This window comes from Patella vulgata, chromosome 3 (assembly GCF_932274485.2).
Source record: "Patella vulgata chromosome 3, xgPatVulg1.2, whole genome shotgun sequence".
NCBI classification, from domain to species: Eukaryota; Metazoa; Mollusca; class Gastropoda; family Patellidae; genus Patella; species Patella vulgata.
In genome coordinates this window covers 18,380,723-18,524,901 of record NC_065881.2, presented here as the reverse complement: position 1 = coordinate 18,524,901, position 144,179 = coordinate 18,380,723, and the positions used below count along the sequence as shown (strand labels likewise).

Genomic DNA, 144,179 nt, shown 5'->3' with positions numbered 1-144,179 from the left:
TCCACCGTAGATATCGATGTTGATATGTTTTTGAAGTAATTTAACATATTCCTGCCTTTTCCCCTCTGTTGCACAATGGCTGAACATGCTGGCAATTGTTTTATTTTTATTTTTGACAAGCGAATCTAAGTCTCTATTAAACCACTCAGACGGTGTTTTCTTCCTCACTATGCCGTAAGGCGCGAAAATATCCGAATCCTCCCTATAAAACATTGTCCAGTTGAATAAATCCCGCCATTCTGGTTTTCTAAAAGCTACACTGTGACTCCAGTCGGGTTTCTCGGGCTCTGTATCATGAAGTATCCATATTTGTTTAGGGTCTGGTCTTGGCATCGGTTTGGGTATTTGCATAATCTGAGCATTGAACAAAACAGCTGCAGCTTCATTCATATACGTTGTATTTGTTGTCATAAAACAGTTTCTCTCGGGACACGCCTTTAAAGGTTGTAGATTTGGTGTATTATTAACATATCTAGGTGGAACATACCATAATATTATTTTACGTTCTTTATAGGTAGTTTCGATATGATAGGCTGGTGATAATTTATAAATATATGCATGGATGTATTCCTTAACTTTTTTTTCTGTTGCATCCTTGCCCAGGAGATACTGGGGCAGCATAACGGGCTTAATTACTTTGAACTTCATGACAACAGCTAATAACGATATCACCACTAGCACAACTACAATAGATCTTCTGTGAGAACTGAAAAACACACAAAAACAACATGTTAAAGAAAAAAAAAACATTTTATGAAACATTTGCCACCGAAATCATTTTTATTTCAACGACACATGTTATTGTAATAATACTCAGAAACATCTATCACTATTGTAATAAAGTATCATACATTAATGTAAAACACTAAAAGTATATAAGGGCCGTGTGTTGGGGGGGGGGGGGGCAAAATAACTGTAACAAACATAAAACCAAAAACAAACCAAGAAAAACAACCCCCAGACAAGACAAATAAAAGCAAACAACATACTGACATTGTAAGTGATAAAAGTATTAAATGAGGTAAATAGTACGGTACACATAATACAATAGACGAAATGAAATGGAGCTGGGTTTAACGCCCTGTTCTTCTTACGATGTAAGTTATCAACATCCCAAATATAGATTTATTTCCAAAATAAAACAGACAGTGGCCAACGTATAGTGAGCAGTGCCCCAAACATATCCTCATTCTCATTTCCTTTTCTAATACAGCTTAATTTCCCAAATATGAAAACAGCGTTATGAAACATGAGCCTTAAAGGGACAATAACACTCTTGCTGGCTTGAAAGCTCCAGAAAATAAATAATATCTCTATCTAAGTACTAGATGTTTAAGTGTCCTACCTGTTGTGTAAATTATCCATTACATCCTATTTTACTTGTCCAGAGGGTTCGAAAATATTTTTAAATCGAAGTTTCATTTGAAAAGGTTTACGTTAGACGTTTCAAACCATTATGTTGAATTTTTCAAAATTTTTAAATAAGGTGTGTTAAGATGAAATTTGTGTCATCAATTAATTGGAATATTCTAAAATAGTACAATTTGTTGACCAAAGATTGGGACATATTATTCAGTTACAGCAAGAGTGGTATTGAGACTTTAAATGACAATATATATATAAACTTGGTCATCCGAACGATCTTTAGTGCCAGGTTGGTACTAATAGTACTAAATAGTAATATTCTATCGACAACTCCTGAAAGGGATTAGATTTTAAAACTCAATTTACGAGGTAAAGAGATATTGACATTATTAATATTGTCATATATATCGAGGTCACCATGTTCAGTTACCATTGTTAAAGGAACTAAACGGCTAACTCAACATTATCCATATTATTCGACATTTAAAGCACAAATTGCAATCCAATATTGGTCTATGTTAATCAATATTGATGTTTTTTTATCTTACCGTGAATACATGAGATTCTACTATCCAATATTTAAGATACGATGAACAGTTTAAACGTCGTGTACATTATAGTTTCTAACGCCATTTATAATGCACAAAGAAAACATATCATACAAGACAGAATAACCGTATTTCACCGAACCCAACTGTTTAGAAATTACAATAATATGTATTTCACCGAACCTAACTGTTTAGAAATTACAATAATATGTATTTCACCGAACCTAACTGTTTAGAAATTACAATAATATGTATTTCACCGAACCTAACTGTTTAGAAGCTACAATAATATGTATTTCACCGAACCTAACTGTTTACAAATTACAATAATATCACAGAACCTAACTATTTACAAATTACAATAATATCACAGAACCTAACTGTTTACAAATTACAATAATATCACAGAACCTAACTGTTTACAAATTACAATAATATGTAAATAAGAATGACGTGTAAACACTCATTTTACAGTTTTCGTCTATTTGAAAATCCCCAACAATAGCGTGCTGGGGACATTATAATACATAAGCTAAGACGGCTGCAGAAATGCAGGATGTTAAAATTACGATGCATGATATGCATTTTTCGGAAAATATCAAATTTCTCACATCTTAATCCACGCTAATATGTTCTCAGATTGATTATTTAACATTTAATTAAGAAAACAAAATCAAAATACCAACGCTAGATAATCTCCTGTCATCGATTCAATAGGATTTAAAAGATGGTCATCAATTTGGTTCATGGCAAATAAAGATGGCGGTGGCTAGTTACATTGGGAGCAGCATTTTCACGTCATCATACCTTTGTAAACAGAACGGAATTGAACTTTTTTTGGACTGATGGTCCGATTAGAAATTCAACGGTCACAGTATTGTAGTTCCATAGAGGTTAAATCACGCATACTCATTCCATTTCATTTCGCCCTAGAAAAGTAGGACGTTATATATTAATACCTATTTCATATCGCCTCAGAGAACGAGCAGGCCTGACTAGATAATAAAAAACGTTCATCGTACAGGACATAACCTATTAGGTCAACTTACTATAACAGTTAAAGTACCACACGAAACCTACGCGTTGTCTGTCTACAATTGGCCCCGCTTGTTAATGTTTATTTAGTCTGTATGTGTATGAAACTGAAAGAAATCGCATAACAGAATAGTATCAAATCGTTCAATATGGCGGTCATTCAAGGCCGAGATCTATTCTAAAAGTCGATAGTTCTTTGTGTGCTGAATATTAAAGGGGTTTAACGACCACTCGACACAAACTAGGTCATTTCGGGACTAACATAAGGTTTAATTTTATTTCAAAAATTCGTTTGCGCGTAGGGGTCTTTAGCAGTGGGAGGAAACCGGAGGCCCCGGGGAAAACCCACGAGGTTGGACAGGCGACCCTAATCCTCACTTTAAAAAGCTTCCAACCAAATACTTTCTTTTTTCTTTTAACGGAACAGAACAGGTGGCAAAGCTTGATAAGTGATTTCCTAGCGACTTAAACAAACATTTTGATCAAACAAAGGGATATTTATATCATGTTCAGTAGTCATCTTTCACTGTTTTCCTTAGCCGTTGTCACGCAGACTATCACCGTGCCCACTTCCACGAACTATGACATGTATTTTGACCACAAAAAACGCCCTTAACCTAGACAACTTTCATCAATTTTTGGGGATAAGTATTAAATCGAATACAATTTGGAATATTAAAGTGGTATAATAAGCGACCCAAATCCTTAACTGTTAAGAGATAACCAAACAACTATATTTCATAATATTTCCAATTGTAGCTATAATAGTAACATTTCCGAAGGTTTTAAATAGCTTTTGAAACTGCAAGGTGTATAAATATTTGTCTTCGAAGCATATGAAATCCTTTATAAATTATATACTAAATATAATGACAACTAGGTAATTCAACACTGCCGAATATTGGTTTGGATTTTGTTTGGAGTGTAGAGGGGTAAAGTAAATATTTAAATACGACGACGTTAGAGTCAGGATAGTGGCTAAGTAAATTGGTGTATAGGTGCTTATGTGTAAATATAATATACAGTTTTTATATTACGGCTCCAATATCACAGACTAAGACCCCATACGAACGATTGGAATTAAGTCCACTCTGCTTCTTTTACCTTTTTGGATTTTTATAACAATTGGACAAAATCAGTGAGAGGGTAAATTTTCATTCTTACTTGTATTTTGGGCATGCATTAAATCAATTGAATATAGGACATAATATTATAATACAATTATAATAAATCTATAGGTATACACCAGTGGCGTCGAGCCTATTGGGGAAATAAAAAATATTTTTATTGATATTATTAAGACAGAAGACCTGTACGTCTGTAATAGTCATCACACGATCTCCAGGAATTGTATAATTTGTAATTATCTGGGTTTAGTTTATTGCACTTTAAATAGTTTAGATGTCATTTGTTAAGGCTCAACAGCGGCCTCGCTTCGTACACTCTATCATTTAGCCTCGATCCGGGAGTATGACGTCAACGTAACGGTTAATCTCCGCTCACGACGCCATTTAAAATTAAATCAGTCAACGAAATCTCGTTTAAATCCAAGCTGAATCCAAGCCATCCGTGAGACTACAGTGTTGATTTTGTGCTTGTTGTGTAAATAATGATCTAATTTATAATTTCTATGATATCTGAAGCCTAAATAAAGACTTGCAATAATCAGATTTAGCTCTTGCATAATGTATGTTTAAAAATCTGTAAACTTGAAAATATAAGCATAGTTTTCGGCGAAGCGGAGGAGTGGGCTGGGGGGGGGGGGGTGTAACTCCGGAACGGAAAGTCGTAGAATATCGATAAGGTTCATATTCTCATGACCACGATGCTTCGAACCGAATTTGAAAAGAATCTGTCAAAAATTTAAAATGTCTTGGTTATTAGGTTTTACATTTCGGTGTCTTTGATTCTCCAATATTTAATGAATAGAAGTCATGTCTTTAAATGGCATTTAAAATAGACGCCTTCTCGTATTATCAGCACATAGCATTTCTTTGTTTCGTTGTGAATCTTCCGGTTGTTCTAATTTTACTACGTGGGAAATAAACGAATCCCGATAATCAAGTCGCATTATCCTTATTTTTTAGCGTTCGCAGTTCGCACTTTTTGGAGACTCAAAGACAGCGTTTACACTTTTAAAAATCTCAGGTGTTATTTCATTGATATTTTGTCGACTTATATTTCAACAGTCAAAGTAAACTATTTTTCTTTGGCATATAAATATATAAAATAACAACAACAATACAGCGGTGGGGGGGGGGTATAATCGTCAAACAGTCGTTCTATACTCTTATTTCGAATTCTTGTCAATGGTTCTTTCACGTGCATTCCAATGTGTACGCGGGACCTCGGTTTTTCGTACCATCCGAACAACTAACAGTTGTGCCTTGCCCAAGATAACACCCCCCTTAAATAACTGAAACAGCAAGGAAAGGAAACATTATCACAAGTGGCTAGTTCAGGGGTTGGGTGGGGCATAATTCTCCTAATTATTCCCCCAAAATCTAAAACTTCACCACTCAGAAAGTTAACACAAGATAATCTTTGCATCCTAATTAATATCCAGGCATGAAACTTTTATTAATTCACCTTTCAATTTAATAATGGACAATATAGTTTTGGGGGTTTTTTTTGTTTTTTGGGGGGTTTTTTGTTTGGTTTTTTTTTTTTTTTTTTTTTTTTTGAACAATCAAAGAATTTTTTTTTATTATTTTCCATCATTCATACATTATACATTATATACTACGAATTATACTACACAGTAAACCCCCCAAACAAACTACATGGATACCGGTATCACAAACCTTATTAAATGAGGACCGTTAAACATGCATTATGCAAGAGCAAAATCTGCTTATTACAAGTCTTTCTTTAGGCCTGAAATGTTATCTAAATTATCAATTAGACATTAATTAACTTATCCAGACCATAATAAACTCTCGATGTCAAGGCTAGCCTTCGATGTTGGCTGGATTAGATTCCTGTATGCCGCTAACGGCCATTGATAATTAAATTTAAAAAAGTGGATAATCGAGCCTATGCTGTTTATATTAATGATTTTAGTAATGATGACCGAGACTGCAAAAATTTCACCCGCTTCTTTCTCGGCTCATAGTGGATCATTTTGACTGAAATTTTCAGCAAATTACCTTTACACTATCTAGTTTTTAACTATTATAGCGAGAACTGCCATCTCTTTATCTTATCTCCCATAATGTATCTTTAACAATATAGTTATTATAGAAACAGAAGAAGGGACGTGATTGGCGGACTTCTATTTTTGATATGACGTTACTCTTCCAAGATGACTGCGTTGACCTGATACTCAGTTCCGGGTCTAAAGTATAGTTGTACTTGTCTCCAAAATATGAAATAATGTCAATAAACAGGTAAAATAACCTTTGATTTGTACAAATCATTCATTTATCAGCATTTATCAGATAGGTTTCAATGAGGCCAATAGGTACTGGTGATATTTTCGATAACAAACCTTTGAGAATAATCACTTAGAAACATATATTATTGTTTGCTGGTTTTTGTTGGTGTGTGTGTAGGGGGGGGGGGGGTATAATAAAACATGACTTATATTTTCAAAGAAGGAATAGATAGAGCGTATCGGCGCACGATCCGAAAACGTGTGAGGCTTTTTAAAACTAGATTCGGCTGTGCATGTAAATTAAAGTTGTTTCATGGAATTAATTTACATCCTTCAAACAAATTCCCCGAAACATCCTTGTTGAGTTATCTAGTTTTAAAATGTAATTCAGGTAGTCATTTTCAAGGGCAATTCAAATTATAAAATGGCACACCCTCTTCTAGATATGACCAATCCTTTTCAATAAAAATGTTTTGGGTTTGTTTGTTTTTTTATCAAGATAAAATACCGCGACCTTCTTAAATTTGTCATTACACGCTTATGTTCTCCACGCAGGCTTAAAAGCACTATATTAAGAAATATTAAAATTGCTTTAACCGATTGGTTCATCTGTTTTACAAAAATTCATACACAACAAAGATGGGTTGCAAAGGCCACAAAAATACGTCCATTGCAGCAAAGCCGCCCGGACAGTCCATAGGGGTTGTAGAATTCTGTTTATATTATCTTAATTAATTATTATTAACACCTCAACTATACATCATCTTAGCATATTATGTTACTCTTAAAGAGTTGCACATGTTCCAAAATATTACCACGTACTTTTATTATTCTTATTTCAGTTCACGTCCATAAATATTACCACGTACTATTATTCTTATTTCAGTTCACGTCCATATTATTATTCTTATTTCAGTTCACGTCCATATTATTATTCTTATTTCAGTTCACGACCATAAATATTACCACGTACTATTATTCTTATTTCAGTTCACGTCGATATTATTATTCTTATTTCAGTTCATGTCCATATTATTATTCTTATTTCAGTTCACGTCCATAAATATTACCACGTACTATTATTATTCTTATTTCAGTTCACGACCATCAATATTATTCTTATTTCACTTGACATCCACAAATTAATAAATCATATTATACAACAGTGTTAATATATAAGATTTATTATTTATTGTGCATTTATAAAGATTTATATATATTGTATATTGTATAATTGAAGAACATTAGTTAAAGATACATTATGGGAGATTAGTTAAAGAGCTGGCAGTTCTCACTATAATAGTTAAAAACTAGATAATGTAAAGGGAATATGCTAAAAATTTCAGTCAAATTGATTCACTCCGTACCGAGATTTTAGCAATTGAATTTTTGGCCTAGCTTTGATCATCATTACTAATTACTAAAGTCGGTACGATAAAAAAATAGTCTCGATTATCCATTTCACGATTAAATCATGAATGAAAGTTTAATCCAATAAATATCGCAGGCAAGCGTTGACAGCGAGAGTTGATTATGGTCTAGATAAGTTAATTAATGTCTAATTAATAATTTAGAAAACATTTCAGGCCTAAACAAAGACCTGCAATAGACAGATTTAGCTCTTGCATAATGTATGGTTTAAGTCTGAATCAATCATGTGAATAAACAGACACTAAGCTAGCTGACCGACATTTTAATTCATAAATAAACGAATTTAATCAACAACACTGCGTCTACTTCGAGAATTCTGAGAAGTATTTTTTCCGCTTCCATTTAATGGAATTGGAAAAACAATTGTTAGTATTTTTGTGCATGAAAGATAAGAAACGGAGTACTAATTTTGGGATATGGTGGTCATCCATGACAGAGACTTATATTTGTACTGAGTGAAGAATTCGTTCCCCGGTAAAACTGTAAAACAACAATGACAATTTTGATATCAATGGATGAAAAAATTACCAGTTACCACGACGATTCAATTCTTTCACATAAATTAATTGCTATTGTAAACACGCATTATTCAAGAGCTAAATCTGCCTATTGCAGGTCTTTCTTTAGGCCTGAAATGTTATATAAACTATTAATTAGACATTTAATAACAAAACAAGACCATAATCAACTCTCGATGGCATCGGACACTGGAGATTTTAACTAGATTAAAACGGTTCGCCATTAAGTTTCATTAACAATTTAATTTAAAAATGGGAAAGGGAGGCTAAGTCTTGAACATACCAGTGCCCTGGTTACCACAATGCACACATCTTGTCAAAACTACAAACAGTGATAACTTGGTTCAGAATGAAGAAATCTGCATGAAATGTTCAATATTTTCATTTTACATTATCTATTTTAGAGCCAGTAAGAATGGTCAGCTCTTTATCTAAATCTTACATAATGTATCTTTAATTAAATTACAAAAGTTTAATGAGTAAGCCTGTTTTAAAAGTGTTCCCAAATTATGTTTACATAGCATAATAGATGGCTTATTACTTAAAGCCTGTATTACTGGGCTACTCTGGATATTACATTCAGTAAGCTTTCTTATGATATATCTAATCTGTATCCTGGAATTCCAACTGAGTATTAAGACCGCTTCCCTATTATGATAACTTTATTTCAGTCCCGCAACTGTGCATAAATTTCATCAAGAATCATAACTCCGATATTAATTTTCGGAAATTGTTGGATCGGATTCTTCGTTTAGCTTCAAGAGCGCCCACGAGCATTCGTTAAAGACGAGCCGACAGAAGACATACGGGAAGACAATGAACAATCTAAAACCACATTTCATGAAAGCTACCTTAGAATGAACACTTTGTATAATATACCTATCGTAGGTGTTCATGACCCTGATTAAAACACAAATCAGCACGTCGTAGTGTAGACCTGTGGAGTTAATATCATAAAACCAGCAACATTGATCCATGGTAGACCAAATAATATGTTAAAACTGTTAAATATAGTTTGATCTTATTATCACTGACACTAGATAAGCTGTTAAGCTGTTTTAGAAGTGATTTATAGGGTTTATTAATATTTACCCACTGTTTACACGATATTATATCTATTCACAGCGAGCCGCATGGACTTTAGTGGACGGTTACGCGATCGCCAGATGGACTCCGCACACGTAGAATTATCTATTTTGAGAACAGATCTCGGTAGTGAGTAACCGCCATATTCAAATATAGTCATACTATTTTGTAATGGGATTCTAATCCGCTTTGCAGCTTTCATACACACACGCGACTAAAGGAGCTAATATTTGGGACCTAGACATTGACACAAATGGGTCGCAACGCATATAATAATGTAATATGAATGTATATATGTACATTCAATTGTTTTCGTTTTTACTCTAATTTCAAATCAGTTATGTTCGGCGAAATACACGAGAAGTCTCAATCGAATGACAATCCCTAGCTTCTGGTTATTAGGGTCTACACCGGTAGTATTTATATCGCATGCTCTTCAAATATAAGACTATGGCGTCACCTTTTGACATTCTGGTATGCGATTCGTGTACCAATGGTGAAATGGTTATTTTGTCTTAAATATTGGATATCAGAAATTGGATATCACAACATCAGTGTTGATTTAAATTGACAAATAATTCGTGTTTTCAATGTCGAAGACCGTGGATGATATTGAGTTAAAGACTTAGCTATACATTAAATAAAATCGTCGATTTAAGAATAAAAATGTTGATCGACAAACGTCGTGTCTACCTGTTGCCTTTTTTGTTCACTAAATCATTTTAACATGAAATAGAACATATGTTAATAACAAGACGAATAAATTAATGTACAGTGTATTATTGATTTCATTTGCTAGTGAACATTAATTAAATCTTGGTTTATGTTTAAGGCACAACCTTCTGGTATTGTCTTGTTATTGAACTTTAGTAGTAAAGTATTATCATATTAATGTTGGATTAAATTTAATAAAAATTCATTTTAGTTTAATTAAACATGCATTATGCAAGAGCAAAGTCTTTCTTTAGGCCTGAAATGTTATCTAAATTATCAATTAGACATTAATTAACTTATCCAGACAATAATAAACTCTCGATGTCAAGGCTAGCCTTCGATGTTGGCTGGATTAGATTCCTATATGCCGCTTAACGGCCATTCATAATTGAATCAAAACAGTGGATAATCGAGACTATGCTGTTTATATTAATGATTTTAGTAATGATGACCGAGACTATGCGAAAATTTCACCCGCTTCGTTCTCGGCTCATAGTGGATCAATTTGACTGAAATTTTCAGCAAACTACCTTTAGACTATCTAGTTTTTAACTATTATAGCGAGAACTGCAATCTCTCTATCTTCTCTCCCATAATGTATCTTTAATTAGACCGTATTTGCTAATTTGTTTTATGGGAAGATATTATGTCTTGGTTAAAAATGAAATCAAATGAAATGGGGTTTAAGGTCCTCCTGTTCTACTCCGACTGGGGAATGAAGACGGGCATGAGCCATACAGTGTGCTATGAGGGTTATTTTGCCCCAGTAACAGCACTATCCTACTCTTATATCGAATTCCAACGTGCACGCCAATGTAGACACAGGTCCTAGGTTTTTCGTCTTGACAGCCAGCCCTCGATAAACTACTAGAAGGTTTTATTACTCAACAAATACCTTCTCGAAGTATGTAATAAAATCTAATCGGGTGAACTGTCAGCTCTTTATCTAATCTTTCCTAATGCCGCTTTAAGAAGTTGAAATGAAATGAAATGAAATGGTGTTTAACGTCCTACTGCTCTGCTCCTAACCTGGGCTAATGAAGACGGGCATACGCCATACAGTGTGCTATGAGGGAAATTTTGCCCGGGCCTACTCGTATATCGAATTCCAACTGCCAAGGAATCTTTTACGCGCACGCCATGTGTACACGGGGCCTCGCTTTTCGAACGACTAGACAGCTGTCCTTGTTAGGCCCTCCATCCCGCATCACTGACAAGGGGAAACCACGCCGGAAAATCTGGATGAACTTTCTCGGCCAATGCAGGGATCGAACACCCGACCACCAGGCTAGCGAGCCAGCGTCTTACCCACTTAGCCACGTGATCCCCTTAAGAAGTTGAATTTCGACAATAGATATATAATTGTGATGACCATTTATCAATGCTTCAGATTAATCCAAAGAAATGGGGCCTACGATATATAATCACATGTAATGTGTTAAAAAACGCAACGCAACAATGCTTCCAGCCAGGTTAAAACAAATCAATGAGACGATTACATGTCCCTTCGATATATGAGCCACGGTGACTCGGCGAGTAAGAAGCTGGTTCACTATACCCTGGGGTTCCGGGGTTCGATTCCGTTCGAATGGGATGAAAAACCATGCACGTAAACGAACTCTTGGCAGTAGGGATCCTATAAAAAAAAAAGGGCTGCCCGGACAAAATTTCTCTCATCGCACACTGCATGGCATATGTACGTCATCCTTAGCTTAATTCTTCCAGAAAGTAGGACGCCTATTCACAAAATAATTTATGGGCTTCTTTGTCTTTGGCGTCAACTATGATTGATTGCCGGTGAATCTTATTACAAATAGCGAGTCTCCGGTCACACACTTAGTAAGCCATCACACTGAGAGAGTTTATTAAAATAGACAATTTATTGTAAGTAAAGGGCGCGTATCAGTTTCCACGGGACGCCGTAAATAAACCAAACGCCAAAATGTGATCTAGCCGTTCGAAAATGATCGATAAAATTACTTAATGGAATTACGTATCTCACTTAGTAACTTGTTGATCGTGACTACCACTTTAAGGACTTGTAAATAAACCAAACACCAAAATGTGATCATTTTTAAAATATAAACATCTAGCCGTTCGAAAATGATCGATAGAATTACTTAATGGAATTACGTATCTCACTTAGTAACTTGTTGATCGTGACTACCACTTTAAGGACTCGTATTTCTTCAAAACCTTAAATAACCACACAGTAATATGATAAACTCGTTTCACCTGTTATCTTTAGTCCATTTTGTTTAAATACACCATTCCATCTTACCTTAGTTGTGAGAGTGGGTTTAAGGTGGGGCTCATAAGTGGAAAAACCACAGTGAAGACCACTGATAAATATGTTGTCTTGAGGTAGATTCATGACCCTCTCAGAGATAAGAGGGTGGCAATAAATTATGTCATTTTGTTCTTGAGAAGAAACCTCATACTGTATGAAAATTTGATATCCTCTAGCAACTTACGTCTTAGAAAGTCGAACATATTAGTTTTTTTTTAAATGAAATGTCCTACTTTTCTGCACAAACGGGGCTAATGAAGGGTGAATATTGTCCGGACAGCGGCGTTTCCGCCTACTCTTCATTGATTTATGTCAAGGGTTCCTTTACGAGCACGGGTCCTCGTTTTGTAGTACCATACGAAGAACTAGATCGAGGTTGTTCCTTGCCAAATGCTCCGCAGTTATTTTCTACCCAGTAACTTCGTCTCCTGAAATCCAGCTTTTTTTTTATCTTCGCCTAAAAACAAATCCATGCATCCGTTTGACCTAACAAGATTACAAAAGCAAACAACTTATACTAGCTCATAGATACCGTTATAATTTTTCGTTCATGCCTTTCATTTCAGTTTTAATTGAGCTGTTTCTACGTGCCTACTATGGACCAGGAACCGAGTATGACGTCATCGCATGCCAAATTCCAAGTCGATCGTTCTTGAATTGACTGAGCTTTGCGCTTTTTCCGAAGAGCATCGCTTCCGTGACAGACCATCTTGAGATTGCACCCATTGAAATCGCCAGAAATGGACACGACTGGCTTTTGTTGTGCAGTGTCATCCGACATTTGCCACTCTCTGGCTCGTTCAACCCTTATGACCCCAAAATTCTAACTTGAGACAGCCCTAATGCAGCCGCCAACCCCGAACACACGTACACAAACAGACACATGGCAGTCACAAATATATCATATTACAGGTCATATAGATTTTCAATACCAGATTCAAAATGGAGTTAACTGCGTCCATGAAAATAATTTTTGACAGGTAATTCTAGTACATTAATTCAGTTGGCAGCGGCGGGGAATGGAGCGTATAATTAATACTCTCCACAGCCCACTCCCCACCTGCTTTCTTACCTTACTCCACCCAAAAGTCGATTCCATAAATTGCTTGATTTGATTTTTCACTGTACTATCAAATTTCTTACGGCTTAATCTGTGATAATGTGTACTCAGAATGATTATTTAACATTTTAATTAACCAAAATACCAACACGAGATATCCCCCGACTGGATTCAATCGGATTTTAAATAGGCCTATCAATTCTGTTCGTCCATAACAAAATGACGGCGGGATTATTACATAGCGAACAGCATAGATGAATGAAGTTTCAATTCAACATATCTGTGTAGATACTGAACGGAATTTGAAACATTTTATGACTGACTTTTTCACTTTATCTGTCTGGTAATGAAAAGTGTCTGGTTGTTTGGAAAGACGAAAACCAGATAAAAACTGTACACATTGGCGTAAAAGAAAATCCTTGATAGTTGGATTCGAAATAAATGTAGATCGTAGTGCCGCTGTTGGGCAATATTTCCCTCTAGAACGTTAAACCCCATTTCATTTTCTTCTTCTATTAGTATTTAACGTCCGCTTCCACTGAGGCTGATATCGCAGACAAGTTGTCTTATTTTTATTATCTTAGCTCATGCACAGGGTTTTTTCCTGTGTGGGGGGGGGGGGGGAATATGAGTACCCAGAGTAAACCCAAGGCACATACGCTCACACCAGAGATCGAAGCCACGACTACAAGCCAGAGGTGACCGACCAGCCAGAGCTCGAAGCGTGACACTCGAGACTACTGGGCAACCCCAACCCTCCATTTTATTTCATGTCTTCACTGCATTTAAAGTAGCTAAGTCTCTAACTCAGTACCATCCAAAGTCTTCGACATTGAAAACACGGATTATTTGTCAATTTAAATCAACGTTGATGCCGTGATCTTACCGGGAAAAGGTGAGCTTCTGATATCCAATATTTAAGATAAAATAAACATTTTACTATTGATATACGAGTCGTGTACCATAATGCGTTTCAGCGATGTTTGTAACAGGAGTCTCGAAGGTCGAATAACAAGGCGCTATTCGATTGAGACTTCTGGCGTATATCGCGGAACATAACTATTTTAAATTAGAGTAAAAACGGAAACGATCGAATGTAAATCAGTTTATATACATTCATATTACATTATTATATGTGTTGCAACCCATTTGTTTCGATTTCTAGGACCAAATATTAGCGATTTAGCTCCTTTAACTCATCACACGTCTTCACAGCAATGGTATGATGATGGTGTATGAACAAAGAGATGGCCATAGATAATACTCTTACCTTAATCTATGCATAATACAAATCCAAATATTGTTGTCTTTATGAATTCTAACCTCCAATATAGCACGTTCACTTAATTTAACTTTCGCTATATTTTAAATTAAAACTATAAACCCATTTTACTGGACGATAAAAAAACACTGGTATTCTAACGCTGGGTGACAATAATAATAATAAAGGTGTGTACAGCCCGTTTTGTAAATCAACCGTGACTCGCGATAACAATGTTGTTTGTTCTCTGGTAATTAGATTGTGGTAATCTTTAAATATCCACCAATGGCTCGCCACAGCAGATTCGATTGCTGGACTTTCTGTAACATGATAGGCGGAAAGTGAAAAAGGTGGAGATTATGGGAGGGTTAAGCGTATATATGTTTTGTGGTTGATGAAATAACCGTAAAAATGGATAATTGAGCGTGTGTTTATTATCGTAACAATGGTAGTAATGACAATAGAGGATTGACAAAAATTCTAACGCCGATAGCTTGGTTTACAGTGAAGTAATTTGATTGAAATTTTCATTTTTTTTTTAACTATTATAGCGAGAACTGTCAGCTCTTTATCTAATCATAGTATCCAAAAGGGGTGATTTTAATATAGAACCAATCAAACGATAGATAACATTTTTGTGATTATTATGACACATGATACCCCGAGATCCGACATTTTTTTTTTTTAAACAATATTTTATTTTATTTATATGACCTCTATATGTTTTATATGTTTTACTGGCTGAAATTTGCTAAATTTCGACTAAATATTGGCTACTTTTTTGTGGTATCATCCAGATTATAAATATTTGACATATTATCATTCAAAGCACTTATTTTGGTGCCATGCCACGCATTGACTGGTATAGAGCATTTGATTACATTATTAACGTCGGTCTCGGATTTTAAAATTCCATAACTTTGGATCTAATTAGATATTTTGATGAAATAAAAAATTTTGGGTAGCAATTTATGTATATGTTCACATAGTATTTTTTTTTTTTTAAATTTTTTTCTGTCATTTCAAACTTTGACCTGAAACCCCTAATAAGCGTAGGGCGTAGTGTCGCTGTACGGCCAAATGTCCCTCACATATGGCACATGTCCGTCTTGATTAGCTCAGTCATGGCAGAAAAGTAGGAGGTTAAACCTCATGTATTTCCTTTCCTTTAACATAACTCAATATTATACAACAATATACTATATTATATCAAACGTTGTACCCACTAAGAGTATATTATCTATGTATTAGATATGTTCTGCACGTGAATGGATTATTATTGATGGGTTACAGAATCACTCGATCACTCAACGCCAATCAACTTATGTCACCAGTAAGAAACGACTGGCAGATTGACAGATGTGACAAAACGAAATATGATGAAATGAAATGGAGTTTAACATCCTACTTTTCTGCACCAATCGGCACTACGGTCTAAATCTAGGGGTCTTTTACGACAACCCCGGGTTTTCGTCTCATCCGAATGACCAAACACACTGTTCCCTGTCATGCCCTCCATCCTGTACCAAAGACAAGGAGAAACCACCGGGAACTTTCACGCTCAACCCAGGATCTCCTGGATAGCAAATCAGTTCTTTACTCACCCAGCGACCTCAGTTTTCCATTCTATCCGAACGGCTAACAGCCACCCCTTAACGAAATAAATGAAATGAAATAAAATTAGGAGTTAGTATCCTACTGAAGACGAACATACTCGGGACCTCGGTCTTTGGTCCCATCCGAAAGACTAGACACGGGGAACTTTCTCGGCCATCACCGGGATCGAAATAACATACCGAAAATAGGATCATTTACATACACAATAACGTTTCTTTTCTGCTAAAAATCATTACCCCACAGAAAATTATAGAGTTTACATTTCTTCGGGATGTTAACACAAGGGGAGCGGCCATGGTTCAATGATTAGGGCGCTGGCTCACTAACCAAGAGGTCGCGGTATCGACCCTGGTTTTAGCCGAGAAAGTAAATGGCAAGAGACAGTGTGCACGTAAAAGAACCCTTTACGGGTTGAATTAAACGTCAATTATAATAGGGGAAACACCACTCTCTGCACACAGTTTCCCTCAAAACACAGGTTTTTGCATTTTATATGCCCGTGTTCAATGTCCCATCTGGTACAGGAAAGTGGGACTAATGATACATTATGCAAGAGCTAAATCTGCCTATAGCAGGTCTTTCTTTCGGCCTTAAATGTTATATAAATTATTAATTAGACATTTATTAACATGATAAGACCATAATCAACTAAGGATTGTGAACATGATCTTAAAGATTCTAGTCTGGGAATTTTAAGCAGATATTTGAAACAAAATGATCGTTCTATCGAAATTGAATTGTCGATTTTTTCTCACTGTTATTACTGACAAACAAAAACTTTAAAATCCACCCATCAGTTAGTTATCGTTTTATTTGCACTCTGTTACATCTAAGGTCTAAAAGGGTATACTGACTTCTGTGAGATATATTTGGACAACAAACATATTCAAACTACTTTATCTATCAAAGGTTTGCTTCAAATCGCAAGAATAGTATCACATGCCGTAAGAAACTATTTTAGTCTGCCTTGTTTGTCATTTGACTTGATTGAAGGAGAATCCATTTACCATAAATATCGAAGCCTAAGTACATTCCTGGATTATTCTCTGCCAACTTTGCAGAGTCTACGGAGGTTCAAGTATCTCAGTGTTTTCACAACCGTTAGCCATTAGGTTAACATATAAGAAGCACCCCTTAAGCCACTCAAGCAGACAGACTGGCAGTTACTGACATCCTTACATTTTGTCATGTGGTCGCCCATGAGTGTTTTTCAGAGAATCCATTATTTTTATAGTAAAATTGTGTCTCTTAGATTGTTCCATATATACCAAATATACAATACTTTTAATGGAATTAACTACGCTTTAAATAATTTTGTGGAAATCTTCAAAATATGAATAAGTCAAAAACCAATATATTTAAATTATTATCTATGAATAACTCAAAGACAAATATTTTAAAATACGAAAATACGACTAAAACAAATAACTTTAAAATATGGAAAAGTTAATCTTTTCTGTGTTATCATCCTCGGCGAAAGTGGACGTTAAGCCTATGACCAAACAAATAAATGATTCAAATACATGTAGTTTAATGCAGTTCTTATCGCCACGCACGTAATTAGGAAATGCGAATTGTTCTAATAATATTATATCTATTTTCAAATTAAAGACAATCATTTTCTCCAACGGTGTTTTCTGTTTCAATCATTTTATTTATAAAATTAAAGGAGCTAAATCGCTAATATTTGGGACCTAGAAATTGACACAAATGGGTCGCAACGTATATAATAATGTAATATGAATGTAAATAAACTGATTTACATTCAATCGTTTCCGTTTTTACTCTAATTTCAAAGCAGTTATGGTCGGCGAAATACGCCAGAAGTCTCAATCGAATGGCAATCTCTAGCGTATGGTTATTCCAGTCTACACCGATAGTATTTATTGCGCATGCTCTCCAGATAAGAATATGGGTTTACCGTTTGAAACGCATTATGGTACACGATTCGTGTACTAATCGTAAAAAGTTTATTTTGTCTTAAATATTGGATATCAGAAGCCCATCTTTTCCCGGTAAGATCACAACACCAATGTTGATTAAAATTGACAAATTATCCATGTTTTCATTGTCGAAGGTTTTGGATGATATTGAGTTAGAGACTTAGCTACTTTAAATTCGTTTTTAATATGAATGTCTTAGGGAAATAAATTCTGAGAATTTTATGAGCTTTTCCTCATTCGCGATTGACTTTAATTGTTGCATTAATGACCTACCCATCGCAGCTATCTATGACCGCCGTTTTATTAACGGTAATTATAGACCGCGAAACTAAACCACAATGTCTCAGTATTTCAAATAAATTTCGTGCAGAGAGCTAAACTCTCTTAATAAATGTAGTTATGTCATCAGTAAATGCTATAACAGTTTATAGTAGTTCAATGATCATATTCAAAAGAATGGGTGAAATTGGATCGCCTTGTCGAACACCTCTTCTTACATGACAGCAAATGGGGTGAAATGAATTGGGGGTTAACGTCAAACATATTAGCTTTTTTCAAATGAAATTCCTACTTGACTGCAAGTAATAGATTGAATATCCTTTGTTTATTACTGAACAGCAGGGTGACCCTCTTGGCCATAAATTGTCTTTAATAAAAGTTGAACTTACTTATGTGATTGTTCACCCTCAAATGACAATATTTATCAACGGGGTGATTACACGACAGAGGCACGTACATTGGCTACAGTAGCTTGTATTAAACCTATTAGTAGAAGATTCTAACTACACATCTATCAACCAATAAAGCCCTGAAAATCGATTCTGAATTGTTATGACAACATAAAAGAATAACGTTTTTTCAATTTGCTATTTTATTAATTATACCATTAGGATCGCTATCTTTTAGTTTTGTAGAATTTATATCTTGACAGATCACGATGTAGGCAAGAATAGAATACCAGTCGCATTTCCCTTTCCCTTTATTTTTACAAGGTTCTTAAAATATTCGTTGAGTTGCCTAACTGGTGATCTTGGTGATTAGATTTTGGTCCCAGCTGTCTGTAAATATTTGTATAAAATAGTCTCGATAATCCAGGCCTGTCAGTCAGTCGGAGAACGATCATGTAACATGTTCAGCACGACTAATATAAAACCAAGGGCATGTAACCTATTTTGCACTTAAAAACTGGCTCCGGATTCATTCACTTGATTTGATATTTGATTTTTATTTCTTGCAAAGTCTGTGTAGTTTGTCATGTCCGCATGTTTGTCTTATCGGTTTGTAATAAGATCATATATCATTGTTTGTTAGGGTGTGTTGTTTCATACACACAAAGACTAAATAAATGAAATGAAATGAAATGAAATGAAATGGGGTTTAACGTCCTACTGTTTTGCTCCAAACTGGGCTAATGAAGACGGGCATACGCCATATAGTGTGCTATGAGGGAAATTTTGCCCGGACAGCCTACTCTTATATCGAATTCCAACTGCCAAGGGATTTTTTACGTGCACGCCAATGTGTACACGGGACCTCGGTTTTTCGTCTCGGTTTTTCGTCTCATCCGAATGACTAGACAGCTGTCCTTGTCAGGCCCTCCGTCCTGCATCAGTGACAAGGGGAAACCACGCCGGAAAATCTGGATGAACTTTCTCGGCCAATGCAGGGATCGAACACCCGACCTCCAGGTTAGCGAGCCAGCGCCTTACCCACTTAGCCACCGTGATACCCCAAAGACTAAATAAACATTTTCAATTTTGTTACGTATGAATGTGGAAGAGGAATAAGTACTAGTACTGTAATCTACTGAAATCGCTGAAATAAGATTTAAAATGTCTGCCTGCCAACTAGCTTCATGTCTGTTACAAAAGGAGCTAAATGTAAACCGACAACGTAACTTTCGTAAGGTGATCGATGGCTATCTATGAGGAAATTTATTCGTAGATACAAATACACAATAATAGGTCTATGTCCAACTGAATAGATTATTAAAATACAAAGTAAAATATTATCCTCATTGTTTATGCAATTATTTTACATTCTTGTAAAGAGAACACACATTGTAGTACTTGTGAAACATTATTGTTTTTGTTATAGAAGGGACGTTGGATGGCGGAATGGTTAGAGTGTGCGAGCTACATCATAAGGTCTGTCATTGAGTCAAGTGGCGTGGTTTCGATTTCTCACTTGTACGTGATAAGGCGAATGGTCGCTTGTCCAACCTCGTGGTTTTTCTCCGGGTCCTTCGGTTTCCTCCCACTACTAAAGAACCCTACGCGCAAGCGAATTATTGAAATAAAATTGGTCCATATGTTAGTCCCGAAATGACATAGTTTGTGTCGAGTGGACGTTAAACTTCTCTTTTTTGTTATATATATATATATATTATTTTTTTATTCATTTTGCTTGTTTTTCAGTCACTGCTTGTTGTCCCACTTCGACCTCTTCTAGGTTGATTGCAAATTGGAATATGATTAGTCAACAACGCTGATTCTGAACGGCACCTCATATCGAACTCCCCAAAATTGAAAACTAAATGTTGTTTTTAAAACAGGTACTGTTTCGTATTGTTTCCATGCACTTGGTTATTTATTTGTTCTTGTTCTACTTGTGGCGACGCTTTAAAAAAAAAAATTCTGGAAATTTGCTTACGATTGGCATGAAAATTGGTCTGTCGTCACAGTTCCAAGAATGCTGGGATGATGTTACAAATCGATGGTACCTGGTTCATAGTAATACCTAGATTTTGTTCGGAGGAATTATGTTCATTGTGCCCTTTTCAGATTTTATAATATTTTATATAATATAGTTATAATGACAAATCAGTAGTTAGTTAATTAACAAGATCTTTTGGACGTTTTGAGAAAAAATAAACCCATAGCAAAGTGGACTAAGCCAATGAAATTTGTTGCATGTTACATATTATAAACAGTTTGTGACATTTTTATTTCCGTTTCATTTGTTCGCACATTTGATTTCTTATTGATATGTGGAAACACTGCATGGCGTTAGTCTCGGTCCCCCAGAACCTCTTAGTCTTCAACCGGGAGTTTGATTTATCGAGTAAATTTCGCCAAGTCAAGTAGGAGTTGCACCACTCCCCGAATTTAAATCCCATAATTCTTGTATCATTATAAACAAACATGAATCGTGACAATTAATGGGGAAAAAAACATAGATATGGTCCATGAAGGGAGAAATTTTGCAATAAAAAATTAAGAGTGTTGGATATTGAACTGGCAATGCAAATGGATTTTCTGAAAATTAAATGGCAATTCTTAAATTAATTTCGTGAGCGTTGACATATTGTTTTAGGGCTAGTTACCTCCCTTAGATTTTGTTAACGATAATGTAAAATACTGGATACTCTAGCCAATAACCTGGTTATTATCAATTAATGTTGACTAGCCTGGCGTAAGTCCGTTTTATTATCTCGGTTGGTGCAGAAAAGTAGCACGTTAAACCTCATTTAAACATGCATTATGCAAGAGCTAAATCTGCCTATTGCAGGTCTTTCTTTAGGCCTGAAATGTTTTCTAAAGTATTAATTAGACATTAATTAACTGATCCAGGCCTTAATCAACTCTCGATGGCATCAGATTTCTCAGATATTAAATAGATTAGAATGGTTCAGCGATACTTTGATTTAATCAAATATGGAGGACCGAGACTTAGCTTCGACCAACCAGTGCGATGGTTGAAATTATTGAACACGTCTGTCAAACCTTCAAAGGCTAATATCTTCGCTTGCAATATAGTAATTTGAATTAAATTTTCAAATTATTCATTTTACATCATCTACTTTCGAACTATTATAGCAAGAATGGCTAGTTCTCTATCTAAATCTTACATAATGTATCTTTAAGTTTATTTTCACTGTGACTATTTCCTTTACTTTTTTAAAACCTAGCATATAATAAATAAAATCCAATACAATTGTGTAAAAATCGATCTGCTGTAAGATACCGTGGTGATGCACGGAACGTTGCTGACTGATAATCGAGCATCCCCAGAGTAAACCAAATACAAGAACTTTAATTAATTTTAAGTATATTTTATTGAATTTTATTGAATTTTGTAAATCTTATTAAAGATAGGAGAACAGGTGTTTTTATAAATCAATTTAAATAGCATCTGGCACGAAAGGACTGTTGTAGATTAATAATACTCGGATGTCGAAATCTTTATCTTACGATATTGTTAACATAATACATTTGAAGACCACGGGGGAAGACGGGCACATGTCAAACTCAAGCCATTTTAAGAAAATGCTATTTAAACATTTGAAGCTCTCTAACTTTTTATTAATTTCTTTCATCATTCGAATTTTGAGACAGCAGATAAATGAATCACTTCCCATTATGTGTGAGTAATATCTATGCTTTGAAGATTTATCTTCTATCGAAGTATAGGGAAATTTCAATGAAAGGTCTCCTCGGACATGTGCCCTTTCCCAGAAAAATCAATGATTTTAATTTACAAAATTGTATTGTCTTAGCAGCTTAGAAAGACACACTGCTATAACCATAAACTTATTTACCACTTTAAGAGGGTGTTTAGGGTTCGCTACTCTGTGTGCCTCACTTTACATCAATATAACCGTGTGCCTAAATTTGTTCAAAGCCCAATCATAAAAGGCACCTACCACTATTAATAATGCTGACAAGTCAGGCATTTCTTTGCTTTGAGTTTATAGTCTAGTACTAAATGTCTGAGTAGTGGGAGAGAAGACTTTCACAGAATTTAAATAGCTTTTCCCAATGAAGGTTTCAATAATAGAGGAGCTGCGTTGCCTCAGTGAGTTGCTTACTAACCAGCAAATCCCAGGTTCGGCCCATGCATTACGCCGACACAGTGGATATTCTATCCCGCTTTCCCTTGTCAGTGATACAGAATAGAGGGCCCTATAGGGAAAACCGTATGGGGGAAAACCGAGGTCCCGTGTGCAATTCGTCAGCTCACGTAAAGGAAATGAAATGAAATGGGGTTTAACGTCCTACTGTTTTGCTCCGACTTGGGCTAATGAAGACGGGCTTATGTAAAGGAACCCTGGACAGTTGAAAATCGCAGTAGCAGTGGAAGAATGGTGCTGTCTATGGAAAATTCCCATCATTGCACACTGTATGACGTTTGCCTGTCTTCATCAGCCCAATGGGTGCAGAAAAGTAGGACGTTAAACTCCAGACATGTGCTCTTACTAGGTAAAATTGTCGATTGACCTTATTCTTTGACAAATGCACTATATTGTAGGCTAGGTGGAGTAACTCCAAAAATTGTGTGCCCCCCCCCACCCCTGTGATCCTCATTTGTACCTACGCCGGAAAATCTCGATGAACTTTCTCGGTCAATGCAAGAATCGAACACAGGAACTTCGATTAGGACCTCCCGAGCCTGCAACGACACACGCTTTGAAATGGAAAATAAACTGATAGCAAGGGAGACAACGAGACAATCCCCAAACCCTTAAGGTTTCAGACTAGTAATCTTCTATTCGTTGATCTCAATGTTATAGCTCAATGTTGGTGTCAGCAAATATTATGTGATAGAACTGGTTAAACATATCCCAAATATAATTTTATCACAGAGATCATTGCTGCAGTAGATGCGTAATGACGATTTGAAGAAACAAATAAAATGAAAACACAGATTATCCTTATATAATACCTGACCAGGTCGATTTCCAGCTTACTGATAATTCCCTTAAAGGGACCATCCCAATTGTAACAGTCTCAGAACAAAAATGTTGTGTACGTATAAAATTTAAGTGCCAAAATATAGAGAAATGGTGTATTTACCTTGTCTCAAAATTTCAGCTTAAAATATTGAGTCGTTTGGACGTGAACGTTAAACCCGCTTATCCGGACACGTAACCCTTTTAATTTTTTTTTTTTTTATAAACAATATTTTATTCTCAGAAAAGGATTGACGAACAGGCTAGATATATTACCTCTCTGCTATATTACAGAAAATATATATATAACAAAGAAGACTATATAACTAAATTATGATAAAATCGATCTGAACAAAAAAGTCTATGTACATATTTACAATTTCAGGATTGCAATATTCATATTTTTAACTACTGGATCGAAGTTTTAATTGAACCGTCCGGAGATGTCTAAAAACCCATTGACTTGTTGAAAGATCATACTTGAAATAATAATATCATCAGTGGCTTTTAATAATCTCTGTAGTGAAATTAGGTTTTGGGGTAAGATAAAAATTGAATGTTTACGTGCATCGGCATGTTAAAAGATAATGATTGGCACCTTCAAAATCATGACCGCAAGCGCACACAGGGCTGTCTGAAATATGCCTTAAGAACTTATCACTACAGGAAAGACGAAAGCGACAATGTAAAATCATATTTTTTTTCTTGTTCCTGTATTAAAGTATGATGGCGCTTCTTTGTCAACTTGTTTCAATTTACTTTTAAAGATACTGATAGAGGGAGATGATTTTATAAAGTCAGAAAGTCGGTTCTATTCTTTAATCGTAGATGGTATATATGATTTTGAAAATAATGATGTCCTGCAAAAGTATACTCTGATAAATTAGATTTGTTACGAAGGCTAGGGCTTTTCGGGTAATAATAGCAATTCATGAAAATATGGTGGTGTGAGATGATTCATAATTTTGTAAAAGTGTATAAGCTTATGACGCCTTCGACTCTCTTATAGTGTAATAAAACCCGTTTCCTCGTATAAAAGTCTATGGCTGTGACTGGTCCCCCTAACAGCACCACACATAGTCCTGAGTGCGTCAAGTTGCACCAATCCCATATGACATCACAATAGTCAAAATTCGGAGAATATGGGATATGTACATTGTTTTCCAAGAATTTCTATTTAGTCTGTATTTCAGAGATCGGAGAACGTTTACAAGTCTAGCGTCAAGATATTATCGATATGTCTATCATTTTGAAAAGTCAGCCCCAAATGCTTGTGCTCGAAGACCTTCTTTATTGCAGCGTTATCTAGTGAAAGTGTCGGCAATATTCGGCCGTGTTTAGTAGATACTGTTCACTTTTCAGTGGGTTGAAAAAGACCAGACAAATCTTTGCCCAAGTATTGATCTTATCTAGGTCTTCATTTAAGACAGCCGCACATGCAGTTGGGTCATGGATTTTCAAGTACAAGTTGGTAACAACTGCAAATAATCTAACATTAGAATTATGGTTTTCAACAATATCATTTATATATACATAAGGAAGAGGAACGGTCCCAAGACATAGCCCTGTGGCATACCAGCGGGGGCAGCCAAGGGAAGGGGCGGGGTACCACTGACAATCACAGATTGGCTTCTATTGGTTAAATAACTTCTGACCCAGTCAAGTAGACCACCCCTTATCCCCACCGCTCCTGCGTGCCATACCCTGTCAAAAGCCTTGCTAATATTACAGAACACTGCCCCCGTGTATTGCATAGCCTTCATCAATGGCTTGACAAAAGAAGTGTGTAAGATCAATTAGATTCGCCGTGCAAAAAACCGCTTTGCCGATTAGTTATAACGGAGAGTGTCCGAAAGAAGTTAAAGGCATGCTTATATACACATTTTTCAAAAATATTAGCGACTATACTCAAACGCGAAACAGGTCTATAATTGATCACACTCCACTGAGTCACCTTTATTCAAAATAGCTATTACATTGGCCGTTTTCCAAATAGAGGGTACTGTTTTAGAAAATAAAGATAAGTTAAATAAATTACAAAGTGGTACAGAAATGATAGACTTCAAAAGTTTCCCATTGGTTTTATCGGGTCCATTAACTTTAGAAACATTAATTGCACAGTGAATATTGATTATGTTTAAGAACTGAAAGATGTGCATTGTCTGTGTGATTGTTTGATAAAGAATTTGTTAAGAGTGTTTACCTTTTAAAGGTCAGAAAACGTCGTGGCTCCATTGTTGACAATTGGGGGTAAATTGATGTTTGTGGATTGTTCACCTTTACATATGTTTTGACAAGATACCAACAATCTTTACTGACAAAACGGAAGTCCCGTGTACACATTGGTGTGCACGCAAAAGAACCCTTGACAGTTGGAATTCGAAATACGAGTAAGCCATAGCGCCACTGTCTGGGCAAAATTTTCCTCATAGCACACCGCATGGCGTATGCTCGTCTTCATTATAGGCCTACCAGTAGGAGCAGAAGAGTACAACGTTAAACCCCATTACATTTCATTTCATACACCATTACATTAGTCTGTAACTCTAATTGGTTTGATTAAAGGATAATCATCCCAGCGGTAGTAAAATAAATTGCAAAATAAAGCTACAATATGTAAATTTAAATGAGACAATCTCCCTTGAAAAGGTTCTATATAATAAGAGGTAAAAAGCCATACCCAGTTAACGTAATATTAAACTGGAAGAACGGAATTCGTCAGTTACTTGATTCGGAACTGTATTGCTGGGAGGACACTAATTTGAAAACCTTACAACCGGCCAACTTGCTCCGGGGTCTGTCATGTGGCTCATCAGATGTGGATGCAAGAGTGACAGCTCATGTAATACGTGCACTAGGATGGGCTTAGAATATATACAGTGTTGTACGCTTGTGCTGTCACAGGTTACAGCCAGAAACACGACTAAAGGATTAAATTAGATATTACCTAGTTTTGTAGAGGTTATGTTCCTGTTTTGCGGGTAGAATTTGTTATTTTTTAAATGTTCAACAAACAGCTTGTGTCGCCCTTTTCAAGACCAACCCATGTGGCCCTAGAGCCCCTGACAGGGATGTATGTGGTGTTATCCTAACACTCCTACGGCCCTCTGTCCAAAAATATATAATTTGTTTTAGATCTAGATTGGTTCGGTGAAATTATCGCCGCCAAACGCCGCTAACGAGTTAAAGGGACACAGTGTCTGACATGTTTGATTTTACTATCATCTAATCACCTACAGTGCATTCCTTGACCCCCAAAACATACGTTTAGACACCAAAATTATCATTCTGGCTTAAATACTATAGGAGTTATAGGGGATTATTTGAATTGACGACCGTCTTGGACGCCATCTTGAATTTCTACAAACGCTCAAGGGTGACCGAGGTTCACCCAGCGGATTCTGAAGAAAGACAACCTAGGCTACTAAAATCAATCATAAAAAAAACCTTGTATACAATTTCCATGTTCAGCCATAGTTCTGCTGAACTATCTGGTTAGTGGAGACGAGAGGGGGGAGTCTAACCGGATCATTGGACTTGTTAGTTAAGCGGCTGCCAGTTTAAACTCGTAGCTTGACTTCTAAAGACCCCGGGTTAGCCGGCAAATCAATCAACAGAATATTACACAGCTATGGCGAGTTTAACCTTTGGTCATTTTACTTGTCAACATATATCCAAAGATATAAGTTAGATTTATGCATTAATTACCCTGAATGATTTACTAAAATTACTTAACTTCTGTTACCGACTGAAGTCATTTCAAAATATCCATTTCAATTACATAAATTGAATTACATTACAAATACTAAAAATAGCCTTTGAGCAGATAATAAACTTTACTGAACTATTTACCAACACCAATTTATACCTGAACTTGACCCCCCAAAAATCAAACGAGATGACATCACGTCCGTTATCAACAGAATATTTAAATGCTGTCTATACTGATTCATTCGATTTGCTTAAACAATTAATAACGACAGAGGCTCATTTGATTCAACTACTTGAATCAAAGTCGAAAATACAATTTTACCAAAATAAAGTATTACTATATAGTTACTATCGGCATTAGACGTCACAATGGTGAAAATTTCCCACTGCTAAAGACCCCTACGTGCAAGCGAATTATGTAAATAAAATTAAACCATATGTTAGCCCGAAATGACCTAGTTTGTGTCGAGTGGACGTTAAACCCCATTTCTCTCTCTCTCTCTCTGGTAACAGCTTTTCGTGTCCATTAAGGTCAAGGTAAAGGGACACCATCTTGTTGCTAGCTAGTATCGACATGGCTGAACATATCATTTTCCAACACAGAATAGAGGACCTTGAATACTAAAGTCCAAAAAAAATATATTACTCACAATACACTTTTTAACTGTCAATACCCCTTTAAAACTTTAAACTAAATGTAAGAGAAAATATTATTATTATTATTATTATTTATAAGCGTTTATATAGCGCCATTTCCACAAAAGTGCTCAATGACGCTTTACAATAAAGATAATATGATTGACAAAACAAATATAAGATTAAAACATAAAAAGTGAATAATATACATAAAAGTTGAGTAAAAGGAAGTATTGCATAAAATATAAATATAGTTATCACAGAGATGATTAATTAAAAGCCCTATTAAACAAGTGCGTTTTTAGAGAAATCTTAAATGATGACAGAGAAGTGCATGACCGAATGGAATGAGGAAGTTTATTCCATAGTTTGGGGGCAGCTACCTCAAAAGCCTTCTCGCCGAAACTGACGAGATTAGCTTTTTTCTCAATAAGTAGCAGATTGTCACCGGAAGACCGTAACTGTCGACGAGGTTCATAAAAACCTAAAAGATTACTAAGATACATAGGTGCCATGTTATTTATACATTTAAAAACTAATAATAAAATCTAATATTCAATTCTAAAAATAATAGGAAGCCAGTGTAGTTTATATAGAATAGGTGTAATATGATCCCTATATACTGCTCCAGAAATAAGGCGAGCAGTTGAGTTTTGTAATTTTTGCAATTTTTCAAGATGTTTGAGGGGTGCACCGTACAGGACAGAATTAAAAGAATCAATACGCGAAGTAACTAATGAATTTATTAGTGTTTTTGTGGCATCTACTGACAGATATTTACGTATTTTAGCTATGTTTCTTAAATTAAAATAACTTATTTTGCAAATACTGTTTATGTGATTTTCCAAAGAAATATTTGAGTTAAAAATTACACCAATATTTCGGGCTGATTGAGAAGGGGCATGCAGCTATCTCCTGCTTGTATTGACAGATCGAAGTTCAACTTTTTCCTGTTAAGAACGACCCAATAACCAAATACTCAGTCTTATCTGCATTAAGTTTTAAAAAAATTGTTGTTCATCCAGATTTTAATGTCCACAATACAAGTTTCAATACTTAGCTTGGAACACCGGAAGCCAGAACAGAAGGGCTAGAAGATATTCCGTTTACTACAACACTTTGTGAGCGGTTAGTAACATAAGAGCGTAACAGACTCAGAGCGTTTTCAGTAACACCAAAATCAGATTGTAGCCTGTGAAGCAAGATATTGTGGTCTACAGTGTCAAAAGCCGCGGATACATCAAAGAGAACTAGAAGCACGCATTCACGGCGATCTAAACTCATGTTGATATCATTGTGTACCCGAACAATAGCGGTCTCGGTGCTATGAAACTTCCTGTAAGCACTCTGAAACTCTTCCATTAGATTATTGTCACAGATATGGGATGTGAGTTGGCTTGCTATTACGCGTTCTAAGGTTTTAAATAGGAAACTCAGGTTAGATACTGGTCTGTAATTTTTCTCCAGATTCTGATCTAAGTTGAATTTCTTAATTAGTGGGAAGATGATTGCGGTTTTGAAATCGTCAGGAACAGTGTTTTCACAAATACAAGTGTTTATAATGTCAGTCATAATAGGTACAATGGTTGGTAGGCATTCTTTTAATAATATTGTCGGGAGGGGGTCAAGTGAACATGATTTTGAGGAAGATTGATTTATAACTTTAGCCACTTCGGACACAGACACGAGTTTGAAATGAGAGAGAGTTGGAACTTCAGAAGACAAATTCTTATGATAGACATGTCCGCTGATCTCAGTAACCAATCTTTCACGAATCTTGACAATCTTCTGAGAAAAGTAAGCAGAGAATTTATCTGGGAGTTCCTGTACAGGCACAGTTTCTGGAAGCTTAGTGGCGCCATAGTTTGGATCAAGAAGTGTACTTGTTACTCTGAATAACTCTTTCTGTTTGTTTTGACCAGTCTCTATTTTATCCGAGTAGTAGGACTTTTTAGCCTTGCGTATTAAATGATTAACTGTATTCTTTTTACATTTAAATATCTGTTCATGTATTGTGAGATTTGTTTCGCGCCACTTACGTTCTGCTTTATTTCGGAGTTTCTTTGCTTCAAGGATATCATTGTTAAACCAGGCTGAATTTGGACGAAGTCTGATTGTCTTTGTTTGTAACGGGGCAAGGTTGTCAAGAGTTTGATGAAGTATTGTAAAATAGCTATGGGCTTGAGCAGTAATATCACTGATAAGATGAATATTAAAAAATTCGGTGTTATCAAGTTCATTCACAATCTTATCGGACGTTACATTCTTGAGCTTCCTGTAAGTTATTGATTTGGTTTCAAAGTCCGGTTTTTGGACTGATGGTTTAATTGTAACGTTTTCTAAATAACTAAATAACATGGCAACATTTTATAAAATTATTATTTATTCAAAATGATAAAGATAGGTTGCGTAGCATGAGTGAAAATATAAACGTTTTCTTGCTTAGAGATGAAATAAAATATGTTATTCACGACAAAACGACAAATGTTCTATTTATTTTATGATTTTACAATCATTTTAGGTAAAAACAACATGGACTACTTTAGCCAGTGGAATAACACTTTTATTTCTCTGATAAAATGCGGTATTCCACTACTGATCATAAAATAAAAATTCATATTACATTATTATATGTGTTGCGACCCATTTGTGCCAATTTCTGGGTCCAAAATATTAGCGATTTAGCTCCTTTAAGACGAGCTATGCAAATAATCGTTAAACTGAAACCGTTTACTGGAACATTACATCGATATGTATTCCGTTTAGTAATGAAACATTTCACCATTTTATAAACGTAAACATTTTTTTCGTTAACGTGTCTTCGTCCCAATCTGATTAAAATACAGATCTACATTTCGTTTCGTGTTTTTTACACTTTTGATGGCCTCTACTACATGAAGATCTGGTTGGTTTTAGTGTCTTCCGTGCACCTCACGCCGCAACAAACAGTTTTAAATAATTTTAGATACAAATTTATTTTTTTAATTTGAACAACTTCGGAATTAGATTAATTAATATGAGAATACAAATGATATGTCATTTACTTTGATTTGATCATATTAAAGAATAAATCGTTCATGAACTTATTGATGTAAGCAGCACTTCCTGTGAAACGGTAAAACGACACAGAATTGTAAATAAAGATGCAAATGGAGGATATTAGAAAAATAATAGTTTGATTATTTGGTATGCTAAAACACAGACGGTTTTCAACATCTGATGTCTTAATGATTGTAGTGTATATATTCAGGCATCTTTGTAAGACAATGTTGTGTTGTAAACCCTGTAGCTGTGTAGTACTGAACGGTATATTTGCTTCATATTTTCTAACTTACAAATTCCAAAATCATTATTTTCGTTTATTTTGATCCATTGTCCAATACCATCTCAAGCACATTTAGATACCAAAATATAGGCACTAAAGCTGTTGTGAATGCCTTTTTGAGGACCCCCTCCCCCATTTCAGGTGTTTTTCAAATCTGTTTCACAGAGGATTACGAAAGATGACTGCCTTCAACACGTGACGTCACATCACGCGATGTCAATGGCGCGTGCATTGTTTACATAAGACGTTACTTAATCGGACAGAATTCTGCCTTTTACTCATTTTAATTCCCATTTACACTAAATAGGAAATATTTTTTACCTACAAATACTTCAAACGTTTTTACTTATTTTTCTAATACATAAGAAAAAATGTTTTAGAGTTTAATTTGTCGGGAGAAAAAAGTTAATATTTGTGGCTCATTAAGTCGCATCGATGTCATCCTTATCAGTGATTGTAGAGGCCTAGCGAATATTCACTGCTAATCAGTGTGGTGTTTATCACTCTATCACTTTACCTTGCCCTTATGAAAGTTACAAATACATATTTTTATAAAATGGAAGAGAGAGGTTTAAGTTTAACATCAACTCGGCATAAACTTGGCAATTCTCGACTAACATATATGTCACATATTTATTTCAATAATTCGCTTGCGCGTTGGTGTCTTTTAGCAATGGGAGGCAACAAGAGGATACGGGGAAACCCTACGAGGTTGGGCAGGCAACCTTACTCCTTTCCTGGTCACGTACAAGCTTGGGATAGACACCACGCCACTTGACAGACGTTATAATCTAATGCACGCACATTAAATGAGCTAAATCGCTAATATCTGGGACCTAGAAATGGACACAAATATGTCGCAGCGCATATAATAATGTTATGAATGTATATATACTGATTTACATTCAATCGTGTCCGTTTTTACTTTTAATTTCAAATCAGTTATGTTCGGCGAATACGCTAGAAGTCTAAATCGTATGGCAATCTCTAGCGTCTGGTTATTCCAGTCTACACCTATAGTATTTATTGTGCATGCCCTCCAGATAAGAATATGAGATCACCGTTTGACATAACTTGTGGAATATATCTAGCTTCGTTCTTCTAGTCCCTTGTTACAAATAGTAAAATGTATATTTTGTCTTAAATATTGGATATCAGAAGTCCATCTTTTCCCGGTAAGATCACAACATCAATGCTGATTTAAACTGACAAATAATTCGTGTTCGAAGACTTTGAATGATATTCAGTTAGGGACTTAGCTACTTGAAACCACTCCAACATTTCACATATAAATCACTTTAAAACGAAGTGTCAATGGGTTTTAGTAATTGAACTGGAAATACACAGGTCACAATTTTATCGAATGCAATTTATGTTTATTACTGAAAAACGTTTCAATTACGTGCTCTCGTCTTTGTTAAGACCAGATAACATCAAGAAGTCAATCATTTTAAATTGCCACCAGACGAGTGACAAGCCAATAAAGGTGTGTTATCTATGACAACTACTCACATTACATGTACGACAACTGTCACCACCTGTATCTATAATTAGCTTAGACCTCAAATTCAGAAATCGAAAGTTCGAGGTAAAGAACAATGGGACCACAATATGTTGTAAAAACTGTACAGTGACGTTTCTTGACCCCTAAATTGTTAAAAAGGAGTGGACTTTTTGTCGGGTTAAACCTCTAACCTAATGTTTTCTATAACATTTGAAATTAAAAACAGGAATTAGAATTTAATATTGGTCCATGTCAATCAATATTGGTGTTGTTATCTTTTCGTAAAAATATGGAATCTTAATATCCAATATTTAATATAAAATGAACACTTTATAATCAGTACACGAGTCGTGCATTCTGTGGTTTCTAGCACAGTGATAAAAATTCATTCGATCATCAGCTTGATACTGTTTCTAATTGGGTGTAGTGCAGTTTGTATGACACAAGCTCGCCAACAAAGAGGTTACGGGTTCCAGCACGGTGTTAGGCGAGAAAGTTCCTCAAAAATCTTCCACCATGGTTTCCCCTTTTCACGCAAAAACGTCTAGTCGTATGGGTGGTACGTAAAACCGAAACAAAGTGTAGAAACTGGTGGGGCACGTAAAAAATCCTTGGTAGTTGGATTTCGAAATCAAGAGTAGGTCACAGCGCCTCATCCGGGCAAATAGCCACTTACAGCACAAACGAAGTATGCCCGTGTTCATTAGCTTGATCGATGCAGAAAAGTAGGGCGTTAATTCACATTTAATTTCATTTCACAGTATTTCGTTTCATTAGTCAGTGAAGATTATATTTACATACCGTTTATGCGGGTTGTAATAACAAACAAAGGCCGCATATGAAATTCTCTCCACTTGAACCAGTAAAACAATACTTTTCGGCTAAACTGGGGCTGCCTTTAGTCTGACATTTTGGGTATCAGAGCACCACGAGTCGGGAAGTGACATAGGCCTGATGACGGTGCACCACTTCCAGTTCCTGTCAATGGTGCAGGATGAAGTTCCTGGAGGGGTGTATAAAATATTATATTAACATTCCTTTAAAGCGAAGTATCTAAGATATATATTATTATCAATTGTTTAAGAGCGGTATGTATCAAAATTTGTTTTTCCATGGTGCGTAAGATATTATCATTTATTTTTGCGGGGTATGTGCGATATTATTATTTTTTTCCGGGCGTGTAAGATATTATCATTTGTTTATAGCGAGGTATGTAAGATATTGTTTAAAGTGGGAAAGATATTATCATTTGTTTTTGCGGGATATGTGCGATATTATTATTTTTTTCCGGGCGTGTAAGATATTATCATTTGTTTATAGCGAGGTATGTAAGATATTGTCATCTGTTTAAAGTGGGAAAGATATTATCATTTATTTTTGCGGGGTATGTCTGATATTATTATTCATTTTTTCCCGGGCGTGTAAGATATTACCATTTGTTTTTAGCGAGGTATGTAAGATATTGTCATCTGTTTAAAGTGGGTTGTGTAAGATATTATTATCATTTCAGCAGGGTATGTATTATCATTTGTTTTTACGGTGTATGTAAGATATTACCATTTCAATTTAAGATATCACTATCGTTTGTTTTAAGCGGGTTGTTTAAGGCCTAGCTCACAACCCGCCGTACATATGTAAATAAGATAATATCATCTGTTTAAAGCAGGGTACATGTATGTAAGATAACATCATCTGTTTTAATCGGGGTATGTAAAATACCATCATCTGTTTAAAGTGGGGTATCTAAGATACCATCATCTGTTTAAAGTGGGGTATGTATACATGGAAGATGATATCTGTTTAAAGGAGTTATCTAAGATAATATCATCTGTTAAAGGGTATGTAAGATAACATCATCTGTTTTAAGAGGGGCATTAGTTCTACAGCCAAAATTTCTAGCTTGCTTAGAAACACAATTCCGCTACACAGTCCTCGAAGCTAAGCAAACTATACATTTTTGTAAAGTTTATCAAACCAGGAATACAAATCCAAGAGTTTCAAGAAAAATGTTTGCAATAACCCGATTGAGGGCCTGGTGACAATTGTCACAATTGCCGAGTAAATACTTAAGTTATACTTATAATTTTGAAGTTGGCATAAAATTAAATAATGGCGAAAACACCCGATGCCAACATCCTTGACAAAGAATAATGTTTTGGTTAAATTTTGATTTAAACAAAAAAAGCCCAAAACATAAATGCCAAGGCTGAACAAGGAACTTTGGAAATCCATTTACGGTAAATTATGCGTTTGGTGACTAGAGTCTAATGAGCCAGGAGATATGTTTGACATTGGTTGAGCAATATGGTTATAAAGTAATGCTTCCTCTATAAGATGTTGTCGAACAGCAGACTTTATCTCAGGTTTTCCCATATCATCAGTTATGTCTAAAATAAAGTGCTGACCTAGTTCTTACAAGTCATCTTTACGTAGGGCGTTCAATTTCCCTACAGTTGGATTGTGAATAAAATCTTCGATGTTGAATACCATTTTGAATAACACATGTGATTTAAATAAAAGTAAATATTATTGTTATTTACAATCCCGGACACAAGCCCCCAACTCTGTTACGTACTCAGCGTGTGAGACGAACAGACAAGAACAGAATAATCGATTTATCGGTCTTAAAATATTACCCAACAAGGTTCCAAATATACAAACATTTCTAATATATACAAAATAAGAGTAATAATAAATAAAATATCTATAAACCCTAAAATAATGGGTATAATGAAAAAGATACGAAACACGTCTTTACAGAACAAAGCAATTATCTCTACTTGCGCGAACTAGATACATTCTATATCAATTCCAGGAAAAGTTTGGTAAAGAGAGGGAGGTAATTATATAGGTCAAATAACAATTTGCATCTAACTCACAAAATACTTAAAAATAAATCCTGTCAAAATTGGAATAGTACATTGTATATTAAAATAATACCTTTTAATAATATATTTAAATAAAATATGATACATAACACATATGTAGGCCAAACAAAAGATATGATACATAACAGTGGATACCAACATTGTCCTTTTAATCTCTACCATTCCTTGGCCTATAACGATATTTGAATATTCCGATGTTTTTCTTCGTCCAATTATATCTATCTATAGGTTGTGACGTCATTTGGGAACGTAATTTCCCTACTTCCTGTCGGTTAACCTCCTGATCCTTCTGCCGCCAAGTCAGAAATATTCAACAAAACATGTCAGCAAATGTAAATTCAAACACTTTCAAAGATTCTAGACCAAACATGCAAAGGGGCACATATTGAAAAGTAGAGAATTGCTATAAATAGACAGTTTACATTCACTGGATAAGGAGAGGCAATTTCTAGTCACGAAAAGGGGAGCATTTCCCAATCCTTGTATTATTATTGGGTATATCATGATCCGCTGCGTGTGTTAATAAACCGAAGAAAATGATTTAGAACTGTTTAATTAATACTAATGTGGTTTCCCCGTGTTCATTAGCCCAGCCGGAGCAGAACAGTAGGACTTTAAACCACATTTCATTTCATTTTTAATTTATTTGACGAGCGTTACCCTAAAAACAACAACAAGAACAACACGTACGTGTATATGCTTCCTAAACCATGTTTCCGACATGGTTCACCCTTGTCAGTAGTGCAGGACGGAGAGCCTGGCAAGGAACAAAGTATAGTCGTTTGGATGGTACAAAAAACCGAGGTTCCATGTACACATTGGTGTGCACGCAAAATAACCCTTGACAGTTGGAATTCGTAAAAAGAGTAGACCATACCGCCGCTGTCCGGGCAAAATTTCCCTCATATCACACTAAATGGCGTATGCCCATTTGCATTAGCACAGTCTGAGCAGAATGGTAGGACGTCAAACCCCATTTCATTTCATTTCATAAAACCATTACACTAGTCCGTAAGTAACGTTCTCTAGCTATATATCGAAATACGTGGCTCGGTCTTTAAATATGCATTTTGTTTAAGTTTGCTTAAATGAAATTGAATTTGGCGTCCTACAGTTCTGCCCCGACTTTAAGGCTACCACCTACTTTTATATCGAATATCGAATGTCAAATTAATAATTTTTATATAACATTTAAGGCATAAAGAAAGACCTGCAATAAGCAGTTCTGGCTACTACATAATGCATCTCTAATCAATCATAAAATAAATATATATTTATTAAATCCTTATAAGACTTATAGAAATAGATTTCACTAAAAATACGGGCTTGATAACGATAGAGGTGGAGCCCAGGGGGTCAACCTAACTGAAAAGTGTACCAAATTTCTCCTATATGCATGCATATCTGGTATCATCAGAATGTAAGATTGCCGGGTATCTGGTGGTGGGTGTGGTATTCGACGCCCAAAATGCCATGCCCACCAACTAGGCTAGATTAGCTCAAACGTGTTACACATGAAAATCGCACAGCAGTGTACTGTACATTTTTATGCGCCAACATTTTCATGTGGACGTATATTGTCGTCGCCCCTGTCCGTCCGTCCACAATTTGTTTGTGGACACTCTACAGGTCACAATTCTTATCCGATTTTGACGAAACTTGAAATATAGGTTTATCTCCAAAAGATCTCGGCTGCTTTCGATATTGGCATGTATCGGATCGAAACTTCGTGGATTATGGCCCCTGTTTGTACGAAAAATCACGTTTTTAGCTTGCGGCCCCTATAGCGGTCACAATTTTTATCCGATTTAAAAAAGATCTCGGTTCCTTTCGATATTCGCGAATATCGGACGGTAACTTTTTGAATTATGGCCCCTGATTGTACGAAAAATTGCGTTTTTAGCTTGTGGACCCTACAGAGGTCATAATTTTTATCCGATTTAAAAAAAAACGTATTATAATATTACCGATACAACCTAAGGACGACTGAGTTCGAATTTCGTGAAAATCGACCCAAAATTGACAGACAAAATGGCCGCCGTTCGTTCTCAAATAGCATAAAAGTATGGTATATCAAGGTTGTGGACCCTATAGAGGTCACAATTTTTATCCGATTAGGTCGAAACTTGAAATGTAAGTTTATAACTCAAAGATCTCGGTTCCTGTCGATATTCGCGCATTATGGCCCCTGATTGTATGAAAAATCGCGTACTTTTTACCTTGTTCTCTATCCACCTCTCGAAAATGTGGGCGTATCCTGCCTAGCAGCCGCTGGTTAGGTATTACAAAAACACTCTCACAGAGTCAACATGTAAACAAGATATCAGTTACATTTATACATTAACTACCCTGAATTTACTAAAATGTCAGAAAAGGAGCCCAGCGAACAATGGCTCAATCTCTGTTACCGACTGAAGTCATTTCAAAATATTACATTTCGATTACATAAATTGAATTACATTACAAATAATAAACTTTACTGAAATACTAACCCACACAAATTTCTATACTTGATCTTGACCCCCGAAAATTCAAACAAGATGATATCACGTCCGTTATCAACAGAATATTTAAATTGTAATATAGAATAATTCCTTCGGGTGTATATTACTTGAAGAATGATTTATTAAACATTGGACAGAATTAAACTTTTATAAAGCCTTATTAATATGAATAAAAATCTTAAAGTGACTCTGACAATGGAACAAATTAGAAACTATTTTTGTTGTTGTTGTTGTCTATATTAATATGAATAAAAATCTTAAAGTGACTCTGACAATGGAACAAATTAGAAACTATTTTTGTTGTTGTTGTTGTTTTTTATATTGATTCATTCTATTTTTTAAACAAATAACGACAGAGGCTCATTTGATTCAACCAATTGAATCAAAGTCGAAAATACAATTTTACCATAATAAAGTCACTTCAGGTGAATGATAGTGTTAAATTGTTTTTTTTTATATATACTTACAATCGGCATTAGACGTCACAATGGTGAAAATTTCATGAACATCGCTGAAAATATTGAAAGTGACCCGTGCACAGCTATTATTCCTACTTTCCACGCATGTGTCCTCAGTGTGCAAGGGAGCAGCGGTGACTCAGGAAGGGGCTGACTCACTTACCGAGCGGTACAGGATTTGATCCTGTACAGTGTTGTTTCCCAATGTTCGTGGCTCACTTTTGAGGAGATCCGGGGTTTGATCCCCGTGTAGATCTAGACAGTTCCCCAAACTTTCCAGCGTTGTTTCCCCTTGTCAGTGTTGCAGGAATGGGGTAGGGGGTTGCGGTGGGCTGTGAATATAAAACTGAGGTCCCGTGCACACGTAAAAGAACTCGAAATTCGAAATAAAGAGCAGACCGAAACGTCGCTGTTTGGACCAAATTCCCCATAGTTGATACCGAACAATTAGGCATTCAACTCCATCTGCTTTTTGTCTCTTCGTTACAGTATTATTTAGGTTTAGCCATATATCTATCCTAGTGAGAAAATTACATATTTATAGATGCTTTGCTTAATTGTTAGGAAAATAAATCTAATCTGAATTAAAGATTTACAGATATATTAGTAGAAATTCTGTCTAGGAAGAACTTATCCTCCCCACCCCCAGATTCGGCGAACCGTCCATTTTTAGGCAATATATTTCAGTTGGCAACCATCACAGCTTTGTGGAAAATTCATTTTAGTTAAGGGACTATCCCGATTTGAACAGAGTCTCAAAAATAAAAGTCCGAGTACGTTTGAAATTTAAGCGCCAAAATAAAGAGGAATGGTGTGTTTACCTTGTCACAATATTTAGTCGTTTTGATGTGAACATCATAAATGCTTATCCGGACACGTAACCCTTTTAAGATTTCTGGTCATTTTTTCGTTGGGTGACCTGATAATCGATCCCCATTCCTTTAGAGGTCTACACAATGAATGACCCATGTGCTGTACTTGATAACGAAAGGTAAATTTCACCTACACATTATTTTTATAAGTAAAAATCTGGTTTATCCATAAGCCGCATAATACAGTTTGTGACACCGTTCTCCATTTCCAGATGAAGACTGATAGGTTTGAGACTTGTTTGAAAAAGTATCACAAATATTGGGTTAGTTGCTCGGCCCTTTGGTAGAGGATTTTAAGGGATTTTAACACATACTTAAGCAGTTTTATTCTCCAAAATATTATCGGGATTGGCCCTTTAATAACTGATTCATTCAGAAAATTCGGGCAAATACATCAAGATATTGCAAACATTTTGCTTGGAACTCTCTGCATTTGTGTTCCTCGTGTTATCAGCTTTCCAAAAATGTGTAGTTTGTCTTGTAGGGAGGACCTTGTAGCGGAATTGTGTTTCTAAGCAAGGTAGAAATTTTAGCTGCAGGCCTACGTGTTATTATGTAAGCAAAAATTAATGTCAATTTCATGCCGCTCACCTGAATGTCGACTGAGGGGAGCTTTCTCTCCCTCTCCTTAAAATTAAAAATAGCTCTCCTTTACAACGTCATGGTTTTTTTATCATTTATGAATCCAGGAATGACCCCCTAACAGTTATTGATCTTCAGAACCATTTCCCATACACACAACTAATCACTCTTCTTGATATCAGATCACTTTCCTCAATTTCTAAATCACTCTTCTTATCAAAACTGGGAGAGGTTTCTTAGGGGAGCGATTTTTTTAATTTGTTGATTATAGGGAGCATTTTTTCAGCTCTCCTCTAAAATACTAACAACAACGACTGGAGTATTAGATGTTCGATTTGCCTTCCTGGTTTCATGTAGTGTGAGATTTCCGCATCCTTGGTACTATGTGCCTGGGTTCCTTCATTTTTTTTTCAAATTTGAAAATTATCGTTCATATCTTTAGACGAGCGATGCAAATAATCGTTAAACTGAAAACGTTTACTGTTTGTTCGTTTGTTCGTACCTGGAGTTTTACGTCCACTTCAACCAATGGGTGATATCGTAGACAAGACGTTTACTGGAACTTTATATCAATGGGTTCCATATAGAACACCATACACACAATGCTGTATTCCGTTTAGTAATAAAATATTTCACCCTTTTATAAACGCAAATATTTTTCCCCTTTAACGTGACTTCTTCACCAATTTCAAACGTCTAAGACCTTACACTTATATCAATGAGCAAAGTGTTTTGTGATTTTTTTAATACAAATTTTAAATTTTTTAATTTAAACAACTACGGAATTAGATTACAATCTAAATAAATGACATATCGTTTGGATTCTTATATAAATTTAAACAATTACGGAATTAGATTACAATCCAAACGATATGTCATTTACGTGATTTGATGATGTTAAAGAACAAATCATTTATGAACTTATTGATGTATGCAGCACCTCTCGTGAAGCGGTAAAACGACACAGAATTGTAAATAAAGATGCAGTATTTTAATTTTCACTTATACTATTACAATTGTCGACAAAACCTTTAGTTTTAATATTGACATTATTCATATGGGACGTCCTAATAATTAATGAAAACAGAACATCTATTGTCAAGTGTTGGTTACCGAAAAGACGTGTTTCTAAATTTGGGATAGATTATTATTCATTTATATAAGAATAATAAGTTTTCGGTGGGGGGGGGTGGCTTGGTATATATAGAATTTATTAGCTTAACATAAGTTTTGTGAGGCAAATTCTGTTCTAAGCGGTACCGTTTGCAACACATCGTATTTTCCAATCAATAATTCAGTTTGACGTTTCCAATCAATAGTGGATTATTACTGTAAATTCTAACACAGATTAAACACTGTTTTTAGTGTGAATGAATATTGAATAAATATATTGCAAAATATTTTACTGTAAATTAGTTCTTACCTTGTTATCGCCATGCTAAAATTCAACATATAAATCCCTTTAAAACGGGGTGCCAGTGGCTTTAAATAATTGTACTTGAAGTACACAGGTCACAATTCTATGGAATACAATTACTGCTTATTAATGAGCAGCGTTTCAACTAGGGTCGCTCTCGTCTTTCTTAAGCCCCAGATAACATTAAGACGTCATTTTAAACGGAAACCAGACGATTGACAAGCAAATAAAGATGTGTTATCTATAAACTATGGTGGCTGATAGTGGCCATGTTAAATCTCGCCCTTTTCATAGCGCGACAACACGACATCACGACAGTATTGACGCAATCATACGACACTTAACTCTGTCGTATCATCGTGTTATTTTTATCGTAACGTCGAGATGTCGACTTATTGTCCTAGTCTCTTTCTACAAGTCACAAAAATACAGCTGTACTCATTACATCAGATACATATAAATAGATACATATAAATAAGACTCGTCAAAAGAGATAATAGGAAAACGTTGATTCGTTTTCTAAAAAAAAATGAAACTTTTTGCGCCCAAAATTGAATTATATTTGGTATTATATTCAAAAAATCTAGAATTATAATAGCAGGACAAAAGTGAGTCAGCTATGTTAATTCCTTGAATAAGAAGTGGTGTCGGTAGGTATCGAACAAGTATGCATTGCCTCGTGTACGACACCCACCAATACTTATAGATTACTGAAGCGATAGTTTAGAAGCGATTTCAGAAGATTTCCAATTTATTTTATTAGAGTGGGAAGGGGATTATATAAAACCTCAAATCAGACCACATAAAATCACCGCTTGGTGTAGCACGCCATCCCAATAAGTGCAGGGGAGGTTTTTTATGAGGTGAGGAAAGCGATTTGCAGCTGTTATTGACCTTATCTCATTTTCATACGTTTGGCATCACTAATGGGATCGGGGCCTAGATGATTAAAAATAGGCCCAGTATTGCCTTCAGCTATGAACACACTCCGAAAGTCCCCTACGCACCCCCCCCCCCCCCTCTTATTTTGTTTAACAAATAATTTCGGAATCAATAAAATGGTAGGTCCCTATCAATGATGTTTGATACGACTGGAAATTAATGTGTCTAAAATTGATTAAACAACATAGGGTAGTAAATATTACATTTTGAATCCGTATCAATGATACATTTACTCAAAATGTTCCTTCCAATGGATCACCATTTAACTTGAAAACAAGGGAAGCAGCCGATCGAAGAAAAAAAGATTTTAAAAAACAAGTTTCAATATGATAGTAGTGGTTCGGTCATGCATTTACATCTGTGGGTGTCATCCTTTCTTTGAAAGTAATGATTGTGCCAGATTTGAACAAAGTCCATCTAGATTCGCGGCCTGTAGGTAAAGTGTTGACAGATAAAACGTAAAAAAAACCAGACCTATAAAAATATATTTTCTAAAACTATTTTAATTTTGAAATTATATTATTTTCACATGTGCTAAGTGTTTTAGTGAATAGTTATAGAAAGGGTCTTGTAGATTAAGACTATAGCGCATGTGCACTGTGCAGTTTTAAACTTCCGAGACGACAAGTCGACAAGTCGATGATACGACAGTTTCGCTTTTTGTCGTGCCGTCGTATCATCGACTTGTCGTGGCGATAAGTCGATGATACGACGGCACGACAAAATCGGGTCGATGACACGACAAAATCACGCGATCTTACGACAGTTTGTTCTGTCGTAAGATCGCGTGATTTTGTCGTGTCGTCGTATCATCGACTTACAGTGGGGATAAGTCGATGATACGACGGCACGACAAAATCACACGATCTTACGATAAAATCGGGCGATCTTACGACAGAACAAACTGTCGTAAGATCGTCTGATTTTGTCGTATCATCGACCTTTTTTTGTCGTGCTGTCGTATCATCGACTTATCGCCACGACAAGTCGATGATACGACGGTACGAAAAAACACTAAACTGTCGTATCATCGACTTGTCGACTTGTCGTCTCGGAAGTTTAAAACTGCACATGCGCTATAGTCTTTATCTACAAGACCCTTCTATAAATATTCGCTAAAACACTTAGCACATGTGAAAACAATATAATTTCAAAGTTAAAAGAGTTTAAGAAAATATATTTTTATAGGTCTGGGGTTTTTGTTTTTGTTTTTTTTTACATTTGATCTGTCAACACTCTACCTACAGGCCGCGAATCTAGATGGAATTTGTTCAAATTTGGCACAATCATTACCTTCAAAGAAAGGATGGCACTCTCGGAGGTAAATGCATGACCGAAGCACTACTGTCACATTGAAACCTGTTTTTTTTTTAAAAAAATCTGTTTTCTTCGATCGACTTTTCCCTTGTTTCAAGTTAAATGATGATCTATTGGAAAGAACGTATTGAGTAAATGTACGTTATCACTAATATGGATTCAATATGTAATATTTCTCATGTTGTTTAATCAATTTTTGACATATTATTTTCCAGTTGTATCAAACATCATTGATACCATTTTATTGATTCTGGAATTATTTGTAAAACTAAATAAGAGACGTGGGGGTGGGGGGTATGAGGCTTTTAGAGTGTGTTCATAGTTGAAGATATTACTGGGCCTATTTTTACTCATCTAGGCCTCAATCCATTAGTGATGTCAAACGAATGCAAGCCTATATGCGATAAGGTCAATAACGGCTGCGAATCGTTTTCTCCACCTCATAAAAAAAAACTCCTGCATCTATTGGGGTGACGTGGGGGGGGGGGGGGGGGGGGTATGAGGCTTTTAGAGTGTGTTCATAGTTGAAGATATTACTGGGCCTATTTTTACTCATCTAGGCCTCAATCCCATTAGTGATTTCAAACGGGAGAGAGAGGGAGAGAGAGAGAGAGAAATGGGGTTTAACGTCCACTCGACACAAATTAGGTCATTTCGGGACTAACATGGTTTAATTTTATTTCAATAAATCGTTTGCGCGTAGGGTCTTTAGCGGTGGGAGGAAACCGGAGGACCCGGAGAAAACCCACGAGGTTGGACAGGCGACCCTACTCCTTGTCACGTACAACCGGGGATTCGAAACCACGCCAGTTGACTCAATGACAGGCTGCGAATCGTTTTCTCCATCCATCTCATTCAAAAAAACTCCTGCAACTATTGGGGTGACGTGCTGCACTATGATAAAAATAATGCTGTGATTTTAAAGAATGTGGCCCGATTTGGTTTTTCTACAATCACCTTCCCACTCTGTCTTCTGATATCACTTTTAAACTATCGCTCCAGTCATCTATAAATATTGGTGGGTGTCGTACACATGGCAATGAATGCTTACTTGTTCGATACCTCCCGACACCACTTTTTCTTCAAGGAATTAACTTAGCTAACTCACTTTGGTCCTGCTATTGTAATTCTAGATTTTTTAATATAATACAAATATAATTCACTTGTGGGCACAAAATGTTTCATTATTTTGAGAAAACAAATAATTAATCAATGTTTTCCTACTATCTCTTTTATATTTATCAAATCTGCAACTTAGGCCTATATATGATGTAATGAGTACAGCTGTATTTTTGTGACTTGTAGAAAGAGACTAGGACAATAAGTCGATATCTCGACGTTACGATAAAAATAACACGATGATACGACAGAATGAAGTGTCGTATGATTGCGTCAATACTGTCGTGATGTCGTGTTGTCGCGTTATGAAAAGGGCGAGATTTAACATGGCCACTATCAGCCACCATAATAAACTACTCACATTACATGCACATTGCACAATAACTTTCACCACCTGTATCTAAGTCTAGCTTAGACATAAATTTCAGAAGCCGATGGTTCTATAAGTTGAAGGCCGAAATGACCACAATATCTCGTAAAAACTGTACAGTGACGTTTCTTCCCGTTCCCGGTCGCCGCCGTGACCCACAAGTTGTTAAAAAGGGATAGACTTAAACGGGCTGAACCTCTAACCCAACATTTTCTATAATATTTGAAATTAAAAACAGGAGTTAGGATTTAATATTGGTACATGTTAATCAATATTTAAGATACAATGAACATTGTATAATCAGTACACGACTCACGTATTCTATGGTTTCGGGTGCCATTTGTTATGAGCAAAGAAAAACATATCCTACAAGACAATGCGGAAGTAATTAATAATGGCGAATTTACAAACGGTTAAATAATAAAAAAAAAATGTCGTTCATTTTGGACTGTTTACGTATTTTACAGAACATAATTGATTAAAAATTACAATAATATTTTAAATATTTTTTTTAAAAATTGAATATAAATTAAAATATAATCATTCATGTTACATTTATATGTGATTTAGACCCATTGTGGTCTATTTTAAGGCTCGAAACATTAGAGTCATACGCCATTTAACATACGGTTAATTTTCTCAGTTTTCTTTCTGTGATCACGTGTGCTGCTGTGGGGGAGTTTCCGTACAGCAGCGTCTATCGTTACCATTTATTTTTTTATTTAATTTCAGCTGTTAAGGATTTTCTTTTGTTGCACGCCGGGCATGTACATCAATTCCTAAAGTTTTTAATTCGGTGTAGGGCAGTGAGTGAGGAATAAACTCACCATGAAAGAGGTCACGGGTTCCAGCACGGTGTTTGCCGAGAAAGTTCCTCAAAATTTTCCACCATGATTTCTCCTTGTCAAACAGAAACGTCTAGTCGTACGGAGGGAACGTAAAACCGAAACAAAGTCTACAAACTGGTGAGGAACGTGAAAGATCCCTTGGTATTTGGATTTCGAAATCAGAGTAGGTCGCAGCGCCGGTGTGCCACTTTCCGGGCAAATTGCCAATCACAGCACACACGAAGTATGCCCGTGTTCATTAGTTTGCTTGGTCAGAAAAATATGACAATCACAGCACACACGAAGTATGCCCGTGTTCATTAGTTTGCTTGGTCAGAAAAATAGGACATTAAACCCCATTGAATTTTATTCCAGTATACGTATGTAGGGCATTATTTCACAGGTTAATTTGAGAACACCCGTTTTATAATAATATAACTAGCTTAAGCTTGGTTTGCACAGTATTTCGTTTCATTAGTCAGTGAAGATTATATTTACATACCGTTTATGCGAGTTGTACTAACAAACAAAGGCCGCATATAAAATTTTATCCACTTGAATTAGTTAGGCCAGGGTCTAAATACTGGTTAACGGACAACGTGCAGCTATTTTATCAAATGAAATTTGTAAAATGATATAATATGAAAGTAGATACAAATGAATAAGGATATCAATCAATAAGGATATCATTAAGTATAACATGTCGATAAAATTAACATGTCGACATCATTAAAAGACGTGTAAAAATATTTTACCGTGTTGGTGGCTAAACTGGGATTGTCTGGAGGCTGACAGTTTGGATATAAGAGCACGACGAATTGGGGGGGGGGACATAGTCCTGATGACGGTGCATTACTTTCCGTTTTTGTCGGTGGTGCAGGACAAAGGTCCCTAGCAGGGTATATAAAATATTATATTATTTGTTTAAAGCGAGGTACGGTGTGATAATTTGTTTCTGCATTGTGCGTAAGATATTATCATTTGTTTTTGCACAGTATGTAAGATATTATTATTTATTTTTTTCCGGTCGTGTACGGCATTATCATTTGTTTTTGCGGGGATGGAGTATATATGGAGATAAGGGATTTAAGGTAATCTGGCGAATTATCTGAAAGTGATACGGTGTGATATAGGAAGCCAGTGTAGATCATGTAAAACTGGGATAATGTGGTCGGTAGGTTTAGTTCTGGTTATGATTCGTGCTGCTTTATTATGAATTTTCTGGGGGAAAGACAACTTATTTGCGGGAAATTTACATAGCAGGGAATTACAGTAGTCCAAACGAGATGTAACAAGAGTATTCACAAGCATTTTACAGGTATCGTTGTCAATGAAGTTTCTTATCCGGCCAATTTTATACAGTTGAATATTTGTTGATTTACAGATAGACGATATATGGTTACCCATGTTAAATTTACTGTCAAAACAAAAACCTAAATTTCTAACATTCTTAACAGGAGACACTTCACAACTACCAACTTGTATTTTATCGATGGACAATTTTCTAGTTTTTGATTTGATCCAATAATAAGCACTTCAGTTTTATCGTCATTTAGTTTCGGGAAATTGTTTGTCATCCGCTTTTTAATTGATATAAGACGCAATTTTCTAGGTTGGATCACCTGATTGAGAGTCTGGTTTGATATAGTTGTGTATCGTTGGCATAACAGTGAGTGATAGCCCAGATTATGGTTTCTAATAATATTACCTAAAGGTGTAGTGTGGTCTGTAAACAGGTGGGGCTAATACCGATCCTTGTGGCACTCCAAACTGTAGATTAACTGGATTTGATTTAGATTGGTTAATAACAACTTGCTGTTTTCTGTTATTTAGGCATGACGCGAACCAACTTAGTGCACATCCTTGAATTTGAAATCGCCTTTGGAGTCTTTTCGGTAACACATTCTGATTAATGGTGTCAAACGCGGCACTATATTAAGGTCTAAAAGAATCAACACAACAGCGTTTTCACTATCTAATTTACGTAGAATGTCATTATAGACTCGAAGGAGGACTGTGTCTGTACCTTGGCCAGTGCTATATGCTGATTGAAAAGGTTAATTTAAATTGTTATTCTGAAGATTTGTTTAAAGCGGATTGAAACGATTTTCTCAATTAATTTAGAAACAAATGACAAGTTGGATACAAGTCTATAGTTTTTAAGCACATTAGCGTCGAGTTAAACAATTCTTGATCAACAGAAAATCTGGAGCTGATTTTAAGTTGTCAGGACAACATCCGGTTTTGAGAGACGTGTTAATAATATGGGCTAAAACTGGACATAATTCATCGATACACTGTTGGGTTGGTAGTGGATCTAGTGCACACGATGCAGATCAACTGGACAAAACTACTTTTTTGATTTCACGAGTATGGATATTTACATTAAACTTGAAATAAGCATTAGTGTACATTTAATAAACTTTACGTCATCGGTGTATAGAAGGAATGTATTTATTTTTGTACTTAGCTCAGTGAATCTACAGTGGAGAACGCGGTATATGTAGTGTAGTGTGGGGGCCTCCTTCCAGAAATTTTGAAAATTCGGGGTATCAGTGGTGATTTGTGGCCAATATCTGAATCCGAATATAACATACAGTTTTATTAGCTGCAGCTGCACTATGCAGCAATCGCCATAGTGCTGTCTTGCGTCTGGTATAGCTTATTCCAACACTAAAGACAAAACCCTGGATACATAATTTATTATAATTTTAATTGTACTTTTAATAAACTAGTGTCTACAAATGGCTAATCTATTTTTTAAAACTTTAATTGAGTTTATAATTCATTTTATCCTTTATATCTCGAGTAATTTTCATCCTGAAATTGTAGATAACAATAATCAATTATTCAAGGGGTTATATTTTCTAAGTTTCGTTTTGTGTTTGTGTGTAAGGGGGGGGGGGGGTCTACTAAAATATCTGAAACATTTTTTGTGTTCCTAAATCGAACAATCTAAAAATATGAATATCGTAATGCGAAACTGTTGTAAATCCATCAAGTGATAAGATATTGTACTAAATTTGCACTTTATTCCAAAGGTTACCATGCCTTCTACTGTGGAAAATGGTAGCAATGCAATACTAAGAATACGAGCGTATCTGTGATCAATTGAACTGCGCGGAAAATTAAAATACAGGTAGCCAAGAAACTATTGCTATGGTAAGAATACATGTATAAATTTTGCGTCAAAGGTTTAGAAACAGCACAGAAAGTAAACGAAAATTAGATTCCGGGGCCCGTTATATCAGTGTTACATGTTTATGAAAGCGGGGATCACGTGGCTAAGTGGGTAAGACACTGTCTCGCTAGTCTGGAGGTCGGGTGTTCGATCCCTGCATTGGCCGAGAAAGTTTAACGTCTTACTGTTCTGCTCCGAACTGGGCTAATGAAGACGGGCATACGCCATACAGTGTGCTATGAGGGAAATTTTGCCCGGACAGCGGCACTACGGCCTACTCTTATATCGAATTCCAACTGTCAAGGGATATTTTATGTGCACGACCTTGGTTTTTCGTCCCATCCGAACGACTAAACATATGTCCTTTTCATGTCCTCCGTCCTGCATCACTGACAAGGGGAATCACACCAGAAAATCTGGATGAACTGTCTTACCCACTTAGCCACCGTGATCCCCTATAAAGGTTTAGAAACAGAGATGTCTATGTAAATAATATTTTATAATAACAGTTCTACTTTTGTTGAAGATTTCATTAAACTTCAGCTTAAAGTTCATGTTAAACTTTGTGTGTAGTTTATATCAATATCAAAATGTTACAGCCCTCAGAATGAGGCCCATTAAATATTGAAGTCAGTGTTAAAGGAGCTAAATCGCTAATATTTGGGATCTAGAAATTGACAAAAGTGGGTCGCAACGCATATAATACTGTAATATGAATGTATATAAACTGATTTACATTCATTGGTTTCCGTTTTTACTCCAATTTCAAATCAGCTATGTTCGGCGAAATAAGCCAGCAGTCTCAATCGAGTGCAAATTTCTAGCGTCTGGTTATTCCAGTCTACATACGCCGTTTGATTTGGTGCAATGTGTCTAGCCTCGTCCCTTGAGTCTCTTGTTACAACTGGGGCTGAAGCGCATTATGGTACACGATTCGTGTACCAATGGTAAAATGTTTATTTTGTCTTACATATTGAATATCAAAAGCCCATCTTTTTCCAGTAAGATCACAACATCAATGTTGATTTAATTTGACAAATAAATCGTGTTTTCAATGTTAAAGATTTTGGATGATATTGAGTTAGAGACTTAGCTACTTTAACAAACCACTTGGATCCTGTAAATAGCGCTTTCCTAAAGTTATATTCTACATCCACCTTAACATCCAAGTAGGACGAAACGACACAAAGCTAAACCAACACCCGTGGTCCTCTTGAAAGGTTCCAGAAAACTAGACCGCTATGTAAACAAACCACGATTTTTCAAGATGTAAAGTGAGATATTAATTCGGACATTGGTGATTGGGTTTAACGTCCTACTTTTCTACACCGACGGTCGAACACTGGTCAATTGTTACATTAAATTTAACTAAAATTAAATAATAATAAAAATATTTACAAACATACGCTATAACACAATTAAGAAAGGCTCGCATTTGCACGTCTCATAGAAACATAATAATCAGTGAGTGAATTGTGTATAATGCTATTTAAAGATACATTATGGGAGATTTTTTTATAAGGAGTTGGCCATTCTTGCTATAACAGTTCAAAAATAGATGATGAAAGAAGAATATATTGAAAATTTCAGTCAAATTACTTTATTCTGAACATAGTTATCCCCAGTGTAATTTTTGACTAAAAATGGGATTGAATTCCATCTTCATCGATTCTTAGTATGGCCGATCGTTTGATTGACAGGCGTTAACTCCACCTACGTAATCTCTGCTGTCTTTTGTTTGCTGTAATATCCGAATTTGTGTTTTACCTTTTTTGATTTTTATAACAATTGGACAAAATGAGTGAGAGGGTAAATTTTCATTCTTACTTGTATTTTGGGCATGCATTAAATCAATTGAATATAGGACATAATATTTTAATACAATTATGATAAATCTATAGGTATACACCAGTGGCGTCGTGCCTATTGGGGAAATAAAAATATTTTTATTGATATTATTAAGACAGAAGACCTGTCCGTCTGTATTAGTCATCACACGGTCTCCAGGAATTGTATAATTTGTCATTATCTGTGTTTAGTTTATTGCACTTTAAATAGTTTAGATGTCATTTGTTAAGGCTCAACAGCGGCCTCGCTTCGTACACTCTATCATTTAGCCTCGATCCGGGAGTATGACGTCAACGTAACGGTTAATCTCCGCTCACGACGCCATTTAAAATTAAATCAGTCAACGAAATCCCGGTTAAATCCAAGCTGAATCCAAGCCATCCGTGGGTCTACAGAGTTGAGTTTGTGCTTGTTGTGTAAATAAAGATCTAATTTATAATCTTTTAGAGGCATTTAGTAACTGGATAGAGCAATAAACTATAACACATACTTATGGAAGAACAATTACTGATTTATTTGGGCGACGTTTCGAAGAGTATTCTCTCAACGTTTTCAAGCAAGTACAGTAACAGTAGTAGTTCTTGGTGTTTAACGTCTGCTTCCACATAAGTGATATCGCAGACAAGTACAGTAACAAATGTGTAGAGCAATTATATATAGACAAGCAATAACAACAATTCAGAAACCATGCATGACAACAACAAGATCAAAGGATTAAAAAACAACATGATCAAAGAACCAACAACACTCTGGAAGGATGGCATTCAAGGGTCAAGAAGCTAGTTGGAAAAGCCAACCCTAATGTTTTTGAATTGATCACATTTTTGCAACAAGAGCACAATATTAATGAGATAAGAATCGTCCAATATGCTGGGGGACAGGAACCACCAAAGAAAAGATATAAATATGCTCAAATTCAAAGCCAGCTCGGGGAATTGAAACGAAGACACCAGCAAGATGAATTGACATTAGTCGAGTATTTAGACAGGGTGTCGTATTTGGCGAAATTGAACTAATTTTTGTTATATTATAGTTGTTTTTATTGGCGAAGTTAAATTAATTTTTCTTATAGTATAGTTATGTTTTTTATTTATTTGACGAAATTAAATTAATTTTTGTTATATTATAGTATAGTTATGTTTTTTATTTCTTATCTGATGCTAAAATGTTGGTTAATTAGTTACAGTGGGGATTATGAAAGTGTAAATTCTTATCGTAACAATCTATAACACCATTGTTACGTTTTTAATCCATTTTAATCCATTTTAATCCTTAGGGCTGGATTCCCGCGAAGTCGTCGAAAACGACCTTTCTTAATCCGTTACGGTCAATAACTGCGCCTTCGCGGGAATAAACCCTAGCTTCATTCAAGATTCCCGGGTTTTATCCGGTTTCCAGGACGTGCTGTTCTGTGTATATGCTACTTATTGTTTTCCGGTATTAAACAGTTTAAAGGATAATTCCGGTATATATTTATTACCGAAGATTCTCACTTCTACAATATGTAGTCGCGACAAACCCACCAACATTGAAAACAGCCATAGAATGCTGCATCAGGAATTTGTTCTTTCACCCATACAATTATTTTCGTCTACAGAAAAGTTATTAATATAACTAAGGATAAAATTGTTACACCCAGTAATAAAACTAGTATATTTATGTTATATCTAGTAATAAAACTAGTATATTTATGTTATATCTAGTAATAAAACTAGTATATTTATGATAAAATTGTTATACCTATTAATAAAACTAGTAAATTTATGATAAAATTGTTACACCCATTAATAAAACTAGTATATTTATGATAAAATTATTCCACCTGTTCATAAAGATAGTATATTTATGATAAAATTGTTACACCCATTAATAATACTAGTATATTTATGATAAAATTGTTACACCCATTAATAATATTAGTATATTTATGATAAAATTGTTCCACATGTTAATAAAGCTAGTATATTTATGATAAAATTGTTCCACATGTTAATAAAGCTAGTATATTTATGATAAAATTGTTACACCCTTTAAAAACTAGTAAATTTATGATAAAATTGTTACACCCTTTAAAAACTAGTAAATTTATGATAAAATTGCTGCACCTGTTCATAAAACTAGTATATTTATGATAAACATTTTCAATAATATAATAACCACAGAATGGTATACAATTTCCGCGAAATAATGTAATAAATAAACTGTTATATTCTTTCATTAAAATTACACCATTACTGTAGCTGCGTCACATATATGGTACATAATTTTAAAATAAACTACAGAAACATAAAATAAAGTTATTATGTGAAAGTAAACCGAATCTGGCAATTTATATAAGAAATACATTCCCGATGCGGGGCAATTCTAGAGTAATATTAATAAGTTTCTTAGTGGAACGGAAAACAATTTGAAAAAAAAAATATCTTACCTTAAAAAATTACTACAAATATATAAAGGTAAAATCCAGGTATTCTCCAATTTCTCTTGGCATCCCATTTTTGTTAGTGATAAAATTAGCTATTTATATTTCAAGTTGAAAACGAAATAATAAGAGATTATAAGCCTTCTATTCGTTTTATATGGCGATGCCAATATTGATTTTATTACAATACAATATTTGCATCATTCAAGCCCCTCCCTTATATAAATCAACCATATTCATTTGTCGAGTATAAAATTAATTCATTTAGTCATGGCTCTTGAAATGACTAGGAATTATATAATTTTAAAAATCCAATTAAAATGTATTTTATAAACAAATTAAATAAAAATTTAGTTTATCTAAAAAAAATCAAATAAAATGTATCTTATAAAAAGAAATCAAAATACATTTTTGTGAAAAAAAAATAGAAAATCAACGAAAATGTAGTTTATAAAAAAAATGCAATTAATATGTATTTTATAAAAAAAAGAATTCAACTAAAATGTATTTTTTAAAAAAAATATATCAACTGAAATGTGTTTTATCTCAAATAAAATTGATCTAAAATTCAACTAAAATATATCTTTTTTATAGAATATTATAAAACACAAATGAACCAACTAAAATGTATTTTATAAATGTTAATGGATATGAACAGATGTTATATGTATGTTTGAAGAAACTGAATCGCTAATATTTGAGACCTAGAAATTGACACAAATGGGTCGCAACCCATATAATAATGTAATATGAATGTATATAAACTTATTTACATTCAATCGTTTCTGTTTTTACTGTAATTTCTAATCGGTTATGTTCGGCGAAATACGCCAGAAGTCTCAATCAAATGGTAATCTCAATAGCATTTAGTTAATCCAGTCTACACCGATCAATATGAAGCAATTCTTTTCATGACCTGATTCCTGATGAATATTATTATACAATACAACATCATTCTATTCAATATCATCTTCCTGGAGTGCAAAATATAATTATAAACAAACGACATTCATATAAATGAAGATAGATTTCAGTTCTTGAACTACATGTATTCCCATAACTGATCTTGGGATTTATGACGTACAGTATTTGAATTGGTGTAGAACAAACTCTGCTTTCGCAAAAAAAAAGAAATTGCTTCTTTTTAAAACCAGAATACTGCGGTCTATACCACACAGGAAACAAATTCTGCCTCGACTCTAAAACTATATCTACACGACTTTATTGATCAAGTATTACATTAATATTTATTAGTTAACAGCAAAACGTGTAGCCTATACACAGCTTGCACAGTTTGTGTATTTCTGGCTGGCCGAGATTGCACAATTTTAAAATGAGTTAACGAAGAGGTATTATTTTTCAGTGGGTGTGGTATTTTAGAGAAGAGAAATGTTAGTATGCCGGATTAAGTAGTGGCTCAGGTTTCTGCTATTTACACTTGTCTCATATATCTAATTTTCTACAACGTGTTCAATGTTTAATTGAATTAAAATTGATTATGCAACATTTAATGAAAATATCAGCTGTAAATAATCAGTCGGGTTGAAAAGGATTTGTCTGCAGCTACTGTCTTATTGTCATTTTGATTCTGGAAAGGTCATTGAGTATCCCCATAAAAAGGCCATAGAGTCTAGAAGATCTCCATAATGTTTTACGTTATCGAATTCTGTCAATTTATTTGATATTAAAAATAAGACTTGGTTGTAACTCTTTTAAGCAAAACATTGGATTCAGATAATTAAGTCCTAAATTGGTTTAACTAATTAATTAATTCATTCATTCACCTTTTATTATTTAAAGCTTTATTCCCAGCACGTTATTTTAATCTTGCCGAAATTAAATTGGTCCACGCAAAGTCTAAAATGTCCAATTAGCGGGTATCTAATTAATAAGGTTAATCATTGGCTGCTTCGCAACTGTTCGAACATGTCTCGTCTGGAAGTTAGAGCAATACACTTTCTCCAACGGCAATTCAATTTTATACGTCCACATTCATAATGTAGACGTATATTGCCGTCGCCCCTGTCTGTGTGTGTGTTGGGGGGGGGGATACGTTTGTATATGGTGTATATCGATGGCACACATCTGAATACACACTTTTTGAACTAAATCCAGGACTGTAACGATGTTCAGAAGCCCGGATTTAATAAGGGTGTATCTTACGTGTGTCGCGCAATTTCAAGTAGTGACAATTGTCTTATATAATGCGTAGGTACCACTGGGCAATTTTTGCCTTGCGGGTGTACGACCGATAGAAATTGATGAGGCTAGGGGGCGTCGGGAACAGGTTGCCCGCTGTCCAAGGGGAGCTCCTGAGGCATAGCGAGCCATGTGGACCCATGGGGAGGCCACGGGAGAACTGCGAAAAGTTTCAATGCTTGCATTGTCAGGCAAACAGGCATCCCCGGAGCTTTCCAGATCCACAAGGAAATTCTCGCTGATTTTGCATACAGGGTCTGACCAGAGGCACAAAACTAGGGGAGCATGTTTGACAATGGCTGAAGATGCAGTTGACAGTTTCCTAGTCTTTCAGCTTTGATAAATCTTCTCAGGATATCAATCATGTTCTTGTATTGTAGCCACAGTGCACGCGGTCTCCTCTCTTTCAGAGAGTTCTTGTATTCAGTTTATTTTCAATCCTGTTAAAGATTCCATCCTGACACACCTCTTCATCAGACAGTTGACCATTCAACAATCTCTCCATTATCTCAGCTGCCTTTACTAGGTCTTCATTGAAGATTGGTTCTTTGCTGTGTTTTGGAACATCAGCCTCATTTTGTTGATCCTGATTACTAGTTAACCTAGGGAATTAGTAGGAAGTGGATGACCAAATGTCCTAGAAACAATAATGGCATTGAGGGCTGCATCGACAAGAAAATGTACCCTGATTGCTTTTGCAGTAGCGTCGCCGGTCATCATGTGGTTCACAGCGTTGGAGGCATACACCATTTTAAGCAATTAACGAAATCCAGATCCTGGTGATTTCAACGACCATGAAATCTTCCAGCTCGTCATATGTGAGGGCAGATAAACCATTCTATTCTGACCTGTTGAAATGGATACCAATTCTACCAATGGATGCTATACTTTCCATAGACGGGCTGTGTTGAGGTACAGATTTAAATTCATTTGTTCCTATGGAAGGTATTAAATCCGTCAAGAGTCCTCACGTTTTGGTCCCATTATCTGAAACAAACTGAACGAAGTTTCCAGGAATGCATCCAAGTATCTCTATACCGTGGGAGGCTGCCGCATTTAACTCGAATTTCTTAACTTCTAAGTAGGAAGAAATCTGGAAGCAAACTGATGATGCATATGTATACCAAGTCCGATTTGCATTGACGCAATCAATACCCGGGGTCCTGTGGTTTGAATAATTGCTTGTCCAATTGATGCAATCTGCAGATCAGCATCTTTACCTACGAAAAGAACTTTCAGTAAAAATCTCAGTGTTTGAGGAAGGAATTCTAGGTTCTGTTCTACATAGATAACATCTCCTCAGGTGTTGGATATGATTCCTTTTCAAGTTTCATAGATTTAATTTCTGATTTTATGAGATTTGAAGCCATATTCACTATACGAAGTTTTTCTATTTCTGAACCCTGTTTCCTTGGCAAATGGTAAAATTCATTAAACAGGCCACATTACGTTAATCTGTGATATAAAATATGCAAAATCTAAGATGGCTTTATCTGGCAACTTTCGCCAGTTTTTTTATGACAACAACAATGTTCCATACATAAATAACTGAACGTGATCACGTGACTTCAAATCAGCAGAAAACACGGTCTGTGTATTTTAGCCCTAATTCTCAATTATTTTTTTTTAAAGTTATCCATACATCACGATAAGAAACCTATTTTAACATAAAAAAAAACCTGACCGTACAGACTAAAGTTACGTAATTTTCATACCAAGGGTGCCGTATTTGAGCGGTAATTATTGCCCATGGGCGACATTAACATCAGCGCCTTGCTCGACATGCACATTGCGTATGACCGTTTTATGAATCACTGTGTAGCTCACCTGAATAAGATTAATGTCTCTTATAGTCGATGATTAGAAAAAATTCCTCTACATTGCTGGACGTCATTCCGCCATGTTGACGTTAGAATTCGAGTTAAGTTTTTTTCGAATATGTTTATAACATTTTTCGAATTTTCGTTCAGTGGACGTTTCTTTACTTTTGATATGTTATTAAGAAATATGTTCCGCGTAGATAAAACGAATAGTTATTTTATTGCAATTTGTTTAATGTCAAACATGTATTGACTGGACTATAAATTTTAACGCGCTTTATATATCTTGATGCGATAGGTACATTAAAATGTTGGCAATAATAAATATCCCAGTAAAGTTTTTGGTTACACACTGTTAACCACCTATAGATGTTTTAATGGAAATAAATCATATAGTTTATTCAGCTCATATAAAACTAACTTGAATGTAGATTTTTAATAAAAATCACCGATGGATATATAATATCACCTTTCAGTTGAATCACATTATATAACTTATTGGTTGATGTTCATATCGTCTTACGTATTTGTCAGGGTAACTTGTTCTTTTCTCTATTTAGCGTATTAAGATTTGTTAAGATGTGTCACCCGATTAGATTTATTACATACTTCGAGAAGGTATTTGTTGAGTAATAAATAGAGGATATTTATCGTTTTAGAGTGAATAACATATTTTATTTAATCGAGAAGCAAGAAAACTTATATTTTCACGAATGCGTAGCATGAGTGAAAATATAAACGTTTTCTTGCTTAGAGATGAAATAAAATATGTTATTCACGACAAAACGACAAATGTTCTATTTATTTTATGATTTTACAATCATTATAGGTAAAAACAACATGGACTACTACTAGCCAGTGGAATAACACGTTTATTTCACTGATAAAACGCGGTATTCCACTACTGATCATAAAATAAAACCTTCTACTATCTGAACCATCGTAAATTATAAACGGATTTCTTCGATTAAGAACAAACTACTTGACTTTGGTTATTATAAACTTACCCGTGTGTTTGAAATTACCTCCGGTTAAATAAAATCCAGTGTACAACTAAATATCCCAGCGAATAAAAAAGTTCTCTCTTGTAAAATTGAACTCATCACAAACTTTGCCATTGAGAAATCAAAATGGAAGCTAATCGGGACAGATCATTTCGTATAAGGGGGTATCAGCAAGGTTTGTCTATCGTAACGGTGTTTGGCTCTTTTACGACAATTCAAATTTTGTGTATGAATAAGCTATTGCCCTCGGACTCATTAATGAGTTTGGGCGTTTACAAACATAAATACGCCCGTAGTCCGTTATTTTGTTTCCGTCTTGTATATTAATTATTTGGTTAGAGAGTTGGGTGGGATTATTTCTTTTGAACACAGGTGCTGAACAAAAAAGAACGACATTCCTTTAATATTTCCCGATGAACTTAAGCAGTCCTGTCAATTAGCCTCGGCAATCGACTGTAGCCGCAATACATTTGCCTCGGCAAAATTAATAGCCGAAGCCATTGAATCATTGAATAGGTATAACGTTATTATTTTTTTTATATATAAATACTAAAAATTATTATCAATAACAAATCATAGCGCACATCGGTTTAATTATCGGCCTTTTTTCATAGTTTATGGAATAAAGTATGTTTATTTATAAATGTTAGCCACAGAGTTGCATATAATTGACAGGGATGTAGGGCCTAATATAATTTATTAAAATATATATAATACACACTAACACAGGGTTTTTACAATTATGAGGTGATGGTGACGTGAAAAGCAATATTTACGCGTATTTGTGTAATCGGTGATATATTCATTGTGAATAAAAATTTAGTAGACAGACAATCAATTGTTTCCAAATTAATTTTATTGTCTTCAATTGCCATTTTTGTCGCCCAAACTCAACGATCGGAAAGGTCGCGCGTTGTTGTGATTGCAGCACATGTGATTGTCAAAATTTGTCAACCATCATTGCCCCCTTCAACATATTGAGATGGTTCAGCTCATCACGCGCCATGTACAATGTTATGATGAACATTGACTTTACAAGAGAGAATATTTTTTTTCGTTGGGGTATTCAATTGTGCAATGGATTTTATTCAACCGGTGGTGATTTCAAACACATAGGCAAGTTTTTAATAGTTTGTTCATTAGTTTGTTCACAATCGACGAAATCCGTTTATAATTTACCACGGTTTAGACAGTAGTAGTTTATCGAGGGCTGGCCGTCCTTACCGCATGGTACAAATATTATCACCACTAGAAGCAACAAATTCCAGAACAAGCCAGAACTCATACCAAAATGGCCGCTTTATACAAATGAGTATTTAGGGGAATACTAACCCAAACCCTAACCCTTTTAAGAGAAGTAAAAACTAAATTAGAACCAAGTTTAGTCTTTTAAAAAGGGTTAGGGTTAGGGTTCGGGTTAGTTATCCCTAAATTCTCATTTATATAAAGCGGCCATTTTGGACTCCGGAAGCACCCGAACCTCGATAAACTACTAGAAGGTTTTATTTGTACCGTGCGGTAAGGACGGCCAGCCCTCGATAAACTACTAGAAGGTTTTATTACTCAACAAATACCTTCTCGAAGTATGTAATAAAATCTAATCGGGTGGATGTGTTTACTCACCCCACCTCCCGCATAGTTGTGAATTTTGTTTTACTTGACTAAAGAGCATTTAGTAGGAATGTATGCTTTTATAGATTGAACACTTGTTTGCGATATCATTGTCGGTGGAAACGGGCACTATACCTAAAGAATGAACAAATTGCGGAGATGGGGTATCGGCCGGCTTATCTAAAGTATTTCTTTAAACAGACATGTAATAAAGTTTGAAATAATATGTCAGTTTTCACTCTTTAGAATGTTTTTGTAAACAAGTCTTTATTCTAGTTTCGGTGACGTATTCCCAATAAGCGTTAATGTTAGGGGAATAAATAATGTCTTTTTATATTTTTCAAACACAAACTGCTTATAGAAGCGAAATGGCGGAAAAAGTGTACTTTTCACAGGTATGGCGCAGGGCATTTCTTTCAAAATGGCTGTCAAATTTAAAATGGCATTTTTCCCACAAGACCAGTGATAACTTCGTAAGATATGACCTTTATTGTACTATGTCTTTTAAATAGTTTTCGATGTCTTTTAATTCAAGGTCACCGTCGAGTGTCGTAGTCGTGAAACGCGCCGTCGAGCGATTTGTGGGGGCCTGTCACCCCCAGAATTTTTTGGGAAATTACAAGCCGTGAATACAGCAACCTGAAAGTGGTCCATGTTAATGATAACATCTGTACTCCAATCAATCGACAAATCAATCAATCAGGCTGTTGTCTTTGCATTCACATGACATCAGAAATTTCACTGATGAAACAAATTATGCCGAAACACATGTCGCACTTGCACTGATTTTACACCAATTTAACTCGGATTTTAAATTTCACTGATTTTACACTGAATTTAAGTTACACTGGTTTTAAATGTTTTATCCATTAGTCAATTTAAAGAAATTTCGATTCCCGAAAAATTAATGATACAACGATCCATGCCCGAAAACTGTCACACAATCCAGAATGGCTCCAGACCAAATAGTCATGGAATTTCGGGCACTTTATTTTGCCGGGTAAAAGGCAAAACCGTTTTTTCCTCCTAAATATTATTGTTTAAATTTTGTTTTTTCACATTACCCCTCTGATTTTTGAAAGAGTATGCAATTGAAATATGTTTAACAGCGCTTTTATCTGGTGTATCTTTAAATAGGGTGACCCGCCATAAATAAATATCTCCATATATCTCGACAATTTCGCCACAATATTTATATATATGCCAAGCCTCAAATCAGTTTCACACAATTATAGTCACTAAATAAACGATCATGTTGTACTTAATAACCTATGACCATTAATCATCTATAAATAATAGACTGAAAACTGGTTCCATGTGTCGTCCATAACATCCAGACACTGTTACGTGCCCTTGTTTGGAAATTAGTCTCGCTTATCCAGTCTATCGACCATTCTACGGCTGATTGACAGGTCGGGATAATCAAGACTACTTTTTTACAAAACATAACAGAAAGCTAGAACAAGAAATTGAATTTAGAAATGAGCACGTTAGCTAGCTCAACAATTGTTTTAAGAACCTTGTAAAATGAAACTACTGCTAGTATCATGTTCCTGTCTAACCCGAGTGTTTCAGAGATATTATTTGTACTAAACCAAAAGATGCCGCTCTTAACGGTACAGTTAATGATAAAGCGATTTATAAAATGAAACGAACGTAATTTCTAAATCTGCTGTAATAACCAAGAAGCTTAATTTTACTGCTATTCAAAATCGTCAACAATAATTTTTTACGGCTGTAATAATTGATAGATTTGTAGAGAATTGCACGTGCCATGGCTATTTATAGTATCATACTGTCAGAAAGTTGGCCTCGACACGGCGAATGTGCACGCTTCAGTGGTAGTCTCGAACTATCAGCGGGTGACTGTATTTTTGTAGGTGCATGGGTCAACCTATCTTATATTTTGATTTTTAAAAAATGTATGTTTTATCACCTATAGAATGTTCTTCGCGGAAATCTATGACATCTATCCACATCCCTCTATGTCGGGACAGTCAGCTGCGACACAGCAATATAATTGGGCATATATACTCAGCCAAATTAAAAACTTGACACTCGGGGTTTTTGGGACTAGATTTTTAATATTTGGTTTAAGGCAACTATTTTAGTGTTATGTTGTGCACAGACGACCTTGACATCAACAGAAAGCAAGAATACGTCTCGCCGAAAGTCCTTGACATTGATAACGTTCGTGTTGTCACAGTACCCCCCAAAATGAAATTCACAGACTTGGAGAACAATCGGAATAAAGTGTTTAGTAACGGTTGTGGCCTCCTCTAGCGTCTCGTACTGCCACACAACGTCTTCTCATGGATCACAGAACATTAGTAAACACTACCCGAGGAAGACGTCGCCACTGCTCAGCAAGAGCATGTTGAAGGTCCTGCAACGTCAGTGGTGGATTCACTTGCTGACGAACACGTCGACCCAGTTCGTCCCAGATGTGTTCAATAGGACTAAGGTCGGGGCTAAGCGACCGCCAATCCAGGACTTGGACACCGGCATTTATTAAAAAAAATTCTGGGTAGCAATTGCTGTATGGGGTCGAGCATTGTCTTGTTGAAACGTTAGTCCAGGCCCATGTCTTTGCACAAACGGGAGAAGAACAGGTTGCAAAATCGGATCCCTGTACTGGACAGCATTTAAGTTCCCTTGGACAACAACAAGAGGAGAACGTCCATGTGCACAAAAAGAACCCCAAACCATGACGCTGCCGCCACCAAATCGGTCAACTTCTCTGACGCATACTTGAGTGTAACGTTCACCTCGTCTGCGGTACACTCGGACCCTGCCATCGGCAAATCTCAAAGTGAATCGAGATTCGTCACTAAAGACAACCGAATTCCACTGTCTTTGAGTAAATCTTATGTGTCTTGTGGCCCACACAAGTCGGTTACGGCGATGAAGAGGTGTCAATATTGGTCTATTATAGGGCCTCCGAGCTCGAAGACCAGCAGACTGCAAGCGATTTCGAACAGTTTGTGCAGTTACCCTTCCACCAAACATCTCTCTACTTGTGGAGGTTGCAGTGACAAATCTGTTTCTAAGATGACGTAATCGTATTGCTTGGTCTTCCTGGAGTGACGTCACACGTGGCGCTCCCGCCCTTGGGCGGTCGGCAATAGTTCCAGTTTGAAGCACTCTCATTCTAAGATTAATTATTGTCTGGCGTGAACAATTAAAGGCTCTTGCAACAGTGACCGCAGACTGACCAGCATAGAGCCTACCTATAGCACGCAGACGTTCTACATTTGAAAGGCGCGGCATTTTCTAACAAAGATGAAAATAACAATTATAATTTGTTTTTCCAGTTCAAGTTACGTGTGCGTGTTCAGTTTAAGCAAACTTGCATCGATTGACCTCACGAGTTTGTGTTTGCACGTGTTTTTCAGGTTTTTCATCTATATATGCTCAAAAGTCACGTGATCCACGTGACTTTATAATTTTATGAAATTAAAGGCTTCTTACTACTTACTATCGTTAGAAACACTTTAAAATTTATTTGACTTACCAGAAAAAAAAATTGTTGAAATTCATCAGTGTCAAGTTTTTAATTTGGCTGGGTATATATGACTATTTATGGAAAAATAAGCGGTTGTGTAGACCAAGTTGGCGGCTAAGTCACTCGGATGCTTTAATAATATCAGAATAAAATTAACCATATATTATATATAATAATATATTAGGGAAAATAAAGACTAATGAATCAGGGACCTACACAACCATTTATTAATACTGACAGTCATAAATCTATATCGTGTGCGTTTAATCGGTTGCTAAATTCTTATGAATGTTTGTTTAAATTGTTCTGTGTTTCTGATGACGCTTCTTTACCTTTTCAGATATAATAATTTCATTCCCATCCTGGGTTTTTGAAGATATCTAAGGTCGGTCGACTTATGTACGAAAATTGATTGTTGTATGCAAAAGTCGAATTAAACTCGAAATTTCGACGTTTTGTCGGACCCCCACCTACATGGGTTCGGAGTATCGGGCACCGCTGTCGACTCATCTAGCACAGCAGAATAAGTGCCTTTACTCGCAGTCACCGAATATTGCCATCATCTTGTATAATAATGTGCGATTGTCACTTTGCCCTTACTGTTATTTCACATAATTGTGGGCCAACATCATGGCCGTATATAGGACTTGGACCGACATCAAAGGATGACGTCACATGTGTATAAGCACGGTAAATATTGCACAACACAGACGATTAAAGATAACACACAACCCTGTCTGATGGGGGTATTGATCCATCCATAATATTATATTCTATCGAGATGGTTCTATATTACACGTCTAAATGGAGGGTACGAATAAATAAATCTTCGACATTAGAAGCACGAATTTTTGGTCCACTTCAATTAATAGTGGTCTTGTTATCTATCGCGTAAATATGATCTCCTAATATCCAATATTTAAGAAACAGTATACCCTATGCTCTCGGGCGCCATTTATAATGGGCCCAGCGGCGTGCTGAGTGGGTAGGCCGCCTCATAAATGCTAAATAACAAAAGAAACCGTAAATGGTGATAACGTTCGAATTCCATGAGATTTCTTAATGGGGTATAGGTGTGTACCTATGTGACCCCCCAAATAATCTATCAACCATACTGACATGAAAATTGCATTTGTGTGTGTGGTGAACAATTGTTACAATCTCTCGACCAGATATCTTCTCGGCATTTCCGTACTCATCAGAAAGTTACACAGGATCTTGGTGATCCAAAACTGACAGGATGAATAATCCTTGAACCACTATAATCCGTGCTGGTAATAATCCACAACAAAAATCCTAAGCTTGGATTACAACAGAGAGATAATTTCTCTCAAAAGAGCACAATGTAAAACAGAGAAATAATTATAATCCCTCAACCAAGTGTCAATGTATGGTATGTCATGGCTCCGATCGATTCTAACACGTGCAACCAAAATTTCACGGCACTGATATCCACCCCCCCCCCCACAAATAGTGTCCTACCCTCGATCGGAGGCCGCAGCGTGCCTCTGATGGGGCTCCTAGATGTACCCGATAACGTCTACCCAATGCTCTCGGGCGTCAGTTGTGATGACGCCCCTAGATGTACACAAAAACCTGCACCGTATGCTTTCAAGCGCCATTTGTAACATTTGTAATGCGTTGCCGTCTAAATGAACGTGACAAAAATAAAACATATTTTAAATGTAACTGCCTTTCTATATATACTCTTCAAAAAAAGTAGGGGATATTGAAATGCAAATACCTATGCAAGTTGTGATATGATAAATAGTCATGGACACTTGACATGCTTTGAGAGTATGTTCACAGATGAAGAACTTATCGCACCAACAGAACCACTGAGCTGCACGTGTGACACGCAATAGTGCCATACACGTGGGAGGGGTTCATTTTCAAATTTGACACTTCAAGGAAGGGTTGATGAAAACTGCCACGTGCTGGTTTATCCTATCCATGTTTGCTTTCCTATCGGTTCTTGCATAAGATTTACTGTTTAGCGTATCTTTGCTTTAGTGTGTTACGTTTAATTTGCAATGAGACTTCTTCAACATGATGAACGTTTACGTGCTATCGGCATGCTTCAAATGGGTTCTACATAGCGAGCAGTAGGCAACATGCTTAATGTGTCACAGTCTGTGATCAACATACTGTGGAACCGGTATACCAAGAAACACACAATGTTGATGATGGACATCGTTCGGGACGTCCTGGGGCCTCTACACAAGCCCAGGATCGATACATTCGTACACAAGTCCTGCGAAATCGAGGACAAACGGACAATCAGCTTTCTGTAAACTTGTACCAAGTTACAGGAATTCGAGTTACACCCCAAACGATTAGAAACCGGTTACATGCAGTCCATTTGTATGCACGACGACCGCGTGTTGTGCCTCCATTAGCTTGCCAGCACATAGCAAACAGGCGTCAATGTTGTAAGCAGCGTAGAAATTGGGGTAAGCGTGTAATGTTCTCAGATGAGTCCAGATTTACTCTGGATTTCACCGATAGGCGTGCTCGCGTTTGGAGGCGTGTAAATACGCGTCATGCTAACGTTAACGTCAGACAGCATAGCAGATACGGGCTAGGGTCTGTTATGGTGTGGGGAAGGATCACCATGACTGGTAGAAAGGACTTGCATATTGTTCAAGGAGGGGTCAATTCGACGACCTTTTTTTTCTATTAACGTTTAGAGAAAAAATATAACTAACTTATTTCTATGAGATCAACACTGCCCGAAAAGTATTTTCTCGTTTTTTTCTTGTCCACTGCATATGCCCGAAAATATGCCCGAAGCTCTCTTATGATAGGTATGCCCGAAAAAACGGTATTGCCCGAAAATAGGTATTCCCCGAAAAACGGGCATCGGGCCGGAAAGCGGCAGAGGAAACTAGCAGTAAAACGCGTTTGCGACCGTCAAATATTCCAAAATTTTCTTGGCGGGTCATTCGCCTCTCAAAGAAAACCGGCGCCGCTGTCTATAAATCCGAAATTTTTCGGGCATTTCTAGTTTTGCTTCCCTAACTGTCATCGAGCCCTAATAAAACACTAATTTTGCTTTTCTTGTAATTGAATATCACGAATTTGTACTGAATTGACTATGGATTAAAACATTTTGTCTGGAGCCACTCTACTTTGTGCGACATTTTTCAGGCATCGATTATTATTTGTGAATGCAGATGCAACAGTCTGATTGGATGGTTAGAATTCAGAGTGGGATTTCAGTTACAAAACCATTGGATTCTTTTGGAGTTGCTTACACGGGCTAGAATAGCAGAAAACGCATTTACGGTGATTAAATTTTCAAATTTTTCTCCGGGAGGGTGAGGCCTCCATATACCGCGCGACGATTGATTGGTTGTTTGGAATTCGGGTCAGCCAGGTAGGCTATATTGGACCAAATTGAAGTTGCTGTATTCACAGACTGGAATAACAGGAAAACGCTTTTGCGGCAGTTACATTTTCAAAATTTTCTCCCAACGGTCCCGTCTTCGTTGACTGTAAACGATTGATTGGAATTCGAGTCAGCCACCTTAATAAGGCTATAATATATATTCGACCACTTTAAAGTTGCTTTGTTCACCGGCTGAAATAGCAGGAAAACGCGTTTGCGACAGTTAAATTTTCAAAATTTTCTCCTAACGGTCCCGTCTTCGAGGACTGTAAACGATTGATTGGAATTCCGAGTCATCCACCTTAATTAGGCTATATTAGACCGCTTGAAGTTGCTTTGTTCACTGGCTGAAATATCGGGAAAACGCGTTTGCGGCAGTTAAATTTTCAAAATTTACTCCTAACGGTCCCGTCTTCGAGGACTGTAAACGATTGATTGGAATTCCGAGTCAGTCTGTAAACTCGAAATTTTTTCGGGCATTTCGGGTTCTGCCCCCCTAACTGTCATCGAGCCCCTACGCCTATGTACTACCGTGACCACATCCTGGCACCGATAGTTCTGCCCTTTGCTCAACGTGCAGGTCGACATTTCATCTTTCAAGATGATAATGCTCGTGCCCACCGCGATCGTGTCGTGAATGACTACCTCCAGCGTCACCATATTGTCCATATGCCTTGGCCAGCCATGAGTACTGACCTTTCCCCTATAGAGCATGTCTGGGACATGATCGGGAGACGTGTTCGTCGACGTCAACGTCAACCGACAACACTGCAAGAATTGGCCGTGGCACTGTACGAGGGGTGGGTCAAATTGCCCCAAATCGTGATGGGACGGTTGATTAGAAGCATGCCACGACGAATTGCTAAATGTCTGAGGATTGGTGGAGCAATTACTCATTATTAAGACAAATATCAATAACGTCTATTTTCACTTTTGACAGTGTATCTTTTTGCGAGTGAAATGGCTCCGTCAGATAAGCCATATATGAACTGTTTATGTTCATGTGTAGGTAATTGGCCTGTTATTAACATACACTGGTTACCTCTAATAAAGACAGCAGCGCATTTCCGCAGTTTTGTATTGTTTCTGAATATCCTTTTGAAGAGTATATAGAGTAAAAGCATGTTCAAAGTAAGTCAAACATAGGCATTTATTCATAGTGTTTTCCCACTGTCAGTTGTGTAGGGAGGTGGTCCGGGCGAAAAACAATGTCTAGTCGTTCTGATTGGACGAAAACAGAGGATCCGTCGTTCTGATAGGACGAAAACAGAAGATCCGTGTACACAATGGCGTGCACGTAAATTAATTCTTGGCAGTTGGAATTTGAAGAGTGCATTCCACGACGCATACCTGTTTTCATTAGCATAATAGTAAGAAGTTAAAGGGACAATAACACTCTTGCTGGCTTGAAAGCTCCAGAAAATAAATAATATCTCTATCTAAGTACTAGATGTTTAAGTGTCCTACCTGTTGTGTAAATTATCCATTTCATCCTATTTTACTTGTCCAGAGGGTTCGAAAATATTTTTAAATCGAAGTTTCATTTGAAAAGGTTTACGTTAGATGTTTCAAATGAATTTGATGTTGAATTTTTCAAAAATTTTAAATAAAGTGTGTTAAGATGAAATTTGTATCATCAATTAATTGAAATATTCTAAAATAGTACAATTTGTTGACCAGAATAAAGATTGGGACATATTATTCAGTTACAACAAGAGTGGTATTGAGCCTTTAAATCCCCTTTCATTCATTTCAGTTTTTATCGAAAATCGAAGCACTGATCTTCTGGGGTTAACAGAGCTGTCTCAAAATGTGCACACTATATACTGTAATCGAATCTCGGGACATCGAAAAGTAGTTTTCTACTCGTTAATAACTAGAAAACTATAGAGAGATGACAACAAAAGAATTGCAATTCTTCTAACTCGTGCGCTTTAGCTCTAAATCATAAGTCTGTAACACTAGCAATAGAATAATGTAAAATTAGTATTCCAATTCTTTGATGTAACAAAGCCAGGCCCGTAACTAGGTAGGCGGGGCGATGGGGGGGGGCACCCTCGTTGCTCTGAACTAGTTACGGCCCTTAACAAAGCGTGCTATTATCCAAATAAATATTAATTTTGTGAATCAATTTTACATTTATTGAATCGACAATAGCTTAGTCGCAATTTCAAGCTAACAAGAAAATGTGAACAACATATCAATGAGCGAAGTAGGACAAATATATGGATTATTTCCTCGTATATCACGAATATGCTTCCTGCTGTTTATAGACAATGTTTTTCTTGGAGAAAGGGGAGCAATATTATAGCAGAAAGACACGAGGTGCAAATCAATCATTGTGTCGGATATTCAACTTCCAGACTTATTCTCATTCAGTTTAATAGTTTAAGAACCTTACATAATCTTTCTGAAAATTTTAAGAGTTATTTAACTCATTCAAAGGAAGGGCATTAGGTGCAAATCAATCATTGTGTCGGATGTTTAACTTCCAGACTTATTCTCATTCATTACGAAATATTTTAAGAACCTTACATATCTTCTGAAATTTTTAAGAGATATTTAACTCATTCAATGGAAGGACTTGAGGTGCAAATCAATCATTGTTTCGAATGTTTAATTTCCAGACTTATTCCTCTTCATTACGAAATAATAATTTCGAGAACCTTACATATTTTTCTGAAATTTTTAAGAATTGTTTACCTCATTAAAAGGAAGAAGGTTTTTGTTCTTGTTTTTCAGTGATTTTCGATAACTTCTTAGTTTTGGCGTCAATGTACGCCCGTTACACTTTTGGGGACATAATAACTCGGCTTCTATATAGAATGTTCAAACTTGGTATACGTGATGTTTTAGTGAATGCCTGAAATGAGTTCGGCAATGAGCGTTTTCTGCTTAGGCTACACAAAGATAAGCAATTTGATCGGTAGAGATTTTGGAACACCATAACAGGGCGTGTCTTCCTGTTAAACTTGTTAACTTGGTTGACTGTGTAGTATTTGTTTACGTACATGTTTAATTGTTTATATATAGCTGCTGTTTATATTTACTGTTATGAGTGAGAGGTTATACACCTGTTCCTCCGGTTAACCTGTTTTTACGCCACGGTGCTTTATTTCATCTTAACTCTTATCTTATTATTCTCAAGAAGGGAGCGAAGCAAATGTAACTCGCCTCTTGTTTATACTACATCTGTATTTCCCATTTCTCTTTTGAGCCAGTATGTAGCTCTAACAATCTGATTAGAACACAGATTATATTTCGTTTCGTTTTTTATAGTTCAAAATTTCGTTTTGCTTGTCTTTACTTCACTAGGATCTGGAAAAGTTGTTATCATTGACGTGTTCTCGATGATGTGAGGGATTAGCCAATGAAACGGTCTGTTACGGCGAGCTTTTAGCGTGTGATGCACGGAACTGTGGGTAATCCACTATAAACATCAATGCTGATTGGTTAATAAAATATCTGATGTCATAGGGTCAAAAGCCGCTCGTATGACCTCTGACGCGACCTATCACTACAACCGGTCAGATCTTCATGTAATGTAGTCCATCGAAAGTATAAAACGAAATATAAAAAATGTATTTTAATCAGATTGTAGCTCTAACTACCAAAATGGCGGTCGAAATACAGACCCGATCGCGTGTGTCCCGCTCTTATTCGAAAGAGGACATCCAAACTACCGTGGTCTGATTATATAATTAGACAATTTACCTGCATTACCATGATTGAATAGCTGTTGAATTATTGTTAGCTTTAGTGGTTTAACGCGTGTGTGTGAAATCACGAGGTCTATCATTGAGTTAAGTTGTGTGATTTCGTTTCCCCGCTTGTACGTGAGAAGGAGTAGGGTCGCCTTTCCAACCTTGTGGGGTTTCTCCGTGTACTCCTACAGCTAAAACCCGTGCGCGCAAGCGAATTATTGAAATAAAGCTGAACCGAAATGACCTGGTATATGTCGATCGAGTGAGAGCTTCTTTAAGAACGGTTTAACCACAGCTATCTTTTAAAAATGTCTATTATTGATGTAATACTCTGTTGAGGGGAAGAACCCTTGTTTATTTGAATTGTTCGTTTGTTTGTGATTTCTGCGTATTATGTCTTGTCCATGTATTTGTTTTTTGTGTAAATTGTGTGTGGTGCAGTCCACCTGCACTTACTATTAGAGGATTTAATTGTGATCTGGTTGTTATGAACAACTTACCTGCTGTTTGTTGTATGCTTCGTTTGTCTGCAAACTGTACTTGAACGTAGCTGTATATTACAAAACTACTCGAAAAAGTGGCCCAATGCACATTATGAAATAAAAGTTCAAATAAAGTAATAATAAGGGATTATTACAACAATTAGTATTATTTACATACACGCTTTCAAAACACATTCAACCCATTATGTAATAATAATCAAACAGGGTCAAATTTTTTAATTAACATTTACATTATGGGTTTAAGTACATAGTCATCGTCGATTATCCGATTGTTTAGGTTTATATTTTGTTAAATATTCGAATCCCATTTTCGTTTGAACTCTGTACGCGTAATTTTCATTGGCTATTTCCATAGGTATCACCTGTTATAATATGTGTTATTTATCATTTTCGCGGAAACAGCTGAACAAATTAATACTTAATGTAATTAAAAGGCATTTAATACTTAGCCATCCGGCTGTTCAAATATCAAACAGACATTTGAATTAAGATCGATAAGGATATAAATTTAAAGATACATTATGGGAGATATTTATAGAGAGTTGGTCATTCTTGCTATAACAGTTCAAAAGTAGACGATGAAAGAATAATATATTGAAAAATTCAGTCAAATTACTTTATTCTGAACATAGTTATCATCGTTGTAATATTTGCCTAGAAATGGTAGCGAAATGTATCTTCACCTTCGCCGAACGTTTGATTGACAGACGTTAACTCCACCTACATATCTCGATTATCAAGTAAAGTTTTCAATGGCATACGGAAACGCTTTACAGCGGCCTCTCTAAGTACACTCTATCATTTAGCCTCGATCTAACTGACGTATTTTCATCAGGTTACCCCTTATCTGATTTAATCAATTGGTGAAATCCTATTTAAATCCGAGCTGTAGCCGAGCCATCCGTGGGTCTACAGAGTTGATTTTGGTCTTGTTGTTTAAATGAAGATCTAATTTATAATTTCTATAACATCTGAAGCCTAAATTAAGACTTGCAATAATCAGATTTAGCTCTTGCATAATGCATGTTTAAGTGAATCAGAAATATGAAATGTACGGAAGACCACTAGGGTCAATCAAATGAAATAAAAGAAAAAATATTCTGATTATTTTCGCGACGATATTTTGAGAAATAGATTGCCGGAACTGCAACCTGGCAGTATTTCAGACACCGGTCGTCGAGATAAATAGAGCTGACCAGATACTGTGTCGCCAAATCACTAGCTTATCCGAACAGAGAGGCAGGTGTCAAACGAAATGAAATGAAATGGAGTTTAACGTTCTACTGTTCTGCCCCCACCCCCTTGGTGCCGCTACTGCAAAACTGGCACATTCATGTCATGCTCCCAGTAATATAATTCGTTATTTTCAAGTCCCCTTAAAATCATAAAGTTCATGCGCTCATTAGCTTCATGTTCCCATCAACTTCATACTCGCATTGATATCGTTTTATAATATCACGATTCTTTAATTTCATGCTCTCCTTAAAGCCCCGAAACGCTTTTTACATTTTTCGGAAGATTTCAATAAATTTTGATTTTTGGCAGTTTTTGTTTTCATTCGTTTCGACTTGTAATAACGAGATAGCTATCTTGTAATAACAAGATAAGCATAATTTTTTTTTTCATAGTATTGACCCTAGTGGTCTTCCGTAGAAATGAAATGAAATATGTTTTTTTAAACGTCTTACATTTTTTCACCGACAGGTCTACTGAAATGGGGCATCTGTCATGCATTGAATATTTCTCACCAAGGATAATAATAATAATAATAATAATAATAACTTTATTTAATGAGGCAACGTATTTAGTTTGCAAAAAAACCGAAACTAATCTTCCATAGGTCCCTCCTAAGCTGCAAAGACATATATACATGTAATATTAGGATAAATTCAAAATCATTTGAAATGCAATAGCATTTGAAAGTGGGAAGTTTGGGAAGTCACTCCCAAACTACAAAACATATATATTATACAAGTAGAATATAAGAAGAACACTATAATTACACACAAAATAAGATAGAATGCAGTTGCAAGTTAAAAATAATAAGTATGTCATCAGTTGAATATTATGGTTCATTCAGTGTGGAAAATAAATGAGTTTTCATTTTAATCTTAAAATTTTCAACATTTTTACACATCTTTATATCAAAAGGCAGATTGTTCCATAAAAGACATGCAGAATAATGAAAAGTACGTTTCATGGATTCCGTTTTGCAGTTTTGAAGAAAAAAAGATTTACTGGTCTGTGAACGGAGCAAGATATCCGTTTTGGAAACAATAGATTTTTCAACAAAATAGGAATTTAGATAAAGTGGAGTATTAAATGTAATAATTTTGAATGATAAGACAATTTTATTACAAAGAATCCTCTGGATAAGGGTAAGCCAACCGAGTTTAGTAAATAAAGAGGTGGGCGGAGTTTCAATTGGTGCATCAAGAATAGTTCTTGCTGCCCTCTTTTGTAATTTTAAAAGAATGTCATTGATTTTGTTTTCGAAGGATTGATGGACAGATACAAGAATTAAGTGAGATATTAAAAGTAATTGAAATATTGATAAGAAGAAATGATAAGAAATGAAGTGAAATGGGGGTTTACCGTCCTACTTTTCTGCACCAGTCGGTTTCAAATATGACTTTAACCAAATAACCAAATCGTGACATTTCTGATCGCATTGTCATACCAATTTTAAAGACAAGGGGTTACCGTGCTATCATGCCATCATGCCACCATGACCCCTGCCTTTTACGAAAAATGGGAAATATGGATTTTTGTGGGCCTCAAGGGATCTCATTGTTTTTGTCCAATTCAGATGAAACATTAAGGACCAAAATGTATTGAATGGGTACGATTTTGGTGCCAATCAGACCTGAAGTTCTTGGTTCACGGCCCCTGTCGTTTACGCAAAATGTGAAATATCTACGAAAATCATGGACCCTCTTTCAAGAGCTTACAATTTTTGTCTGATTTCAGTGAAACTTAAAATATATGTTAAGGTACAAAATATCTTGAATGAGTTTGATTTTGGTATGCATCAAATTTGGTGTGAAGCTTTGTTGTCAGGGTGAACCCTGTCGATTAGTATCATTCTACAACCTTTCGTTCCCTATCGATAATTATCAGTTCAAAATCTGCGAAATTATGCATTTAGCGGGTCCGATTGTATATCATCAATATAAAATGTATATCTCGACATAGGTGTCATTTTCAATAATTGGGGTTTAACCATATTATTAATTACTGAAACTATTCCAGAACCAAACTGGTTATGAAATGTCAACAAAGGCATCAGTTCTCAAAATCTGATAATTTCCAGAAAATTTGTATTAGTACAATACAACGATAGCGAAGGTATGGGGTACGGTGTCATTTAGGGGGCTTACTATCTTATAGGTCTTGATCTTTGAAGTTGTTCAATTTCGTTCTGGGAGCCACAGTGGCTCAGTGAGTAAGGTCCTGGCTCACTAACCAGGTGGCCCGGGGTTCGATCAGAGTGTTGGCCTAAAAAAAGGACGGCGCCTAGTCGTTGAGTGGAACGAAAAACCGAGGTAGCATTGGGTTCGATCCCGGTGTTGGACAAAAAGGTTATGCTGATTTTGTAATAAAGTTTGTCCCATTTGAGACATGACACCCCCCCCCCCCCCCACCCAGCCCAAAATGTTCAATTGTGATAGAATATTTTAAGTCAGATTCTGCTGTTCCGATTGCGATCAAATAACTATATGTATTGCTACAGTTGTGAAATAAGTGTATAGTGTATACATAACCACACTGACTTCATGCACACGTCACTTTTATGTGATCGTGTGGTTGTAGATTTCCAGTTACTCAGCTACACTCTTGGGGTAGGGGCTCCATTGGTTAAACTTTATTGAGTGTGTGGGGAGGGGGGATCATTGACTACATGTTTGTGTATAACGTGTCAATGATGATGCACAAGCATGATTGCTGTACTGCTACGTCCCTGATATTAAAACAAATTTAAGATTGGACAACAAAGCAATTAAAATAAAACAAAGTAAGAGAGGCAGTCGTTTTATTTGGATAAACACACAATCAGCACAATATAACATAACATTGAGATTCAATCAAACCAACACAGAGAAATGGTGTTGAACGTCAACACAACACAACTTCGTCATTTCGGGACTAATGTATATGTATCTTTAACAAAGGTGGGGGGGGGGGGACTCTCAGGTTTAGTCAGACGACCCTACTCCTAGATCGTCAGATATAGTCAATCAATGGATCGAAATCATTGTAACTTGGAAGCCTAAATCTTTTTCAGTTTATTTAAATATTAAATTCCTTAAGAAGGAACTCACGGGGAACAGTGGCGTGTGCAGGATATCCAAAATGGGAAGCACACAATGGCTAACCGACTATAAATAGATGGGCTATTTATTAAATGAATTAAAGTGATTTGGCCTAATAGCGAGACGGGTCATTTATTGAACTTTGACAAATAATCAACAAGTAAATACGGTATTTAATTGAAGTAAATGCGGTAATTACTTAAAGTAAATGCGGTAATTACTTAAAGTAAATGCGGTAATTACTTAAAGTAAATACGACGATTACTTGAAGTAAATATGGCAATTACTTGAAGTAAATATGGCAATAACTGATGTAAATACGGCAATTACTTGAAGTAAATACAGTAATTACTTTCAGTAAATAAGTGATTACTTATGTAAATACAGTAATTACTTTAAGTAAATACGGCAATTACTTGATGTAAATACAGTAATTACTTTAAGTAAATATGGTAATTACTTGATTTAAATATGGTAATTACTTGATGTAAATATGGTAATTACTTGAAGGAAATATGCTAATTATTTGAAGGAAATATGGTAATTACTATTTACTTAATGTAAATATGGTAATTACTTGAAATAAATATGACCATTCTTTCAAGTAAATATGATTATTCCTTTAAATAATATTTGACATTTCTTATGAACATATTCAAGAAAATTGAGCAGATATTTATTTCAAAGCAGTATATGATTGTATGGTATTAAAATGGTAAAATGTAATAAAATTTGTGCCTTATATATAGACTATGCCATTACATGACTACCAAGTCTGGAAATAAGGCACCGGTCACCGACATTGTCAGACAAATCCCTCAGATGTCTGCCATTATGTCCAGCACAGATTTGTAATTGTTTTTAGTGTTTTTGTTGATATTTTGAATACATGTCGGGCACAAAGTTCAAAATGTCAGATACTAGTTCATTAGAGCCTGACATGTTGTCGGTACAACTACAGTCATTTTTTCCAGACATGATGATTACATAAGTGACATAGCTATTAACTACTATATTGTAGTTTGTATATCAATAAAAAATAAATATATATATAAGTGTATATATTCATATATAATATAAACATATATATAACTGTATTGTAAACAATAACCCATATCCTAGCTTTTAACTACCACAAAATATCAATGAAATACACCTGGGGCCTTATTCACAAAAATGTTAATATTTTAAGAATTCACTAATGCCATTGGTTGAATGTCAAAATCCTAGTACAGATTTCAGTTTTTAGCCAATGAAAACGCTGCATTGTTAAAATACTTTAGATATCCATGAATAAGGCCCCTAATGCCTCAACAAGTGTCAATGAAAATATAATTTATGATTGAAAGATCACTAAAGGCAACACAGCACTGATTATATGATAAGTTTCAGGCATGCACTGGGCAGTGGTGTAGCAAGTGTTCTCAATGCCTAGAGCAAAAATAGTCATAACTTCAGCCTATACAAATGCTTTAATATTACAAAGCATCATTCGTCTTGATGAAACATTTCCCGGTACCGAGCAGAGGTGAAGCAACGGTTCTTAGCACTTGTGACAAACATCCTTTACATGGATAGTCATTATTTCAGATTGTTTTTTTAAATTATGTCCCACTGCATTATAATGGAAGGAAAAACAATAAAACGAAAGACATTTTATTTCAATAATTCACTTGCACGTAGGTGTCTCTAGGCATGGGAGGAAATCAGATGACTGTACTCAGTCCACCAACCCCAGTATAAGATGTACAAGTTCCTTGGATGTGTATTCCTTTGCTTGAGAAGGATGAGAGAACCCTTGTGGAAATATCGCTAGAATTAAACATCAAAGGCCAAAACAATTTGATTTTCTATTCTTTAATGTCTTGATAAATATATAGCCTCTTGAATCCTGTGAAAGATGTTTTGTTCAAAAATTTCAAAACTTAAGAGAGAGAGAGAGAGAGAGAGAGAGAGAAATGGGGTTTAACGTCCACTTGACACAAACTAGGCCATTTCGGGACTAACGTATGGTTTAATTTTATTTCAACAATTCGCTTGCGCGTAGGGGTCTTTAGCAGTGGGAGGAGACCGGAGGACCTGGTGACAACCCATGAGGTTGGACAGACGACCCTACTCCTTGTCACGTACAACCGGGGAATCGAAACCACGCCAGTTGACTCAATGAAAGGCTGTATGATACAGCGCGCGTGCTAACCATTCGGCCATCCAACCCCCTCTTACATAATGCACCTTTAATATATTCATGTTCAAAAAACATCCATTAACAATTGAGCTTCCACATTTTCCTACTATTAAAACAAATGAAAGAATGCCATGTAAAATATAAGTAATGAAGATGATAATGAGATCTACAGTCGGATGCGTAATAAAATTTAACTTGAAATATCCTCAACTCTGTTTCGTCTGTTCTTCATTAGCGACTAAAAATAACTTTTGACTCTTCTTTGTTAAGTCATCTGTAATGAAGAAATATTATTTATTATTTTTTTGTAACAAACTAGCGCATCATTCACAATAGTGTTCAGACGGCACTTTACAATTCAAACATTCACATCTATAACGTACATAAAGATAGGTTGCCAGGCAACAAAACATACGCCACAGCAGCTAAATCGTCCGGGCAGTCAACAAGAGTTGTCGCATATTTTTAATTTTCGGTAATGAAACATTTATAATACACTAAAATCTGATTATAAATATAAAGTCAATCGGATATTAACTTTGGCCTCTAGAGCGTCCACAAGATTTTTCAAAGTGATCAAGGGCCATAACTCTGGCAGTAATTATCGGAAATCGCTGAAAATCAAAAGGCTTCTTCGTCTCATGACCTTAAACACTGTGTATAAATTTAAAGTCAATCGGATATTAACTTTGACCTCTAGAGCGTCCACAAGATTTTTTGAAGTGATCAAGGGCCAAATTATCGGAAATTACTAAAAATCAATAGGCTTCTTCGTCGTATGACCTTAAACACTGTGTATGAATTTAAAGCCAATCGGATATTAATTTTGGCGTGTAGAGTGTCCACAAGATTTTTTGAAGTGATCAAGGGCCATAACTCTGGCAGTAATCAGATTTTTCAAAGTGATTAAGGGCCATAACTCTGGCAGTAATTATCGGAAATCGCTGAAAATCAATAGGCTTCTTCGTCAATCGGATATTAACTTTGACCTCTAGAGCGTCCACAAGATTTTTCAAAGTGATTAAGGGCCATAACTCTGGCAGTAATTATCGGAAATTGCTAAAAATCAAAAGGCTTCTTCGTCTCATAACCTTAAACACTGTGTATAAATTTAAAGTCAATCGGATATTAACTTTGGCCTTTAGAGCGTCCACAAGCAATTGACGGACGGACGGGGGCGACGACAATATACGAACACATTTAAATGTGGGCGTATAATTTTCTTGCATATATTGGTTTATGGATTTATCACTATATTTTTTTATTTTATTTATCTTACTTATTATCAACATATTTTGTTTGCCCCCTTGCAGGGGCAGATCCAGAGTGTGGGGTGGGCGGTGGGGGTCTGAACGACACCCCGCTCAGCTACATAAAATAAATTGTAAAACAACACTTTCATGAGAAAAGTGTCACGGTCGTGTGATTTATCCTTTATCATCAGATGGATGGATGGGAGGGACATCCAAAGTGCAAGATAAAGAAATAGACATATGTGATATCACAATTAATGCTTTGCATCAATGAAATTAAATCACAATGTGATCCTATTAATTCATTATATAAATTGATGTCAAACGTGGTGTTGGATTTCTCTCTTTAAAAAGCTCAGTGTGTTTGTATGCCTGTGTAATTTGGAGACAATGATGGCATCATGTATTGTCAACTGTCAAATTTCCTTAACAGGAACCTGGCAAACCCCCTCCAGCAAAAATTCCTGGATCCACCCCTGCCTTGTCTGCTGTATATGATTACAATTCTGATAGACTTAGCACTAGCAGTTGCCATTCATGCAAGATAAATATAGATTATATAAGCACAAAAGATCATCTTTACAAGCAAACTGTGCTTTCTATGCATGGATCAAATGGTTGTCTTGAGTGATAGCTGGCAATAGGTTATTTGAGATGTGATAGACCACTACAGCGAGACCACTCTACCTGTCACAGCTGTGAAAACCATATGCCTCCAATTTTGATATTGCTCTATACCAGAAGGGAAGTAACTCTGTTTAAGTTGATAGTAATTCGTCGGTGAAGTGTAAAAAGGTTGTATCTAAGAATTTCTAAAGATTAAGAAATAGAACCTTCAAAATTTCCATAAATCAAGATACAACATTTGGACTCATGATACCCACTACCCACAACAGTTCTAATTGGCGTAGAGATACACAGCTTAGACAGAAATGTGCATATTAACTGGGAGATTTTAAAAATGCAAAAAAGTGTACACTTCACCAACAAATTTCAATTTTTACTTGGTGTCTTAACTTATTTCGCCCTTGTTACTTATTGGGGCATTGTAGTGATGGGCTACTTATTATACTGGTATAATAATGATGGAGAAAAACGTATTGATAATAATTTAGTTTATCACTACACGTTATACAACAGTTGGAAGCAGTATTACAATAGAGTGTACAAACTGGAGGATTAGATAATTATTGTATTACAATAAACTTACTGACTAAATCTGTAAAAATCTTTGGTTTCTTTTTCCACATTACACCTATTACATAGACAGGGATACCTGTACAAACAATTAGTACTCCCATAAGAGTATCTTTAGGTGCGGCATATAAAGGTATTATAAGTAAAAACACTACAACTATAAGAAATGCTACAGGTATAATGGTAGGCATCTGAAATTAGAAAAAAATATGTGAAAGTTAAAGAGTACAATATTGCCTGAACAAATGATATAAAGAGAAGAAGGAATGGCCAATCATCTGCAGTTGTTCCGCGGACCATATACATAACATGTAGAGGGTGTTTATTACCGGTACTAGTGGTCTGAGACGGTCTGAGTACAGGAGTTATATCCCTTTAGACATAAAAATTTGTCAGTTAAAAGATCCAATAAGCAAATCCTGTAAACTTAAGCATTAACAAAATAAAACATAACTGTTTGGACTATATTTTGTGATAAAAACATTGTGTGTTAGTTTTAGTGTCTGGTTATAGGGTGGTCCTACTTTCTATATTATAGCAGTGTTTGGAAAAGATTAAAACATCCAGGCATCTGACGGGTACTGCTGATGCAAAAAGTTTCCTTTAGCAATGTCCATATCAATTGACCTTTGAACTTTACATTTGAGGATCTCAAAGGCACAAAATAATTTCTAGAGCTCAAACAACCACTAGACACAAACAAATTTGGTCAATTTTATTTCAATAATTCACTTGCGCATAGAGGTCCCAGAGAAAACCTACAGAGTTGTGTTGACGACCCTACTCCTAATATGTACAAGTGTAGGAATGAAACCATGGCACTTGACATAAGATAAAAAAAACAAATTGTAATTATCAAATATACTGTTTGATACTTACAACTATTGGCCGGTCCATGTTAGGTTTAGCTCTTCTCAGATATAACATACCAAATATAGACGCACCAACAGACAACCATTGTACAAAACTCATATAATTGATCAATGAATATATATCTTTAGATATTAACATCAACACTGACATAGTACCCTGAAAAACATATTTCATAAAATATATTTATTTACAGTACTAATGTACAAACAAGGGCGTGGATTTGTCTTAACTTTTTTGGGGAGGGGGGGGGGGGGGGTGGACGAACCCTGGAACCCTTGAACATTTCATTACCAAACCAAAATAATAATTACGAACAGTTTACTGTACCAGTGTTATTTCGATGAAAGCTGTAACTAGGGGTAATATGATGATGATATGTAAAAATTGACTACGTACAATTAAGGAGAAAGATATCCTGAAGATCACAATAACTGTGGCGAGACCCAAGGCAGTGGTTAGATAGCCTTCAGAACAGGACCTGAAATCTGTCCTGGCGATCAAAATCATGGGACGGGGGCAGAGACCTATTTGTCCCCCCCCCCCAAATCCACGCCCATGCTAATGTAGCCAGTGGCAATCCGCTGACTTCTACAAACTGGTGGAAATGCAATCAAGCTTTTCAGCACCAACTGGCGCATATACAAGCAGTGTGCTATGAGGAACATTTTGCTCGAACAGCCCTTTGACATGGAAGTCACGCTGAACAATACCAAGGAACATTGTTGGCCAACCCGGAAGTGAACTCCAAACCTCCTGGTTAAAGAGGCAGCTCCTTACTGACCAATTAAGCCCCCCATGACTCCAACTGGTCCATAAGTGAACATTACCAGTTTTAAACAGTGTTTATCAATAATGAATGTCACTGATCTTCTTAAGTCAAATCTATTCCTAATTCATTTAAATACTAGTCAACATTACGGCAACCAGAAGGTGCTTAGAAATGAAATGAAATGGGATTTAACGTCCTACTGTTCTGCTCCTATACTGGGCTAATGAAGACGGGCATATGCCATACAGTGTGCTATGAGGGAAATTTTGCCCGGGCAGCGGCACTATCGCCTACTCTTATATCGAATTCCAACTGCCAAGGGATCTTTTACGTGCATTCGAATGTATACACGGGACCTCAGTTTTCTGTATCATCCGAAGGACTAGACAGCTGTCCTTGTCAGGAGAAGGTGCTTAGACTTGTAAGTACCTGAACAGCAAGTCACCCTTTGTATAAATGGACTTTGGAAAAAGTTTGTATGGTGAATATATGGATCTTACCGTAAACAACATGGCAGGTAGCGGTGAATATCTCTGGATTTGAATCATAGAAACGATCTCTGGTAAATGACCTTCTCTTGCTCCCACAAAAAACAACCTGAAAAGAGAGAGTGAGAGAAATGGGGTTTTACTTTCACTCGACACAAACCTGGTCATTTCGGGACTAAAATGTTACAATTTTATTTCAATAATTTTCTTGAGCATAGGCCATTTAGCAATGGCAGTGACAAACCCTGAGGTTGGACTTGTCCCCTTACTCCTTGTCACAAACAAACCATACCCCTTGTCACATACAGTTGTTTGCCTTCTAATTCATTACCATGTAAGTTTTCAGGGGCAATAACCATGCATAAAATTGGCAACTCAAAAACGTCTCTTTACAGTAAGTAACATTATACAGTAATAACCAATGGACATTACCAGTATTCTAGTACTAAAATTTCAACTGTTAGAATACATAAATTAATAATATCCATCTTTAACAATTAGTATAAAGCCATATAAAAAATATATTCTGATTCTCAGATAATGTTGCCTGGCTTTAAAAGTGCTGCATGCCTGTTTTCATTTCAAAAAATAAATAAAGGCTAATTAATTACCGCACATAAATATTTTAACTCCTTTACATTAAATAAATCTATAAAAAATTTTGAATGAATCCATAGTCTCATTTATCAAGTACACAACTCTGATGACAATCATAAATAAGACTGGATAATCATACATTCCTATAAACAACAATTTGATGTGTATACAAACAAGTCATTTAGCCAAGTAGTGATCCTTTGACAAAATAAGGATTGTTTGAGAACCAGAATATTTTTTGTATGGACTAATTAAAAATTGATGACAAATACATGAAAAATTGATGACTTACATCAGTGATTCTCAAGCAGTGTGCCATGAAAATCTGAACGGCACACTAAGAAAATCAAAAAAAAAACCATGTGATCCTAATAAAGTATTCACTGGTGTCTACTGGTAATTTCTTAGCCGTGGTTTTCTTTATTTAGTTTGAGTCATGTTTCTATGAATAGTCTGTGTCTACAGTTGTATGCCGTCTATGACTTAAAAAGATTTTATTTCGCAAAATTCAAATATATTTTTCATATATATAACCACTGACTTACAAAAACCCATTGCTATTTAATATTTTTTTTTAAAAAATCTTACCTTCCTGAGGTAAATAGTAAACCATTTACACCTCCAAATGTAGACAGGGCTACAAATATTGGTATAATGTATCTTAATGAAGAATGGATTCTCTCTCCAAATGTCTGCAATATTAAATTAGCATACAAAAATGGGGGTGATTTTTTAATGTTATTAATCTAACAAATTTATAATCTAAATTTAATCTACTTTTATAACCACCATGACCATAATATAAGCATTTATTTAAAGGACAATATTGGTGCCAGTCATTATCATATATGTGATAGAGCTGGTTAAACACATTTCAAATATAATTTTAACACAGAGATCATTGCTACGATAGCTGAGTAATACAGGTTTCCTGAATCGGAAGTGACGAACGCCAAAGGAAAACACAAGTCATCCCTCTATATAACTGACTGATGTGACGAGTGATAACAGATACATGGCCAAATTTCTGCTCACTTATAATTCCTTCGAATTATATTGTCCTTTAATAAACCCAGACTAGTAATTGTCTCCCCCTTATTTCATGATAAATAGCTGATTGCTATATGTTGGTCACTTTGTGGTTATAAAAATTAAGATCAGAATGCTAAAAAATGTTATAATAGGCCATGGAAATGTCATTGAAGACAACAGGGAGAAAATTACCAGTCTTAAGTCCTAAACCATACAAATGAGTTATCTCTCTTTAATCTCCATAACAACATTAAAAGACCTCTTATATGTCAATTAAGCCTGGAAATAAAGCAACTGTCACAGATAATGTCAGGCACAACTCAGACTTTCTCAAGTACAAATCCTCCTGGTGCCTGTCATAACGGGCGGCACAGATTATATGAGTATTTTTAACATATTTCCGGCACAAAGTTAAGAATCTTCAGTATTTTAATTCAACGGTGACTGAAATCACTATGATTATAAAAACTAAAGAATTCCTAAGAGAACTTTGAAGTAACCCTGAAGAAATTTGAATAATATACATACCACGGCTACAGCATTAGAAGCAATCATGGCGGAGGGTGAAACAACACTAAAGTAAGCTATATTAGCCATTACATATACTATAGTTACAATAGGTATAGAAATATAGATAGCACGTGGCAAATTCCTGAAAATATAAACCGTACAAAATTATTATCAGTGTAAAATCTAAAAGGAAAGGAATGAAATGGAATCGAAAGGAATGAAATGGAATGAAATCTAATGGAATGGAATGGAATGGAATGGAAAGAAATGGAATTCAATGGTTTGGTATGGTATGGTATGGAAAGGAAAGGAATGGAATGGAAATGAAAGGAATGGAATGGAATGGAATGGAATGGAATGGAATGGAATGGAATGGAAAGGAATGGAATGGGATGGAATGGAAAGGACAGGAATCAAAGGGAATCGAATAAAAAGGAATGGAATCAAAAGGAATAAACTGGAATGGAATGGAATTTAAAGGAATCAAATGGAATTGAAAAGAATCAAATGGAATGGAATGGAATGGAATGGAATGGAATGGAAAGGAATCGAATCGAATCGAATCGAATCAAATTGAAAGGAATGGAATGGAGTTTCTTCTCGGCCCATGTCATGATTTGATGTCGGGACATTCTAGCCGAGAGTCTAGTGCTTTGACCTACTAGGCAACTTTTCAGCCCTGCAGGAGCTACCCCCGACGATTGGGAACCAGACTTGAAAAATCTAATCCTGGGCTACAAACTCAGCACATTCTAGCTATTTTGATTTCCAATTGTCAGATTGTCTTTAACATGCTACAAATGATATAAACAACACCGTCATTTTCTAACCATCTAAAGAACTATATATGTATCCTTGCCAAGACCTCCATCCGGCATTGCTGAAAAGGGGAAATGAAGCTGGAAATCAAGTGGAACATTCTTAGACAACATCAGAACTGGCCCTGGGACCTCCTGATTAGTAGCCAGTGCCATACTCACTTAGCCTATGAAGTTGAGAGATCATTCTTAGACAATACCAGAACTGCGTCCAGGACCTTCTGATTAGTGAGCATGAGTCTTACTCACTAAGCTCATGAAGTTAACAGATCGGGTGATACAGCAAAAAAGATTTTTGTTAAAAAGACTGCATATTACAATTACATACACAAGCATTTCCACCTACATGTACCCTTTCTTTAAATTTTGACAGTCAAGAGTTCTTTAACTTATATGACAATGTGTACGGGGGTCGACTCAATTTCTCTGGTGCCATTCTCTGACAAGTGAAAATTTGAGTGGTTGAATCAAGGATTTTATGGCTCACCTTTCCCTATCCTGTGAAAGGTTCAGATAAAGGCAGTATATTATGGACACACTGCCCACAAAAATGATGTTTGTAAAAGTTTTTAAAACTTACACATATGGATTAATCAATTCTTCTGTCACAAAATTCAAAAAATTCCTGTAAAAGATAAGGATATAAATCTAGTTATATTAAAGATAAAGAAATATATATATAGTTGTCTTAAAAAAAAAAGGTTGCGAGGCAATGAAACACATGTCCATGGCATCTAAATCGTTCGAGGGGTCAACAAGGGATGTCGCATATTTAATCTTTTGAAAGTAACGGAGGGAATTTACAAGACAATTTCGTACAGATCAGATTATAATTTTCGTCCTTTGAGGATTCACAAGGTGCTACAAACTGAAACAAGGGCCTTAACTCTGCAAGTAATATACAAAAATTGTTGAAATTCATCAGCGTTTTTTCGTTTTACTAATTTAAATAATGCATATAAATTTCATACAAATCGGATGATGACTTTTGTCGTTGGAGCGTTTACTATGTTCAACACATTAAAACAAGGGTCATAACTCTAGAAGAAATTGATGAAAACTTTTGTAGTTAGATTATTCACAAGGATCGACAATGTGAAACAAGGGCCATAACTCTAGCAGCAATTAACAGAAATTTCTGAAATTCAATAGACATCTTCATTTCACTAATTTAAATAATGCATATATAAATTTTATACAGATCATATAACTTTTGTCATTAGAGCATTCAAGTGAAACAAGGGCCATAACTCTAGACATAATTAATGGAAATTGCTGAAATTCAATAGGATTCTTTGTTTCACTAATGTAAATAATGCACTTAAATTTCACACAGATCAAATGATAACTTGTCGTTAAGAGTGTTTATAGGGTTTAACAAAGTGAAACAAGAGCCATAACTCTACACATATATCTAGTTATATAAAATATAAGGATATATATCTAGTTATATTAAATATAAGTATATATATCTAGTTATATTAAAGATAAGGATATAATTATATTAAAATATGTATCTAGTTATATTATAAAAAGATAAGCATATATATATCTAGTTGCATTGACGATAAGGATATATATCTAGTTGTATTGAAGATAGGGATATCTAGTTGGTATGAAATATAAAGATATATATCTAGTAATTACATAAGTGCTATAAAAGGCAATGGATCATTTTAGTTATATTACGATGTACTAAAATCTTGTTACATAAGCACTATAAAAAATATATCTCTAATCATAAAAAGTATATGTACTGAAGTCTTACCAGCCTGCATAAGCAAATAATCCTGAATAAAAAGCCAGCGATATACTGCCTACATTCGTTGATGTACCTTGAAAAGCATCTTGAAAATATTCAGTTTCACCTGTAAACAAACGACAGTTCATTTAGATAATATTATTGTCTGTAGTTTTAGAAAGTTTCTTCAGCCAGGTCCAGAGACAGTAGATTGGGCATCACTTTATCTATTTTTTTATTTTTTTTAATCATGTGAATTTGATGCTGGAGATGCCTAAAATGGGATCCACATAAGGAAACGGATAAACGTTTCCACACAGGATTAACCCATATCATTCATTAAAATATATCCGGGATGCAGATATAGCTAAAGTTTTGAACATAGAAATTCAAAATATTTTAAACTTTTCTCAATCACTGAAGATACAAAGAGATTCTTACTTCAGTTAAAGGGAGATAATTTGTATTATCTTTTTAACTTACCTTGTGCTATTTTAACTAATCCAGCTATAATAATGAAGACAAGCGCAAATAATTTGGCTAGTGTAAAAAAATCTTGAACTCTGGTAGCTAACTTGACACTTGCCACGTTGATAAATGTTAACAATGCTGGAAAAAAAGAACAGATCAATTTATATAAAGGAATGTTTCACTAAAACAATTTAGAGAAATCTTTATTTTTAGAGAAACCCTTATTATACACAAGAGGAGCCATTGTCAGCGATTAGGACATTGGCTCGCTAACCTGGAGGTCCCAATGTTCAATCAAAAGGATTCTTCTTTGCACTAATTTGAATAAAGCACATAAATTCCAAACAAATCAGATGATTACTTTCATTAGAGCTCACAAGATTCTGCAAAATGATCAAGGGTAATAACACCAGAAGTCACAATTAGAAATCATTGAAATCCATAGGCTTCTTTTGTTAATAAAATATATAAATTTGAAAAAAAAAATGAGTTGATAAATGTCAATCTGTTTCACAGAAAATTACGAGTAGTAATATCTCTGTCAAAGATGGCTGCCTTAACACGTGCCGTAACAGCACGCAGGGTTAATCATTGGTTGAATGGCGCGTGCATTGTTTACATAAGACGTTACTGCTTCGGGCGGAATTCTGCCTTTTAGTCATTTTAATACCCATTTACACTAAATAGGAAATAATTTTTACCTACAAATAAGTCCAACACCTTTATTTATTTTTCCAATACATAAAAAAATGTTTTAGAATTTAATTTGTCGCAGGAAAAAAGTTAATATTTCTGGCTCATTAAGTCGCATCAATGCCATCCTTATCAGTGATTGTAGCGGCCTAGCGAAAATTAACTGCTGATCGATCAGTGTTGATAAATGTAGTCTGTAGAGTGTTGATAAGATGAGGCCAATTTTCACGTGGGTGTATAAAAAACCTGACTTTCAGTTACACCCACTCTTTAATACAAGAAAAAATATCCTAAAATGACAAATGCCTATGAAAGCTTGATCTTGGTATATTATTCTATTTAAGACATGTAATTCTTCTATTTGTGACTCAGTTCACTATCTTTCTTATTATACATTCATTACATTAGCATAGACAATCAATGAGACTTTACTCGGTTAAACATGGAATATTCATCCCATCAAATCAAAGACAACTTCCATCACAAATGGTTCAACTAGACAGATATGATGTTATCTGGTAATTGTGTGAGCGGCATACATATTACATCAGACAATTACCCCCTCTGTCAAATCTTAGACAACTCAACCCATCGTCATTACATCGTAAAAGTTCCATTTATCATTACTTGCTTTATATAAATAAGAACTTGAACTAAAAAGATTAAATAACAACATTTTGAATAACAGAGGAAAGTTTGGACACTTCCGGTCATAAACCGAAAAAGATGTCAAATCTACGAAAAAACCTTGTAGAGTTTTGGTTTTTAATGAACGATTTGACATTTCCTAGTGATAAATGGAAGAAAATGCCAAATCTGTTATATAACCCAGAGCTTTGCTTTCATCTTGATATTATTTTTTTGTTCAAGTAGCCTACAGCTTTAGGTTTGTCCTGATTTTTGGATAATATTATAGCACCCTGTGCATTGCTTCTATTATCTCTTTCACACATGTGATGGTGTTGATTATCATACAGATTATCAGATAGAAAATAGTTGGATGCCTTCATATATACAAGAGGAATAACACTACAGCTTAGTAAGATGATATATGACATTAACACTTAGGCACTTGCTACATGTACATGTACAAATGTAAATACTGACTACCCATGTTCCTTGAATAAAAATAAGAAAAAAGTGACATAGTTCATACCATTATAACTATTTGAATCTGCTGTTCCTTAGATCTCCTTAAAAGGCTTGAGGGGGGATCACGTGGCTAAGTGGGTAGGACGCTAGCTCGCTAGCCTGGAGGTCGGGTGTTCGATCCCTGCATTGGCGGAGAAAGTTCATCCAGATTTTCCAGCGTGGTTCCCCCTTGTCAGTGATGCAGGACAGAGGGCCTGAAAAGGACAGCTGTCTAGTCGTTCGGATGGGACAAAAAACCGAGGTCCCGTGTACAAATTGACGTGCACGTAAAAGATCCCTTGGCAGTTGAAATTCGATACAAGAGTAGGTCATAGTGCCGCTGTCCGGGCAAAATTTCCCTCATAGCACACTGTATGGCGTATGCCCATCTTCATTAGCCCAGTTCGGAGCAGAACAGTAGGACGTTAAACCCCATTTCATTTCATTTTCATTTCTCTCTCTGTATTGTATGAAAATATACTAGTTTTTGGGAGTACCATAGTTATTCATGTGACTGTGGTTTGGGAGTGGTCTAGGAGCCCTAGTTAAGGAGTGGTCCATGTGCTAAAGGATCAAATTCATACATGCTGTTTTGTCCGTATCCACACGTATCTAACTTAAGTAACATTCAATTACATTATTATCACTCATGTTTTTGACAACTGATGTTATCTTGTAAGATTTATCATTATGAAAGATTTATTATTACTATTATGAGATCTTACGTGTTTGATCCCAGTGTTGGCTAAGAAAGTTTCTACGGATCAGAGTCTAGTTATTCAAATGTGATGAAAAACCAAGCCCCAGTTTCACAAAACATTTTGGGTTTTTTTTTTATAAACAATATTTTTATTCAGGATGTCTGAATGGGATTGGGGAACAGGCCGGCTTAGCCTATGTAAAACCCCTCTCCCTTAAGTTAAGAATTTACTCAAAATTGTTTGCCTTATTTTAACTAAAAATATAGCCCTTTGTACAACTTTTGTTGTTTTCATGTATCAAATACATCAATAAGAAACTATGTGCAAAGTTTTGTGTTTCGGGATCAAAGATATTTCTTATAAACAGTTATTGAAAGTTGAGTAAATTCTTAAGTCTGAAAATGCTTTGTGAAACTGGGGCCAGAGCTCTCCTGTAGAAATTGGCATGCACAAAAAAGGATCCTTGGCAGTTGGAGTTTAACAAAGAGAAGGTTGTAGGCAAATTTTCCCTTACATGCATGGTGCATGCCCATCTTCATTAAAGTAGGCCCTTAAAGCCCATTTCATTTACCTTAACATCCACACTCCTGCCAACACATGTAGCTGGTTTACATGCTTTGAAGTAATGGTCATGCATGCCTTGAGTCATTGAAGATTGAGAATAAACAAATGTTATCATTATTTCTGGTATTGCAGTTTGGCACTCCTATGTTAAACAGACCGTAATTATCTAAAGCCTTATATTAACAAGTACTTAATCAATTTTTTCTGATTATACCTAAAAAGAGTTATTGGAGAAGTTGAATAATTCCTTGGACTAGATGAACTTACATTAATATATTGTTTTTTGGCGTGGAAAAAATGTATTTATACAACAGTTTGAAGTTAAGCTAATGAGATTCTAAAAGACTTTCTTATCTCTCATCTAGATAGCAGCCCAAGGCAGAAAACATCAAAATAAAAGCATCATGACGATTTTTGCCAGAAAAACATGCTACTGAGTGCTCTAAAAAAACCAACACACACTTTGCACACATCAAAATAAAACCATCATGAGGATTTTTGCCAGAAAAACATGGTATTGAGTGCTCTAAAAAAATACATTTTACACACATGAATGCCAAAGTTTTTACGTCACATCACTTATAGCTTACTGTTAAATATATTGGTAGATTATTGGTACATATACTCGTAATGGTAACTGTAATATAATACGTTACTTAAAGATACATTCCCACAAAAGTATTTAACAGGTAGCTATTTCCAATAAAAGTACAGTAGATTTGGTATTTAATGAAAATAGAGACCCAATCTTAAAAGAAAACTACTCAATTTACTAAAAATAAAAAACACCCATGGGGAACCCACAGGAGAAAAATGTAAGGGTGTCTTTAACTGGCAGTCTGTCTTCTCAAGTGACATATTGATCTAATGGAGAGAGAGAGAGAGAAATGGGGTTTAATGTCCTCTCAACACAAACTAGTTCATTTCAGAACTAACAAATGGTTCAATTTCATTTCAATAATTCGCTTGCTCATAGGGGTCTTTAGCAGTGGGAGGAAACCGGAGGACCCGGAGAAAAGCCATGAGGTTTGGCAGGCGACCCTACTTCTTGTCACGTACAACCGGGGAATCGAAACAACGACAGACTCAATGATTCAGCGCGCACGTGCTAACCATTCGACCATCCAACCCCCCTTTGATCTAATGGCTAACGGTTGCGAGAACATTGAGAGCATTAAACATCTAGTAGAATCTGTGATTAAAGAAGTTGGCAGAGGATAATCCAAGAAAATATTCTAGCTTTATTGTAAATGAACAGCGACTAACATCAAAGACAAGTTAAACTGGATTCTCCCTTAATCAAGTCATGTGGCAAACAAGGTGGCTTAAAATAGATTCTTGTGGCATTAAGTAATTTTGAAAGTTAAATAAGTTTGAATGTGTTTTTAGCCTGAGAATATCATCAAATCACACAGTTTGTACGCTGGAAGGCATCTTTAAAATACATATATCTTCTTATAATAAAAAACATCTTCTCAATAGCTTACTGTTTCTATTTTTGTTAATCACCCTATGTGCTTTCCATTTTTTTAAACGAGTACTGGTATTACAAATATGAAAAACAATACATCAAAGGTAATGAGGTTTAACATCAACAAGACAAGAATCATGTTTACTTAAAGATGCATTATGTAAGAGTTAAATCTGACTATGCAGATCTTTCAAATGACCTCAAATGTTATTTAAATGATTTAGATGACAAGCCCATGCAATCAACACTATAGACCATCCGATGGATTTGGTATTCAACAGATTTATTAAACACTATTCGCAGTTAATAATAGATAATCGAGACTTTGTTTATTATCATAGCAATGGTAGCAATGACAATCAAGACTACACTGTTTTTCAAACAGCCAAAACTCAGCTCAGAATGAAGTAATTTGACTGAAATGTTCAACATATTCCTTTTTCATTATCTTTCTCTTTTAACTATAACTTCAAGAACTCTCAGCTCTTGGTCTAATATTACATAATGCATCTTTAAAGAGTTTGGAGCCATGATGGCAAAGTGTGTAAGACGCTGGCACAAATAGTACGGTGCTGGCTTACTAACCAGACCCTGCAACCTGCTCCACTGACGCTGAGATTGAAGGACCACTTAATCATTGTATGCACCTTCAAATGACAAATTATAACCATTATAACATATTCTGTTTCACCCAATTCTATATACAACAATACGTTAATACGCAAGGACTATTTTTCACACTTTTTCTGATCTTGTAGCAGTCAATATTTTTAGGAATAGGTAGTATCTCGTTGACTCTGTGTAGCTATTACCAGTCTCTACTATAGTGACATAGTCAGTAACAATATAACTGCTGTTCCTTTATATGTGTCAGTTCCTGATTCTTCAAATCTTTGTTACAGATCAACTGTAGCAAACATCTCTATGTTAAAATTATATTTAACCAGTTCTATTACAAATGTAAAATCAATGCATACAGCAATGTCCTTTAAGTCTCCATTTTTATGGTCCACGATTTTCACAATTTTATTTCATGATTTTGGTAAGATTATTCGAATTATATAGACAAAAACAAACGCAGATCAGAATATCATTCTATTTATAATCTTATCAAACCCTATTTTCTTTAGCCAAAATCACTGACCCTAAAAACCAATCTTTCCATATTTCCTAAGCCCTTTTAACTCGGTGTTAGAGTGATTTTCTATAATCAAAAGTCAATTCCGTTCACCATAATTATTGTGTAGTTTAATGTCCTGCTCAAAATAATGAGATTATTTATCCTGGAATTAGATCTACAATTTATACCAAATATCGTGGTTACATCCTGCTGTAATAACTATTATACTAGCACTCTCTAAAGTTCAAACAGTTATCAAAAGTACTTTGATCTTTTTCTAAGGTCATACAACAAAATTACTGGTAAATAATTTCATATTTGAATAAGCTGCTTAGCACATGGTAGGACTAGAAATAAAATAAAATCTGGTTTAATATCCTACTTTTTTGCAAAATTACTTTGATCTATTTTTTAAGGTCATACTACAAAATTACTAGTAATATATTGTCTTCAAATTAATGACGACAGGCATACACCATACAAAGTGCTATGAGGGAAAATTTGGCTATGGCCTACTGTTATAGCGAATTCCAACTGTCAACAGCTCCTGGTGAAAAATAAGGTGGCAGTATGTAAAAAAAATTATATGAAATAAAATTAAATTCAGTAGGGAACAGGAATTTAAGATACTATCAAAATACATGTACATATTGTTTAGTTATATTGTTTCATAATTTAATTTTTCAAATTAAAGAAGCTAAATCTCTATTCTTTGGCACCTAGAAAGGGCCACAAATGGGTCGTAACGTGTAATATGAATGTATATAAACTTATTTACATTCAATCCTTTCTGTTTTTACTCTAATTCTAATCAGTTATGTTCGCAAAATAAGCAAAGAGTCCAATCTATGCCGTTTGGTTATTCTAGTCTACACCTGTAATATTCTCTTGTGGCATATGTTTAGCCCTGTTCATTGAGTCGCTTCATTTTCATTTTTTCTTAAATATTGGATATCAGAAGCACATCTTTTCACGATGAGATAAACACATCATTGTTGATTTAAACTGACAAATAAATCGTGTTTACAATGTCAAAGACTGTGGATGATACTGAGTTTAGACTTGCCTCCTTTAAGATGGCCAATGTTAGGATTTGTGAAAGATTTATGTGAATGAAAAGTAACGACATATGTGTCCGAAGTCCTAATGCATTGAAACTATCGGCACATCTATATATTTGCTTGATAAATCCTAGTTAAAACTATAGAAAGGTGTAACTCAAAATACTTCATATACTCCATACGATATCTCTATGTGGGTATGTCATTCAAGATGTTTTCAATAAGAATCTAACCCGTCTACACAAAAACCTGTAAACAATCTTTGTTTTTATTCAACAGAAACTTGATATGACAAGAAATTAAAGGCACAGCAAGCAATAGTCAAAACAATGTACTATTTTAATGAAAAGACTATTGTTATTATGTAAACAAAGTTAACAGACCTGCTTGTACGAAAAAGATGGCTGATTACAGAGATTATTTATCTAAGACTGTAAATCAACAGACTCCCAATTTTAAGTCACCATGACTTTAGTCAGCATTGATCAATCTGAATAATTTTTGCACCAAATTGTTTTTCAATCAAAAGCTTTTCCTAGAATGTTGGAGCTTTAATGTGTCATCAAATTAACATGAACTAATGACATAAATGTACAATGCGACATGCATTACAACATGATATGTGTTATGGTTGAAATTTTGTCCTTCAATTTCCAATTGCAGTGCCTTGGCTCATTTATCCTATTCGAAAAACTAGATGTTTTTCCATTGCTATGTCAGCCATTTGTACGGTGTACCACTGACAATGGGGAAACCAGATGAACTTTCTCGACAAACATTGGGTTATTCGCCAAGTCACCGTAGCTCCTTAAATGAATGGTTTCTTGTAATTTAAACATGTAAATAGTAATAATGCAACCAATTCAAGATATTCTGGTGATGAAATATAAAAAACACAACACAATTTATATAGAAACCAATTACTGCTTTATACACATACAGCACAATGTGTTAAAAGATGAATTATGTAAGATTTAGTTAAAGAGATGACAGTTCTCGCTATAATTGTTAAAACATAGATAATGAAAGGGGAATATATTGAAAATTTCAGTTGAATTACTTCATTCTCAAGACTGGATTATCCTTTTTTTAATTAAATTATTATCTGCCAATCGTTTTTAAATCCGTTGAAAATCAAAATCATCCGATGGACTAGAGAGTTAATTATGGGTTTGGCATGTGAATAATTGTGTAATTAATAATCTATATAACATTTCTGACCCCCAAAAGATCTGCAATACCTCCTTACATAATACATCTTTAAATCATTCCACTCTCTTTTGATGTATGAGCAGAATTCAAAAAAGCCAGAAATTACTTGAATTTTTCAGGAATGTCGGTCATTGTGTTTCCTTCATATAAATTCAAGCTAGAGGTCACTATATCTATTTTTAATTTATCAGAACCATTAAAATGTCACGATGTCAATCTTTTGATGTTGGTGACCACAAACATTATCAAAGATTTATTCTAGGGCAATCGAAAACTTGACGATAAGGTAGAAACTCCAATCTCTTATCAGAAAATCAGAATAATTTTTAGATAAGGCTGGTTTTCTTGAGTTATTACAAAACTGCTGACGTCAGTTTTGGTAGAGAAATGTAAACAGGCCCGGAAATAACAGCATTGTACACGTGTAACTAACAAAATGTCAGACACTAATAATGAGTTAGTGGGCCTACCTGATATTTTGAACTTTATGAGAGAGAGAGGGAGAGAGAGAGAGAGAGAGAGAGAGAATTGGGTCCTTCCGAGACTAACATATCATTCAATTTTATTTCAGTAATTCTCTTGCACATAGGGGTCTTTATCAGTGGGAGGAAACTGGAGGACCCGGAGAAAACCCATGTGGTTAGACAGGCGATCCTACTAATTAATTGTCACGTACAAGTGAGAATCAAAACCAAGCCACTTGACTCAATGACAGACCTTATGATCTAAAGTGCACACGTTAAACCATTTGGCCACAAAACCTCGCCACACTATGGCAAGTACCAGTAGATCTGTACCTGACAAAGACAGAGTTTGTTCCTGACATTGTCTGTGCTATTTGCCTTATTTTCATTGAGTTAACTGGTGTGGTATCGAATCCCCGGTTGTACGTGACAAGTGACAAGGAGTAGGGTCGCCTGTCCAACCTCGTGGGTTTTCTCCGGGTCCTCCCACTGCTAAAGACCCCTATGCGCAAGCGAATTATTGAAATAAAATTAAACCATACATTTGAGTCCCAAAATGACCTAGTTTGTGTCGAGTGGACGTTAAACCTCATTTCTCTCTCTCTCTCCATTATTTTCACTCTTGATTACCTGGCTTAAGTTGTGCCCAACATGTATCAATGATATCTGGCAACACCGAAAATGAAATGAAATGGGCTTTAATGTCCTATGTGTCTGAACCAAGTGGGTTAATGAAGATGGTCCCCTGAAAAGGGGGAACCACACTGAAAAGCTCTGAGGAACTTTCTCAGCAAACAACAGGATCACAACCGGATCACTGTGGCCAAAAAGTTTGAAGAACAGAAAACATCTTAAATCATCTTAATAGTCTCCTGCTTTCTTCAATAGGCTCGAGACAATAAAAATTCTATTGTGTATACATGTATATAATCTAGGCAATTATAATCACATAAAACTGTGATGGAAAGATCTTCAGAAGTGGAGAGACAACAAAAATTATATAGTACAGTATGTATGTAGTGTAGACAATACCTAGATAAGTCAATTCAGGCTATTGTAATCACATAAAAGGTACAAGATTTTTATTTATTTTATCTCCATGGTCTGACGAGGATTGTTTCATAAAATGTACTAAAGGTATGTTTTTGATCACCAGACCATATCGTATACTAGAAGCATATATTATAATGAATGTGCCAGAATTTATCAGGGGGTTTGGGATGGCCTTGTGGACTAGAGTATCATGCTTCAAGCTCTAGCTGGATGTGGTTTAGAAATGGTGCCACCTTCGTCTCAACCTTGTGGGTTTACTCCGGGTACTCTGGTTTCCTCCCTTAGGAAAGACTGCTGTGCATGCACTGAGCATAGTAAAATAAGACAACTTGTCTGCGAAAAAGAAGAAGAAGAACTTGTAATATCCACGACTAAACAACAGTCTAAGAGACCATCGCAATCTTTTGACACTTGCATGCAAACGAATAAACTACCAAACTGGGTGTGTTGGTTGAACAACACAGTGGATGGATAAAGATAAATTAAATGTTGAATTATGAATGAAAATATGTCATTCGTTTGGACACAAGGGTTGAAATTCGGCGACTTTCCCTAAATGGAATCACATACATGTACATGTTTTGACCATGCACAGTATTTAATTTTAAAAGTTTGTTGATAAAAGTTTATGAAATCATCTCATTAAGCAGTCGACATACAACATTTGTACTATACGTTATTAGAATGGCTTGAACAACTCGAAGATCATTGTACAACTTCCAGATTTATGATTTAATTCAAACTCTTAAACATACATTATGTAAGAGCTAAATCTGCCTATTGCACGTCTTTTTTAGGCCTGAAATGTTATATAAACTATTAATTAGACATTTATTAACAAAACAAGACCAGATTTTAGAATGGTTCGCCATTTAAAAATTTAATTTAAAAATTGGAAAGCCAGGCTAAGTCTCGAATATACCAGTGCTTTGATTACCACAATGCACACATCTTGTCAAAACTACAAACAGTGATAACTTGGGTCAGAATAAAGTAATTTAAATGAAATTTTCAATATTTTCATTTTGCATTATCTATTTTCGAACTATTATAGCAAGAATGGTCAGCTCTTTAACTAAATCTTAACTAATGTATCTTTAACCCATGGTTTTAGACCCATTTTCGTCTATTTTAGGGGTCCAAAAAATAGAGCAATATGCTCTTTAATAAATTTATGTTAAAGTAATCTTATTTAATATCTAAAATTATCAAATAATGACTGACAGTTGCCATAAATTATATAACCTATTCAAGTGGTATCAATAATAATTGTTTGGCTGGGAAACAATTACTGTTTTACAGATGTTAACTGTACTGTGTCATAAAATTCTCATAATAAAACTACTGTATAACCCCAAATTGGTTAATATAGGCTACATATGGCTCTAATTGTTCTATTATTTAACAATACAGGTCATATTTTATATTGTTCATCTACATTTTTTCATGATTAGTGTCAAGAGTATAATGTGGAGGAATGTTTGCTATGAAAATGGATCACCCATCTCTCATATACATGTGTATATTATATCCATTATCCAGTCATGACCGATTTTAACCCTTTAATGCTTAGACCGCCCGAAACCGAAACCGTCCTAAATTTCACATATCTGGACTAGTCTAATGAACAGTAATTTCAGACTGTTTCGGTATGTCCATCGTTGTACCTGCAATATATATATCACATTTCTCTCATTTTCTTCAAGGAATCGGGTTACTCAATATATACATGTACCATGTGATAAAGTGTAAACATTGATGTGGCCCATCAGTGGTGTGGCCAGAGTTTGTGTCACACAGGGAGTTATTTGTATTGCACCTCCCTCCCCCTACCCTCCCGGGAAAAAAGACACAACTCAAATCAAACATATACTACCATACTTAAAATTTCAAACAAAAAGTCGTAGTTTTGCAGAAAAATAAAACTGGGTTAGGCTGAACTTAGGCATCTTGTATTACTATTATATACATTCCTTTATCCTGGAAATAGACATTACCAGGCACATGTTCCGACTTTGTCAGATACATATAGGCCTTACATGGTGCCTGTCATTTTGTCCAGTATATATTTGTATTTTATCAGTGTTTTTAATGATATTTATAATAAATGTCCGACACAAAGGTCAAAATGTCAGGTAATATTTCATTAATAGTGTCTGACATTTTGTCAGGTACAACTAGAGCCATTATAATTCCAGGTCTGTAAAACATGCTATGTAAAACCCAACTTTAGCCTACTTTTTTTGTCAAATAAAAAAGAAATGCAGTCTATCTACATGTAAATCAATATACTGTATCATTATTTCTCTTATATTTTGTTAATCTACTTCAGCTGTTACCTCACGACCTCTAGTGGAACTATTTTGTCATAGCTTGTCACAGTATAACGAGAGAAGCTGTAATTCACCTGTTTAAAAGCAAACACACCTACAAATTGGCCTTCACTTTGGTAATATTTTTTGGACAATGACAAATAGGTTTGGTGTTCACTGAGAAAGTTTCCCAGATTTTTCCAGTGTATTCTCCCTTGTCAGCAGTGCAGGTCAGAGGCCAGATAGGACAAAAATCTAAGGTCCCATATTGTCAGATATGTAAAAGAACCCTTGACAGAATCTGATGAAGTGATGGCAGCACTGTGCAAGGTCCATGGCTGTCTTTTTATGGTGAGTGACAACAATAGATGTTCTTTAAAACACACTCCTAAAGTCATGCAAAACTGAAGAAAAAAATTATGTTTAATATCCTACTGTTCTGCTCCGACAGGGCTAATAAAGAGGGGCATACACCATACAGAGTGCTATATATGAGGGCAATTTTGCCTTGACAGTGACGCTACAGTCTACTCTTATATCGAATTCCAACTGCCATGGGTTCTTTTACATGAACACCTTGATTTTTTGTCCCATCAGAACGACTATACATTGTCTCTGGACATGTGGGCCCTCTGACAAGGTGGAACCACGTCTGAAAATTCTGATGAACTTTCCATTCAGGACTAAGATATGGATACAATTTTATTTCAATTATTTGTTTTCTCATCGTGGTAGAATACCAGACGACTCAGAAAAAACATGAGGTTGTCACATCCAAGCTTGGGAGCAGAACCATATCACTTGACTCAATGACAGACCTTATGATCTAAATTGGAAGCAATTTGAACCCTGAGTGAGCATAGGTACTACTAATAGATGGCTTACATCCACTCTCACTCAGGGTGATATAAGTAGACAAAATATATATGTCTCTTCAACCAATTATTTATTGTGCTTGGCTTGGATTAACATCTTGACAGATGCTATCTACTGTTTACGGTATGGTATCGGTATCGTGGTTTGCTTTTCTACACACAAATACAAGCACTTGTAACACAACAAATTTGTTTGACACTTAAAAGTTGTGACATTTTGTTTAGAAACAGTTGAATCTTGTTTACCTCAAGCACAGAGTTTATTAAGTACAAATACTATGTTTTTCAGAAAGAATAAATATATTTCTTTACCAATTACCATCCAAACTAGACTACAACAGATTTCTTTATCAAGTATACCGCACAAAACAACACTTCAAACATTTACTTGAATTGCATTACAAATATCCTGAAAACCTTGTAATTTGTGAGGTGGGTGACATAGCATACCTATTACCACAGGTAAAACTAATTAATTTCACTGCCTAGTCAAAATCAATAAAGTGCTAATATAAGTACCTTCTGAACTGAACATATTAAGAACTTAGCTGCTGTTTACATACTGGAGTAGACTTCTTATAGTATAGTACTGATTTTTTTGATTTTTTTCATTGACTGGACCAAGGGTGCCGAAATTAAATCTTCAGCAGAAATTTGTACAACGATTGACATCTCAAACAAGTCATAACAACATTCAAAAAGCTGATGATTCAAATCAATAAAAAAAAAATACTATATTCCTTAAAGATATATTGTCCCGAAAGTATTTGAAACATTGATATGGTATCTTATTAACAGTACCGTAATTTAAAATTTCAATCATAAATATTTTCATTAAGATATCAACATTTCAAGAGGTTTTTTTTATTTCTTATCTAAGAAGGACAGATTTCTATGAGATTCGTTTTCCATGTAGATTTCATCGATTTAAAACCTTGACATCAGTCAGTCATTTAATCCCACCAATCAATGTGTAAACTGAACTACAAATCTCACTTGATTACGTCATCATTGATTGTAAAACATCAGATAAGAATAGACCATGATGCAATTACAAACAAACAAATGTTTACGACCTTCGTAAAAATCTAAGTTGTTATGCGACAAAAATGTCAAAAAAACATCAAAGAAAAACAGATCTGATGAAAACCCATCTTAAATCAAAAACTCTTTAATTATTTTGCAACTTTAATGTTTTGTCATAAATGTTAGTCAAATGACTTTACAGGCAATAAAAAAAGGCATGCCAATCATTACTGAAGGATATTACTGAAGGACCAACAGGGTGATAATAAATAACAGGTGTTGAACCAATTAATAGGCAACAGTACAGATTTAGAGAATGAGAAATATGTACTTGTTAAGAGAAAATGGTGGCTTTAATTCCCAGAAGATCATTTGATGGATAACTTGTACATTGTTTTAACATGAGGTATTTATAATTAGAACCAGTTTTAACAATAAACATTTCATTAATATAACAAAGATTTCTATTGGTTCTGACACGTCACAACCCTGAACTGTGTCATGGCAACAGTAATAAGCTACCAGTACATGTATTTAGAAAGTAAAAATGTACGTTCTCTAGTGTCAATTAGTTTTAGTGATAATTAAGCCATACCTAACAGAGATAATTAGTTTCATCAAAGCAAACAGGAGTGGAATTGATTGAGGATTATAGTACCAGGCCCTGTTTCACAATATTTTAACTAAAGATAATATCTAAATTTTAGTAGACACTTCAATTTTGATTGGCTTAGCACTAAAATCAATCTAATATTATCCAATCAAATTACTAAAATTTGGATTTTATCTTATTTAAAATTTCGTGAAACAGGCCCCAGATTCGTAACAAAGCTGCTTCTTTCAACCAATTTTTTGTTTAGAATTCACTAAGTGAGTAGTTTCCCCCTTCCAGATGGACGACCTGTGAAGGACAATCACCTAGTTGTTTGGATGGGATAAAAAAAAAACATGGCTAACTCGTGAAATGAAATGAAAACAGGCAGAAGCATTTCCACCTAGCTACTCTTCCATTTCCAACTGTCAAGGATTCTTTTACGTGCATGCCAATCTGTACACGGAATCTCTGGCGTGTTTTTTTTAACCCATCCAAACAAATACATATAAATGCTCTTCTTTGCCAGACCATCTTTCCTGCACCACTGACAAGTGTAAAGTCCACACCAGAAAATCCTGAGATACTTTTTCGGTCGACACATGGATTGAACCCAGGGCGCTAGAAGTTCAAGTAGTGAGCCACAGACTTACTCACTGAACCAACGTGGCTCCCAATCTTACACAGGTTATACAGTTTGTGACATGATTCTATTATTCCTTTTTATGCATTTCCAAACAAGTGTGAAAAAGATGAAACAAATCTTAATCAACTACCAAATTCTAAATGTCTTTCAAATTTTATACTATTTTCCACACTGTACAATCTGTGCTCGTCTCAAAAAAATTAAATAGATTTTTTTTTTCTTGAAAATGAATTGTACTTACTGATACATAAGGCAGCAAGTAATCGAATGGCATTTTCTGGTGGATCACACGTACTGAAGAATGGTTGTAGAAAATAGTATGCAAATGTTAGAGCTACTATTGCTTGAGCTGTAGGTCGAATAATGATCAAATTTACCTGAAAAAAAATAATTTAATTTTACCTTATTGTACCAGGACTAAAATAAAAACATGGTCTTTAATTGCTCTGATTTAATAGGCTTATATACTATTCAAAAAAAGTAGGGGATATTTGATTTTTAAGTGTTATTAAAGTCACCTAATGAAACTGACGAAGAAACAAATGACAAAATGAAATGAAGTTCACATTCATCGATTTATTCCAAATGATCGTTAGACTAAGTAAGGCACAGACTGACCATTATAAGGGTAAAATGATACCCGGGGTCAAACAGCAAAGTTACCACAGCATCACAACCAAGTCAGTAACGGGTAAATCCTCCTCTGTTTGCCAGACAAGCATTGATCCGACGTAGCATACTCCTAATGAGACGTCTAAGGTCATTTTGGTCCAGATTGTCCCATTCCTGTTGCAACGCAGCAGCAAGTTCTTGGACATTGGCAGGACGTTGTTGACGTTGACGTAACCTCTGTCCAAGCATGTCCCAGACATGCTCGATGGGGGAGAGGTTGGGACTCAGTGCTGGCCAAGGTAATGTGGTGATGTTCTGTTGTTGGAGGTAACCTGTAACGCTCCTGGCCCTGTGACATCTTGCGTTGTCATCCTGGAAGATGAAACGGCGGCCATGACGTCGTGCGAACGGCACAACATGGACTGCCAAGATGTTGTCCCGGTAGTACTGGCCTGTAACACGCCCTGCAACAACATGTAAAGCCGTTCTTCCAGCAACAGTGATGCCTCCCCACACCATAACAGAACCACCCCCAAATCGATAATGTCGGATGACGTTAACGTCTTGGAAGCGCTCGTTTCGACGACGCCACACCCTCCTACGTCTGTCCAAAAAATCAACAGTGAACCTTGACTCATCTGAAAACATCACATTGCTCCAGCGTCGATTATCCCAGTGTTGACGATCCCTACACCAACGACGTCTTGCCTGAATGTGATGATCTCTCAAACAAGGGATCACGCGAGGACGTCGGGCGCGAAGGTGACCCCTATGCAGTCGATTCCGAATCGTCTGGCCACTCACTCTCACACCAGTGTCTGTTTGAAGACGAGCGCTGATCTGATTTGCTGTGATGACACGATTTCTCAAGGCCAAGGTACGGATAAATCGATCCTGGGCTTGAGTTGTCGCCCTTGGTCGACCTGAGCGTGGTCTGTCCTGTACAGATTGTGTATCACGGTATCTGGACCATAGCCTGCTTATGACAGACTGAGAAACATTCATCGTCCGCGCCACAACCACCTGTGTTGTGCCGATCTGTAGCATGCCAAGGGCACGTAACCTTTCATTTTGGGTAAGCCGACGCATATCAAAATTTGTTTTCTGGTCACTAAAACAATTAAACTGATGTTTCCACCCTGGAATTCAATGCCACAATGACTGTAACATTCAAAGTCAGAGTCGTGCAAATCTTGGGTTGGACCCCCATGATGATCCCAAGCATCACCTGCATTCCATGCGGTAGCTATTGGTGCGTTTGGGCGTCACATGTAACTGGAAATGTTTCTTCTGTTAGGTTCTATAGTGACTTTTTTCGTAGTCATTTGCATATTTTAGTATTATGCCCCCAAAATCAAATATCCCCTACTTTTTTTGAATAGTATATATTCATCTCATGACAGGGCCTAAAATAACGTGCCTAGGAGCACGAACGTGTTTCGAAATGAAAAATCTGTGCTTCGGAAATAAGAAAACCGTGCTCTGAACAAAATGGTGTAGTGCTCTGAAAAAAGTGTATGGTAGCGCTGACCCACTGAAGAGACTTAAAAAGACAATAATCAGATTTTTTTATTATTTTGTACCCTTGTTACTGATAGGATTTTAGTTCTAATGTTGATGTGATGATAGAATTTAAATTATGATTTAAATATTATCGTAACAAAAGTGGTGTGTTGTCTTCCTAGTGTCGAGTTTTCATGCGAAAAAAAGATGTGCATAGCCAAATAAACTCCAATGTAAACTGCGTCAGAATAGTCCACAGATGCCATTTGTCAGTTCTGAATTTTCGGACACAGAATCCGTGCTACGAGAATTTAACTTTATTTTAGGGCCTGTCTCATGAATATTTATTTAAACAATATTTTATTCAATTAATTTTACAAAATTTATATAATAAATACAGGATACGATAACAAGCTTTATCAGCTTATATAATATCGTTTCCTTAAACAAATATAGACACTGTGCATACATATCAATTGTGAATGGCCCACAGACGGACGGACGGACAGACAGAGAGAGAGGGAGAGAGAGAGAGAGAGGGGGGGGGGTAACTAACCACTTGACACAAACTAGGTCATTTCGGGTCTAACACATGGTCAGGGTCTTCAGCGGTGGGAAGAACCCGAGGACCCAGAGAAAATATACAAGGTTAAACAGGCTCAATAAAAATTATTAATACTTTGATTTCTACTGGTTGCATCATACAGCTGTTCAATATCAAGATCAAGGCATTGAATTGAGTTGATGGGACAAGCTCTAAACTACAGAATTAAATTCTTGTTTTGGTGTCTTAAAAGAAACTCAGCTTGTTTACTAAATTTAGGTTTAGTTTACTGTGTTGACCGCGAAAAACAAAATTGGTTTTATCTTAAGACTGGCTTTATCTATATCAGATGTAAAAATTCAATAATCTTTTTTTTTTTTGACCCAATTCAAAAACGTATAGTCATTTTAAGTGACTTACAATTAAGTATTATATCGGTATTTGCTATGGAACATTTCAAACAGGATTGATTTTTTTCAGAGTTTGCTCAATAAACATTATTAACACTTCGATTTCTACTGGTTGCATCATACACCTGTTCAATATCAAGACGATCCTAGAGTTTATTCTTTTTAGTTGTTAATACTCCGTATTTTTATGGCGACATAAAATACTTGCTTGAGTAAACAATCATCCAGACCCTGGATTAAACAAGTGCAAAGTAATCATTGACAATTGACAAGTTGCATCACTTTACAACAAATAACAAAATACCTGTACTGCAATCAACAAATACGAAAGCATGCTACACGAGTACAATGAATGCAGGTCCTTGCAACCTTGGGTAAATTAGTATAAATTAATGGGAAGATAGGTTGCCAGGCAATGAAACAAACTCTCTCATTAAAGGCTCAATGACTATGGCGCTGGCTCAATAATCCAGAGGTCCTGGTTTCAAGCCAAGTGTTCAGTTCATTGCTCAGGAATTTTTAGTCTATTTTCTGCTTGTCAGTGAAACAGGACGGAGGGTCTGACAAGGAAAAAAAATGCATCTAATCATTCGAATGTTATGAAAATTCAAGGGCCACCTTGAAGGTCTGGAAGGAAGAAAAGTAGGACGTTATTTAACCGCATTTCATTTTATTTCACAATCTATGTCGACTAAGCTTCAAAAAAAGATCATTATCAACACATTGAAAGACATATATTTACATGTAAATCAAACATTTTAAGTGGATGTCACCATATTAAATTACGTTTTGTTGAGAGTGAAAACCAATTTGCATGTTGTAGTCTTTCATTAAACAATTATGGTAATACTTAGCCCACACCAATTAAAACATTTGTTCTTCCGGAGCATCTATTGAAATTGGGCTTCTTTTTTCTTGAGGAGGGGAAATCAATTTAAAAAGAAAAAGGACTTGTTTGTTCTTCTGAAAGGTATTTAGTTTTGCATTTTTTATCATCCAAGTTTTAAAATAAACAGAAAGACAAACGTTGACAGGACTCTAGTGGCTACTTATATATCAAGACCATGAATAAGTAAAAAAACTAGCCAACAATGAGGCATCTTCAATAGAAGGCTTGATCTCGCTTTAAAGTTACATTTTCATATTTTCTAAGAAAGTCAAAACGTAATTATTTCCATGTCTTTTGCTCAATAGGTTGTCAACTCACTATTATACGATCATAGGTTATCTTTCTCACACTTAAAAATCTTCACGCCGGAAATAATAACACAATTACCTCCCTTGTTTTCCTATTCTCCACCATGGAATAGCTATCTTCAAACGTTGGAATTTGAAGTTGAAAATGATATTTTTGCCAATTTCTCAACTGGCAATAGTGAATTTTAGGATTAATAGGATTATTCTTTAACATGGTAGGACTGTTTATAGATAGCATCTATTTTAGGGCTTTATTTTAATATATTTTAAAAATATAACTTAAAAATATGAAATTGTAACTTTAACTACGTACATCTTATCAAGGCCTTCATGTAATACATGTACCCTGCATAATGCGGCACTAATTCCGATTGGGTACAAGCCTAACTTGTGAGCCTATCAGATTCCTCGATCGTCGCGAATACCAAGTCTCGCGCTTTCAAGCTAAAATGTTTACATGTTATAATCGAGTTGCAAAGTTCAAGGTTCATTCAATGTCAAGGTTTCAGTGGAGGTCGCGATGTCACAACCTCTGATTGGACACTACTGCTCACATGTCTGTAGATAACATAGCTATAAGTTCGGGAATTGTAAAGTAAACAAGCAACGGCCAGATGTTGTGAAACTCGCAGTCGTTGCTTCAGGAACATGACAGTGAGGCTGATGTCCTCTGTCACAATCCCAAATAAATAAATTACACGATATTAATTAATTGCACATTTATCTTTTTGAAAAGTATTTGGTCTAAGCAGAAATGTTTATGATCAAACTCAGTCAGGGTTTTGAAGTACCTGGTAGTCAAACTATACACTAAGTTTCATCATTCTCCATCAGTTAGAATCAAAGTTATCTTGTCACAAAGCATCAACCAATGAAATAGCTTAGCTCTGCTTAGCTTTAGCGGAAAATATTAATCATTGAACTTAGTCAAGACTTATTCACCTAATGAACATCTACACCAAGTTTAAACATTCTACCTCAATTAAAAGCAAAGTTGTTAGTTCCAAAGTTTTGACCAATCAAATTGCTTATTACCACTAATCCTAAGCAGAAAATTCTCATCATCGAACTTAGTCAAGGTATTCACCTAATAAACATCTACACCAAGTTTGAACATTCTAGCTCAATTAGTAAGAGATAAATTGTGTTCCAAAAGTGTGAAGGACAGACAGGTGGGGGGCAGATAATGAAAGAGTTTATTGATTACTAAAGTAAGCCTAGGGTTGGGTTTGGTAGAGTTAGGGTAAGCTTATGAAGATAAGCTAGGGGTTACGGTAAGGGTTAGTATTCATAAAGACAGTGTTTACCAGGTAATCTTTATTTGTAAATATTGTGGTTACATGGTAACCTTTATTGGTGAACACTTTGGTAACATGGTAATCTCTCTTCATAAACATTGTGGTTACGAATACCACTTTCGGAAATTAGTTTGATTTGGCCTAACTGTGCAACTGTTCAAATATTTGATAAATAAAAAACTATGAATGAGATTAGCCAAACGTCTACTAATATTCAAAACAATTGTCTCATAGAATTATTTCCAACCGGAATAATTTATTAGCATAACATGCCTCTTTAAATTAACAAGCTGCGTTGGGTTTTTTTGACTACATTATTTACACACTAGACAGAATTCTGCTTTTGAAAACACATAACGTGACTTCACATTTATTCCTTAATTCTCAAGTGTTATTCATGTTTATCAGTAAACTTTTCACAGCTAACTGATCATTATTTAGTAAATATTGATTTAAAATTTGGGCTCTTCTCTAATAAAAAAAAAGAGACACATCCTATGCATTGATATTGTTAAAGGACAATGTTGGTGTTAGCCATTATTACATATGTGATAGAACTAGTTAAACACATTCCAATTATATTTTTAACACACAGATCATTGCTACAGTAGATGCTTAACAAAGATTTGAAGAAATGGGAAGTGACACAAACCAATCTGGTTAAAACACAGATCCTATTTCGTTTCATTTTTATAGTTCAAAATTTCGTTTTACTTGTCTTTACTACACATGGATCTGGAAGAGTTGTTATTTAACCTCGTGTTCTGAATGGTGCCCCGGGATAAGCCAATGAAACGGTCTGTCAAGGCGAGCTTTAAGCGTGTTTTGCACGGAACTGTGGGTAATCCACTAGTAACATCAATGCTGATTGGTTACTCAAATGTCTGACAACATAGGGTCATAAGTCAGTCTTTTGACCCCTGACGTGACCTATCGCTATAACTTGTCAGATCTTCATGTAATGTAGGCCATCGAATGTATAAAAAAACGAAACGAAATATAGATCTGTATTTTAATCAGATTGTGACACAAACGAAAGGAAAACTCGAGTTATCCTTATATATAACTGACTGAAGTAACAAGCGATAACATACACGGTCAATATTCAGCTCACTGTTAATTTCTTTGAAGACGAAAATTTGTTATATGAGGCTTTGTGATGATATCTGTTCGAAACTAATAATTAATAAAAAGAATTGACTGTCAGGAGACAAGAGAAAGCAAGAAAAACAGAAAAAGTCTGTACATTCTACTTAATAAAAACATTGTAATGCACAGACTTTTTCTATTTTTCTTTTTCTCTTATCAAGTGACAGTCAATTCTTTTTATGAATTGTCAGGGTTAGCATTTTTAGAAGAGCAATCTTTGACTTTTGCAAATTAAGGACAGCTTTTTTTCAGCTAGGGGGTTGCATGACCGATGTGTTGAGTGGACGTTATACCCTATTTCTCTCTCTCTTTTCAGCTCTCTCTGAACAGCTAATTATATATATATAGAGAGAAATGAGGTTTAACATTCAGAACACAAAATAGGTCAATATTAATTCAATAATTTGTTGCGCGTAAGGGGTCTTTAGCAGTGGGAGGAAACCCAAGGACACACATAAAACCTACTCCTGGTCACGTAAGCAGGGAATCAAAACCATGCTGCTTGACTCAAGGAAAGATTTTATGATTTCATCACACGCCCATGTTAAATCTTAAACTCTGTGTATCAATCTAAAGTCAATCAGATGATAAAGTGATCAAGGACCATAACTCTGGTAGTAATTATCGGCAATCGTTGAAAATCTATAAGCTTCTTCATCTCATGACCTTAAATATTGTGTATAAATCTAAAGTCAATCAGATATGCTTCTTCGTCTCATGACGATAAACACTGTGTATAAATCTAAAGTCAATCAGATATGCTTCTTCGTCTCATGACGATAAACACTGTGTATAAATCTAAAGTCAATCGGTTATTAACTTTAGCCTCTAGAGGATCCACAAGCAATTGTGGATGCCAGACGGGGACGACGCAATATACAACCAAATTTCAATGTGGGCATATATAAAACAGGATGACCGCAGCATATCCTAGTGTACATCGCAAGATTTATCTCAGTATGATGAAAGTTTTTCTGAGCGATAGAAAGATCCGATCCGATATGGTTTTATATTGCTTTAAATTCTCAATCAGTTGTTAGCTAAAGATAGCTAAAATGAAGTTAATCTTAGTTACAGACTATATTATTATTTTTCTTGCTGTACAACAGGCTAGTTCTCAAACCGCCAATTTCGTCGAACTCCCTACAGCCCGAAGAAACCTTGATCCGAATTTGGTCCCCATTAACAAACATGTACCCAATACTATATATAGATTATGACATTTTTTCTACTACTGTACATGTTTGTGTTTATGTTTTACTTACCCACAGTTGTAAAAAGGCTAAAAATGGACCAAAAGCTTCGAGAATATAGGCATAGTCTCCACCAGATCTGGTGATAGTGGTACCAAGTTCGGCATAACACAAAGCTCCAACTAAAGATATGAGTCCACAACCTGCCCATACAACAATTGCCATTCCAACCTAAATATAAATAAAAATTTCATTTTATCTCCAATTGAAAGAACAGGGGGACAGGGGGGACTCAATACACAGCCACAAGATGGGCGTATAATAAAGGTTCTACCCAAATGTAAAAAAAAAGTTAATTATCCCCAATTGAACCTAAATGTAAATAAATGTTAATTATCCCCAATTCAACCTAAATGTAAATAGAAGTTAATTATCCCCAATTCAACCATGTAAATAAATGTTAATTATCCCCAATTCAACCTAAATGTAAATAAATGTTAATTATCTCCAGTTCAAACTAAATGTAAATAAAAGTTATTTATGCCCAATTTATTCTAAAATGTAAATAAAAGTTGAAAATCTCCAATTTAAATAAAGTGAGAGAGAGAAATGGGGTTTAACGTCCACTCGACACAACTCGGTCATTTCGGGACTAACATATGGTTTAATTTTATTTCAATAATTCGCTTGCGCATAGGAGTCTTTAGCAGTGGGAGGAAACCGGAGGACCCGGAGAAAACCCATGAGGTCGGACTGGCGACCCTACTCCTTGTCATGTACAACCGGGATTCGAAACCACGCCAGTCGACTCAATGACAGACTTTATGATACAGCGCGCGCACGCTAACCATTCAGCCATCCAACCCCCCACAATTCAAATAAAAGCTAATTATATATAATTTTGAGATGAAGTGGCTACACACCCATATGTATCATTCCATAATGTGTTAAATGTTTAATTACTAGGATCTAACACATTTGTTTGGTGTAAGCTTAATTAGATACACAGATAGGGAGCCAGTACCTGGTTCAAAAATGTATTAATTATACATCCAATCCATTCCTCAATGCTGCACGAAAAGTTACATCTTGCAATTTTTGGCATTTTACTCAAAGCGAATATTTGCATATTTTTTAAACCCCTCTAGACCATAAAAACTGCACAGGAAAATTTTCCAAATAATTGACTGATTTTTAGTAAATGAAATGAAATGAAATGGGGTTTAACGTCCTAAAGTTCTGCTCCGAACTGGGCTAATGAAGACGGGCATACACCATACAGTGTGCTATGAGAAATTTAACCCGGACAGTGGCACAACGGCCTACATTTATGTCGAATTCCATCCAACTGTATATAGGGATCTTTTATGTGCACGCCAATGTGTACACCGAACCTCGGTTTTCCATCCCTTCCGAACAAGTAGACAGCTGTCCTTGTCGGGCCCTCCGTCCTGCATCCCTGACAAGGGGGAACCACGCCGGAAAATCTGAATGAACTTTCTCGGGCAATGCAGGGATCGAACACCCTACCTCCAGGCTAGCGAACCAGTGTCTTACCTATATGTACTTATAGCCACCTGATTTTTAGTATTTATTTTCTGTACAGTATTTGCTATTAAATTTAACATGTGGATAAAACGGTGTCCTTTTGAAATTTTAAAACAAATCAACGTTTTGATAAGCTTTATATTTTTTGGAGTGATTAATGCAAATGTCTTCATTGTACGTAGGTACAGAAGTAAGAGAGAGAACCTATTTTTGTTGTCATTATGAGAAGATACCGGTACTTGTATTTTTATTTTTTCATATTTTTTGGCTATAATCCAGTCAAACAACAATTGGATTCTGAATTTTAATCAAATATTTCCTTACACATCTGTCTGCAGTGAAAATGAGACTAGATTAAACTGTTAATATAAATCTACTGTTTAGCAGAAGATTAGAAGGGAGATAAAAAAAAATATATATTATAAATAACAAATTATTGAATAAATATGTGTTTTATGAAATAAATAAAGGATATAAATATATATAAATAAATAAATAATGTATAAATGTATTGTGACTGCCAATATTATGTGTGAACAGTGTACAGTAGGTGTGAGTATATATTATAATAACCAACTGATCGACTAGCCTCTATTATAACGCTTAACACAATATGTATGTTTTAGAAAAATTATGGATGTGACACACGGTTTACTTACCGAACCTGCCTCGGCCAGCACTCCTTTCGGCGATACAAATATTCCCGATCCAATAATAGAGCCCACAACAAGAGCCACGCCATTCCACAAAGTTAATGTTCTTTTTAGTTCCACGGCATTTCCAGGATCCCCTTCTTCTGAAGGAGTATCAATCTGTTTAGCTTTGACGGCGGGCATATTTTTTGTGAATTATGATCTAATGTCTATGAACTAGGTTAAAAGATAAGAATACTAGTGAAACTAAAACTAAACACAGATAACCATGTGGCTACAATGTAACAGGTAACACGCTACTATGGGAACATATTATTGCTACCGGTGATGATGAAACCGCGCGGTATGATCGTCCTTGTAGGAGGGGAATCCCAAGAATAGAGACCTCTCATTGGTTGAGCGCTCGCTGTCACCCAGACCACATATAAAACCTCAATCGCAAGAGGGTGATGCAATCAATTCAATTGCAAACTATTTACAGGGAGACATCAATTATCGAAGAAAAACAAGGAAGGGAAATATTTATTATTGTAGGCAAACAGCTAACTTACAATTTTGGGTCTTATTATTATAGAGTCCATATGATTTCTAGATAACAGTATCATATAAGAAGTACTATTGCTTATCTAACCTATACATAACAAAAAATAGATTGATAAAAAAGCAATCCTGGAAGTTTTTTTTAGCTTGCCAGGCAACGAAAATACGCCCACGGCAAGTCATCGTGCGGTTGTTCACATCAAATACTGTTCTGCTCTGAACTGAGCTAATGAAGACGGGCATACGCCATACAGTGTGCTATGAGGGAAATTTTGCCTGGACAGTACTGGCACATACGGCCTACTCTTATATCGAATTCCAACTGTCAGGGGATCTTTTACGTGCACGCCAATGTGTACACGGGACCTGGGTTTTTCGTACCATCCAAATGACTAGACAGCTCTCCTTGTCAGGTCCTCTGTCCTGCATCGCTGACAAGGGGGAACCACACCGGCCAATAGGGATCGAACACCCGACCTCCAGGCTAGCGAGCCAGCGTCTTACCCAATTCACCACCGTGACCCCCTAATAATAATATAAATTAATGGTATAGTCTGCGACACAATAGAGATCAATGGCCCATGGATGCAGTCTTTTCATTGGCTTAGATTTAAAATTTGTATTACAAATTTGGCTCTGAACGAATGAAAAGTCTGTTTTTGTAAATTAAAAAAAAAAGTGAAATGAGATTTAACATCCTACTGTTCTGCCATACAGTGTGCTATAAAGGAAATTTTGCCCGGACAGCGGCGCTAAGGCCTACTCTTATATCAAATTCCAACTGCCAGGGGATCTTTCACATGCATCCGAACAACTAAACAGCTGTCCTTATCAGGCCCTCCGTTCTGCACCACTAACAAAGGGATACCACACCGGAAAATCCTGATGAACTCAGAACTCTCCTCTCTCGGCCAACACCGGGAGTGAACCTACAACCTCCACTGTGGCTTTCTTTTTTTGTAAATAGTTTTTAGGTACCAGTTCGATGAAATGATGTGGAGGTGAAACCTCATAGGACAACATTTATGTAGCAGAATACAAATAGTCTCTATCACAGGTAGAGGTTCTTAATGCTAATCCCCATCAGGTAGCGGCACTCCTAGTTAACACTTCTGTCAACCCTGCTATGTGGGTTCGAGCGAGCTTTGTCAAGTCATGAATGGTTGATTTCGTTAACCAGTTACGAATTCCCTGTCCACAAGACGAGAACAGTAATTAAACACCATGTATGGTGAAAGTACTATTTGGTAAAAAAACACTGTAGCTATGATTCCCATTTCCATAATCCTTCCCAAATGAATATGATTTTAAGATTTATACTATACTAACACACATGAAAAATCTAGATCTGTCCATCTCTCAATCATTACAGTTTTATAAAATGATTTAAAAAAACATTAATTCAACAAGTTTAAATTTTTTTATTGAATCCTTTCTCTTTTTCATATAATAAAATATTTGAACAATCACATGAAATCTATAGTTTAATAACAGGTATTCATTGAATCCTTTGTCTATTTTATATAATAAAATATCTCAATAAAGGTATTCATTACACAAAGAAAGAACACACTATTGTCTGTCATGAATTTCAAAGTACTAATATAGACTTTTTGGGCCTTTAAATTCAATGAATACATATTGTCCTGGCAGTTTAATCCTGATCAGATTATTAAAAGTTGTATTGGCAACTTAGGCCACACCAATCTGAATTTTTGTTCTTCTGGAACACCTATTCCAATTTTGCTTCCTATTTCTTCGACCCCTCCCCTCCACCACCCTTCCCAAAACTAATTTCTGAACAAAAAGTGCTTGATTGCTCTTCTCACAAGGTTTAATTTGCCATTTTAAAAGTCTTGAAATCTTAAACAAAACATTGTTCACAAGGCTTGGTTGGCTATTTATATATCAAGAGCTCAAAGAAATAAAAACAAAATTGGTTTGGCCTACATCAGACTCATGTACATGCATAGCAAGTTATTTCTACAGTAAAAATATAAATAGATTTTACTAGTCATAATCAACAGTATTCAATATGCCTTAAATCTTTTATCAATAACAAGTTAAAAGTAAAACTACTGCTTGTTTTATAACACAAACAACATGAATTCATAATAAAAGATAATTACTAAAAGTCAACATACTGTCAATCTTCCTACTCAAAGTTGCTGTAACTTCTATGATGAATTAATACTAAAGTATATTCACACTACCTTCCCTATTCCTTTTACTTCATCAACATGTTCAACTAACCAGCCAAAATAACCGATGCTGTATGCACTTTTATAGATTGTGCTTTTGCTAAACATCAGCATACACCAAGGGATATCGGGATCAAATAAATACATTAAAAAATGTCTCTCAACAGTAGGATGTTAGTTAAACCCCATTTCATTTATATGATTCACAATTATGCTATTATCCCATGGTACAATTTTATGGAAACACAATTACTGAGTTTAATACTAAGCAACGTTTTGACGAGGATACTCTCGTCCTTATCAAGCAAATAATACAGGTATGCATGTTCACAATTATGCTTACTGTCATGCATCCTCGGTATCCCCAGTGGTCTCATTCCATTATACTCCACTATACCCTGAGTTCATCCATGGGGTATTCACACATTCAAATTATCTGCCCTTGATCTTAGCCTAGTTGTTTACGTTCACAACAATATGGCGGCCTGAGAAATTTATAAAAGAAGTTACATGCAAACAAAAAGATCTCCTATATCTTTTAGATGGGAAAGATGTTTTTATGTCGGTCAAACAAGCTGTGGCAAGTCGCTATGTTACCACTATGGATGAACCCAGGGGTATAGTGGAGTGGAGCTGAATGAGACCACTGGGGATACAGAGGATGACTGTCTCAAGGCTTTTTTTTTATAGTTTTCATATTTTGTACATGCTGTATGCTGCCTCCAATGGCATTGTGATACAATGATATCTTATCCAAAACTCTTTCCAAGCCCTAAAGTGTATTTTATTAAACTATTTCTGTTAGATATCACACACAAATATTCAAACATACAATTGTAACAGATTATCTAGTAATTGTTATTCAATTAAAACTATTGGAACCTGCTCTGTTCATTGTCTCTGCAATATTCACCGGTAATAACATTCATTCACTAAACCAACTAATATTCAAAAATAAACAAAACAAACATATAGATGAAAAATATACTGATTCCAAACAATAGTCCAATAATTATTAGTTTCATTTGAATTTGATATTCTAATAGTGATTTAGAATATTCCAATAGCATTCGAAGAATGATTTACAATATTCCAATAACATTAGAATAAGGATTTAGAATATTCTAATAGCATTTGAATAAGGATTTAGAATATTCCAATTCCAATAACATTATAATAAGGATTTAAAATATTCTAATAACATTAGAATAAGGATTTAGAATATTCCAATAGCATTAGAATAAGGATTTAGAATAGTAAAATCAGCATTCTATGTGAGCCTTGTCAGTGTTACAGGACAGAGGGTCTAACAAGGATAGCTGTCTAATAATTCGGATGGGACGAAAAACCAAGGTCTCGTGTACATATTGGCGTGCACATAAAAGATCCTTTGGCAGTTGGTATTCGATATAAGAGTAGGCCATAGTGCCGCTGTCCAGGCAAAATTTCATCAATGCACACTGTATGGCATATGCCTGTCTTTAACATACACTCTTCTTAAAGAACAAGTTTGATAGTACTACTATGAACCAGGAACCTTTGATTCGTTATATTAGCACAGCAGACAATCTTGTAAATCAACGAAATAAGAAGAGCTCATTTATTTGTCTTATAAGACATTATACCACGTCTATTTCTACTATCTTAAATCCTACCATTTTGTCAGTGTTAAATACCTGTCAACTGTATTCAGTTTTAAACATTTATTTTGTCTACAGTATTCATATTTAAACACTGTCTATAGTATTCAGTTTTAAACACTGTCTGCTCTAAAGTATTCAGTTTTAAACACTGTCTATAGTATTCATATTTAAACACTGTCTATAGTATTGAGTTTTAAACACTGTCTACAGTATTCATTTTTAAATACCTGTCAACTGTATTCAGATTTAAACACTGTCTACAGTAATCAGTTTTAAACACTGTCTACAGTATTCAGTTTTAATGGCTCAGATAACTGATATTAGTTAGCCTTGGCTTGTTTCCCAAACAACTTGGTTTTTTTTAAATGAATAAAATACTATTTAAATTACGTAATTATGCAAAGAATATCACAAAATACATGTGGCATTAAATCTGCTGAAATCTGATTGTGAAATATAAAAACAGTTAACTGCATCGCTTCCAAAGTTCCAGAAATATCAAAAGGCACGTTTTGTTGAAGTTTCATTGAAATATACAGAGAAAAATAATTCATATAAATACAAGATGAACAGATTCCTTGACAATATAGATACATATAAAACAAAAAATAATGTCTCAATACAAATGTAACAAAAAAATCAATTTATATTCAGTATTTAAAACATTATAATAAAAAAAAATAAAACTAATATTTTCATACAACATTAAATCATGTACCCCATTCAACCAATAAAACTTCAAATTAATATGGTATATTAGGACTTGGGCCACCTGAAACGTCTCGTCACTAGGGCTTAGTAGACCAACTCGGCCCAATCACCTGTGTCCTGTGAATAGCTGTAGCACCCAAGGTCCTACAATACGGAGAGTTATTCACATAACACTGATAGTTTGAGGGGGTCCATGGAGCAGTAGTTGCAGAGGGTTTCAGGCTATCCAGGGTATATACCCGTATAAAATATGTCACTTTTCTCTAATTTTCTTTACAGAATCAGAGTAGTCTATAGAGCTCAAGCGTTAAAGCCACTTATAGTCATTTGGCTTTTTCTTCATTCCCTGATAAACGGTGAATCAATTCATAACTGTCCTGTGCCATTGATGATTGTCAATAATGTTTATTAGGCTCCTATACTTAATAATTATTATGGTGCCTGGCCTGCTGGTGGCTTCCAAATGTTTAATAGAGTTATGTCCCTTTAATTCAGGAACTATGAACCTAGCTCATCAATTAAGCCTGCAAATAAAGGCATCTGTCACAGACAATGTGAAACATCAATTAAATTAAATTAAGAAATCAAAACCAAAACAAAAATAGTAAAAATGTAACATCAATATTGATTGAAATGGTTATTGATAATATTGAGTTTGTGGTTTAACTCTTTTAAATAAAATATAGACACCCTAAAGTCAAATATCAAGTCATATCACATTGGTTTACACAAATTAAAACTCACAGTACAATATGGCATCATTCATCCTGCACCTCATCGCCTAGATTTCTTTCTTTTTCTGTAGCTAATTGCGATTTTCTTTGTTCTAAAGCAATGTTATGATCAACAGTATCACAAATTTTCTTCACTATTCTATCAAATATTTGGGGTTTATCTGCATATACATGATGTCCAGCACCTGGTATAATCTACAAAGAAATTACAAACTTCATGGATACATGTTTTGAAAATTCCAGCACATTTCTTCAAATTTAGTCTGAATTAAAAGGAAATGGGGATTAACTTCCAAGTTATATGCCCTGCACTGTGCTATGAGGGACATCAGTGCTACAGCCTGCTCTTACAAATGTATTTCAAATTCCAATTGTAACATGAAAACTGGATCAAGGTTTTTTGTACCATCAGGATGACTAGACACTGTTTCTTGCCATACCCTCCTGTCTGCACCACTGGCAAGGAGATACCAAACATGTTGGTACTTTATTCTCGGCCAACACCAGGATCGAACCATGCCTTAACTCAGTGAACCACTGTGAGTCATTTAGGCACAGATTCAGGCTTTGGCAGGCACAAAAACTCAGGTGCCTAAAACTACATCTAGGACTGTTATTTCCAGGCCTGGAGTGTGTATGGCCATAGCTCACTGGCTAGGCAACACTTTTCTCATTTCATGCTGGATTCCAAGCAGAGACATTCTAGTCGAGATTCTATTGTCTTACCACCAAATAAAATGAGTAATAAATAAATTACTGTACCTGTATGTCTACGTAACTGTCATTGCGTATATATTTGACCCTGTGACCAACACTTCTATCTATCCATGAACGGGACCCATAAATAAAGGTCACAGGTAAATGGCTCGGGATATCTGTCATACGATTTATCATGGGAAATTTGGCCCATCCAAATGGTATTGTCATGGTTTTAAAAGCAGCCTCTCCACTGCAAAAATAAGAAAAATAATCAATTTTGTTTCCATTTAAATCCAAGAAATTTCATATTTGTAAAAAGCATGTAGATATTGACTAGCTTGGTTGCATGAAAAAATTATAGAAAAGTACTGTTTATTTTTACATTGAATTCAAGAGTTCATTTTCCAAAACACATGAAACTACTGTTCCCTAGACCATCTCAAACTGTTGAGGTCACAGAACATACGTCCCCTTTAATAGTTTACAGTCATGGGGTTAAAGGATGTTCACATATACATGTACATGGATGATAATAACATACAAAGAGATATTTATATTCTTATGCTGTATCTACATGTATAAATATCATAAAGAGTTTAAAGATACATTCTGGGAGATTAGATAAAGAGCTGGCAGTTTTCACTATAATAGTTAAAAACTAGATAATGTCAAGGGAATTTGCTGAAAATTTCAGTCAAATTGATCCACTCTGAACCGAGATTTTAGCGATTGAATTTTCGGTCTAGTCTCGATCATCATTACTAAAGTCGGTACGATAAAAAACATAGTCTTGATTATTCATTTCACAATTAAATCATGAATGGAAGTCGAACAGCAAATCAGAACCTAATCCAATAAACATCGCAGGCTAGCGATGACATTAAGAGTTGATTAAGGTCTTTTCATGTTAATAAATCTCTAATTAATAATTTATATAACATTTCAGGCCTAAAGAAAGACCTGTAATAGGCAGATTTAGATTTTGCATAATGTATGTTTAATGTTTACCTTGGTTTTTGTGCATTACAGTGATAAATATAGTTAAAAATTGTATCATCTTCCAGTACTTCTGAAAATGTTTCTCTTAAATCTGGTCGAATACGGCGAACCAAGGATGGACCTAAAAATACAAATATATACATGCAACAATTAATTTCAGTGTTGATTCACAATATGGTAGGGTTGTCTACGGAGGTTTACCATTTAATTCATTAAATGTGATCATCTCGAGAGATAAATAACATGAATAAATTTGAATTTTAGCACAGATCACACTTGGAATAATGCTGTTTCAGTTATTTCAGTTTTCTAAACTATTTTTCAATTCTTATCAGGGTGTCATTGGCCAATTTCTCGTCAATTTTGTCAAATCACTTGAGTTAACCCTTTAGCACCTGGTACATATAAAAATTTACTTTCCCAGCTGATGAAAAACAAGATACAGAAGATAGGTTGCCAGGCAACAAAACATACGCCCACAGCAGCAAAATCGTCCGGGCAGTCAACAAGAATTGTCACATATTTTTACTTTTTTGGTAATGAAACATTTATAATACATTAAAATCTGATTAAGAGTAACAACTCATTAAGTAATTATCAGAAAACCATTAGAATTGGTTTGGTTTTTATAAAGTTTTGCCCCATGCTAACGTTTAGTATAGGAAACTTTTAACATCATGGATTTAGCTGTTCAAGTCATAAAAATTCATTGCAAATCAATATACTTGTTTGTCTCAAGACCTTAAACTCTGTGTATGAATCTGAAGTCAATCGGATGATAACTTTAGCTTGTAGAGGGTCACAATGTTTTTAAAAGTGATCAAGGGCCATAACTTTGGCAGTAATTATCGGAAATCGTTGAAAATCAATATGATTCTTCGTCTCATGACTTCAAACACTCTGTATCAATTTAAAGTCAATCGGATATTAACTTTAGCCTCTAGAGCCTTTACAAGATTTTTTCAAAGTGATCAAGGGCCATAACTCTGGCAGTAATTATCGAAAATAGCTGAAAATGAATAAACTTCTTCGTCTCATGACCTTAAACACTGTGTATAAATTTAAACTCAATCGGATATTAACTTTAGCCTCTAGAGCGTCCACAAGGGCCATAACTCTGGCAGTAATTATCGGGAATCGCTGAAAATCAATATGCTTCTTCGTCTAATGACCTTAAACAATGTGTATAAATCTAAAGTCAATCGGAAATTAACTTTGACCTCTAGAGCATCCATAAGATTTTTTGAATTGATCAAGGGCCATAACTCTGGAAGTAATTATCGGAAATTGCTGAAAATCAATAGGCTTCTTCGTCTCATGACCTTAAACACTGTGTATAAATTTAAAGTCAATCGGATATTAACTCTGACCTCTAGAGCATTTACAAGATTTTTCAAAGTGATCAAGGGCCATAACTCTGGCAGTAATTATCGAAAATCGCTGAAAATGAATAAACTTCTTCGTCTCATGACCTTAAACACTGTGTATAAATTTGAAGTCAATCGGATATTAACTTTAGCCTCTAGAGTGTCCACAAGCAACTGTGGACGACGGACGGACGGGGGCGACGACAATATACGACCACATTTCAATGTGGGCGTATAAAAAATGATGTGATTTTTTACATTTGGTTTTGTAATTCATTTTCAACACCGCCCTAAACTACTGCTAACTAGATGACCTCAGACTACCCCCGAGTCATACATGTACTTCATGTAGTATATAGCTTTAAATAGTTCATAACTGTTCATGTGACTCGGTGAATGTGCTAGTGGGTTAAATGCGTACTAAAGATTAAGAAAACCTACCCCATGGTCCTGCAGCCCGTAAACCAGCCAGTGGATTAAATGGTTTTATCATAGTAGCTAGCAGTCTAATCCAGCCTGGTAGTCGCTGTTGTTCTTGATTCACAGGTGGTTTCTCTGGAAAGCCCCATGGATCAGCCAATATAAGATGTTGTACACTTTTAGGATATTTTATAGCATATGCGCTGGCTAAAAACCCACCCAAACTATGTCCCATTAAAACAAATTTGTCCAATTTAACACTCTTCCTCCATTCTTCAATGGAATCTATAAATTCTGATTCTGCTAAATTCGGATCTCGATTAAAGGTTGGTCTTGAGCTTCTTCCAAAACCAAGCAAATCAAATGCATAAACTGTTCTTTTCTCAGACAAGTCATCCAAATTCTGTATCCATAAACCAACACCTCCCCCGAAACCATGAACCATCACAAGAGGAGTGTGTTCTTCCTCTTTTTCTTTGTTTAAAACAACTGTCCATATCTCTTCTGATTTAATAGGCACAAACTTTTTCTCTGATAAATTTTTACAATCTGAAAAATATTGAAAACAAGTTAGATGGAAGTACAGTATACAAAAGTCTTTGAAACTATGTACAGTGACATGTCATTCATACTGGCCGATATATTTTGAGCAAGGTGGGTCAGTGAGTAAGCGCTGGCACACTAGCCAGGAGGTTAAAGTTTCGATCTTGGCCAAGACAGTTTCCTCAGAATTCCAAAGGTTTGTTTAAGTGCATGCCAACATGTACTAATAAGCTCTCTTTTTGTCCCAACTCACTGCTTTTTTTCCACGAACAAGAGAGAGAAAGAGAGAGAAATGGGGTTTAACGGCCACTCAACACAAACTAGGTCATTTTAGGACCAACACATGGTTCAATTTTATTTCAATAATTTGCTTGCGTGTAGGGGTCTTTAGCTGTGGGAGGAAACCGGAGGACCCGGAGAAAACCCACGAGGTTGGATCCACGAACAAAAGGTAATCTTTCTTGAACCCCAGACCTACTGGTTTACACTGATCCACTATGGCTTCCAATTTACAAAGAATCAGAACATGAATAAAACTTACAGTTAAGGATTTTTTGTTCAACTTTTTCTAATTGACCTGCTGAAGTGGGTTTCCATCGAAACCAATTTCTTGGTGTTATCCAGCTAGTCCTAAAAAATCAAAAAGAAATCAAGCTTTTTTGGACTTGTCCCTTTAAATTATAGAATTTGATCATGCATATACATGCTTGTACTGTTAAGTGTTATAGGGACTATTCCACCCTTCTTTTCCTTTGAGTGTGAGTTTTTTTTGTCTCCTTCTTGGGATTATATATTGATCTAATTAAAGCCCTGGTCGTCATTTAAGGGATTTTGAATGCCTTGCCAACCAATAATGGTTTAATTTCGTACAGCATTTACCAAGATGTGAAGCTGTGAAAATTGTGCAACATTCTGCATCCTTTATTTAGATGTATTATGTGAAATATTATTGAAATAAATTTTATATTTTGTATGTTTTATACAATGTATTATGTATGTGAAATATTATAGTTTGCATTATGTTAAATGTCTATGTAAATTTACGTATTAAATTAATGTTATAATGTATTGTATGTATTTATTAATTTATATTTAAGGTATTATCTATTATAGTATTAGGCAATATTTATGTTAATATCATTTCGTACATGTAATAAATGGTATGGGTTTTTTTGGCCGTTAAGACCAATTTCTATGACCAAAGTTTTTGCCCGTTATGACCAATTATTTTGGCCGTTATGGTTTAGGGCCGTTATGTCTATTTAAGTATAATAACACATGATTTGTATCCATGGATGGGCCTTATTTAATAGATCTATACTTACACCACTTGAAAAATACTAAACACAGCTCTAACTGGATACAAATTATAAATAAAGTTCATGATAAAATATATTTTTTAAAATATACACCACCGTCACATATAAAATTAATCTACTGGAATGTGTTTAAAGTTCACGGGGATCTGTTATAATTTACGATTAAAAAGTCGGTAAATTCAAAGGGCACTTGACTGGTAATGGTATTTTTGGTAGTAAAACAGCTACGCTGTTCATTTCATCAACATCAAATAACATCAAATTTGATACTATAGCTCTGGCATTCGTGAATATATTTACTGGAGTAAAAGTACAGATATTCCCAAGACAAAACTTGAACAGCAGCTTTTCACGTAAAAATTTTGGTCATCATGCAAAGGGAGATAATACTTCAGACTGGAGTAGTCTTGAACAACACGCCAGTCAATAAAACGCGATTGACATAAACTAAAAGTAATACCTGCACAGCTAAAACATTTTTTAACAGTAATACCTGCACCGCTAAAACATTATTTCGTTTTAAAAAAAAAGGTTATTATCACCTTGTTTTATAAAAATAAACAAATAGCGATTATTAATTTTTATGTTGTGAATAAAAGTGGCACAGAAAATGGTAAAAATGTTAGATATTATTGAGCCAGACAGAATCGATATATTCTGTGAAGCGGGAAACTTCCCGCTGTATACATTCAAATACCAGTGTCTTGTTAATCGAAGCTAAAAGAACAAAATAAAATAAATCTGGTAAATTTATAAAAAAGCATAATCTTTACCTCTCCGTGTCACTCCGTTCCGTTTGCTGCTCCATTCTTTTGGCAGTCAGTCGAACCAGTAATTTGAGATTCAGAAAAAAAAACAACACTGCTGTTTAAAACTTCTAACTTTACTGTTACATTTTCGGGTTACTGCGTGACACAGCAAATTCTTATTTAATATTTACCTTTTTTTTTATCTCGACGAAGCTTCGATAATCCAGTCGATAATTATTTATACCAAATAATAATTATTGCACCTTATTATGAATTTAATAGAAAATTAACCCCATTTTTAAAGAAAAAATACCTGGTGGTACTGATTTGGAAATAAATGAATGTTCGAAAGGTAATTTTATTTTTCCATTTTCTTTCTCCGATCTCAATTTTTAAGTCTTGATAATCAGAACACTGTATTTACTTATGACGTCATTATGACGTTGCGTTTAATCTAAAAATAGATATACTCTCTACGTCATTATTTATTTTTAGATTGGGATCGCCCTAGCCGGGTTGAGAGAAAATAGCTGTTTATAATTATGACCTACATTTTACACCTGGTAATTTTTTATTTCATTCTGCCAAGATTACATTACAATACGTTTCTTTTCGAACACCGACAGAGACATTAGTAAAGCTTTATATTTATTTCTCAAACAAAGCCATCTAATCTATATAAATACTATTCTAAAAATTAATGTGATGGTGTAGTGGAATGTCAATAAATTCATTCGTGTTGTTACCTGTTATCATTATAATGGACTGGTCGTGAAATCAAGTCTGAACAGGTAAATTTAAATACCTTATATTGCAAACATCGAAAGAAATTTTCAGTTGTACGTTTGACACAATTGTAAGAACAGATAATTAATTGATCTAATTCCTATAGATCGGTACCAGGTAGCTTTAATTTATAAATTAGCCTAGCTGTTTGCACACATTCTTTGGTTTTATATGATTATGAATATTTAATATTGAAGTAATTTCAATGGACCACAAGGTCTGTGTTCTAGTGATAACACAATGATCAGATACAGTAAATAAATGTCAAATCACGGACATATTTCAATAAGCATTTATATAGGCCAGCCCTCTATCAGATATATAAAACAGCTAGGTGGTCTATTATGTACAGTGTTACAGTATTTACAGTAAATATTAAGAATTACAATAAATATTAAAGCATTATATACAGTGGACATTGACTGATATTGCCCGATCCATCAGTTAAATATAGAAACTCTAGCAATTGGTGATGGAAACTGAAACCAAATTAAAGTGGGAACTGATACCAAGATGCATGTAGTTCATACAATAATTGGTAGAGCCTTTGGCTTTTTTCAAAGTGTTGCCCACAAGAACAAGAAGATGAGTAGCAGTCACCTGTCAGGTCCCAGTTCCTATTCCAAAAATACTCAAGAGAGAAAGAGAGAGAGAGAGCGAGAAAAATGGGGTTTAACGTCCACTCGACACAGACTAGGTCATTTTAGAACTAACATATGGTTATATTTTATTCCAATAATTTGAATGCACATAGGGGTTTTTAGCAGTGGGAAGAAACCGGAGGACCCAAAGAAAACCCACAAGGTTGGACATGCGACCCTACTCCTTGTCAATCACGTACAACCAAGGAATTGAAACCACGCCAGTTGACTCAATGACAGACCTTATGATAAAATGTGCACACGCTAACCATTCGGCCATCAAAAAAATTCTCAAAATTTACTCCAATGAAAAATTCCATGAAATTAAACTTCAAATTGTACCCCTTAAAATAAATGACAGTTGATCAAGTAGCTATCTGTGTTATCTAAAATATTGATGTTTACAATCTTAAGTTAATATTGAAATATAAGGAACTTTATTCATTGACTAATGTATTTTTTTTTCTTCAGTAAATTAAAGCATTAGTTATGGCAGCAGCTTTGACCGCAAGATCTCGATGTGCATTTTGGGATAAGTGCTATCGTAAAAATAAAGCTCATTTAAAAGAATATATTCACCCTGGAGATAGTGATGAAGGTTTGTTTTGTAATAGAATATAAAATTTAAAAAAAGGATTGAAAACACATTTAAACATACATTATGCAAGAGCTAAATCGGCCTATTGCAGGTCTTTCTTTAAGCCAGAAATGTTATCTAGATTATTAATTGGACATTTATGAACAAAACAAGACCATAATCAACTCTCGATGGCATCGGACACTCAAGATTATATCTAGATTAGAAAGGTTCGTCATTTAAAAATTTAATTTAAAAATGGGAAAGCCAGGCTAAGACTCGAATATACCAGTGCCCTGGTTACCACTATGCACACATCATGTCAGAACTACAAACAGTGATAACAGAATATTTTCATTTTCTATTTTTGAGCTGTTATAGCCAGAATGGTCAGCTCTTTATCTAAATCTTACATAATGTATCTTTAATTAAATGTAATAGCGCTATAATTCTGAAAATATAGAAGAAAATTAAATGATCTTCATTATTAAGAATCATTATTTTATAAAAGTAATCAAGTATTTATTTTTTTTTAAATTAATCTCTGCTTTTCTGGCAATACTTTCTTCATAGCAGTCTGCAGGACATGTGCCTGTCTTCATGAGCCCATTTGATACAGAAAAGTAGGAAATGAAATGGGGTTTAACGTCCTACTGTTCTGCTCCGAACTGGACTAATGAAGACGGGCATACGCTATACAGTGTGCTATGAGGGAAATTTTGCCTGGACAGCGGCACTACAGCCTACTCTTATATCAAATTCCAACTGTCAAGGGATCTTTTACGTGCATGCCAATGTGTACACGGGACCTCGGTTTTTCGTACCATTCGAACAACTAGACAGCTGTCCTTGTCAGGCCCTCCGTCCTGCATCACTGACAAGGGGGAACCACGCCGGAAAATCTGGATGAACTTTCTCGGCCAATGCAGGGATTGAAAACCCGACCTCCAGGTTAGCGAGCCAGCGTCTTACCCACTTAGCCACATGATCTCCCAGAAAAGTAGGACATTAAACTCCATTTCGTTTCATTTCCTGAAGTAATATAAACTTTTATTTTTATTTTTAAACAGAGGAAATGGACACGACAACCAGTAAAACTAAAACAGATGTAAGTCTTCATGATTTCATTCAATTCTCAATAAAACTGTCAGCATTAACAGATATAAACATCCCCAAAAAAATTTTACTGGTAGACAACCTGACAACACCTCCCAAGAATAAATTCAATTTATATTTCACTGTTTTTTTAATATGATTTTAATTGAATAACTTTACAGGTTAAAGATGATGACACTGAAATGAAAGATGTATCTAAACCTAGTACTAGTGATAATTCTACCAAAAGAAAAGCTCATGACATCAGTGATGATGAGGTACGTTATTTAGAGTCTTATACCTAATGTTATGAGATAAAAAATATGCATTCGAACAATGATTCTTGTTTCAATCAAATCTGCCGGTCTCATTTAACTGGCTGTCAATTTTCAACTTTTATGTTTAAGCCTAGTGTCTAGGCCTAAGACAGAAGTCACCTGTCATAGACTTTTTTTAGACACAAATTATCACACAGCATTTTCACTATAATATATACGTTTTGTGATAATTTGTGTCTGACAAAGTTGGTGACTGGTGCCTGATGTCCAGATTTGTTTATGTGTAAAAACACTTTAAAATATTAAAAGATTGGAACCCTACTAAACAATTGTCTGAGGTAAGTATAGTATGTCAAAAATTGACCAGTTGAGTCAAAGCCCCTTTTTGCCCTCTTGGATTGAATATTTTATAAAACTATCACAACGTTTGTAAGTTGGTATGGAGTAACAAAAATATACCGGCAATCATTTTTAAATTAGATATCCAATTGCTTGTCTGATACCCAGTCGTTTACTTCAAATTAAACAGTGTAATTTATTTGGTGCAGTATTGGGAGTAGCTAAACTGGAGGTTCCCAGTCGGAACAGAACAGTAGGACATAAAACCCATTTTATTTGTTTGATACTTTATTATGTAAATTTGTGATTTTTGTTAGGATGATGAAGTGATGGGAAGTTCAAAGACAAAGAAAGTAAAAACGACAAATGAAAAACCAACAGTTTCGACATCTTCTGCAGCTGAGACACCCCCAGTGTTGAAATTTGTCAGTCAAAAAGGGAAATGTAAATATTGGAATAAATGTTATAGAAAAGAAAAACAACATAGATTAGAATTTTTACATCCAGGTGATGATATACCTGACGAAAAAATGGATAAAGGTGAGAATTTCATCATTTGGAATCCTGAATGGAAATAAGGCACCTGTTACAGACAATGTCATGCATTAATTTGGATTTTGTTAGGCACAATCTCCCTGGCGTCTGTCCTTTTGTCTGACATGTTTGTTTTTTGTCAGGTTTTTTTTATTAATATGTCTGGCACAAAGTTCTGAACATTTTAAATCTCAACTAAAAACATTCTTGTTTAAATACCCTGATCTGTAAATAAACCGTGAATATAACAACCAAAACAGCGCCTTAGAAACTATTCTTCAATATTAACATGCTTTATAATTGATGATATGATTATCATTATCAAAGTTCAGAACAGTAGGGGCAGTACTGCCTGATCCTTGTAAGGTACAACCAAAATTTTGCGGTTGATGAAATAACTTTAAAAATGGATAATCAAGATTTTTTTTATTATCATAACAACAGTAGCAATGACAATCAAGGCTCAGAATGAAGTAATTTGACTGAAATTTTCAGCATGTTCCCTTTTCATTACCTATTTTTTAACTACTATAGCAAGAACTGTCAACTCTTTATCTAATATAATCTAATGCCCCTTTAATGTTTTGTAGATGAAGCAGAGCACAAGACTCGTGGTAAAAGTAAAGAACTAATCAATGCTTTAATGGATGATCAAACAGTTGAATTTGATTCTGGATATAAATTAACCAGAAAGGGAGATAACTACACTTGCACGTAAGTTTTTAAGGACTTCAAAATCTGTGCAAATTGAATGTCAACAAAATGTATGAAGGATGTTTTGGTTTATAGTACATTAAATAAAGTACATTTTAAAGAGTATGATGATGGCTCATTCAACAGGAGATCCAAGGTTTGATCGAGGTTGTGTCAGAAAAACTCCCTCAGGATTCCTAGTCTGGTTTTCCCTTGACAATGTACAGGAAATAAGGGTAGAAAAAAATGAGGTTCATCCGTGTATTTGTTGGCATGCATGTAAAAGATCCCTTGACAGTTGTAATTTGATGAAGAGTATGCAGAGATGCTGCTGTCCAAGCCAAATTCTCCTCACAGCACACTGAGGGGGGTATGCCCGTTATACCAGTTCATGCTGAAATGTAGAACGTTGATTGTTGAACCCTATTTCATTTCAATTATACATGTATTTATATAATTTTTTCATTCATTGTCAAATTCTTACTGGTATGTTTCTTTTACTTCTGATTAACAGAACACAGTTTTTATGGGAAACCATCACTAGTTTTATTCTAAAAGCACGTTTCGACAAGTATCCTCCTCGGTTAGAAGATTTCTACTAGAAATACACTGGTTGACCTACGGATATGATTTCTATTTTAGATGTAACACATGGAAGGGTTTATCTGAACCAATTGCTGAAAGGACATGTAAACATCTTAAAGAATATCTTGGTGAAGAATTTGAAAATAACCGAGTAGCCGATGCTAAGCCAAAGAAAAAAATCATAAAACAACATATTAATGTCAGCTTACTATTAGCACATAAATATGATGAAAAGTAAGCCTAGCATTTCTTTTATACAAAACATTTATTATAACCATTGATCATTATTTACATTTTTCAGACAATATTTAATATTTCATGACTGAAAGATGCATTATTTAAGATTTAGATAAAGAGCTGGCCATCTTTCCTATATTAGTTCCAAAATACGTAATTCAAAATTAATATATTGAAAACTTCATTCAAATTACTTTATTCTGATCAACATTATTACCGTACTGTTCGAAGTTAATCCAGACTCAGCCTCGCTTCTCCATTTTTAAATTAAATGACGATCATATTTTAATCTGTTTACATTTTCTCCATCCGATGGTCTAGAGAGTTGATTATAGGCTTGTCATGTGTATAAATGTTTAAATAATAATTTATATAACAGGTGAAGCCAAAATAAAAACCTGCTACAGGCCGATTTAGCCCTTACATAATGGATCTTTAATCCATGCTAAAATGTACTTAAAATGATTACCTTTATTTAACATTTAATTAAAGGTAGATAATCTCCAGGTGTGGATTAAAAGGGGGCCCATCAAAAGATCTTACCTTATAGGTGGCACTTTAATATCATGTGCATAGTATGCCAAAATCCTGCCAGATCTTTGTATAATACTGAAGGAAATTGAACCAATTTTTGATAGATATTCCTTTTAGAGATTTAACTTTCACAATAGTTTGCAATGAAATGAAATGAAATGGGGTTTAACGTCCTACTGTTTTGCTCCGAACTGGGCTAATGAAGACGGGCATACGCCATACAGTGTGCTATGAGGGAAATTTTGCCCGGACAGCGGCACTACGGCCTACTCTTATATCGAATTCCAACTGCCAAGGGATCTTTTACGAGCACGCCAATGTGTACATGGGACCTCGGTTTTTCGTATCATCCGAATGACTAGACAGCTGTCCTTGTCAGGCCCTCCGTCCTGCATCACTGACAAGGGGAAACCACGCCGGAAAATCTGGATGAACTTTCTCGGCCAATGCAGGGATCGAACACCCGACCTCCAGGCTAACGAGCCAGCGCCTTACCCACTTAGCCACCGTGATCCCCCAATAGTTTGCAAAGGATTCCTCAATCCCACATATGACGAATAGAGACAGACACTTTAAATAATCTTTAATTTTCAATTTTTCATTTATATCCGATCAAATATACAAAACATACACTCACATAACACGTTAGGTCTTAGAAGAACAAATCTGGTATAAAACAGGGTGCATTATTGCAAGAGGTAACTTTTGTGGACAAGGCTTTAATATAATTTTTGCTCACTAAACAGAAAGACTGACAAGCATTTACTAATATAATAATTGTTCTATTACAGAGTTAATGATCCAATTGGTTGGTGGATGAGTGAGAAATTAGATGGTGTCCGAGCTTTCTGGAATGGAAGGTAAGGTAACAAACCAATATGAAATGAAATGGGGTTTAACATCCTTTTTTTCTCCACAAACTAAGTTAATGAAGACTGGTATATATATGCCATGCGGTGTGTGATTAGGGTAATTTTACCTGGACAAAGGTGTTGCAGCTTACTCTTATTTCAGTTCCCAACTGCTGGAAAATATTTAACATAATGCCTATGGTATACAGTATACACGAAACATCAGTTTTTTTTCGTCCTATTCAAATGACTAGATGTGCTTTTGTTGCCGGGTCATACTCGCCTACCCACGATTAACAGAATTCAAGTGTGAATGTAATAAATAATAATAACTTTTGAAATCTTTTTCAATATGTTTTAATTTAGACAATTTAAATTTTTTTCAGGTGTTTTTATTCTCGATTAGGAAACTGTTTTATAGCTCCACAATGGTTTACAAAGGTAAAAACAAATATTCATTTTACAATGATTAGTTTCAGAGAGAGCACAGGCGTCCATCCTGTATGTATCATTTATTCCTTGCACGAATAGCCTGGCTATCGTTTTTTTTTTTTCAAGGATCCCTTTTACTCTGCGGTCCCCCAGACCCCAGATCAGGAAACACTGATGTGCATCTCAGTAATTTATACCTGAATAAGTAAAATCTTTAAATTATAAGAGAAATGTGTGTAATATGCCTTTTGTAAAATTTCAAACTGATTTGATTTTCAGGATTTACCAACTGATATGCATCTTGATGGTGAATTATTTGGTGGGAGAGGAAAATTTCAGTCAACCGTGAAAATTGTTAAAAATCAGGAATGTGATGACTGGAAGAAAGTGAAATACCATGTTTTTGATGCTCCAAACCTGGAGAAAGAACCGTTCGAAAAACGATATGAAGCCATTAAAGAATATTTTGATTCTAATGAGTAAGTTTGATCCTTAAACCATCTTCATTAGCCCAGTCAGAGCAGAACAGTAGGACGTTAAACCCCATTTCATTTCATTTGATCCTTAAAAACTAGAAATTTAGCTGTATTTATTGAGTTTTATGGTTAAATTCTTTGAATCATTTAACAGTATGTAAATTGACTGACAGCTGGTCAGTTTTTATGCCCTGCAGTCAAGACTGGCAGATGTAGCTGAAATGAGAGGCCTGGCCTGCATATATTGTGTTGAGTTTCTTTTAATGCCTAAAGTATGCTGTACTGTATGAACAGAGAAAGAAATGGGGTTTAGTGTCTGCTTGACACAAAATAGATCTTTTTGGGACTAACATGGTTTAGTGTTATTTCAATAATTCGCTTGTGTGTAGGGTCTTTAGCAGTGACCTCCATGCCTACCCTATGCCATTTGATTCATTGATGACAGACCTTATGATCTAAAGTCATTGAGTCGACTGGCGTAGTTTCGAATCCCCGGTTATACGTGACAAGGAGTAGGGTCGCCTGTCCAACCTCGTGGGTTTTCTCCGGGTTTCCCGGTTTCCTCCCAGTGCTAAAGACCCCTATGCACAAGCGAATTATTGAAATAAAATTAAAACCATATGTTAGTCCCGAACTGACCTAGTTTGTGTCGAGTGGACGTTAAAACCCATTTCTCTCTCGCTCTCTCTTATGATCCAAAGTGCATGCATTAGTCCACTCAACCACCAGCCCCCCCCCCCTCTCTTGAATGAACAGATGAAATATAATGTTTGAAATATAAATTCTAACCTACATGAATTCATTTTTTTATTTGATAGTCTCAAGTACGCTGTACTGTGTGAACAAACAAAATGTAAAGGTAAAGATCATATAAAAGAAGAAATGAAGAGAATTTTAGCTTTAAGTGGTGAAGGTTTAATGATCAGACAACCCAAGTCGAAATATGACAGATCAAGATCCAAAACACTTTTAAAGATTAAAAAATTCCATGATGCTGAGGTATGTTTACTTTTAATCTAAATTCTTTTATGCTTTCTTTTTTTTTTGTTAATTATCCCAGTTTAAGACAGAAAAAAAAACGAAACAGTTTTTCTTTAAAATTTCAGATGTACATTGATTCAAATAAACAGAAAACAGATTTGTGTGACTAATGTGTTTTTTATGTGCATGCGAATGAATACACGATTGGACCTTATTTTTTTCGTACCTTCCTAACAAAGAAAGAATGGGTGTGCTTACTAGCAATAAGCATGTTTACCATGCAACCATGACTACAAAACAATGGCATAAACAAATGGCCAAACAGTAGTTGACAGTGTGTAATAATTAAATTATTTATATAATTTGAGTCTAAAGTTGGGTCATTTAGAGTTATTATAGTTTCTGTATATTTTAATTTTTAGGCTAGAGTTGTAGGTTATAAGCCTGGTACTGGACGATTTCATAATGCTACAGGTGCCTTATTGGTAGAAATGGCCAATGGAAAACAGTTTTATGTTGGCTCTGGGTAAGTTTAACCACCAATCACATCCACCTTGACTATAATATATCCTATTGGGTGCCACAGTAGTTGAACTAATCCAAATTCTGGTTTGGTTCTTGAAGAGCTTTCTAAGTATATCAATCTCATTTTTTTCTGAAATTTGATTAGCCCTTTTTATTTCCCAGTGTAAGTCATTTGTGTTTGACCTCCTAATTAATCTCTTTTTTCAGGTTAACTGATGCAGATCGAAGAAAACCACCTAAAAAAGGAACAATAATAACATATAAATTTCAGGAATATACAAACTCTGGTACTCCTCGATTTCCGTCTTATATAGGTACGTTAAAATATTAGTCAGTTTTTCACATGTTTAGTTTATCTCAGATAAATAAGTAAGGGGTGGAGCCAGGATTTTCAGCAGAAATTTCAAATCCCCATTGAAGTGTTGTAGTGACAATTTACAAGCGTTCATGGCAAGAAGCACACAACGGGGGGTGTCTGGGTGGTCTCCTCCAGAAAATTTGAAAAAATAGATCGCTGTTAATTTATCCCCTGTATCTGTACCTGTTTTGTTTGTCAAGGAATATGCATATTTTTGTGGTTATTTCAATTTATAAATCAATTTTATATTTTAAAATGCTTTTTACATGTTAAGACAACAAATTTAAACATATTCTGTGTTATAAAGCAATATTGAAGTGGTTTTACTCATAAAAATTATAATTTTAACTCTACAGATTGTGTTTTTACGCTTAAACATACATTATGCTTAAACATACATTATACAAGAGCTAAATCTTTCTTTAGGCTTGAAATGTTATCTAAATTATTAATTAGACATTTATAAACATGAAAAGATCATAATCAACTTTCGATGCCATCTTATGTGTCCGATTTTCATTGGATAATTAACCGCAAACTGGATATTCAAGACTTTGTTAATTATCGTGACAACAGTAACAATGGCAATTGAGGCTACAGTGATTTTTAAAGGGTTTCTCAGCTTAGAGTGAAGCAATTTACTGAAATTTTCAGCATATTCCCTTTACATTATCTAGTTATTAACTATTATAGTGAGAACTGCCAGTTTTTATCTAATCTTCCATAATGTATCTTTAAATTATTTGAAATAGCTAATTTTATGGCTTGTAAATTGACTGACAGTTCAGTTCTCCAGCTGGTCAATTTCACTGTCAGTCACTCAAAGCTGGTAAAAAGGACTGTATCAAGAGCTGTGCATTAAAAACTGAATGACAATACCAAAAACTAATAAAGACAGGAAGAAGCCAGTCAATTTTCATTCTTTTCTTTTATATTCATTCTTTACTATTATTCATGTTTTTTTTTTTACCTTTTTATCAATTAAAAGATTTATTTATTTTATTTTTCCAGGTATCAGAATTGATATGACAGAACCAAAAGATGTGATTCTTCCCCCTAAACCAACAGACTAAATACTAAATACCATTATTCAACTTTTATTCAGGTTAACTCTTTGCAATGTCCCTCCATCATTTGTTAGCTCATCGGAAATATGCAGTCATTCATTTTGTATGCAAATTATATTGCCTTGTTAAGAATTTAATATGACAGACTTTTTAAATTTTATTTCTTTTTATAGAAACTATGTTGATCATAATTTAATTGTATTATAATAGAATTGTTGAGATGTGAAATGCCAAATCATTTATTAGTGTAATTCATTGTGGATTTTGTACATTTATTGTGCTGTGAGTATTATATTTGTACTAGACTATATTTATTATTGTCCTTTATATTGTGAGATATATTAGATATATTGTTATAGTTTAAATATATTGTGATATATTTTAGATATATTATTATGGTGGCTGAAAGCGTCCATTTAGATTGGCTGGTTTCTAGATACAACGCAAGAGTCGCCGTTAAGCCAGTACGACGAAAAAGTCGCCGAAAAAAATCGGCGCCTTTTTCGGCGACTTGCTTAACGGCGACTCTCGCCTCGGAAGTTTATAGTTAGTTACATGCGCAATGGCTACATTTTACGCACACAGATCACCAAATAGGGCGAAAGTTATTTTTAGTCTTTCTCTCCCTTCCCCTTTCCCCCTTTTGCATGGCGATTTTTGGTGTAGAATCGAAGAAAGGGGTTTGATAATACATTTTCTGCCAGGTTTTGGTGAATATTCATGATTTTGAGAGGTCGGTTAGGTTGAAATGTAGGGCCGAAAATTGCATGTTTACTTGTCCCTACTTCCAGCTTGTGTATTTCAAGTTTTTCATGGTAAACCTCATACATGCTTTTGTGCAAGAGTTTGCCACATGTTGCTCCATCTGTGGCAGAAAGTAGGCTAGCCTACAAGTCCTAACTCATCCAAAAGCTCCTCCATTTATATACAAGAAGTAAAATGTAGCCATTGCGCATGTAACTAACTATAAACTTCTGAGGCGAGAGTCGCCGTTAAGTAAGTCGCCGAAAAAGGCGCCAATTTTTTCGGCGACTTTTTCGGCGCGTGGCTTAATGGCGACTCTTGCGTTGTATCTAGAAACACGCCGATTTAAATGGACGCTTTCAGCCACCATATATTATTGTATAACACATGCATATATTAAATATGATTTATTGCACATAAATAGAAATTTGATTTAGAATAGTATACCAAAGATTGAATAAAATTTAGTTTTTAGATATAATATTGTTTATACATTCATAATATAAAATGTATATGATTTATTGCACATTTTTAAAGATATGATTCAAGAGAAATATGATAGAATTGAAACCAAACCAAGAATTGAATAAAATAATATGATTTTTTTTTGTAAATTCTCTGGAAACGTGCATGTATATTAATATGTCATCTTCGATTGGCATTTAGTAATTGAACATATTAACACAAGGTACAATTACTGAGCAAGCAATGTTTCCACGAGGATACTTTGGTCTTTATCAAGCAAATGATGTATCCATAAAATTGTACCTTGTGTTATATTAATATGGATAAACACAATTTAAAATTGAAATGTTTTTATATAGAAAATAAAGTTACTGATCATAGTTTGCATTTTTAAGACAATATCTAATCTTTCATTGCTTAATCTACACTAAAATATATATGTACCTTGAAGTCATATTAATAAATGTAATTATCTAGGATAGAAGAAAGACTCATATTGATTGCAATGCGTAATATGACTTGTATCATTATTTAACACCTTTTTTTTAATAACATTAGTAATAGTATAATTTATACTAGGCCAAACAAATTTAATTTTCAGGGTCTTGATAAATAACCACTTGAATCACCTGGGGTTTTTTTTGGGGGGGGGGGGTGTTTAAAATTTCAAAACATAAACATTTAGAAATAAAAGCTTTTGAACAGTGCAACCATGTACTTTTGGTTTTTAAATTAGTCTTTTTATTGACGACATAAGCAGAAAATTTTTATATGTGTTCCTGAAGAACAGATAATCAAATTGGTGTGGTCTTTCTACTTCATTAATTATTTATTTATATTTTTATCATAATTTATTGTCAATTAATTCACTTTTTTATTTTTAATTTATTGTTTTAAAATATTATATTGTTGAAATATACATTTTTATTATTTCACACTGCAATTAAAACATGTTATTTTTTGTGATTTCTTTGTGAGTCTCCATATTATTTTAAGTATTCCATGCCTAACAAAGTTAATGGCATGATATTGAAATGGGCCCCTGTCTTTTTCCCCAGTTTTGATTCTAGAGCATATCTTACAAACTGTTCAAGATATCCTAATGTGCAAACATCAATCAATTGTACAGTAGACATTGTGTATTTTGATAAATTTCTTTGATTTAAATATACATTATGGGAGATAAGATAACGAGATGGCAGTTCTCGCTATAATAGTAAAAAACTAGATAGTGTAAAGGTAATTTGCTAAAAATTTCAGTCAAATTGATCCACTATGAGCCGAGAAAGAAGCGGGTGAAATTTTGGCATAGTCTCGGTCATCATTACTAAAATCATTATTATAAACAGCTTAGTCTCGATTATCCACTTTTATTGATTTAATTATCAACGGCCGTTAGCGGCATATAGGAATCTAATTCAGCCAACATCGAAGGCTAGCCTTGACATCAAGAGTTTATTATGGTCTGGATAAGTTAATTAATGTCTAATTGATAATTTAGATAACATTTCAGGCCTAAAGAAAGACTTGTAATAAGCAGATTTTGCTCTTGCATAATGCATGTTTAATTTCAATGGAAACCAATTTGACCTAGTTTGGGTATACAAGGGGCACCAGATGTTGATAACTGAACTATATTAAGGGCTTGATGGTTCTGTAATTATATTTAGAAGCTTAAATTCAGACTCCCTCGACTCAATTTTTCCTTCATAGCTACATCTCTTCCCAAATTTACAAAAGAAATGGGGTTTAACAAACTACTTTTTTGCATCACTCTGTCCATGACGATGGGGATACACCATGCAGTGCTATGGGGAGAATTATCTGTCCTTTATCATAGCTTGATTCTACAAACCAATCAAAAAACAGTTTACAAACCAGTCTTAGCCTTATTGTTTACATTCACAATAATATGGTGGCTTCTTTGCTCAGTGAGAAAGTTTACAAAAAAATTAATATGTAAGATGTGACATGCACACAAAAAGAGGTCCTAAAACATCTTTTTGATGAGAAAGATGTTTTTAGGTCAATGTAATACTTTTAGTAGAATTTTTGCTCGAGAAATAACATATTCGCATAATATGTGATATGTACTTAAAATACTTAAATCAACTTAGGGTTTAAATGACATATTGTGATATAAAAACACTTGTAGAGCCATAACATAACTGGTTCTATGTCAACAACATGTTAACAGATATCTCATGAGAATATTCTTCAGTAAAATTCCATTCCACCATATAAGGGTGGGTTGTCGACGTCATTGGGCTTAATTAACCAATCTCTATAATTATTTACATCATATTTGACCAATTGGATAATTGAATGTCCAAAACCAGTAGATACAAAATTAGGATACTGGTGAGAATTCGCCAGACTTGCATTAGATTCCAGAGATCGAGGGTACATCTGAGTTCCTAGACAGCCGAGAGGCTGGATAGGGTGGAGAATTGGTTTTAGCTATATAGTATTGTAATTTGTGCTATGCTTGTATACCTGTATTCAGTTATATGCTATATAAAATGTAGAAGCGAACTATGCATTATTATTCCTGGTAAGACAAACATCTTAAGAAACTGGAAGAAGTAAATACACAACGTGAAGCAGAAGTAAAGACAGCTACAGACAAATTCTAGACGATCACAAGGCTACAGAAATATGTAGTAAGAAAAGATGCATGGGTCGTACGTAGGATGTGGCGACCGGTTTCCCATAGACGCTCTCCACGTCAGACAGAAAGACTCATGGTGCTACATCAATCAAAACAGGCAGTGGCAAATCGTTATGCTATCAAGCATATCCTATTATTGGTCAATAAAAATAGCAGATAATCTGAATACGGATTTCCCCCATAGATGAACCGAGGAATTAGTAGAGTTGAATGAAATGGGACCACTGGGGATACCGAGGATGCATCTAATCCAACTGTCAAGGGTTATTTTACGTGCACATCAATGTGAGAGAGAGAGAAATGGGGTTTAATGTCCACTCAACACAGACTCGGGCATGTCGAGACTAACATACGGTTCAATTTTATTTTGATAACTCACTTGCGTGCAGGGGTCTTTAGCAGTGGGAGGACCCGGAGAAAACACACGAGGTTGGAGAGGGAACCCTACTCATGTACAACTGGGGAATCAAAACCACACCAGTTGACTCAATGACAGACCTTATAATACAACGCACACATAACCATTTGGCCATCCAACCCCACGCTAACCTTTTGGCAATCCCCCCCCCCATGGGCGTCACACATGGCCCCCCCCCCAAACTCCTATTTATTTACAACAATTATTAGGATTAGTGAAGATTCTATCTGTATAAAACCTGTACATATCCCAATATGGTTTATACTGCTAAAATAAAACACAGAGATAATCAGCCTGGCAACATGTGTGAAGTGAAAAGTACCTGTGTTCCATAAAATTGTGTCTAGTTTGCCTGTCAGTAATATTTTGTTAATTTTTTTCTGCTACTTATCGAGTGAATCGCATGTAGGATCCAAAAACATAACCGCCTAAACCAAATATTTATCGCCCAATCAGCCAGCAACGTAAATATATATTTCACAGCTAAGCCTCTGGCCCCCCCCCCACACCGGCACACCAATGTGTACACAGGACCTCATCTTTCCGAATGACTAGGCACTGTTCCTCGCCAGGCCCTTTGTCCTGCATGGAAACCAGGCTGAAAAAAACTGTGAACTTTACCTGCCAACACCAGTATTCTCAGAGAAAGTTACCAAGTGCCTTACAGATTCAGAGTCACTGTGGTCTTCCTCCGACCCGTAGCCAGCAGGGGACAAGAAAATGTTTTGCCCCCCCCCCCCCCGAAAAAAAATTGCCGACCATACATGTAGCTCTAAAATACCTACTGTAGACAGTGCCCCCCCCCCCCAAACCTCACTGCCCCTCTGCAAATGCAACTTCCTTTTAGTTTTAGTTTGCGTTGTTGCAATACCAAAAAAAAAAAAAATATTCAATTTTGATGCATTTTGTGTTTATTTTAACAACTATATAAATATACATATCTACATGTAATAACATCTTTTACTATATATAGCAGTACAATTATACAACCTTAAAGGGGGAATAACTCAATGTAATCCAGAAAACTTTGTCGTTTTTAATTCCACTTTTAATCAAACTAATTGTTGAATATGTAGTGCAATTAAAATAAACAATACTACAAGGGAAATAACTCTATGCAAGACAATTAATTTATTGTCATTAATATCAGAATTGTTGAATATGTATATTAATTTAGAAATTCTAACAATGTAAGCTTCAGTACTATTGATATTCTTGAATAATGCCCATCGTTTATTTTCCAACAACATGATTGTAAACAAACAATATTTTGGTAGCCTACCAATTACATCCTCGGTATCCCTAGTGGTCTCCTTCTGTTCCACTACACTATACCCTGGGTTCATCCAAGGAAGTATTTACGTATTCAAATTATCTGCCCTTGATCATAGCTTGATTTTACGAACCAATCAAAAAACAGTTTACAAACCAGTCTTAGCCTCATTGCTTACTTCATAATAATGTGGCCGCTTGTTTGTTGCAACAAGATGAGACTTACTTTCCTTCGCCAACTTCCTTTGTATTTAACAATACTTTTGATTGATTGTTAAGAATAGCACAGTCATCAAGGGCAGATAATTTGAATAGTGTCTCCCCAAGACCACTGGGGATAGAGAGAGAGAGAGACATGGTTGAATTTTATTTCAATAATTCGCTTACGCATAGGGGTCTTTAGCAGTGGGAGGAAACTGGAACTTGGTGGCCAGATTTCTAGTAAATTATATTATCTTAAAAAATAGTTCTTTCATGCCAGAAAAAAACCCACTTCATCGTCTAACATTTCATTTGATAGCATGATGGTAGGCTCTTTTAACGAATGTACCATGTTTCGGCCACCGGCAAATTTGGCCATAGAGGTTTTCAACCTTAACCAGTCGGTCCACTGCAGCTCCGATATATGTACCAGGTGCTAAAGGGTTAACAACATTAATTTGTGGAATATTCTGTATACTGCATAATGCTTTTAGCTAATACTAAGGGGACATTACATAAAAAAAGGAAAAATAAGAATAACAGGATCAAAATATACATCTTTTGACAACATAATATAAACATAACTTACGATCTACAAATAATTGCATTGAACATAATTTGGCATTTGTAATGAATTATTGGAATATAATTAACATGATATAAGATGTTCAAATGGGTAACCATGTTTTTGTGTATACATAGTATGTACAAATATATAATATTGGGAGGAGCCGAGTTAGCATCGAATTATAGATTAACCCTTAGGACCCGAGCGGCCTTCAAGGGTATCTGTTCAGCCAATCAGTAACGAACAAGCACACGTGGCGGCCAGTATACCAGCTGCTAGGTATTCTAGCCAGTTTTCAACCAATTTTACCCTAGGAGGCTAGTATATAGGCCTTATGTCAGTGTCCAAAGGATTAAGACTGACAATAGCGAGATTTCAGACTTTTCAGAGTTTACAAAGATATGATGATGAATTGACAATTTCGACATGGTCTGCAGAAGACAAACAGTACCGGGTACTGAAGTCAACACAAGCCAGCACCATCTTTGGATGGGCTTCTTTTTCACCTGATTGAATCCCATCCTCCATGGTATCACACCGTTCTACTCCACAAACCCCTGACTCCATTCACGGGGGAGACACATATTCAAATTATCTGCCCATGATGTTTCCAATGGCCACGTAGGTAGTGACGCTATGGACCAATCAAACAACAGTTTGAAAACCTGTCTTAGAGTCATTGTTTACGTTCTGAACAAAATAGCAGCTTGTACGCTCAATTATGAGAAAGAATTTTAATAACAGCTCGATAACATTAGCACAATTAAAAACAGCGGATAATTTGAATATGTGCATGAATTCTGGGCTTAATGGAGTGGTACAACTGTGGATACTGAGGATTGATTTAATCCAAGCTGTGAGTGTACCTATTGTTATTATTTTCATTTTGCTCTTTAATTAAATTAAATGCTAAATAATCAATCTGAGCACATTTTAGCGTGGAAGAAGTCATGGATAATTAGATATTGTCCAAAAAATGCAAATAACAAATAGCTCTTTCAAAAAATGCACAACCTTAAATCCTAATATACTGTACTACATTTTCTCTAAACTCAGTTTCATAATAAATATATACACAGAACTAAAAGCCTGATCATCAAGTAAACCAGGCCTGGAAATAACCATTTTAATTTTACATGACATTTTAAACTTGATTGTCAGACATGTATTATAAATATCATTAAAAGCACCAATAAAATACAAATCGCTGGCCAGTCTGTGTTTGACAAAATGACAAACACCAAAGGGATTGTGCCTGACAAAGCCTTAATCTATGCCTGACAATGTCTGTGACATCTGCCTTATTTCTTAAGTATACAAATATTGCATCATTCATAACGTTTCCGTCATTGAATGAACATACTGGGGATACCCGATTGTTGGTCACAACAAATGCCGATTTCATTTCACTATTTGAATATTTTCAATCTTAAATCGATCACTATTTGAATATTTAATGCCAATTAACTTAAATCTATCAAATTAATATATTTTCCTGTATTTTTGAAAAAATTAATTGATTCATTGATTGAATATCATTGAATATTTCATAGGAGCCAAAAAAAAAAAACAGACTCCAATAATTTTAATTGGCATCAAATAACGAATACTTACAGTTGAATAGCTTTGAAAAACTATTTGAATTTGAATATTTAAAGAAGCATAAAGAATGAAAATGTTATTCAAATTACTGTACTCTAAGCGAAGATATTAGTCTTTGAAGGTTTGAGAAGATTCAAGATACCGGTATGTGCATTAATTGTAACCACCATACTGGTTCAATTTCATTTCAATAATTCGCTTGCGCGTAGGGGTCTTTAGCAGTGGGAGGAAACCAGAGGACACAGAGAAAACCCACGAGGTGTTTCCAAGGATCAGAAAATCAAATTAGTTAGGTGTTACGAAGAAAAAAGTGCCAACATTAAGGCTCATGTTTCAAGCCTTAATCCCAAAATAACAGATGACAATCATTAATTACTAGCATATCTATTTTTTTATAAAGCATCAAGCAAATCAAATTAGTTATCACTCTACCTACTCCAAGCTGAACTTAGTGTACTGAACATCTCTGCTTAG

At 35.2% G+C, this 144,179-nt stretch overlaps 3 protein-coding genes across 7 annotated transcripts; 1 reads left to right on the top strand and 2 right to left on the bottom strand.

Annotated features, from left to right (window-relative positions):
• Window positions 1–75,591: 75,591 nt before the first annotated feature.
• Window positions 75,592–113,199, bottom strand: LOC126815174 (Y+L amino acid transporter 2). 2 transcript variants are annotated; one of them, XM_050540732.2, is made up of 12 exons: window positions 112,857–113,198; window positions 110,722–110,880; window positions 102,985–103,120; window positions 87,835–87,960; window positions 87,379–87,478; window positions 86,191–86,235; window positions 84,811–84,934; window positions 83,839–83,942; window positions 82,666–82,762; window positions 81,403–81,552; window positions 80,537–80,714; window positions 75,592–78,347 (listed from the first exon to the last, which is right to left on the bottom strand). In XM_050540732.2, exons 1-12 carry the CDS (start codon window positions 113,031–113,033, stop codon window positions 78,280–78,282), a joined length of 1,464 nt encoding a protein of 487 aa, XP_050396689.1. In that variant the 5' UTR covers window positions 113,034–113,198; the 3' UTR covers window positions 75,592–78,279. The 2 variants fall into 2 exon arrangements, with proteins under 2 accessions (XP_050396689.1, XP_055955643.1); XM_056099668.1 differs by lacking the exons at window positions 75,592–78,347; window positions 80,537–80,714; window positions 81,403–81,552; ... (2 more) ...; window positions 84,811–84,934; window positions 86,191–86,235 and having other exon boundaries at window positions 87,375–87,478; window positions 112,857–113,199.
• Window positions 113,200–114,795: 1,596 nt separating this feature from the next.
• LOC126815432 ((Lyso)-N-acylphosphatidylethanolamine lipase) lies at window positions 114,796–124,950 on the bottom strand. 2 transcript variants are annotated; one of them, XM_050541064.1, is made up of 6 exons: window positions 124,800–124,950; window positions 123,249–123,337; window positions 122,186–122,713; window positions 120,387–120,498; window positions 119,442–119,628; window positions 114,796–118,874 (listed from the first exon to the last, which is right to left on the bottom strand). In XM_050541064.1, the coding sequence occupies exons 1-6, from the start codon at window positions 124,832–124,834 to the stop codon at window positions 118,704–118,706; spliced, it is 1,122 nt and encodes a 373-aa protein (XP_050397021.1). In that variant the 5' UTR covers window positions 124,835–124,950; the 3' UTR covers window positions 114,796–118,703. The 2 variants fall into 2 exon arrangements, with proteins under 2 accessions (XP_050397021.1, XP_050397020.1); XM_050541063.2 differs by lacking the exon at window positions 124,800–124,950 and adding an exon at window positions 124,033–124,413.
• A 330-nt stretch (window positions 124,951–125,280) lies between these two features.
• On the top strand, window positions 125,281–137,622 carry LOC126815779 (uncharacterized). 3 transcript variants are annotated; one of them, XM_050541713.2, is made up of 14 exons: window positions 125,281–125,338; window positions 126,674–126,800; window positions 127,850–127,887; window positions 128,057–128,152; window positions 128,809–129,031; window positions 129,616–129,739; window positions 130,361–130,537; window positions 131,866–131,934; window positions 132,312–132,366; window positions 132,637–132,836; window positions 133,652–133,832; window positions 134,237–134,340; window positions 134,547–134,653; window positions 135,709–137,622. In XM_050541713.2, the coding sequence occupies exons 2-14, from the start codon at window positions 126,692–126,694 to the stop codon at window positions 135,768–135,770; spliced, it is 1,545 nt and encodes a 514-aa protein (XP_050397670.1). In that variant the 5' UTR covers window positions 125,281–125,338; window positions 126,674–126,691; the 3' UTR covers window positions 135,771–137,622. The 3 variants fall into 3 exon arrangements, with proteins under 3 accessions (XP_050397670.1, XP_050397672.1, XP_050397671.1); XM_050541715.2 differs by lacking the exon at window positions 125,281–125,338 and adding an exon at window positions 125,434–125,566; XM_050541714.2 differs by lacking the exon at window positions 125,281–125,338 and adding an exon at window positions 125,567–125,678.
• The last annotated feature ends 6,557 nt before the right edge of the window (window positions 137,623–144,179 follow it).

What these genes read in the sequence shown, in the direction of transcription:
- LOC126815174 (XM_050540732.2), bottom strand. Translation starts at nt 113,033, where the DNA reads ATGCCCGCCGTCAAAGCTAAACAGATTGATACTCCTTCAGAAGAAGGG. An exon ending in TAGCCTTTTTACAACTGTGG is followed by an intron (nt 103,121 to 110,721) that starts GTAAGTAAAACA and finishes ATTTTTTTTCAG; the next exon opens with GTAAATTTGATCATTATTCG. An exon ending in TTACTATTTACCTCAGGAAG is followed by an intron (nt 82,763 to 83,838) that starts GTAAGATTTTTT and finishes CTCTCTTTTCAG; the next exon opens with GTTGTTTTTTGTGGGAGCAA.
- LOC126815432 (XM_050541063.2), bottom strand. Translation starts at nt 124,091, where the DNA reads ATGAACTTTATTTATAATTTGTATCCAGTTAGAGCTGTGTTTAGTATT. An exon ending in TTTAGTATTTTTCAAGTGGT is followed by an intron (nt 123,338 to 124,032) that starts GTAAGTATAGAT and finishes TTGATTTTTTAG; the next exon opens with GACTAGCTGGATAACACCAA. An exon ending in TGTAATGCACAAAAACCAAG is followed by an intron (nt 119,629 to 120,386) that starts GTAAACATTAAA and finishes TTATTTTTGCAG; the next exon opens with TGGAGAGGCTGCTTTTAAAA.
- LOC126815779 (XM_050541713.2), top strand. Translation starts at nt 126,692, where the DNA reads ATGGCAGCAGCTTTGACCGCAAGATCTCGATGTGCATTTTGGGATAAG. An exon ending in TGACGAAAAAATGGATAAAG is followed by an intron (nt 129,032 to 129,615) that starts GTGAGAATTTCA and finishes AATGTTTTGTAG; the next exon opens with ATGAAGCAGAGCACAAGACT. An exon ending in TCGATTTCCGTCTTATATAG is followed by an intron (nt 134,654 to 135,708) that starts GTACGTTAAAAT and finishes TTATTTTTCCAG; the next exon opens with GTATCAGAATTGATATGACA.